The sequence below is a fragment of the Ricinus communis genome, chromosome 4, assembly GCF_019578655.1.
Source record: "Ricinus communis isolate WT05 ecotype wild-type chromosome 4, ASM1957865v1, whole genome shotgun sequence".
In the NCBI taxonomy this organism is placed as follows: domain Eukaryota; kingdom Viridiplantae; phylum Streptophyta; class Magnoliopsida; order Malpighiales; family Euphorbiaceae; genus Ricinus; species Ricinus communis.
In genome coordinates this window covers 29513746-29638026 of record NC_063259.1, presented here as the reverse complement: position 1 = coordinate 29638026, position 124281 = coordinate 29513746, and the positions used below count along the sequence as shown (strand labels likewise).

General features: G+C 34.4%; 16 protein-coding genes, 1 long non-coding RNA gene and 1 pseudogene across 19 annotated transcripts; 1 reads left to right on the top strand and 17 right to left on the bottom strand.

Annotated features, from left to right (window-relative positions):
- Window positions 1-5104: 5104 nt before the first annotated feature.
- Window positions 5105-9425, bottom strand: LOC8258332. Its single transcript, XM_025159000.2, has 4 exons — window positions 7912-9425; window positions 7403-7822; window positions 7277-7324; window positions 5105-7130 (listed from the first exon to the last, which is right to left on the bottom strand). The coding sequence occupies exons 1-4, from the start codon at window positions 9035-9037 to the stop codon at window positions 5689-5691; spliced, it is 3036 nt and encodes a 1011-aa protein (XP_025014768.1). The 5' UTR covers window positions 9038-9425; the 3' UTR covers window positions 5105-5688.
- Window positions 9426-16805: 7380 nt separating this feature from the next.
- LOC8258333 (PTI1-like tyrosine-protein kinase At3g15890) lies at window positions 16806-18588 on the bottom strand. Its single transcript, XM_015722502.3, has 4 exons — window positions 18343-18588; window positions 18110-18254; window positions 17723-17985; window positions 16806-17588 (listed from the first exon to the last, which is right to left on the bottom strand). Exons 1-4 carry the CDS (start codon window positions 18393-18395, stop codon window positions 16967-16969), a joined length of 1083 nt encoding a protein of 360 aa, XP_015577988.1. The 5' UTR covers window positions 18396-18588; the 3' UTR covers window positions 16806-16966.
- Window positions 18589-22568: 3980 nt separating this feature from the next.
- Window positions 22569-23767, bottom strand: LOC125369727. Its single transcript, XR_007215419.1, has 2 exons — window positions 23591-23767; window positions 22569-23029 (listed from the first exon to the last, which is right to left on the bottom strand). It is a non-coding gene; the product is annotated as an uncharacterized LOC125369727 (long non-coding RNA).
- Window positions 23768-23803: 36 nt separating this feature from the next.
- LOC8258334 (transcription factor bHLH36) lies at window positions 23804-25051 on the bottom strand. The gene is made up of 3 exons (XM_048372596.1): window positions 24698-25051; window positions 24169-24519; window positions 23804-24055 (listed from the first exon to the last, which is right to left on the bottom strand). The coding sequence occupies exons 1-3, from the start codon at window positions 24989-24991 to the stop codon at window positions 23969-23971; spliced, it is 732 nt and encodes a 243-aa protein (XP_048228553.1). The 5' UTR covers window positions 24992-25051; the 3' UTR covers window positions 23804-23968.
- Window positions 25052-34284: 9233 nt separating this feature from the next.
- LOC8258335 (transcription factor bHLH118) lies at window positions 34285-35535 on the bottom strand. The gene is made up of 3 exons (XM_002510833.4): window positions 35124-35535; window positions 34677-35021; window positions 34285-34551 (listed from the first exon to the last, which is right to left on the bottom strand). Exons 1-3 carry the CDS (start codon window positions 35418-35420, stop codon window positions 34465-34467), a joined length of 729 nt encoding a protein of 242 aa, XP_002510879.3. The 5' UTR covers window positions 35421-35535; the 3' UTR covers window positions 34285-34464.
- A 3873-nt stretch (window positions 35536-39408) lies between these two features.
- LOC8258336 (transcription factor bHLH36) lies at window positions 39409-42832 on the bottom strand. Of its 2 annotated transcripts, none has more exons than XM_048372578.1 (3): window positions 42240-42832; window positions 41667-42023; window positions 39409-40212 (listed from the first exon to the last, which is right to left on the bottom strand). In XM_048372578.1, the coding sequence occupies exons 1-3, from the start codon at window positions 42573-42575 to the stop codon at window positions 40180-40182; spliced, it is 726 nt and encodes a 241-aa protein (XP_048228535.1). In that variant the 5' UTR covers window positions 42576-42832; the 3' UTR covers window positions 39409-40179. The 2 variants fall into 2 exon arrangements, with proteins under 2 accessions (XP_048228535.1, XP_025014506.1); XM_025158738.2 differs by lacking the exon at window positions 39409-40212 and adding an exon at window positions 41109-41543.
- Window positions 42833-49823: 6991 nt separating this feature from the next.
- LOC8266002 (receptor-like serine/threonine-protein kinase At4g25390) lies at window positions 49824-52521 on the bottom strand. Its single transcript, XM_015726297.3, has one exon. The coding sequence runs from the start codon at window positions 52110-52112 to the stop codon at window positions 50052-50054; it is 2061 nt and encodes a 686-aa protein (XP_015581783.3). The 5' UTR covers window positions 52113-52521; the 3' UTR covers window positions 49824-50051.
- A 2014-nt stretch (window positions 52522-54535) lies between these two features.
- Window positions 54536-57928, bottom strand: LOC8266003 (annotated as a pseudogene).
- A 138-nt stretch (window positions 57929-58066) lies between these two features.
- On the bottom strand, window positions 58067-64900 carry LOC8266004 (probable protein phosphatase 2C 75). Its single transcript, XM_002510837.4, has 4 exons — window positions 64339-64900; window positions 63809-64204; window positions 62924-63029; window positions 58067-58577 (listed from the first exon to the last, which is right to left on the bottom strand). The coding sequence occupies exons 1-4, from the start codon at window positions 64696-64698 to the stop codon at window positions 58243-58245; spliced, it is 1197 nt and encodes a 398-aa protein (XP_002510883.1). The 5' UTR covers window positions 64699-64900; the 3' UTR covers window positions 58067-58242.
- A 2756-nt stretch (window positions 64901-67656) lies between these two features.
- LOC8266005 (subtilisin-like protease SBT1.3) lies at window positions 67657-70828 on the bottom strand. Its single transcript, XM_002510838.4, has one exon. It carries the CDS (start codon window positions 70123-70125, stop codon window positions 67798-67800), a length of 2328 nt encoding a protein of 775 aa, XP_002510884.1. The 5' UTR covers window positions 70126-70828; the 3' UTR covers window positions 67657-67797.
- A 3097-nt stretch (window positions 70829-73925) lies between these two features.
- Window positions 73926-75541, bottom strand: LOC8266006 (3-ketoacyl-CoA synthase 5). The gene has a single exon (XM_002510839.3). The coding sequence runs from the start codon at window positions 75507-75509 to the stop codon at window positions 74061-74063; it is 1449 nt and encodes a 482-aa protein (XP_002510885.3). The 5' UTR covers window positions 75510-75541; the 3' UTR covers window positions 73926-74060.
- Window positions 75542-78459: 2918 nt separating this feature from the next.
- LOC8266007 (3-ketoacyl-CoA synthase 6) lies at window positions 78460-80379 on the bottom strand. Its single transcript, XM_002510840.4, has one exon. The coding sequence runs from the start codon at window positions 80054-80056 to the stop codon at window positions 78611-78613; it is 1446 nt and encodes a 481-aa protein (XP_002510886.3). The 5' UTR covers window positions 80057-80379; the 3' UTR covers window positions 78460-78610.
- Window positions 80380-82322: 1943 nt separating this feature from the next.
- Window positions 82323-84928, top strand: LOC8266008 (alpha-L-fucosidase 1). The gene is made up of 3 exons (XM_002510841.4): window positions 82323-83115; window positions 83273-83512; window positions 84218-84928. Exons 1-3 carry the CDS (start codon window positions 82568-82570, stop codon window positions 84882-84884), a joined length of 1455 nt encoding a protein of 484 aa, XP_002510887.1. The 5' UTR covers window positions 82323-82567; the 3' UTR covers window positions 84885-84928.
- Window positions 84929-85455: 527 nt separating this feature from the next.
- Window positions 85456-89494, bottom strand: LOC8266009 (pentatricopeptide repeat-containing protein At5g66520). 2 transcript variants are annotated; one of them, XM_015725442.3, is made up of 3 exons: window positions 86876-89494; window positions 86509-86661; window positions 85456-85964 (listed from the first exon to the last, which is right to left on the bottom strand). In XM_015725442.3, exon 1 carries the CDS (start codon window positions 89084-89086, stop codon window positions 87464-87466), a length of 1623 nt encoding a protein of 540 aa, XP_015580928.1. In that variant the 5' UTR covers window positions 89087-89494; the 3' UTR covers window positions 85456-85964; window positions 86509-86661; window positions 86876-87463. The 2 variants fall into 2 exon arrangements, with proteins under 2 accessions (XP_015580928.1, XP_015580927.1); XM_015725441.3 differs by having other exon boundaries at window positions 86509-89494.
- A 151-nt stretch (window positions 89495-89645) lies between these two features.
- Window positions 89646-94000, bottom strand: LOC8266010. The gene is made up of 3 exons (XM_015725452.3): window positions 92697-94000; window positions 92436-92584; window positions 89646-90169 (listed from the first exon to the last, which is right to left on the bottom strand). Exons 1-3 carry the CDS (start codon window positions 93648-93650, stop codon window positions 89917-89919), a joined length of 1356 nt encoding a protein of 451 aa, XP_015580938.1. The 5' UTR covers window positions 93651-94000; the 3' UTR covers window positions 89646-89916.
- Window positions 94001-94193: 193 nt separating this feature from the next.
- On the bottom strand, window positions 94194-99253 carry LOC8266011 (DEAD-box ATP-dependent RNA helicase 7). Its single transcript, XM_002510844.4, has 14 exons — window positions 98654-99253; window positions 98406-98540; window positions 98173-98313; window positions 97935-98046; window positions 97052-97122; window positions 96753-96907; window positions 96533-96644; window positions 96089-96190; window positions 95929-95989; window positions 95680-95848; window positions 95488-95584; window positions 95320-95414; window positions 94937-95070; window positions 94194-94763 (listed from the first exon to the last, which is right to left on the bottom strand). The coding sequence occupies exons 1-14, from the start codon at window positions 99110-99112 to the stop codon at window positions 94534-94536; spliced, it is 2073 nt and encodes a 690-aa protein (XP_002510890.1). The 5' UTR covers window positions 99113-99253; the 3' UTR covers window positions 94194-94533.
- A 1727-nt stretch (window positions 99254-100980) lies between these two features.
- Window positions 100981-102441, bottom strand: LOC8266012 (embryo-specific protein ATS3B). The gene is made up of 3 exons (XM_002510845.4): window positions 102198-102441; window positions 101974-102081; window positions 100981-101584 (listed from the first exon to the last, which is right to left on the bottom strand). Exons 1-3 carry the CDS (start codon window positions 102315-102317, stop codon window positions 101261-101263), a joined length of 552 nt encoding a protein of 183 aa, XP_002510891.1. The 5' UTR covers window positions 102318-102441; the 3' UTR covers window positions 100981-101260.
- A 16492-nt stretch (window positions 102442-118933) lies between these two features.
- LOC8266014 (xyloglucan galactosyltransferase XLT2) lies at window positions 118934-121090 on the bottom strand. The gene is made up of 2 exons (XM_048372956.1): window positions 119343-121090; window positions 118934-119251 (listed from the first exon to the last, which is right to left on the bottom strand). The coding sequence occupies exon 1, from the start codon at window positions 120898-120900 to the stop codon at window positions 119407-119409; it is 1494 nt and encodes a 497-aa protein (XP_048228913.1). The 5' UTR covers window positions 120901-121090; the 3' UTR covers window positions 118934-119251; window positions 119343-119406.
- Window positions 121091-124281: the final 3191 nt, after the last annotated feature.

Below are 124281 nucleotides of genomic sequence, written 5' to 3'. Positions count from 1 at the left end.
AATGTGAAATCAGTACTATGCATGGCGGCTTATCACAATCTCTGTTCCAATATACTGAAAGAAAAAGTAATCTAATTTCTCATTATTTTTTTTTAAAGAAAATCAGGTGTCAATCAAACATGAAATGAAATAGGCTAAATTTAATTTTGTATTTTGAATTTGTATACACAAGAATTTTTCAAATTAAAATTAATATCAATATACATTACTAAATTTGAAAGAGAAAATAAAAAATTACGAGCTGAATCTGAGAATAAATTCAAGATATATGATTTATATTTAGCAATTAAAATTATTAAAATTAAAATATTAAGATTTTAATGGAGAACTATAGGTCTACGTCAGGCGGCTTGTACCGTGATATTAAATTTTATATTTTTCTGAACAATCATTTAAATTTGCACAGAACGAGCAACAAATTGGTTGACGGTAAAAATGGTTTATTTTATCCAGAAAACAAGTAGGCGGTAAACAGGAATATAATAAGCCTCGCACTTTTTCTTGCGATGCGTTTGGTATTCGTCGGCATATATCTTAGCAGTCGCCTTGAGTTGCATCAGCTTGATTTGATTACCTGTGCTATCAAAGTATTTACTATCGTCGCAGGATTTTTTAGCGACAAAGATTTTTTTCGGCACCTGAGTTTCAGAGATGAATATTCTCTTCTTGTCTCGTGTTTTTTGCAACGAAATCACTCTTGTTAATAGCTTTCCATGCACATTCTAATTATATGTATAATCTGATAGAGGAAATATGCATATTTATCCATCCAATGACTAAGTGACACCTATTACTATTAACCTGAAATGCTCTGACTATTTATATAAAGCCAACCTTGAAAAGGTTTGAGATCTGCTGTCATACCTGTTTTCTAAGGTCGTGTCATCTCCTTAGCGTGACTCGTATGGTCCTATTTCGTCCAAATGCACTTCAGCTGGCAGCCTCTTCAACAATGAGCTAACTACATGCATTTTTTATGCAAGGGGAAGAGAACTAATGTTTGCTGCCTTTCTTTTCCACTAAGAACAATCCAGGACTGACTAATATGCTATCTTTTGCAACTAAGAACTACTCTCTCTATCTCCTAACCTCAAGCAAAGCTTTACTCAAATCACTTTACAGTCTCTCCAAGTTAGACATTGGAGGGTCCTTGTCTTTATTTGTTTTGCGGGAATCACTCTATGACTTTTGAAGATCACACTAGTTATTGACACATTGGGGGGCAAAAAACTCTTTCTCAAAATAGGATTCTAAACTTTTTGTTTGATCGACAAAGAATTCAAATTTTCTTTGAATTTTTTCTTTTAATGTTTGAATACTTCATGTTTTAATTAGTAGTGAGAACATTAATTTATACATATAACTTTTACTATTACTGTTAAATTTTATTAAACTATATTAAATTATTTATGTTTATATATAAATATATTTCTATTTTCGTAGTACACGAACTAAAAATATGAACAAGACCGTCCTTTGGAAGAAAAAGCCCAAACCCCCATGATCCCAAGCCATAGGGTGGATAAGGAGATAAAAAGAAAAGAAAAATGAACTAGAAAAGCATATGATATCACTGCATCATGCTCATTAAGGCAGCATTTTCATCCAACTGAGTAAACTAAAGATTTAATTTGGAAATGGCCTCATTCTCCATTCATATATGTAAGAAAGCAACTTAATGTGTTTATGAAAAAGAGTGTACACACACCATTAAATATAAAAATGAGAGAGGTTGGTAGCTGGATGATGACTATTTCTATTATAAGTGGTTGCTTTAGGAGGGGGCGTCCTCTGAAGTATAGGGTAAGGCCTTAAAAGAATGCAACCCAAAAGAGGAATGTACAAAGTTTGTGTTCCCCATCTCATAATATAAATGTACGCTGGATCTTTGCCCTGCCTTGCCGAGGCACGGCATATCTTGGCAGGCAAACCTTGACAGCAATATAATATCTTGAAGGTTCGTGTGTGGATTATAGGGCTCAATATTGGTGGGTGACACACGAGTTGCAAGGAAATTGCAGAACCTCATTTACATATGCGATCTAGAATATAAATCATATGTATACGTTAAAAGGGTTGACAATCGGAAGGGCTTATTTTAGGTAGTGATTCCACGTCGGAAACACATTGGCCCCACTTGCAGTGGAAGTAAGTAGAAGCTGAATCTCATCTCCTTTGTAATATTTGATATTTTAGTACTGCAAAATATAGGAAACAAGCATCCACTTCTGAAACATTCTTTTAAATATTTGTACTGCCTTTAGATCGTAAATCTTAATTCCTGCAATTGGACTATTGATCCTCTCATCGATTTTTTCCAAATCAAAGTGTTAGGATTTCAAATTTTAACCATCATTTTCCCCTTCAAAAAGTGTTTTCCTACTCAGCAAGGAAAATCCTTATATTCAAAAGGAGTTGTGCACTGCCATTAAAATTCCCGTTTAATACATTAATGTGAAATCTTTCTGACTTCAAAATAAGTGTTCAATTCATAACATAAGTATGCTAGTTTAATAGCATCATAATGATAGTTCATTTCATAATGTACTTAAATTTAACTGATGGTCCCCTAAAAAAAGAAAGAAGATTGAAGTCAATAATAAAGTTCACAAGTACCAAGCCACTCAACTGGTGCATATCCTCCATCTTACAATGGCTTTTGTGACCAATAACTTTTGCATATGTTGCTAGTCAACTATTAGCCACTGCATTGGCTAGCTCCTCTTATCATTCACCACACTATTGACTTATAGGCTACTCCCACTACAATTTATACAGCTTTCTAACATCTTCGACACAAAACTGAAATTTTGGACCACTTACTTCTTCTTCTTCTATTTAAAAAAAAAAAAAAAAAAAACTAAGTTGAGCTGGTTATGCAAATACTTTTTTCTTTTTTAGCTTTTCAGTAAATATACAGACAACGTATATAATGTGAATGTGAAGGCTATACGGATAAATGGTCAATAGAAGTCGTATTTAATTTTATTTTAATTATAAACATATTAATCATTTAGTTTTAATTGTGTTTTAATCTAGTTATTTTACGAATTAAAAATTAACACGTGACAAAACTACCAAGTATAATATAGTAATAAAAAGAAGAAAATATTACATGTTAATTTTTTATTAACGAGATAATTAAATTATAACTAAAATTATAGTTGAATAATTAAAACAAAATAAATTAAAATTTTATAATTTTATGACCAAAATGAAATGAAATTTAAAATTTAATCATTAGTTTCATATTTAATGCCTAAATAAAAAATCTTATGGTTCTTGTCTAAGGTTTCGAGAACTCTGTCATTTCATTATGTCGACATCTTCCTTAAATCTATTTTGTGAGTAATGGAGCATGTGCGGGTAGGACATGGATAAAACAAAATTATATTATCAAGCATTGGTTTCATCTCATATGCTGAAACTAATATTATCATAAAAGGTTTCATGTGATTTTACAATTGTATTTTATAAGTTAAATAATAATACTAGTTTCTTCTAAGATCAAAAAAATAAAAGTCTTAAGTTTTAAAATATATTTCTTTCAATTTTATAACTTCTTATGTGCAACTTCTCAGTAAATAACATAGACTGAAAATTGTAAGAATATACATGTATCAGCAAAAGAGATTGATAAGTTAAGATGCAACAACAATAAATGAAGCTCGACATGAATTATCATCTTTGGCTATTAAATCAACCAGAAGAAATTTTTTCAGATTTCTAAAAGTGAAAACAATTAATTACAAGCAAAGAGACATCCTATTTTGCAGCTCGAGATGCTCAGATAGAGTGTGCTTGTTCACAAATAATTTTGCATGCTGTCAAAGTTTTGGCATACAAGAAAATCTAATTGTGCAGGTGATTGTTCGGGGCATGTGGAGGAAAGTAAGAACATGCCTCTATTGAAAAAAGGACGATAAAAAGGAAAGGATAATTCTTGGCTTCTCTAGCCTTACTGCACCTAAATTATTAGATTAGGAATATAGATTTAGAGTACTTAGCATTTGAATAATAAGAAAATAAAATTTATTTATAATTTCATAACTATTTCATATGCATTTAATTATGAAGTATAATACATCAAAAGTATAGAAAAAATTAAAAGAAAAAAAAAGAAAATGAAATTGTAATCCATTAAATTTTGTGGAAAATTCTTATCTAAATATTATATAATATTGCAATAAATAGAAAATTGACACGTTTGATATTGGATAATTGATTTATATTTATTTATTTAAAACTAATATATATATATATATATATATATATATATATATATATATATATGTATCAATCATTACTTGGTTTAATATACGGAATACACAAGGGATTAAGACAAAAAAATTTCAGATTTTGTAATTAGTATTAATACCCACCAAGAATTATTAGCGCACAGCGGCAACATTATACTAATTACACCAGGATCTACAAATATTATTGAGAAATATGACGTATATTTACGAGATAAAAAGCCATGAAAAACATTTTTTGTATGTTTCTAAAGTTCTTACTTCTTAGACCAATAGGTTTCGTAATTATCTGAATAATTATAAAATTTAAGTTTATCTTATTAAATTTAAAAAAGAATACATAAAAATAACTAATAATTTTTTTGGAAAATAAATGCACCAAGATATAACTGTTTGAAGAACTTTTAATTTTAATCCGATGTGAACTTAATTAAAAAAAGAAAACAATGAACACAACCAAATAATTGAGATGATAAATCAGATTTTTTTATTTTTTTTAAAGAAAAACCTAAAAAATTGCATCCTTTTCATTGGACAACTAAGAGAATAAGATATATTTCCTTCATGTATATATATATATATATATATATATATATATATATATATATATATATATATATATATATATATATATATATATATTTCTCTTAATTCTGGTCATACGATGATGATAAATGCATCCTTCATATCTCATTACAAAAGGCAACAAGGAAAAGGGTCCAGGGGAAGGATTTGACCAGGAAAAAACAATTAAATCATATAGCTTTAAGCAGATTTAGCACTGAGCCACCAAATTATGTCATGCATGGTCCAAAGTGTATAAGAAAAAACACGCAAAAGACAGAAGATTCCAGGAAGCAATAACAATAGTACTTGGCAACTTCAAATGCAGAAAAGAAAAATATAAGACAATGGTCCTACGACTAACAATCCTATATTAACTAACCAATTTAATGTAAAGCAATCCACCATTAGAAAGACTACTGCCACATTACACATATAAATTACCATATCTCGAGCGAAATTACTTTTAGAACCGGGAAATAAAGTAATTAAATTCTCTACCCACAAAAGCTAAAAAGAAAAATTCTTGCCCATTTAAAATATTTAGAGTGACTGGCTAGACAAAGGAGTAACTGTGGAGCCGCCCTTTCAGCGGCAGCAGCCTTTTTTTTTTTCCCCTTTTACTGAAGGAACTTTAATCTTCTCGCCGTATTCAATTTTTAAGGTATCAATCAATACACTGCCCTAGTACAATCTCCTCCACCGTGTAAACGTAAAATTCTTGGCACCTACAACATTGATCAGACCACTACACAATACCCAAAAGCCCCCACAAGAATATTAAATCAAGATGCCCAAAGCTACGATAGCATATTAATTTATTGTGGTGGCATGCGCATGTACATTTTAAACATATCCATCAATCAATTCAATAGGGTCCTCCAGAGGAAGATGACTGTAGAGATGACTGCACCTGCAACAGGTGGTGATAACAATCGGCGGCGGTGGGTCTCTGCTCTGGGTTCTGGTCTAAGCACCTATTCTGCAACTCTCTAAGCATCTTTGGTACAACATTTGAACCCAACCCACAACTTTTAACCAAGTGACCGACGCCCCACACGTCTACTTTAACCCCATGCAACCCCCTTCCCATCTCCGGAGCGTGTCTCCCACGCGCCTCTACGACTCCGTGTGGGTATATCTGTGGTGCACCCACTGCCTCCTCAAATCCAGATACAAACCACTCGTTTTCCCTGTCACTTCTTCTCATCACCTTGTCCCAACTCAAGTCTCTGTGCATGAAAGATAAGTCATGCAGTGCCACTAATGCTTTTGTGACGTATTTTAGAGCTTCTACAAGTTGATCACAATTTGTTGGCTTAAATTTGACCCCTCTTGGCTTAAAAACCAATGACAAATCTTTCTCCAGTGATCTGAATATGGATTCTGCGTGTGGGATTCTCTGATCAAGAAAATCGTATATTTCTTTCACTGCTGCCCATTTTCTTTTATTCGGAAAGAATCTTGTCACTGTATTTGGTGTCATTTCAATGATGTTTCCATTACCCATATCGATTCTTTCAAAATCACTGAATGTTAACTGCTTAAAAGTACCTCCATTGTTGATGTTGTTGAAGCAACGTTCGGCTAGCAACGGCAATAACCCGGCTATTCTGTAACATGGGACTAGGGCTTTTAATCTCTCAGACGGTGAAGATAGGTCTAAAGTATAGAGATCTGTACGGATTATGCGATCCTGAGATCGACATAATGCACAAAAAGTCACCAAGTAGCCAACTGCATAGTAGCCAAGAATATAAGGAATGTCCATGTAAGTCCATAAAAGCTTCTCTACTATAGAAGAAGAAGGATCAACTTGACCTTCTTTTAATCGGTCAGTTTCCTCTCCTCTCCACAAACAAAAGTTTCTAACAAATCCTGTTACGTTTGGCCACTGATACTGCAACGTATTATCATCTAATGACGAAGAGGGTTTTCTAACAATAACCACTTCAACAGAACAGAATTTGGACACAACCCTATTGATGCAATCATCCCAAAGGCCAATGAAAGACTCTCTACTTGAGGCATTAGCAGCACTGATACTAGGGTTAGTTCTGATGATTGAGCTCAAGATATCAAAAGCTATACCTCTACAATCCAACAGCTCACTAGAAGTAGTGAAGAAATACTCTTTGCCTTGAGGTAAGTCTCTGTAAACATCTTTTCTAAGTGGGAAGCGTAGTTCTTCAGGTGGTGGCTCTTGTAAATACCATGAAAGCTCAAACAAGCTTGGAAGTGCAGTTGGTGGCACTCGCAGGCAACCCACGTAATACTCAGTTGGGTCTTGAAATTCCCACGGAGGAATTGCTGTTCAAAAATAGCAACACATCTCGTAAGTGGAAAAACATCATAAGACGAAAAATAAATTAATAAATACCATTCATACATAAAATAATCAGACAAGTGAAACTAGGAAATGGTATACGGATTCATAAACATAAAAGCATACTCACATCTTATTGAAGGTTCTATTGAAGGAAGTTGAACTCTTTCGACGAAACCTGGTATAAATAGAAATAACTGTGAGATGTGAATTCCAAGATTGCTGCTTTGAAAAATGCATATAATGTTATTCGTACCAGAAGGAGCAGCAACTGATGCAGAAGCCTTTCTTCTGCCAAAGACTTTGACTTGTTGTCCAGAAACGAATCTATCAACTGAGAAACCTTTTAGGGGTCCATCTTCAAAGGCTTCTATAGTGCAAGCTACCATTGAATCATCAAAGAAAGCAAGTTCATCTGCATTTAAAAAGCATGACCCTTGAAGCCGTACTCGCCCTCTATGATGTTCTCCTTCTTCAGCCCATAAACTCACCGATTCTTCCCATGTCATTCGTACTTTGCCAATTCTACGAATCTCTTTTGAAGATGATGAAGCAGCAGCAGCACCGCCGCCACCACCAGCAACATCAATTGAAGCTTCAAACCCTAACAAACTCCCTCTATTGCTGTGAAAATAAGGTTCACCTCCACTTGTCATCACCAGTGGCTTTGACCTTGCTGCAACAGAAAATCATAAAGTTGCATTCTTAAAGAGAAAAACAGGCAGACTAAGTGAGAAAGAAATAAGTGTTATTATTGGTCAGTACCTGCTGGGAGAGAAAAGTCGTCTTCTTTGAAAGGAGGAGGTGGAGGGAGAGCTCTTGCAACAGCAAGAGCTGTAATTCTACTATTATCATCACCAGAACCAACTCCAGGTGGTCCTCTGATTTGAGAAGCTCTCATGCGGGAACCCATAAACTGAGACAACTCTTCAAACACTTCCTCATCAAAAGATGCAGGCAACCTATGCAACTTCCTTTCATAAGGAGAAAGTCTAAAATAACTCTTCCCTACTTGATCTCTTTCACCTCCCCTTTCCCATTCATATACTTTCCTAAATTCACCTAACATGTTATCCCATTTAGTCCCTGCAGTTTTTGCATCTCTATTTACTCCATGTCTTTGCAAGAACTCTGCTACTTCCCTATCTTTATCAGCTCTTGTTTTCCCTCTTGTTAACTGAAATGTAGAGTCACCGCCTGTAATTTGACCAGTTTGATCTTGATGTTCGGGTCTTGTAGATGAGCCAGACCCATCAAACCCGCCTTGATATTGAACCCTCCAAGCCCTGGCTAGCCATAACATCTCATTTGGTTTCCAGACTGGGCTCACATATTTTCCTTTTCTAAACTGGTGAAGTTGTTGAGCTTCTGGTTTACTTGTTTCTTGACCAGAAGCAGCAGAGAGAGAAGGGATAGGCGAGTGTGGGGGAGAAGAGGCTGTGTCTGAGGAAGAAGCTGGTGCATGATGTAATAGCTGGGTCTGTGGGTTTGTGGTCGATGTGGGAATCGTAGTAGGCGATGGACCTGATGGGCTTGATTCGCTTGTGACAATAGTAGTTTGTGCGGTTTGTTGTTGAGACGAAGAAGGCAATATTTTCCACTGGGCGGTAGCATATCTAGGTCTTTTGGGGGTTACAGCCTCGAATTGTTGGTCAAAAGGAGAGGAAGTTGCACCAATCGGGACATACAAAGGTGTAGAGATGAAAGGAGGTCCTGTAACAACAGCAGATTGTGGCTGTTGGTGATGGTGTTGTGATCTTGTTGTTTCTGGTGAATCTTCAAGTGGGTCTTTTGGGGAAGGAGAAGAAGAAAGTTGCTGTTGCTGTTGCTGTTGTGATTGCTGTGATTGTTGAGTTTGCTTCTTGGATGTATCTCCTTTGTTGTCACCCATCTGTAAATGGGCCCTGAGAAATTAAAAGAAAAAGGAGTTGAATTTCACTAGAGAGAAATAAAAGGGATTAAACCAAAACCAGAACAAGAAGAACCGAGCAGCATTCTTATAGAACTAACTTAGTTGAAAATTTGTATCGCCTGTTGTTTGTTTTTATTGCTAAAACTCTTTAGAAAGGCAAAAAAGAAACTTTGGGGGTGTTTTGGGATGGGAATTGATAGTCTCTATCTTTAAAAGGAAAAAGTTAGAAAGATAGGAGTGGAAAATCATAGCAAAGGTAAAAAAAAGCAAACATCAACAACAAAACAGAAAAAGACGAGATTGTGGAACTGCCATGAATAAGACCTTTCAGTTGATTATTAATCAGTTTAATGCAAAACAGAGATTGGTAATTTGATGTGTGATTTTGACTAGTAATATAGATAGAGAGAGAGAGAGAAAGAAAGAAAAAAGGCATGCTATTTGTATACACATATTATTAGAGAAGGGTGATGATTGTATTTATTTATTTATTTATTTAACTGATGATTGTACTTTGTCTGAGAAGCGCGGCTCTGAGGAAATTTTACATTAATGGGGTGTTGCTGTTTTTTCATTGTTTGGGGGGTGAGAAAAAAACAGAAAAAGGAAAAAAAGAAAACGAAAATTAAAATTAAAAGAAAGAAAAGAGTGCCCGCGACGAGTGAGGGAGTGAGTGGAGACTCTGAGTGTGCGTGTGAAAGAGAGCAGCAGCGTATTTTGGTCGCAGAGTGTTAGTCTGTTGGATGTGGACACATCGAATCGATGGCTCTCTCTGTCTTTGCCTTATTTTGTTTCTCCTCTCTCTCTCTCCCTCCATTATCTTTTTCTCTTGCATGAATTTTGCGAGTTTATATAAGTATAATATATGCCTTATGCAATTGTTTGAAAATGAAATAATTTTATTTTGGTTCTATTTATATTTTCCTCAATCTGACATTTTAATGGTTGAGCACACATGTAATATCTTTTTGAAAAGGAGTCGATGATCCTTAATTTTGTTAAGTTGTCTTGAATATCTTCTAAAGAAGGAGTAAGGTTCAATTCACTCTCTAAACTTATCCACAAAGATCAAATTCACCTTTTTTACTCTTTTATATCATTTTGACTCAAATAACCCCTATTTTAGACAATTAAAAGAGTGTTTTACAATCTCAACAGAAAATATAAAATTATTATTTTATTATTATTATTAAATCTCATTTTTTTCATCTTCTTTTTCTTTCTCTAATTCACAATTATCACAATCCAACAATCTTCATATAAAAAAAATTTAATAAACCAACAATCTTCTTTTTCTTTTTCTTACTTCTACAAATCTAAAAGAAAAATAATTGAATTCAAACTCATCTTTATTTCTAAAAATCTAAACAAAATTTTAAATCAACTTAATTTTATTAAATTATTTTAATCCCAAATCAAACTAAAATATGAAATTTTAAATTAGTTTAGTAAAGAACGAGGAGAAGAAGGAAGAATGAAAAGAGAAAGCATTGTGTGAACCGATAGCAAATTGCCATCTCCACCTATATTTCAAGAAAGCATAAATATGGTGTAGCTTTTACTTCTGTCATTGATGTCGCGATGGAGATGGAGGTTGAAGGTGGTGAAGATGTGTTTGTGACGTTTTAGGGGAATATGGTTTATGAAAAATATGAAAATAAAAAGATAATTATTATTTTCTGGTTTAATGTTTGATTTTGTTGTTGGGTCTTGTTCCGATTGTTATTTTTGTCGTTGATGTTACTTCTGATGTTAAGAAAGGTATTAGGTGTTGATGATGAGCGAGATGCAGCCGGTGGTGGTGGTGTTTTGTTTATTATTTTTTTATTAACTAAATTAGAAAAATAATATTTTATTATTATTTAAATTATTTAAATGAGTGTGATTTACATATATATATATATATATATATAAAGGATTAAGTGATCTGATTTGGTAAAATTTTAGGATACTTTAATTTTTTTTTAAAGAATTTAAAGAGTAAATTGAACTTTATTTCTTTAAGCAATTAAATTTCTTTTACTATTCTGAAGTATTTTTCATCCTTCATTTTAATAATTTTTCATACATTTCAATATAATAGCATGTAATAAAATAAAAAAATATTATTATTATTTTTTTAATTCACATTTGAGGTCTTACACTTTTTAAAAGAGAATTAAGAAAAAAAATCCCTTTTTTTACTTTAAAATAGAACTATTAGAGACTTATCTTTGCTGAAATCCTAAACTTTATACATTAAGGGCTATTTTTCATTAATCTTAGAATAAAAGTAATTTGGCAATGGGCTAACAGTCATCTCGCTATATTAGAAACAAATAAGAGTCGAGAGGAAAGAAAAACTTCAGTGATACTCTCGTAGATGCATTAACCTCGCCTATTCTCTTTTTCTCCCTTTACATGGGATACAATAACATAAAATTTATAAATTTTACAAACTTTTTAATCACTTAAAAATTTTAAAATTAATAATTATTATATGTCTATTGTAAAAAATTAATTATATTTTAGTCTAGTGAAGAAAAATTATTTTAAATTCAAACGGAATAAAAGGCCGATTTAAAAAAATTATTAAATATATTTTTAAAGAAATAATAAATATAATATTATTTTAATTATGATTTCTTAAAAAAAAAAGAATCATAAAAATCTCATATTTAAATGTATAGAAAATAAATAAATAAATCATTCTGTTTAAATATTTAATTAAATGAAGCTCAAGCGTGAGGTTTTAGAACTCAATATTTTGAATAAAGTTGAAAGTTTTGTATGGAATTGACTTTTAATTACATCCGGTGCGGGACTAGAGAACATTGAACAGATGAAAAAGATATGAGGATATTCATTCAAGTGTAAAAGGAAGGAAAGCGAGGGAGCAAGCAAGAACATATGCATATGCAGGCCACTAAAACTCAATATTAATCCATCCTTTTGCCAAAGAGACAATTTCCTGCTTCCCTAAATGAAACCTGTATTCCTCCTCCTCCTCCTCTCCTTGTCAAATAAAGAATTCCATGAACTCTGCTGTGCAGTACTCTTCCTTGGTTTCTTCTTTATTATACTCACGGATTGCCCTGTTCTGCCAATTTTGGTAATGGTTACTTTTATTTGAAAATTTCTTATTTAATTTAAATATTTTTCTTAATTTTATATATAATCGATAAATAATTAATATATATTTATTAATTTTAAATAATTAAATATGTGTTTGAGACGCGTTAAAACTCGACTTCGATAGTTTTATCCTCTCTTTTTTTATTTTCGCAAAGTGTGCCTGCATGTAAGTTTCAAGTTTTGTTATTTTATTTGAATTGGAAGAACATTACTGCAGCAGCAGCGAGCATAAATAAAATAATATTGTAAATATTAGAATAATGATTATAAGCCTTAGTTTGAGTAATAAGTGAGTGTATTTAAAATATGAGAGATTTTTAAATAAGTTTAATCTATTATATGCTATGAAAAGATAAAATTAGTTATATAATAATATGTGATGTTATTTATTAATTATTATATATATATATATTAATTTTTGAATTATATATGGTTAATTATAATAACTACAATTAATATAAATATAAAATATTTAATAAATAATATTATATATTAATATTTAATTTAATCTAGTTTAAAATCTGTGATAAATTTATTTTTGATGAAAAGCTCCAATTTATCAAAATAAACAAACCGATAAACAAAACATGTCTCTAACGCTTGTGAAGCGGATGTCTTTCAAGATTAAAAAATGAGGTTATCAAGTTGTATGAAAAATGAAAATCTTATGTATTCTACATATGAGATCCTATATGTATTCTACAGTTTATTCTGGGCCAATGCTTAAGAAATTAATCGACTGTGAGAATTAATTTTGCAACTGTAATTCCACATGGAGTGAGAGACATCAACAGTAACACATATAAAGGCAAAAGTCAATTCCACAACTAATCTAAAACAGCACCTTCGAGCTATGTAAATATGCTGTGTTGGGTTAAACCTGACATGCTGGGCTTTATGGTGGCAGAAAGAGAGAATGCATTATAGTCAAAGTGAGGAGTGCTTTGGGTGGCTTCTCCTTATTAAAACCTTTAGAAACTAATTAATAAAGTAAATCAATTGTGATGTTTAGTATTGTTCTGGCTTCTGCTTATTACCACTGCTTTCACCCGAAATTCTCAATGTTTAGGAAAATAAATGTGGTTCAGAAATTTTACTTTTATACAACCAAAAAGCGAAGGATAAGCATTTTTCCCATGGGCAGACAAATAAACCGGGGAATCAGTAACTGGACATCAAATTCCCATCTTTGCTTAGCTTATTAAAATGTTAATACGAGGGGCAAGTATAAATATAAAACAATTAATGACAAGTAAAGTAATATCATTTTCAGTAGCAGAAAGTGGAGAGAGTTTAAGGGGGAGTGAATGGGATATCAACATGAATTTCGGGTTTGGATCCCATATTGCTTCTCGTGATTGCTATGCATATATAGCTCTCTCATTTTCCTTGTGCTACCTGCTGTAAGGCTGCAACTATGGAGCTGGACCATCATGCATGCCTATATTGTATAAAATTATAATTAATTAATCTTAACCCTTCTTTCTTTAATCATACTAGTAAACAAACAAAATTAAACCCGATGCCTTTAATTCCAGGAACCGTTAGCCATTGAACACATGCAGAATGACAAGTAAATGGCATTTGAAAACCCTACTCAATATAGGCCGGCTGATTTCTTTTTCATCATTTCTAACTAGCTTTTGTCCAGCTAATTAAGTTTCTCTCTTCTCACTTTTTTGTTATTATTATTATTATTATTTTGTATTTTAAATATCTGCTGCAAATGCTTTTAAACAAATGTTGCATACCATCAAAATGCTGCAGCAGGTACACATGCAAATTGGCTCCCACTATCATTGTCATATAATATTACCTTATAATAGATAATTGAACTGCTTTTTTAGGCTGTATGAACGATCAAGGGATCAGACACAGCGATTGTGGACTCTTTTATCTATCTCCTGTCTTTAAACTTACACCTACAAACCAAAAGAAGGCTCCCCAATTCGTAGGGGGTCCTAATAACTAAACCTAATTAAAGAGATAGGATAACTAGGTTTGCTCTTTTTTTATTACTTAAAGAAAGAAAAAAGAAATACTACATAAACATGCACTTTGGGATTTGGGAACATAAAGAAGAAAGGCTGTCCATGCTCTCTACAACTATATCGGTACTTCAATAAATAACCTCTCTCTCCAATATAATTGCTACTATTTTATTACCACTAACAATTAATATAGGATTGGCTTTTGATTTTGTTCCATTTTGCTGCTGTTGAGTCGATAAAGAACAAAATAATCGTTGCAGAAACTTTAAATGCATTTGAAGGGTAGGCCTTATATGTAGGCTGGCTCCTTTGGTTAAAGGCTATGATCATGAGCATGCATGAAGTAAATTTGGACTTCATCCTTGTTTTCTGCATCAATAGCTAGCTTCTTCTTACACAACTGGCCTGCAATATATTTCATTTAATCTCATTTTTATTACATAATTAATTGTGTTTCATAAACTCCATCCTCATAAAATTATAATTACCGTTTTAAATTTACGGTCGTAATTACACATCAAGACAAGAACATTCATAAAATAATAATCATAAGCATTTCTGACAATCAAACCATGCATAAAATGGATTATGTTCAATAAAAAAAGGATGGCAGCAATCCAATTACTACTTGGAGCTAGTCTTTGGAGTTCCTCAAAATGAGCTATAGCATAGACATCGTTGACAGAAACAGTTTCAATTAGCATATCTTTCAGTGTATATATATTTAAAAAATCTGCAAAAATAAATGCTGTTAACACTTGTAGATGAATAGTATTAAGAAATTGTATAAAGGAACATTAATAGGCCATCCTCATACACTTGCTATTGCTATATAAACCTGGAGGAGTCTTAAAAACCAAAAGCATCGATCAGGGACCATTTCTACTGAACATCAATGGCTTCAGATTCGAAAATAAAAAATTGATGGAAATGGTCGCAAATGGCAGCAATTGATCGCAAATGGATATGGTGGGGTTTGCTTTATGTGGAACAAGTGGAGGGCGGTGGGGTGCTACAATTTAAATGATGCTAAATATAACTAGCAATCTCAGACCAATACATTGTCAAAATCATGGACCCTTTCCTCCTTTTTCTTTTTTCCTCTTCTTCCTTTTTTCTTCCATAGACGCCCTACTCTTTCGTCTACAGCGGACTGGAATATATGACGTGTCATTTCCATTTTTTCATCTAATTTAATGATTCATCATATTAACATTAGATAATTGACGTTTGAAGATTATACCATAGTATGGCTAGGTCCCCAGTTCATAGGACGGCCACTGGGTACTCAATTGAATAATACAACAGCCTTTCAATACCTTGTTCAACAGTATAATTCAAAGAGAAAACCAGAAAATTTATTTCTTGCCAAGTAATATCGTCAAATAGTCAGTCCCTTTGCTGTTCAAATAAATTCTCTGTTTTCATTCTGATAAAATTCTTATCAAGAGAATTAAAAAGCCATTAAACAACCCTCTCTATCTGTACACATGAGATGCGTAACAGGGAAGCCCATTTCTTTCTATACGGGCCTTCCTTTTAACATAAAGAAGGGCGTAGCATAACTATACAAAACAACCTGATAGACTAGAAGGCCCAGAATCTCAATTAATAGTTTGTGTTAATAAATTAAACTAATAAATAAAGTTTTATTAACCTTTATTCATTTTTAAAGATACTTTATTTTATAATACCATTTTTAATGATATAATTTAATAAAAATAGTTTATAATAATTAGAATATAATAATGAATTCCATTTAACTTAGTATTTTATTATAAAGAAGGTGTAATTTTAAAAATAGGGATTGAAATTTGAATTTTATCAATAAAAAATATGAAGTGTAACATCGATGCTGCTATATTCGGATAGTAGGAAAGTATCAAAATTGGCTGCGTTCCTTGTAATTCAAATGGTAGTATGATTGCTGCAAGGTCCAAGCATTGGAATGTCGGGTCCTGCCTTAGCGGAAGAACCTCTCATGGAAGTTGGATTAAAGAGCATAATCTCAGCAATGTCATTGTCAAGACAAATTCACAACTTTCTGGTTAATGCTTTTGAGTGAGTCTATGGTGATCTGTCTAGTTTTGGTCTCGTTATAGATGATTTCTAATTGCAAAATCGTACGATTGTATTTGTTCGCAGATCAACGAATTAAATGGCTCATAAGCTTGCGAGGAGTCTATTTCAGGGTCTGGTCATAGGTTTGAAGTCATTTTCCACGTCCTTTTCTTTATAACATACTCAATTTGGAATTAATTCAATAATATCCTCTTTTGTTTTTCTAAAAAAGTGCTTTTATTTTTTAATTGCTTTCTTTTGGCCGTGACGATGTCTTCTTTATGTTTGCTTGAAGAGGAATAGTTGCATCAACAGTTATTTAATTCTACACTTGGTTTCTATTTAATTACTAAATTTTAATTTATTTTATTCTACTCATATAGTTTTAATTGTGCTATAATCCTTATCAATAAAAAAATTGACACATTATAAAAATAATAAATAAATAAAAGAGATTAATAGCCAAGATAATTAATGACAATTGAAGTTAAATAACTAAGAAATAAACTAAAATTTAATAACTAAATTTAAATTAAAGTGTAAAGTTTCGTATTCATTGATATAATTATACAGTTTAAAAATATAAAATTTTATTTTTTTCATTTCATTTGTAATATACTGTGTATAAATCCAAATGAATATATAATAAAATAAAAATGGACATATTTCTTTGTTTACATCACTTTGAAAAAAATAACCCACAACAATATAATAAGATCAATTGAATAAATAAAGAGGCTGTCTATTTCATTCTCAGATGAAATTTTTCCATTCCAAACCCTTCTTCATAATCAGTACCGTTATCGTTGTTCTCTTCGTCCTCGTCTTCCCCTACTTTGTTTTGTACATAAGACACCTCCTTTGACCTTTTCCTTAGATCACCCTTAAGCCAATCTACCACTTCCGTCATGCTAGGCCTGTTCTCAGGATTGCTGTCAGTGCATCTCATCGCAATCATGATCGCTGATTTAAGCTGTGTTCGATCATATCTACCTTTCAACCTAGAGTCAGCGATTTGATCATATGCACCCTTTTGAATATATGGAGTGACCCATTGAACAATATCGCGTTTAACACCTCCTGGTAATTTCTCTAATGGTTTTTTCGCACTAATTATCTCCAAAAGTAAAATCCCAAAGCTATAAACATCACAATTCTCAGAAACCTTTCCCCACATAGCGTATTCTGGAGCCAAATATCCTAGAGTTCCTTTAACCCTGGTGGTCAAATGAGTAACACCATCTGGTATCAGCTTTGCAAATCCAAAATCAGCAACCTTCGCTTGGAATTCTGTGTCTAAAAGAACATTGCTCGCCTTTATGTCTCTGTGTATTATATGGGGACTGGCTTTATGATGCAAGTACCTAATTTTGAAAGAAATAAAAGAAAACAGTTTCAGAAACTAAGTATGACATAGTTAAATTAAGCTGTTCAAAAATTTGAAGGCTAATATCATTGTTTTTCGGCCTTCTACAATTGTATGAATCAGTTTTCTTACGCTAGTCCTTCAGCTGATCCAATAGCTATTTTCATTCTCCGGGTCCAGTCAAGCAAACAATCAGAAGCGAGTTGGCCATGGAGATGAGTGATTAAGCTATGATTAGGCATGTAATCATAGACTATAAGCCTTTCATCTCCGCCTGCATAAAATCCTCTTAAACCTAACAAGTTCTTATGTCTCACCCTCCCAAGTATTTCTACTTCCACTGCAAATTCCATCTCTGCCTTTGCACTCATCGCCTTCAGTCTTTTCACTGCTACCTGCAAGAACGTACAAATATATATACGTGGGTCATTTACAGTTTTTTTAATTTTCTTGCTTCAGGAGTCAAGAAACTACGGAAAATCAAAGAGAGAAACGGAAGAAAAGATGGACAAAGATTGCCTCAACGCCTTTACTTGTTCGACCCCAATACACACTTCCAAATCCGCCTTCTCCAATCTTGTTATCATTATGAAAATTATTTGTTGCATGAAGAAGCTCCTTAAGAGTGTATATTTCCCAAGGATAATCCCTATCATTACTTGAACTGAAAATGAATTTTTTTTAAAAAAAAAAGTGTTAGAACAAGATGAACATGTACATATGCTAAAAAAAATTATGACATATGAAAGTACCGGATCGGTTTTGTTTCTTCAGGGAAGCCACAGCATAGACATTTCCAGGTCATACTTTATTGAACAAAAATTTGCAAGATCAATAAAGAAACCTAATTAATATCAAGGGATGAGAATTGGAAAGGAAAGAAGAGGTGGAGGAAGCAAGAAAGAAGGCAAAAAATGAGGAGAATTCTAAGAAAAATGGAATAATAAGGCCTTGTGGAGTTATAGTGAAAGACAAAATGCAGCCTAGCTAGTTAGTTTTTGTAATAATATGCTTTCGCCATTGGAAACATAACACTATATAATTATTTGCTTTACTTTTAGATCTACAGCTAATGATTAATTATAGTCTTTTAATAACTGAAAGTGACTCGAATGTATTTCATAATTCTTGCTGACCTAATCGTTGTTTTGGGCCATTCGATTAATTGACCATCATCAAATTTTGACCAGGTTCATTGCAAATCATAGAGGATGTTAGCTTTGTGGATTTTAAAATTTAGGTTTGAATTGGCTTAATAAAGGTCGTGTACCAAAGACAATTAAGTAGATGTTCTGAAGACAATTCAATCAGATATTAGGTAAAACGAAATTTTTAAGGTTCTAAACTTTTTAATTTCAGCTTTTAATTTTTTATTTATTTCATTGAATTTTTATATTTTTACTTTTATTTTTATTAAAGATTAATAGGTCATTAATAAAAATAAAAATAAAAATCTAAGAATCTAAAAAAATAAATAAAATTTTCATAAAATATATGTAAAATTCTTTTAATACCACAAAGATAAAAGTGCAAATATTTAATATAATAAAATTTAAAAACTTAGTAATGATTTTGTCTAGATATATTATGATCTCTTTGCCTCTCTTTCGTATACTCACGTGGGAGAAATTCCCGAGACCTTATATCTTGCATTTTGGGCCACAGTATAATGTGGTCCGATCAAAGATAATATATGCCTTAGAATGTTGATACGTTTTTTTTTTTTTTAATTTATATTAATTAAATTAAAATTAAATATTCATTAAATATGTATTAAATGTTTATTGTTTAAATATAATAAATATTAATATTATTTTATTAAAAAATATTTATAATATAAATATTTATAGTATAATTTTAGCTAATGTCTTTTTTTTTTTTGTTTACTAACAATAAAGATGGTATAAATTATATTTATGTTATATATATCTGTTTGAATAAACTAATGAATACAACATTCATTCATAATGAATATCTATTAACAAACTAATGAATATTATGCTTACGAAATGATAAATGTTTATATTAGTTATAAAATATTTTAATATATATCACAAAAATAATAAATCTGACTTTTATAAAAAAATAATATTATTTTTATTTTAAAATAAATATTTTATAGTAATTTGAAGAAAATATATAAAATTATAATTACTGAATCAACAATAATAAACTAATGAACATTAAGATCTTAAATGATGAACAACCTTCACTAAAAACAATAAATATTTAAAAGTTGATATAATAAAAATTAAATATTTTTATAATAAATAATAAATATTGTACTTATAAATGATGAATATTTGCGTCTATCATAAAAATGTAACACTTTTAGTTATAAAATTATCAATTACATATTAATAAAGTTCTTAAATAATCAAATATGAAAATAATTAGTTTCATTCATTAATAGATTTTTAATTGTACGACAACTTTCTAAAAATTACATTATATTAATTTGACAATAATTTATATAATCATTTATTGAAAATGTTTCTTTTAAATTTAACTAATTGAAAAAAATAAAAGATATGTTAATAATTATATTAAATCTTAAATTTTATTTACTTATAATATATGTATTTATAGAAATATACATATGCCGTTCTTTCTAATGAAAAATTATATATAGAGAGTTTATTAAATAATTGTGCTTGCATTTTATTATTAAATTTTTATCTTTTGTTTTATTATGAATGTTTTCTAATATGAGAAATAATTTCTAAATAATTATTCTGCAAAAATAATTACAAAAATTTAGTATTTAACAATATTAATGTAGAAAATTTCAAGTAAAGAATCGAAAAGAGAGAAAAAAAAAAAAAAAAGGAGAGAGGCGGACATGTAAAGTGCAAACTATTTAGCTGAGAGATGTAAAATAATTATTTTTAATAAAAGCTTACACGTGCAAAGTCGTTATAGGGCTAGAATGCACGATGTGGCGGGTGCAGCACATAAATTGTCGAAATTCATATGGTGATACATGAAGGAATCATAGAGGAAGAGCCAAAGGGTTTTCAAGTTTCAATCAAAATATAAGAACTTATCAGCATTTTATCTCTGGCCCATTAAGCGTCTTGTGGGCTTGGAGATCTATTCTCTAAACTTCATGCTCAAGCCCATGGAAATTTCGTTTTGCAGGTGGATTATGGAAAAGCAGGGTTTTTAAGGTTCTTTTCCTTTCCTTTTAAAGATGTTCATTTTAAAAAGTCTTAATAACCAAACACAATCTTCTTAAGAATTTTGAGATTAGAAGTGTCTCATTCATGTATTTATTATTTGTTGCTTTATTTACGAGAAAATATATAAAAAAAGTTAGGAAAGGGAATAAAAGAAGAAATTCAAACGCATATTGAAAGGCTTAAAAAAACTAAAATTTATATGATTATTGTGCTTTAAAAAACAAGTGAATTATATAGTGCCATAGTTAATAATGACATAAGTTTTTTAAAATTTTATATATTTATTAATAAAAATTTATAAAATTTGAGTCAAATTTACATAAATGATTATGTAAAATTTATATTTTTTATGTAAATTGCTCAAAGATACTTTTAAATAAATTTGGTCTAAATTTTATAATTTTTATTAAATACATTTATAAATATATTAAAAAAGTGATTAAGTTATTATAATTATGACACGCTAAACATTCAAGAAGAATACCTTAGGTATGCTTTCCCTGCCGACTTCATTATATATGCTCATTAATATTTCTTTTTCTGATCATTTTGGTTAAATTGATAATCCATTTACTAGCAAGCTGAAGCCCATTTTGGACTATTTTCTTTTCATCATTGATTAGTAAATTGATCAAAAGGAAATTTCTTATTCTAATAAGTGTAGCTTTGTATGTGGAACTCATAGATGACTATCTCGTATTTATTAGTACTGAATAATTATATATATATATATATATATATATATATATATATATATATATATATATATATATATATATATATATATATATATATATATATATATAAAAGACTAATTCAGTTAGAGCAGTTTTAATTGGATTAATTGGATCGACATCATTGAAAGCAATTCCAATTATATGATTGACAATTCTCAAAAGAACATGATGTGCTCAGTTTCTTATTGCAACTTCCACTTCTTCTCAATACCCATCAAATGTAGAAGCACTCGACTTGACTTAATAAGAAAGGAAAGAGCTGGAGATAAACTCTTAATAGCTTAAGCAAACTCACTTTCCTAAATAAAGACATCTACTTAGCTTGGACCTCGGCACGAAAGGATAGTTATTCCAGAGTTATGGCTTATTTCTAGGCTTTCAGTGAAGGAAATATCATTCTTCTGTATTCTATATAAATATAAGAATAGATCCTCGGTTAGAAGAAGAGAGAAGAACACTTATTCCATCAACGTGCCAAGCTAAAGGGTGGAATTTATCAACTACCTTTTTCTTTTATATGCAATTCCCAGAGAAATGGTTGAATGGATCAAGAGCAAAATTTTTTTCAATATAATACAAGGAAATGAAAAGTGAAAAAAAGAAAAAGAAAAAGAGAAGCACTTAGAGGATATATATATATATATATATATATTTATTTATTTATAATTTAGTTTAGAGTTTGCTGTTTAAAAAAATAATTCTAATTGTCCACCATAAATAAAATGTCTACAACCACGTTTTATTATATATCACGATTCATAATAAAAAATCTCATACACACTCAATCGATGAGGGAGTACAAAAGAGTTTCTAGAATTATTAAGGAGCTGGTTATTTTCTCACCATTTACATCCCTAAAAAGTTTATTACCAAACCCTAAAATCTGAATAGTTGTGGAATTTAAAATCATCTGGACTGTGTAATTGACTGTATAAACCTACTGAAACTGACAAGTTTATCATATTAATCTGTAACCTGAAGTGCATTTTCAAGGAACTTCAATGCATGAAGATCATTATACAAATGTAATTTCATTTGCTTATTAGAAAAAAGAAAAAAGAGAAAACAAAATTCTTCATTACTGTATAGCATTCCCCTTGATGAGAAATGAACACAAGAAAAGCAAAGAGACATAATCAAGAAAATGACATAATCAACACAAACATTGACTTGCATGCCTTCTTATTAAAGGTATACCCGTGTAAAAACAAGCGCACATAATCCTGCACCACTTGTGCTAGACAATGCCATCATATATGAACACTCTACTTCCAGACCCAGTGCCCATAAAAAAGAAAACATGTTAAAGTGGAAAAAATATATATATTGACCCAAATTTATCACATAATTATCAGACTACTACTAGCTCCAACACTCGCTTGCTTGTTGCAGCCAGTCATGAGCAATGCTACACAAAGAATCCTTGTCACAATGAGAAAACTGAACGCATTTGATATCCACAGCGATCTTCATTAGCAGAACTGTTATTGCACGTTATCACCACCACAACTGCCATTGTACTGTATGTTATCATCATTAGCCACTATCTATCTACTAAGCTATTATTCACGATCAGTATTTATGTAGATGCCCTGAAGTTTTAGAAATTAAACATTTTAAATTATTATAAGAGATAGGAAAACAAGCTGCAATGATAACAAACAGGACCCAAAAATAATTCTATAATGTATAATTATCAGGGCATATATGTATGGAGCTAGGAACTGCCAAACTAAAACAACAAGTTCAGACCACGGACATAGGTACATGAACAGTTATATATATGTAAACTCTTAATGCAACTTAAATAAATAGATCCATTTACCGTGATTAAATCCAATTTCCAGATAGTTCAACAAACCCAAATAAAAAAGAAAAAGAGATATAATACGCCAAGGACATGACTTCAAACTACAAATCATACATATATAGATGTATATTCGATATTTTGTATTAGTATTTTTCAAGCAATATAAATTTAAATTCATGTTGCTTAACATGCAAAAATTCAGATGTAGAACGTATTGATTGTCAAGGAAATTTGAAAAATTGAATGAACTATAGTGTAATTAACAACTTACCAGACTGGTCTTCTTCCTTTTTTGGCATCTTGTTTATCATCTTTTCCATGGTGTATCTTGTCCAATAGCATAATTGAAGTTCATATACTGATATAGAAACGCATGTGCTGAGAAATGAGGAAGGATACTGCAAATAGTTTGTGGCCAACATTCTTACATGCATAAGATTATATATATATATATATATATATATATATATTCGAAGGGCTCTAATGGAAATTAAAACCAGATTTCTATTTCTTTTTTTTTTCTTGCATTACCAAAAGAAACTTACACAAGGACATCATGAGATAGTTGCAACAGGATAAGTACATATAAAGAACACCAAGTTCTCGATTAATTTAAGGCATGAAAATCAAACATATAGATTTTAGAAAGTCATTTAGAAATAAATTGGGTTGATAAGATCACATCATTCAGTTTCTGTTGCAGCGCAGCTAGATCAACGTAAGTGTTATGGTTAGCCTGCAAGAAAAATGCGATAAGGTTGAAGGCTATAAAATAATAGTGCATATATCCATCAAATCTCGCACAACCCAAAAAATTAATTACATAAATACGGCTATATATTAATATACCTGGCATTGAATGGTATTGTAAATTCTTTGATCACTTTTAGTGGAAATGCAGCTAACCACATCAAATCCCTCTTCAATTACCGCTTCTAGCACTCTTGATAGAAGAAAATTTTCGTCACCAGAGTCACAACTTATAACAATCTCTACTCCACCCAAATAAGAGCGGACAGAAACGATACTGTTCATAAAAGTATCATGTGCACTTTCATAATTAATCCCATGTTCATAAGAAGAAGAATTTGACAAATTCTTGAGCTTATCTCTCTTGGCACTCAATTCCTGGACGTTACTTCGAAGGTGTTTTATATATTTTGCAGCCTCATTTATGTGATCAGACATTGAGCGCTTTCCCTGCAACCCCCACAATCAACGAAACCCTAAAGCCATAATTATGTAAATCAAGAAGATCAACAAACAAAGGACAATTTTAATACTGAAAGGAGTTTTTTTTTTTTTCCTTCTTTGGCCGGATGACCTAGTGCATAATAAAAAAGGTAAAGAAAATTAAGAGCTAGGTTTTATTTTTGACCTTGAGAGATTCGAGAGGAAGGAGGGATCGAAGTGATGCATGAAGAGTAGACATTTGTTGCCTTCTTTGCCGTTCGATCTCTTTGCGAATGATCTTCTTTTCAACACAAGCTAAATTAACATCATTATTAGTGTTTGAATTGGATAATATGATAGGGATTTGGCCTTCCTGATCAAGGTTACTTGAATCAACTGATTTTTCACCCAATATCTGATTGTCTTGAATAATATCCTGGTGGGGATAAAAAAAGATAGCTTGTGGAGAAAATCTATTATTTTGATCGTATGGAAACATTGAATAGAGGCAAAGATCGAGCAATAATGGAGTTATAGAAAATTGGATACGGTTGTTGTAGTCTTTCTAATTAGTACTTAACTATAAACACCAAGATTCTGCACAAATATAGTCAAGGCGGAAACAGAAGTGGACCAAAGCCCTACCTTGTGGGGGTACTGACTTTTCACTTCTTTACTGAAGAAATTTCAGCCAATTTCATTTTCACATTTAGTGGACCACCCGTTGTCGTTCGCAGTGTTTCGTCCCATTGTTAAAAGTTTTTTTTTTTAAATATTTTTAATGTTTGTTTTATAGGTCATGCCAGCCGCAGAACTCTGATCCTTTTCTATTACCTTTTTCTGATTACTTAACGGATTAACAAGAAATTAAGAGGGAACGGGTCGTTTTCTTTGAAGTCCAGGTCACCGGTGTAAATTCCTTTTTCTAACAACATTCTGTAAAATGTGGACATTTTAGATAAGTAGACGGTAAATTCAAGTTCTATATTGATGGAAACATCAATTAATAAATTCCGATACAATGTGAACATTCTGATGCTGTGAATTCTAATAAAAACATTTTATCACACTTCTGTGCTACCTACGACCAATTAAGATCGTACTAAAACTCTATTAAACTAAAATATTTAGGTCTTGCTTTTTTCAGCTAGTATGTATGTGTGTGTCAAGCACAAGAGTTTAACTTGAGATTTTTCCCGTTTTTTCTAACTAACAATCCAGTCTAATATCATTTAACTGAAATCTCGTTGATACACAAGAGGGTCAACCTTGGTGTGCTTGAATGGTCCTGCAAAATAATAAATAAAGCTAGAGCGCCTCAGATTTGATTATCCAAGGCCACTCCGATGAATAATTTAGGGACTTGAGGTTTAAGAGGAGAAAAGGCAGAAGGAGAAGAAGAACAGTGATTTAGAGTTTAAAATGAGTTACTCCTTAATGAAAAATATCCCCTTCTTATGTAGGGATAATGAGAGATAAAATAGTTGATTTTTTTCTTTTTTTTTTTTTTAAATAGAGAGAATATTGATATGAAATGTCAATTTTATAATTTTAAAAGTGAGACGTATTTTTAGAATAGATTTTTCCGATCTCGAAATAAGTTGTATGCTCTGAACAGTTCGAACCATATCATATACAAAATTTGTTGATGTGTTGAACTTTTAAATCCATCATTTATGATTAGAGAGTTATATTTAATTATTGTTCAATTATCTATCAAGTATGTTAAGTTAGATTTTACCTTAAAGTTCTATTCAAGGAGCAAAATTAAATTAAACAAAAAAGAAACTGTTGTACTTTTTGAAGTTCTAGTAGCTATTCCTTAAGTTGTTATGAACTGAGTTTGCTTCTAGAGGTTTAAAGTTTGTATCTACTCTAAGAGTTCGTTTCCATCTATATATCCAATAAACAGCAGATAATTAATTATGCATCAAAATCATTAAAGTTATGTATGAATGATATCCCAAAAATCTATTAATAAATCATAGAACTTACTTTTTAATATTATCTCATGTGTTTTTGGTCATATGATTTAATTTACTTTAACATGCGAGAATTACATTACCTGCAGTTAAACAAAGAAACAAGAAATATTAAGGTTATAAATTATGTTTTCGGCTCAGTTAAACAAATACACGTACTCTGCGGGTTTTGTTTTTGACATACATGCATTACATTATTGTCGTATACATTTCTAGGAAAGAAGGGGTCCAAGGAAAGTCCTAAAGAAACAGGACTATATGCCACTAACTGATATATTCTCATGGCCCTTTGATGTCGTGTGAGATCCAAATATAGTATCAGCAGTATCAAAAAGGAGATCTCGGGAATGGTATGTATATATATATTTATACGCCTTCTTATTCTTATATTAAATAGGCAGTTCAAGCATGTGGACAATATGTTGTGAGTTAACGTAGTAGAAATATAAAGAAGAGGATTAGCTTAGCTGTTTCGTATCTTTGCTTTATGAAATGCACTATCCTATTATCTGTAGTGGTTTAGGAAATCATTGCAGATATAATGTCACACCCACCTTTTGGTCCTTTTGTGAGAAGCCAATTACTTGAAGATGCTTCGCCTAACCTCACACAAGGCTCAGGAATCAGTTCCCCTTTCTTTTTCTTTTCTTTCCTTTTCTTTCTTTCTATATCTTAATTATTTAGCCAACTATTAATACAGTACTTCGAGACCTTAAAAAAAAAGGATTCTAGAGTATTTGAGTTTTAATAGTCCCTGAAACGTTTTTATCTAATTCTTGTTTTGGTGGAATTTTATTACATGCAATTGAACATGCTGCGCTGCTCCCTTTTATGGGTTGTGTTTTGCTTTTCTTCTTTGTTTCATATGTCAGTTAGGGTTTTCAAAAACCATCAACTGTGTTCCTATCAATTTTTTCTGTTAAACTAACTTAATGTAGCTTGATAGGCGTTTTCAATTAATGTAATCCTCATCTTTCCTATCAAGAAAAGGCTCACTTCAATAACATCTTAACCATTCATTTTAAATTTAATATATGAGATCGTCCAAATATTGGTCATTCTTCTTCTATAGGCAATTATTATAGGCCGTGTTGACCTACATACGAGGAGAAAACCAATTCAGTAAATAGCAATCATTATAATGGCTTCTCTTTGATTAAAGGATCTCTGCCAGACACACCCAAAGAGGCTGATAGCCCCATTTTCTCCATCTTTAAAGTATTACAACATAAACCCCAAACCATAGATTTGCCCCCTCAAAGAGCTTTACATAGCATCTAACTACTAATACAAACACAAAATTCAAAATTACAGCAAAACAGAGAGCATAGAAACAAGATATGGTCTGAACCTCTTGTCAAGTAGGTAGGAAGCGAAAATTCTCTCAAACGGAAGTATATTATAAAAAATAAAATAAAAAATAAATAAAGAAACTGTGTAATGATTCACAATGTATATACCTGCAGGTAACATTATTTACTTTTTAGAATGATTCACAATGTACATTAAACACTTTATGCTTTATATTGTGTTATTGGTTTCTCTTCACTATACATGCAGGTAACCATTACAAAATAATACACAAATAATATATACCTGCTAGAACCTCTTGTTCATCATATGGACCAGTTTTCTTTTGAACTCTTCACCTAACCTATTTGTCTATGAACATGAATGCAACTCATGGACAAGTTTCCAAAATGAGTTTATATGTAAAATCTCCATCCACAAAGTGAATACCATGCCGTCAATTTAGAGTAATGCTAAATGGTCCATTTGATGGACAAGAGTTTGATGGTAAAAGAATGGCGAGCAGTGGTTGGAAAAGAAGACAGAGAGTTTGACATGGTTTTTCGGTTGATAGCTATGATTCTCTAATACTATATAAGATCTAGGATTGAGAATGAAAAGATTAAATGTATTACTATGAGAACATCACAAAATATATTATCTAACTGCCGACATTTACATCCCGTGACACTTGGAACACTGTATTCATAAACCATTTTACTACCAGCTAGTAACCCATCAAATTAACCTGAAATCACCATCAAAGATTCATTGGTTCTTCAGAAATGAAGTTATGTAGCTGGTATACGCAAGTGCTTATTCTGGTACACATTTAATCTTGCTGCAGTGATCGTTAATTTCTGATATTAGACCTAAAGTGAATGGGGATTAAAACTAAGAATATTTATTCAAGATACAAATACGAGAAAGAAACCTGTAATAGAGAATGATAAAATTTTGAAATTAGTTAGTTTTACTCTTTTCTTATTTCTAAAATTTTGATTACTCTTAATCTTTCAAAATATTTTTTCTTTTAAAGAAGAAAAGCTTTAACACTTTAACAGTTTCTAGTTTTACCAAATCCACAATGTAATATCGAACTGAAATCTCCATATACTTGTCTATATAAAAATATATATTTTCAGTTTAACCAAGTGATTCAACCACACGAGTATTGATAGGAAATACGAATTGGCATTCACTAATTCGATTAGGGTAGAATGGATATATTATAACTTGCACTAGTGTTTCTAACTATTTACCTAGAAATAATATTGGATGAACATGTTAAAAAAATTCAATAACATCCAAAAGATTTGAGGTAACATTTCTTTTATAAAAAAACTTTTGCAAAATGTCACTGCTAGACCCTTGTTGGGTCCGCCGGGGGATCCACCTAATTAGAAAATAGCTAATGCAATGTTTTAATACTTGAATGTGCATATAAGAGAATGATGGGGGAAACTGTTGAGGAATAAGACCAAAGCAAAATCAGCAAATACCAACAGTCCAGGACCTCCAGGAAGAACCAACAGACAAAGACTGTTGGTCATAGCCTCAAACTGGATCATCACAGGCATCAAAACAGGGAAAAGGAGCAACCTTTCTTTCCTAAGGAAGAAATGTCACTTCCACCCTTCCCAAGCTAGAAAAGAACGTTAGAATAGGATCATAGACAGCAAAGAACCGTTGCAAGTATACTTGTATATAACAGATCACACATGCTTAATAATCTTAGAATTCTGTATTAACAATTCATCACAAAAATAATATCCTTTCAATATTTCAATATGGTATCAGAGCAGGAGTGATCCTGTCATCATTTACCCAGAAAATAATCAAATATCCAACTAAACAAATTTCTCATCATGTCTCAAAACGATCTTACCAAGCTCACCAACATAACCTTAACAGGCAGTCAAAATTATTTCCAATGGTCGAGGGTAGTATACATCGGCCTCAGTGGAAGGAAAAAAATTGATTTTATCACCGGGACTCGAAAGAGACCACAACCAATCAACCCAGATCAACCAACAAAGGAAGGAAATGAGGGCATCGAAGATTGGCAGACGACTGACCACATGGTCATGTCACTTCTAACCAACACAATCGAGCCTCAGATTGCCAGGCTATGTCTGCTACTGGCATCATCACAGGCTATATGGGAGCGACTCAAACAGTTATACGGGCAAGAACAGAACTTTGCGCACATATTCCAGTTGAAACAGGAATTGGCACAAATAAAACAAGGAACTCGGTCCAATGCGAGTTACGCAACCGAGATATTAACTCGGTGGGAGGAGCTACAAAGCTACCTCCCACTCACTATTGATCCAGAGGAAATAAGGCAGAGAGCGGAGCAAGACCTTGTGTTCACTTACCTGGGCGGGCTCGAGTCAAGCTACGAGGCGGTTCGATCACAGATCCTGTTATCCAGCAAACTCCCCAGACTCGACTCGGTTATCGCCCTTGTGCAACAAGAGGAAACCAGGCGAGCCACTATGGGAGTCATGACAAACCAGAATGACACAGAAAATAGGGCCTTCGTCTCTCACCCGCGAGAGTCGGCTCGGGTGCGAGGGATGCCCAACAACGTCACGAGATGTGACCACTGCAAGAAGCAGGGTCACTCTCGCGAGCGGTGTTGGCATCTACACCCGCACCTTCGCTCGACGCTCAATCGAGGAGAGCGCGGAAGGACTGGAGACAGAAAGGACAGAGACGAGCGAAGAAAAGAAGAAAGGTTTGGCGGCGTAAGTATGCTGAATACATCTAACCCTAAGGGTTATGATGCGTTCAGCGAGTCGGACGTGGAAAGCGGGTCCAGACGCCTTAACCCGCTCGCCGATCCGACCTCGCGAGCTTATGTCACGACCCATTATTTGTACATGGGCCACTCCGGCCCAAGGCTCAACCCATCAGCCACAGCCCAGTCAACCGGCAATTCATGGGCCAGCGCTTCCTGGGCCAGCCCAGCCTCCGAGCCCGGCCCATCAAACCGACCTGAGTCCGGCCCATCCGAAAATTCTCAAATTTCTCAAATTCTCTCCCAACTTCAGTCTATTCTCCAACAGTCCCGAGGGGCAGGTTTAGTATCTCAAAACTATAAATCTACAAATTAGATTATTGACTCCGGTGCAACTAACCACATGACTTGGGACTCAACACAATTGCACAATTTTGTCCCTATAGATTCCCAACATGTGATAGTTGCAAACGGAAGTCGAGCAAAAATCTCTGGTTTTGGCTCATCAAATTTGTTCCCTAATACTAATTCTATTCAGAATATTCTTTTATTACCTAACTTTACATCAAATTTATTATCTGTTGGAAAAATAACTCGTACTTTAAATTGTAATGTTATTTTCTCACCATCTTCTGTAATCTTTCAGGATCGCACCACCGGGAAGACGATTGGTGAGGGATACCTTCACAATGGCTTATACTATCTCACCAATCCTACCAATCGGTGTCTTACCTCCACTAAACCTCTCAATCACAGCATTCTCCTACATAGGCGGTTTGGGCATCCGGCTGATACAGTCTTAAAACAGTTATTTTGTCTTAAAATAGATTCTGGTTGTTGTGACACTTGTCAATTTTCAAAACATACTAGATTACCATTTCCTGTGTCTTCTACCATTTCAACAAAACTGTTTGATCTAATTCATTCTGATGTTTGGGGACCTGTTCCTTGTACCTCTTATAATCATTTTCATTATTTCGTCACATTCATTGATGATTTCTCTCGCATCACTTGGGTCTACCTGTTAAAAGGCAAAAATGAAGTTTTTGAATGTTTTCAAAATTTTTTCAATTTTATTCAAACCCAGTATAATGCCAACATTAGAATCTTTAGATCTGATAATGGCACCGAATACATTAATAAAAAATTTTCCGACTTCTTTTCCACTAAAGGCATCTTGCATCAAACTACCTGCACGTACACTCCCGAACAAAATGGAGTTTGTGAAAGAAAAAACCGCCATCTTCTTAACGTCACCAGATCTCTACTTTTTCAAAATAATGTTCCTCACATCTTCTGGTCTGATGCCCTTCTAACTGCCGCCTATCTCATTAACCGCCTCCCTAGTCCAAAACTCAAAAATCTTAGCCATTTGGAAATTCTCAAGGGTAGGAAAATTGAACTAGGACACATTAGAGTTTTTGGGTGTACAGCCTTTGTTCATGTTAAACGCTCCCATAAGCTAGAACCCAGCTCTGTCAAAACAGTATTCTTAGGGTATTCTTCCATAAAGAAGGGCTATAAATGCTATGACCCGTGCACTCATAAAACTTACGTCTCTAGGGACGTGTTTTTTGATGAAGGCACACCTTATTTCACCAATCCTCATTCCCTCATGGGCCTTCCTTGTTTTTCCCAGATAATAACCCTTCATTTTTTGACAGTTCAGTTCTCCCATCTCCGTCCAGCAAGGACACAGCTTCCGTAGCAAATCCTGAGGCCAACTCTTCAGGGGGAGACAGTATCATTCTCCGGGGCACTTCTTCAGGGGGAGAAGGATCACCAGTCGAAGAAGATAGATCACCACTTGAAGAAGTCGCCCCACGCAGATCATCTAGACCCACCAGACCCCCAGTCAGACTAAGGGACTATGTGTCCCACAAGGTGATGTATCCTATTCAAAACTTCATTAGCTACCATAGCATATCCAGTTCATACAAGACCTACCTAAATAAAATCACCTCCTATACTGAGCCATCCTCCTTCTATGAGGCTAACACCGATCCTAAATGGTGTCAGGCCATGAAGGAGGAGCTTCAGACCCTTAAAAAAAATGACACTTGGAAATTAGTCCCTCTACCACAAGGTAAAAAATCTGTTGGGTGCAAATGGGTATATAAAATTAAGTATAAACATGATGGAACAGTTGAGCGATACAAGACTAGATTAGTAGCAAAGAGGTTCACCCAAACATATGGGGTAGATTATTAGGAAACCTTTGCGCCTATAGCAAAAATGAGCACGGTTCGCATTTTATTGTCTGTTGCTACCAACTCAGGATGGAGCTTATATCAAATGGATGTAAAAAATGCGTTCCTCTAAGGGACCCTTGAAGAAGAGGTTTACATGACTCTGCCTCCAGGGTATGAGACTACCAACAACCAATCCATGATATGTAAACTAGAAAAGGCCATCTACAGTTTGAAACAATCTCCAAGAGCATGGTATGCCAAACTAAGCTTTTTTCTCTTAAAACTTAATTTCATTAAATGTGCATCTGATTCTTCTATGTTTGTCAGACACACTCATTCTTGCACTATCATTATTCTCATTTATGTTGATGACATTATCATAACAAGCAACAATAATGAAGAAATTGAGGAAGTAAAACAAAAATTAAAAGAGGAATTTGACATCAAAGATCTCGGACAACTGTCCTACTTTCTTGGAATAGAAATAGCCAAATCCCATAAGGGTCTATTTCTATCCCAAAGAAAGTACGTTCTGGATCTATTAAAAGAAACAGGAAAACTAGGAGTAAAACCAGTAGATTCACTAATGGAGACTAAAACTAAACTTAATCTTGAAGATGGCAACCCTTTAGACAATATAGGGCACTATCAACGACTAGTGGGGAAACTAATCTACCTCACCGTAACCAGACCTGACATTACCTATGCTGTAAGTATGGTAAGTCAATTCATGCATGCACCTCGTACTAGCCATTTAGATGCCGTCAATAGGATCCTTAGGTATCTTAAGGGACCTCCTGGTCAAGGGATTTGGATGAAAAATAATAATTCATATGACACTATTGATTTTTCTGATGTAGATTGGGCCGGAAGCTGTGACAGGAAATCAACCTCTGGCTTCTATACATTTGTGGGTGGCAATCTAGTAACTTGGAAAAGCAAGAAACAAACTGTAACTGCCAGATCCAGTGCAGAGGCAGAATACAGAGCAATGGCATCAACAGCCAGCGAATTAATATGGATCAAGCAAGTTCTTACAGATATGGGGATTAAGATCAAAGAACCAATAAAGATGTACTGTGATAATCAAGCAACAGGACATATTGCCTCAAACCCCGTTTTTCACGAGCGCACTAAACACATCGAGGTAGATTGTCACTTTATAAGGGAAAATGTTCAATCTGGAGAAATTGAAACTCCATTTATCAGGAGCAATGAACAATTGGCAGACATCTTTACTAAGGCTCTAGACAAATCTCATCATCATAGGCTTCTCACCAAGATGGGTTCCATTAATTTATTTGAACCCACCTTGAGGGGGAGTGTTGAGGAACAAGACCAAAGCACAATCAGCAAGGACCAACAGTCCAGGATCATAGAACGTTAGAATAGGATCATAGACAGCAAAGAACCGTTGCAAGTATACTTGTATATAACAAATCACACATGCTTAATAATATTAGAATTCTGTATTAACAATTCATCACAGAAATAATATCCTTTCAATATTTCAATAGAAACATCTAGATCATGCATAGTGAAATGATATCCAACAGTACGTCCATCATTAATACTTCCCGAAGATGCTTAAAGAAATCTACTATATATTGTCAGATATTTCCATTTAATTAATTAACATCTCAAGGACAAATTAAAGAACGGCGTCAATAAGTGAAGAAAACTTACCCCATGTTTTCAACTAAAACTTTTATAGATTATATTACAATTATACCTTTATGCTGTAGGATTGAACGTCACTATACTAGGAATTTGCAGGAGCCGAGAAAGGAATTGCTGCAATTAATGAACGTTGCAGCTCGGATATATCAATGTATGTCATGTATCTGACCTGTGAAACCAAAGAAATGTTGCACTTGGAAAACAGCTAGCTATAGTAATATTAATAATAATAACAATAACAATAGCAAAAGAACCTAAGCCAACCAATAGATGTCCTGGAAAAGGATGATATACCTTCGATTGAATTGTATTTATGACTCTTTCATTTACTTTGGCAGATGTGTAACTGACAACATTCAGCCCTTCTTCGATTAGCAACTGAAGTACTCTTGATAGATGAAAAACTTGATCGCCAAAGGCACAATTAATCACAACCTCAACTCCAATAAAGCATGAGCGGACCATTACATAATTAGTTGGTGTACTGCTACTATTCAACTTCTCACTCGAGGTCCCATGCCTCAAATTGGACAATTCTTTTGACTCATCCCTCTGTACACTAAGTTGTTTAATCTTCTTCTGCAGCTCTCTTATATATTTCACTGTTTCGTGAATGTGATCTGATATTGCACGCTTTCCCTGCAAACCCAAAAAAAAAAAAAAAAAAAAAAATCGAAACCCTAATCAAACCACGAAATGTTTACTCCAGTAAAACACAGAAAAAGAAAACAACGCAATTACCTTGATGTAGTCAAGAGGGAGTAGATTTCTTAGCGAAGTATAAAGAGTGGCCATTTCTCTCCTTCTTCGTCTTTCAATATCTTTATGCATAGTTCTTTTGTTATGATTTTCAGTAGTATAATCATGATCTTGGTCTCTCAAAAGTGGATTTCTCTGTCGACATTTTGATTTGCTATTTTTGTGACTTGGGCTAGTGCCCTCAACTGCAACATGATCCAGGATCATATCTTCTACAATTACGTTTTCTTGGTTTGAACTAAAGGAAATCTGTATTTTTTTTGGGATTGGAGGAAACATGTAGAATTATAGTATAGGAGTACAAGGATTTGGTGTATCTTGTTTCTCTGTATATGCCTGAGACAAAGGACTAGATTCGTTTGTTAGGGTTTGAGATCTGCAAATGGCTACAAGAACAAAGATGATAAGAAAATAAGAATTGGTGCCATCAATTATCAATTAATTAATTATTTATTTATTTTTTAAAAGATCATATTCGTATCATCTATGACATCAAATATGAGCTTATGCGAAAACATTAATTAGTACTTCATCCACCAAATGCAATATTTTTTAGTACTTCATATTTATAGGAATAACCTTAATAAGCAAGTTATGCAAAATCTGAAAACTCAGTTTTGAGGAATATTTAAAAGAATAAACAAATCATAATTGGCTAACCTATCCACGAATATTTTTTGGCTGCCTCTTTAAGATATAACTCATTGAGATTTCTATATGTTATAATTTTAATTTCACGTCCAATTGTAAGGACCTGTATTAACCCCCATAACCAAACTGCCTCACTGCTAAATAAGTCTGTTCAAATCTCATCAGGGTGTTGCCGGTCATTTTTCTGCATTTTTATCACTTCTTTTTTACTTGTATTTTTAGTTTGATAATTCTTTTGGTCTTTAAATCTGCAGATTGTAAGATTGTAGCCTTATATGTAAACGGGGCTTATGGTTTATATTTCACTCTTTGGGTTGTGATTTCTGTCCCTTGAAGAAGCGATGGTTGTTGGGAAGTTTTAAGATAAATAAATAGAAAATTGCGATGGTTATAAACTTTTTGACTTTTAGTATATACATGGATGGACTAATTCAAATGGAAGGAAAGGAAATAGATAGAAGATGAGTTATTATTATATTTAGCTATTTAACCTTTTTAAAATGGGAGGGGAATAGAAGGGGAATAATTCACCTTCATTTCCCTTAGAGAAGATAAAACTGATTATACTCTAATTTAGAATGTAAAGAATAATTTTGAAAAAAATAATATATTTTTTTATAATAGACATGACTTATAGAAATTACATGAATTGATGGTGTACTTTCTCCATCATAATAAAAGTTAATCCACTTTCAATTTACCTATAAAATAAGAAACGTAGTTTTTTTTCTCTAAAATATCTTTATTAAATTTTTTATAAAAGCTACAATTTTAAAATATAGAGTATAAAAAATAATATCTACATTAACCAATAAAGAATATATTTGACAATTATTTACTATCCTTTTAGAACAGAAAAGAAAATTCATTAACAAGTTACAATGAATTATTATTAATCTAGAAAGCGAGTACCTTTCTCTTATAACCATTACATAGGATACATCCTTTCAATTATACCTATTCAACTATTATAAATTGGAAGTCCATTTCATTTATAAACTTAAAAAATACTAAAAATTTCTCTATTCATTTTCCTCGTTACTTTTATAAATAATATTTACCCAAATAATTCTAATAGTTTTGTATAATCTATTAAGCATTGAAGGGGGTCTTACTTTGTTTGTGCTACACGATAGACAGATGCCTTATTTATTTGAGTGGCAATTCGTTGTACTCTATGCACACCCAAATTCAGTTTATAATGAATGTAAATACAGCCTTAATTATTTTTTTTTTAAATATCACATTCATCAATTCATAATAAAAACCATTTCTCAAATTCTTGTTTCTAACAATTGGTTCAGTTGCTTTCTTTGAGGCCATTGTTATGAAGCCTTGGGTGGGTTTGACCATACACATTGGAAGAGATTAGTAATGGTTGAAGACAACATTTGCTATTGCCTCATGAAGAGGGGTAAGAAGGTATCAGAATCAGACCATGGAAAAAAACATTTTTCTCCTCATTGCATCTGTTAGGGTTATTGGAGCAACCTATGCGCAAAGAGTAGAGTTGTTTTGAAGAACATAGTTTAATTAGATCACCTAATAATTTAAGTTGGCATTTTGGAAAAAAGAAAACCGTGAACCAGCTGTCAAGTTGCAGACACAATATGGGTAAACCAATGCAATTGTCAAAAGAAATATGAATCTCAATTATACTAATCTATTCCCTCATGGTATTTAAAAGGCTTTAAGAAAACAAAAGAAATTCTTTTCCCCGTTACAAAAAGACAAATGAGAAGTGGGACCTTCCAGAAATATGAATGCGCAATTAATTAGGCAACAAAACTCAATTCAGTAGTAAGTACCAAATAGTATCATGAGAAGATCTGCGACAGATAATATATAGATATATATTATACGGGTCTAAGATGTTGGACCAGAAATATGAATGCCCAGTTTTGGAATTAAATAATACTTGACGAAAATTAGGTTGTGTTGTCTCGGTGTATAGCCTAATTATCTTGAATTTTGGGAATCATGGGAGGGGTTAGCCGTTGTGTGTTTTAGTTCACTGCTTTATATACATTGATTGTTCACAGCAAATCGCTCGGATCATGGAACCAAGATGCCCCACTATGCATCTTTCTGACATTCTCATCTACACTGTCTTGTAATTATAATGAGATTCTGCTTACCTTTTTTCCCTTTTTCAAGCCAAAATATAATACTGATAGAATTTCATATTTTCACATATTTTTCAATTAAGTTGTCTGATTAAATTTTTTATGTTTAAAAGAAATAAAAATTTATCACAACTTATTTGTAATTCTTAATTTAAATTTAATAAAATTATTTAAAAAATAAAATTTAGAATTTAATTAGTAATTATACTTAAATTTGAGGGTTAAATTTCAATAATTATTATAATAATTCATTACATGAATATATGTATTTTTTGACATTAAACAATTACTAATCCTATAGACCATGTCATCATTTTAATAACTTTTTTATTTTATAAATTTCTAATTAATTATTACATCATTATTTATATTATAACTCATTACACCAATTATTTTTCTTCTCGAAATAGTCCATGAATTTATTTGTATATTTCACCTTATATTGGCCTACACTTGGGCTGCCTTTTTTTTTTTTTTTTAATCTTCTTTACCTTTTTTTTTTTCTTTACTGCAGATGTAGATGCATGACTTGACTAATTAGAAAGCAATCATGGCCGATGATCATAGTTTTCAAGCAAATGTTTGAGTAATAAATAAACCAGTAAAATATTATTTTCGTTTATTTATTATACTCAATATATTAATTTAGGTAAAAAAAAAATTAAATTCCGTTGATATTTTATATATGTATGTATAAAAAGATATGAATGAAATTATTTATAAGTAAATCAAGAATTTGAATTTATAATTATTTCTCGAATCTGAGTATACTTAATTTAGAATCTGAGTAAACAAGCTTTATTCCAGATTCTTGGCTGGATTACTCGGTGACGGAGCATATTTCCGGCCATCTTCCTCCATCAAGAAGTATATGTGATTTTCAATGAATTCATTCATCCCATTAACTGACACAAGTTTGAGCTTTGGCCTAATCTACTTAGCACATCAGCAGTTCCGATTCCCAGAATATGCCTGGTGGTGGCTTCTGCGGACCCGTCATTTGCCAGTCTTATCTTGTTGTTTGTATTATCTCTATAATTTCATCCTCACCTCTAATTTTTCTCTTTTATTCATAATTATTTCAGGGGAGTGACTTTGGGTGGTGAATCTTGACGGAAAAAACTCATACAGATTGTTATTGCTTTTACAATCTGTGATTTGGCTGAAATACTATGATCTTGTTGACAGCCGATCAATCAAATTAGTGTGACATTGTTAATGTTATGGACATATGAAATTTTCTATCTAAAAGAAATTGATCATGCTTCATTAATTACGCCAACTAAGAATCCAACAAGGTATATGGTGTCATTTTTCTTCACTAATAATATAAAAAAGGAAATTCTTAAATGTGCAGAGTCTATTTGTCCCATTATTAATTTACGTGGCTAATTTTTATAAAATATATCTATAATTTTTATAAAATGTGTCTACAAATAACGCAGTAAGTAGATTTATTTTTAAAATATTAGAATTTATTAACATGGCAATATCTATTAAAAGAGACTCATAAGATAAACTAGCAAAAAACATTATATTTATTTCGTCAGTACAACAAAATAAATATTCAAGCATGTTCCTACCAATCTAAATCTTCTTAATTATAAGCAAAAATTTGGAATACGCAGCTTCTATCTACATATGCTCAAAATTGCAAATAGCTTTATGGACCTTTGCATCAACGACAAACCTGCACATGTTTACACTTCCAGACGCACAATGAGGGGATAAAATAACAGATGCAACCAAATAAGGAACTAATCTTTCTGATTATGGGTGACCAAGACATTCATGGACACCAATACTAATTATTAAAATAAATAAATAAATAAATTATCAGCTTTTCACCTGCAAAATATGTTTGAAAAATATTTTAAAACATGAAAACCAAAAGCCAATCATCTGTACATATAACACGATCAACACCAGCATATATGCAAGTATCGATAATGCACAAAATAGGCCTGGGGCTTGCATGCAGCTAGCACGAGGACCCCATCACCTTATCAGTGTTATTAGCCATAAGCAAAGGAATATTGAATAGCATATAAGATAGAGATTTGCGAAGCTGGCATCAAATCCTAAAGGATTTTCTGCCTTTCTAAAGGATATTTCAGAGCTAACAAACTCAATGATACACAAACAGACACACCCCATAGCTGAAAGGTCTTAAATACAGCGCATAAACCTTGGAAAATACCTCTTTCTGGCGGTTGGTGGCACGCTTCTTTACAAACTAACCCATCCATTCAAGAGATAGTTTACTTGGGATGCCAAACTGCGGCATTGACAGTCTAGAAGGACAGAAAAACAGAAGTTGCCAGCAAAAGATCATTTAGCTAATAGTAAATGGCAATTTTTACAAGGAACCAAAGTTTGTTAGTTTTGACTATAACTAAGGAAGTTAGCGAACCTTTCTTTGGCATCATGCAAAATGAAGTTAATAAGAACACAACTATAATATACTGAGCCAAACGAAGAGACACATGCACTATAACCATGAAAAGAGTAAGACATAAAACGAAGGTTTGAAATATTTCTTTTTCCTTTTGATAAGCCAAAATCAGTATAATATTTGAGAATAAAGGGTACAAATTAACGAAAATTGAAAGATATGACACAAAACTAACAGACCCTAAAAGACCGGGATAGAAAAATACTACTGAGAAAAAGAAAAATAAGGAAAGGCCATAAACAAAAAGCAGCACTTCTTCATGGTAGGCTAGAATTTTGGTGAATTTTTTCAACATATACATGTACAAGACCCTTAAATATGTAAACGATATTCTAAATAACTTAGACTGTATAAAATAGTTATTTTAGCTAAAGTATAATGTAAATTGTATCATCTTATAGTAAACGATGAATAGAAAAAGTAAATATTAAATGTGATCAATCTGCAGTATGGATAAAGGTAATGCAGTGTATGTATTTCTTTTCTCAAAACAAGCACATGCATAGAACAGGAAGAAATACTTATACTATATATTACTAGGAATGCTCTCATAATTTTAAATTTGATGATTTGAAAGCAAATGAATATTAATATTTTATGCCTATTTCTTTGTACCCTTAACTCCATACATCCCATAAATTTTTGAATTTGACGTTGTTTTTCTTTTCTCCAAAAAAGTTCTTTCGAGCTGAAAAATATCTTTGAAGCAAATTCAGCAATCAGTGCTCAACAGTATAATAAGGGGTTCTGTGCATTAAAATTAATAGCTAAACCTTCTAAGTTAGTTACAAATACAAACTAACTCTCTTGACTTCAATAAACATCCAGATGGCACTATGCCAAATAACAGGTTTTGAACTACATCTACAATTTCTCAAAAGTGCTTAGAAGGTAGTAGTAGTACCAAAGAAGATAAGATTGCGATTTTACCTAATGATAGGTGGAATATCTTAAGTCATGTAATTGATAAAAATTAAGTCAATTCTAATCAAGGGAAACCCAATTAAGTGTTCAGATCAAAAGTTAGAATTCTACACTGAGCAGGAAAATGGAGTTCTCAACAATATCATGAGCATTATTATTGTTTCAATAAACATTAATAGATCAAGGGACTAGTGAAGTTAATTTCTGCTGCAGCTCGGATAGATTTAAGCAAGCTGGATCTTTCACCTGTGAAGTAAAAAGATCATAAATGAAGCTAAGTTGCTCGGATAGTAACATTAATTTTATCATACATCTATATATGCGCAAAACCTTAAATCTAGCATTAGTTAACATAGATAGATATCGTACCTCAGTCTGGATGGTATGCAAGACCCTTTTGTTTACATTGGTGGAAACACAGTTAACTACTGATATTTCTGCTTCAAGCAGTACTTGTAGTACTCGTGATAGGGTGAAACCTTGGCCTTTCTCCCTTAAATTACTACTGAAACTAATCTCAATGCCACCCAAACAAGGCCGGATCAAAACTCCACTACTTGGGGAACAATCACCTGAACTTCCACCACTACTTCCCGAGGGAATATCTCTTATATTCATCTGCTGCTTTAACTCATCCCTTTTAGTATCCAGTTCTTCAATCCTCTTCCTTAAATGCTTTATATAATTCACAGCCTCGTTCATGTGATCAGATATAGAACGCTTTCCCTGAAACCCAGCAATAAAAACCCATGTCACATAGTAACATACATGCATAGGATCTCCATAAAGCTGTTATCTTTGAGAAATTAACATAGCCTATATAAAGAGTGGATAAGATAAACCCATTTATGTACAGAATTATAAGAAATTAAATCACAACCAAGAAAATAATTTTCAGCTAAAAATAGAAAGAAATTAATGAAAGAGTAGGAAAGTTCTGACCTTAATATATTCAAGAGGCAGTAAAGATCGAAGAGAAGCATGAAGGGTAGCCATTTCTTGCCTTCTTTGTCTTTCAATATCTCTATGCATCATTTTCTTCTTATCATTAGTAATAAGACTAGGAGTGTTAATCCCATGATCATTTTTATTGTTGTTGTCCGCAGACATCAATTTTTGCCGCCGACTTTTTCCCACGTTATGTGTTACATCAGTGCAGGCATGAAGTAGTTCAGGATGATCCAGAATCAGATCTTGTGGGATTAATGTGTGTTGTTGTTGATGAGGATTCGAGGAAATCTTGAAGCACAACTCATTGCCTTGTTGTAAAGGAAACATAGTTTCCAAACAATAATTTCAGAGAATTATTAGGTTAGGAAGTACTTTTTAATTTTCTTTCGGGTGCTGTATTGTAAGGTGGCAAAGGGTAATGAAGGTTAAAGAAGCAGATGCATTTGTTAGGGTATGTGATCTTCAATGGGCCTCCGATCAGATGCCAAGATTCCCTTTTAATTTTTAATTTTCTTAAAGATTATGATAAAACAATTGGTTTTGAGCTAAAACTAAGAAAAACATTTGGCAATATTTGGTGACCCAACAATATAATAAAAGATTGATTGCTTGCTTGTTGGCTCAAAAAATTAAATAAAATGATTGCGTGGAGGTACTGTAGCTTTGTACAAAAGTGAATCCCCCAGTTGCGTTCACATTAGGTGGACTATCATATCCCACATAGCACATATCCACACATGTCTACGAATCAAAAGCTTACTTGGAAGTGGGAAGGGACGCCATTATTGGCTTTGACCTTCTGTAGGAGCAAACACTTTTCTTTCTTTAACTCTCTTGTTTTTTCCCCTCGTTCCATTTGTTCGTTATAATATTATGATTACATATGTATATAGCAACACTCTGTTTCTCTGGAGGTCTCATGTTCTATTTCTACCCACTATGGCGGAGCCAGAATTATTAAGAGGGCCACAGCCAGCATCAAATTTGAAAGATTTATATGTAGAATAGAAACAATAAATTTTAATAAAAAAAAAACAGACAATAAAGAAACTTTAAAGAAACAATTATATGTGGATATTAGGTTCCCAAAAAGAACTTTAAGAAATTATCAAAAATAGCACGTCTATTTGATTTAATCATTTTGGGCAATAGTTTTGGATTTGGAAGTTAATTGAAACCATATTTTGTTAGAAGAAATACACATATTCTATTAATGAGCATCTTGATATAAAAAATATATATATAAAAATCTATTTTTAATAATTATCAATCGTGTTGATGGAGCAATAGATTGCAATTCTATGGAAAGAATACTCTACTCGGTGACACTAAGGTACATATCGACTTTATATATGTAGTTTAACGAGTTTGATCACTTGAATGTCAGATTTGATCTTTTTTTTGTCTTTACTAATTCTATAGAGGGAGAACTCAACACCTCCATAACAGAGGACCATAAAACTCTTATAAAAAGAGAACTCGAAATCTCTATAACGAAGGATCATAAAACTCTTCAAGAAAAATACTAATATTTATTTATAAAACTAATTAATAATTAAAAAAATCACTTTCTATCAAGTGGTCAGTGGTGGACTAAGAAATGAAATCTTAATAAAGTACAAAAAAATAAAAGAGAAAAAGAGAATAGCTAGCTAAATTTTTTGATTATATGGCTGATAGGGATTTCTGTTTGTTTTGACTTTACCCTAGTATTATTATGGTTATTTATGGAAAATATGAGATCTTCGAGTTTGTTTTGAGGACAATATTATCATATTTTATTTTTAGGGAAAACACTTCTTGAAATTTGAGATGTGCGTGTGTCACAACTTTTTAAATGAAATGAGTTGATTATATTAGTTTAGTGCAATAAGCTGATCATAAGTATAAAAATGTACAAAGTTTAAGTTTATATAGAAATGGTTACTTCTCTTTTTGAATCAAATTCACCCATTGTCTATCTGGATATCACTTAGCCTAGTTTGCCACCGAAGATACAACAAGCCCTACTTGATCCACAACGCTGCTGTATGCCAAAAGCAAACTTACCACAATATTATATGAATATGATTTTTCTGTAAATTCGTTCACGTCATAGTTAAGGTAATTCTTTATCCTATCTTGAAACCCTTCTCGCATCCAATAGTTGATTACAAATGAAATCCATTTGACATTTAATTAATTATAAACAATTAAGTATACTGTTAACAGAGAGCGGTCCGACCTTGTATTGAAAGAACCTTAATATAAAGAAGCTTGTGCTTCCAACCATTGGTTTAATTAGCTATTAGTTCAGCTTGAAAAGGTTTGGGCACCTATGCAAAAGGAAACATTGTTTATCTAACTGTAACTTCTGAGACGGTGCTGCCTTCTGAAGTGCATGCACCATTCCAGTATATAGTCAGGAAAAGGGACAGACACATATCAAACAAGATTCAATGAAAAGATATCCAGAAGATAATGGAATTGATGCCACTTTCTTTTTGGGTTTTATTAGCAGGTGTGAGTTGTTACATGTGCGTTTTGTGGCAAATATACAAGAATTAAATTGAACTAATTAAATTTAAAGTGTAGGCATTACTATATACTATTGTATGGGGGTAATGGATGTCTGAAATGCTAATTATGGGCATTTTGTGCATCAAGCACTCATGTCGTCAGGTCTTGGGACCACTAATTCTGGGATCCTCCTTTCCTGATGAGATACTCTGCTAGAAATTAATCTCAGTATCCCTATGAATTGTCGGCTTCCACTAGATCAAATTCTTGCTCGAAAACTAATAACGGGAAGCATACTATGGGGTATTACAGTTGCCTTCTAGCTCGGCGGCTGCAGATCTTCGTCTTCAATTGTTGCGAAATCTTGCGACTCAAATTGGTTTTATACATTTTCAACAAAAATCAAGCATTTCATAATTTTCTTGTTCATATATTCTATCAAAAAGAGGGATTACTGCTTCGGTGAATTGCAGCAGATGCAGTGCTTACAGAACGTAGTTGTATAATTTTATTTTTTCAAAAGATATAAAACTATTAATCGAATCCCATTAAAGATATTAAATATACGATTGCACTTTTCGGTTGATTCAGTATTTTTCCCTGACCAATGCTGCATTTCCAGGACAGAATATTTATTTTAAACAGCAAGTCATTTTAAAACCAAGAGTAGTTTTATACCTGTAATAAACTAAAGGAGCAGAACTGATGGGTATTATCTGTGGCATTTCACCAGCATGCTACTCTGGGTTTTCAAACTATTCAAGCAATTAAGAGCAATGTGCGGAATCGTGGACCTAATGCTTTGATTGTTGCAAATATCCTTCAAAGCTTAAAAGTTCTCAAGCTCTTTCTTTGTCCTGTAATCCTGGATTGTCCGATAAAGTAGCCCATTGTCTACCTCAGAACTCACCCTTATAGTTAAGATCAGGAACAAATCTCATAGTGCTTTTTTCCTTTGGATGACTTGCCGTATGGGGCCTTCTTATTTTGAAGTTCCCATTATAAAAATATGTATATAAAAATTGACTCATGCGTGCCTATTAGACCTCATGACAGACATATGGTTTATATTCATCAGTTATAAATGTTTTGAGTGTCTGCCTCTGAACAGTTACCTTTTTTCCTTTATTTCTTATGTGTAGTTTCTTATAATGAAATATATGTATATATATTTTGTTCTGCGCAGACAAAACCTCATGAGTTTATCCTTCAGTAAGTTTTCTTTTCTCACCCAGGGAATCCAATTATGTGGCAGATGCACTAGCCAAACAAGGAGTGTCACGGCAGGAGGAATTTATTGATACCTTTGTATTCAGATTTAACTGATATACCACAAAAGATTAAGTAGGATCCTTTTATATGTATCTGTTCAGATTTTATGTATCCGCAACTTGAAGTTATATATCTCTTAACCTAACTTCTGAATGTAAAAATTTTAGGGAGGGGATTTTAATCACTTTGTGGTTGGTTTTCCCCTTATGTTTTACAGTATCAATTAAAGTTCTTGCTTATCCGAAAGAAGAAGAAAAGTAACTGATAAACAGACAGAAAAGAAAAATGAAAGAGAATGACCCGTTCGCAGCACAAATCAGATCATCTTTGACTAAAGTAGCATGGGTTAGGTCACTGTGCCTGAGATTAACGACCATAGAAGAGGCAGGTGGGTCTAAATGTTGTAACATTGTGGATAAAGCTAATGGGTTTGATAAGAGTCCAAGCATGACCCCATAAATATAACAGGTTTTATTTATTTATATGCCTTTTATTTTGGTAGAAGAGGAGAGGGATGGATCACTTGTCAGTGTCACTGACTAGGCATAATATATATATATTTGTAATTGTGTTTATTAAAAAAGAAAGAAGAAAAAAGAAAAACAAAGAGTTTGAACTGGTGGGTGTACAAAAGAAAGAAATGTTCAACATACGTGTCCCAGATGATTGATACCAAAGACAAACATATTGACAACAACGAAAAAAAGATCACGAGAGAGAAAATGAAACTTAAAAAAGAAAGATAATATTGTGTAGCTGTTAATAATTAAAACACAAACAGAAAACAAATAAATAAATAAAGAGACACTGTATGGCCCTGCACAGTTGGTAGACCTTATCGGATTATATAAGAGATGATTCGATCACAGAAGCATTCATTCCCATCACGTGGCCTAAGATATGCTGATTACATTTAAGCATTTAAAAAATGCACTAATTTAATTTTAATAGCTAAACTTTTTCCATTTTTCTCAGTTTAATCAATAAATTTGAAGATAGATAATCATGCATCAATACATTACTGACTTCATCTTTTATAAATATATTTTTCTTTTTCTTTCTAATTGGCTACTATTTATAAGTCATAATTAGAAGAATTTATAACAACTAAAGATAGAAGTTAATTACCATACAACAAAAACCATATACATTGAACCGTTATTAGCAAATTGTCCTCCAATTATAACCATGCATATAAATGTCATCCCTGCTTTCTTCTACATTTTGGGATGACACAATAATTATGAGATTTTTCAGAAATATTTTAAAATTAATAAAAAATATTATTTTTACATTAAATTTTAAATTTATATATTAATCTTTGATTTTTTTTAAATTTATAATGTGATTATCTTTTAATTGTTTTTCAGTTTTTTTACTCAAAAATAATAAAAAAAAATCAAAAAAACTAATAAAACCATAATTTTAAAAGAAATTAAAAAAATCATATTTTTAATATTTTAAGGCAGTAACAATATAAATTTTTTTTATAAATCTCATAAAAATTAAAGAAATATAAAAGATACTTTTGTTATTTTTCTATTAAATATAGACTAGGCTTCATTATCTCTACGCTAAATCTAATGCATTCCTTAGCCCTTTAAGCCTGGCCAAGCCCAATATATATTGCATTGGATCCTTAATATCAGCCCATTTTCAGATCCTCACTCAGGCCATCCATATAAGAATTAAATTATAATTTCGAAAGATTAAAAATTATTTTTTTATAATAATAAATTTAAGTTTATTACACTCTTCAATTCATATTTATATAATATTTATTGTTTGCTACAATAGCTAAAATCTATATATCAAAATACTAAAATATATATAATTTTTAATTAAAGAATATATAATAAATATATATAAGAATTTTTTTAAGAATTGAACTGACTCTCATCTTTTAAGTATAAATTAAAATTATTAATTGAAGCTGATTTTAAAGACTCTTTTATTATTTATCTTTTTACCAAGTAACTCAACACTTGTGTTTATTTTGATCATAAGGGTACAAAATGAAATTTATTTAAATTAATTATTCAAACATATACTCCTTTAATTTGTACTATCAAAATAATAGTAACTCTCAATTGAACCATATTGTCGGCTAAATTGACGGATTAGATTGGAAATTGAAAATAAGGAAATGGGTAGAAAAGTATTAGCACCATGGGAATGCTTTCTAACAATCCAAAATTCTTATTGCTGATTAAGTCTACAATCCGAACCCGTGTGCTGTTTATTTTTCCACAGAATTGTAGTCAAATGCCTTCGTTGTCCTTTTGCTGGACAGTAACTGCAGATGGCTATCAGCACTCAATTGAGCATTAGTCAACTTCACAACTAGGCAGCTTAGCGAGTGATTTTGTATTGTTGGAACTAGTTTATACCGTACAAGGTCATATTATCTCTCCTATGTGCAAGTGATTTCAAGACAACTGTTGGGAAAACATAAACTGCAGAACAGCATAAACTGCACATGATTTCTGTCATATATATATATATGGAGTTGGTGAAAGCATAGATAATATTATAGCAGGTAACTCTGCCCATCACATCACTAGCAATTATTGACTTGGAGTTGCCACTTCTTACCGAAGAAAGTAGAAGTAGAAGCATAATCATACTCCTACAAAACAGGAATAACATGTTTGAGCGTGTATCTACAAAGCAAAAAGAATATATATTAGAATTGTAATGGAAGTTCGTATAAGCACTTTAATTTGAAGATTAGCAGAAATAAGTTGATGGTGGGGAATTTTCTCCTTCTTTCTTTTTCCTTTTTTTCCCATTCTCTGCATTGTTCTTCAAAGGTTATCAAGAGGCAGGCAGTGCTAGACAATTTGTCAAAACTAAACACATCAAAGGGTTAGTGGCCCGTGACTTGGGCAACAGGGAAACTCGATATGTTCTTCTAACGAATGTTTTCATTTTGAAAATATCGTTTTACATTAGTATATTAAAAGCAATTCAGATAGCGCATTAAATAAACTTTTCTTCTGTTCCATTTTCAAAGTTTAGGTTTAGGTTTAGGGTGTGTGCTAAGTGCACAGGGGCTGGGGAAGGAAGTAGGTTTGCTTCCTGGTTAAAAAAAGTCCACAACTGTTTGGGCAAGCCGTAGTAAATTACAATTCATTACCAAATATACAACAAATTAATATGCCAACTTCTTGGACTAAAAATTTAAGCCTGTCTTAATAATAGTACAGGGTCTATGCGTCCCAACAGCGCCAACGGATTTCTCAGCACTAGTTATCGAAAGGTCCCCTACTCAGCAAGTAGACATCCTAATTCAAAAGGAGACCAAGTCTGTATTTTCTAACATCTGAAAGGTTTGGCAGACATGATAATCTTTTTCCATTCTCTCTCTTTCTCTTTCTCTTTTTCTTTTCTCTTTCCCAGAACAGTTAAGGAGGTTCGAGTTTTTGGAAGAAGGAACACATTGGCAAAGTTTCTCTGATGGTAGATTGGCATTGCTATTAAATAAACAGTGTATACTGGTACCGCTAGTACTTGAAAAGGTACCAACACCAACACAAATAGTGAAAGTCCTTAATAAAAGATGCCTTGGAATATAATTGCTAGGCCAACTGCCAACCCATAAAAGATTTTCGGACAGGAGGGACAATTGATTTACCAGTGCTAAATTTCCCAGAAAAGCAGGTTAATGGTTCAAAATTCGAAGATTCTGATGAAAGTTACTAAGATGGCTTCATCACGGGCCATGTTTAGAAAAGCATACTCAAGTGCCAATGACATTCCTGAAGCTAATTGTTAGAGCAAAGATGGGGTGGGGTCACCATATAGCGTGTGCAAATCTGTAATAACTTTATTAAGATGTTAGTAATGGATTGGTAGGCCACACGTAGCAGTATCAACATTAGAGCAAGTGAAAGCTATTTCAGTCTATTTCATGGTGAAGTAAGATTTTTTTTTTCTTTCTTTACATGTATCATCCACAAAGATGACCAAACAATGATGTATAGCAACATACTTCATTTAACTGAGATTGGCATCAAAGGATGACCAAACTCAGCGGACCTTCTTATGTGACCTGGACTTAAAGGGGAAGCGGGAGGGCGTTGAAGGAGAAAATTCAATTGGCAATTGAGGTGGCTCTAACTCGCCAGTTAGCATTCCAACGACCTCCTTCATACAAGGCCGGCGAGTAGGGGACTTCTGCAAACAGAGAAGAGCAACGGTAATGCATAACAGAGCTTGATCTCGATCCAAACACTGTACAGACTGATCAACCAAATCAAGAAGCTTTCCTGCACGGGCAAGATGACGAGCCCAGTGTATAAGATTGGCACGCTGAAACTCGGACATTGGAGAACTAGTAACCTGAAGTGGACGCCTACCAGCAATAAGAACTAATAAAAGAACTCCAAAACTATAAACATCAGACTTATCTGATAAGAGACCACCGCCTCCATACTCAGGAGCAACATAACAAACGGTTCCTCTCATACTCGGAGTACTACTAATTCCACCACTCTTTGGTATCTCTCCACTTAAAGAATCATGGCTAATATGATTACCTCTGAAGAGTTCACCACTAAACCAGTCAATACTGCCAATACTACTTCTACTTCTACTCCTTTTCTTCTTCTTCTTCTTCTCCTCAACATACAAATCATCATCCCTGGGCCACCAATCTTCTCCTCCATTTCCATCACTACTCGTTCCTATTTCTCGTTTCTTCTTCTTCTTCTTCTTTTTCTTCTTCTCCAACTCTTCACAATATTCCTCCTTCCACCATTCCCTTGGCTGTCTCCTCTTCTCCTTCTTCAAAATCTTCTGCTCTTTCTCCTCCTCCAGAGATACCCACCAATCTAATCGCTTTCGATTCTTCTTTTTATCTATTTTGGCAATTGATTGATTATTACTTGATGATGATGAAGCAGCTCCAATCCAATCACTCTTTGGTCTCTCTTTCTTTATCTCAGTTCCAATCCATTCCATCACATAATCTTTAACAGCACCATTTTCTACCATATCTATTTTGTTATCTTGTTTCCACCACCAGTATCTTCCAGAAGCACTTGTTTCTTTCACTTTTACACTCTCAACACTAGCTCCATCAAAATTCCCCTCCGGTGAAGTAACAGCTACAGAAACAGGAGATTGATCCACTCCCAATAAATTAAACTCCTCAAACCCAGTAGTCACACTTGCAGTCTCGACCATAGATCCACAATCCTCACCATTATTACTCTCTAATTCAGCTTTCTTTACCTCCAATCCACCATTATTACTCTCTAATTCAGCTTTCTTTACCTCCAATCCACCATTATTACTCTCCAATTCAGCTTTGCTTTTTAACTCTAATCCGCCATCATTACTCTCCTCAATCTTAATCTCACACTGATTCTGATTCTGATTCTGATTCTCAGAATTCAACCAAGCCAATCCAAAATCTGCAATCTTGGCATTAAAAAACTGATCCAACAAAATATTACTGGGCTTAATATCACCATGAATAACAGGAGGATCCAATCCATGAAGATATGCAATACCTTTAGCAATATCAACAGCAATCCCAAACCTTTTTTTCCACGTCATCAATTCAGGACACTTTCTGTGTAGAAGTGCATCCTGCAAGTTACCATTAGGCATGAGCTGATAAATCAATAACATGGTACGGTGTTTCCTATCAGAAGAAAAACCCAGGGGTGTGATGATGTAATCAGACTCCAGCTTCGATGCGAAAAGTAGCTCGTTTTGGAACTCACGCTCTCCTTGAAGAGACCCTGAGTCCATCATTTTGACTGCTACGAGCTCACCATTTGGGAGAGTTCCGCGATATACGGACCCGAACCCGCCTTGTCCTAGACGAAGGGATGACGAGAAAGAGTTGGTGGCGCGGCGGAGTGCGGAGTAGGAGAACCGATGAGGCGGCTTAGAGTCTGAAGGGACTGTGCGTTTGCGGGTGATTTTACGGAAACAGACGGCGAATATCAGGAGAAAGGAGAAAGCGGCGGTGGCGGCGGTTAGTGGGGGGAGGAGACGGGAGGAGAGAGGGTGGTGGTGGTGGTGGAACTGGGCGAAAGATGGCTGCGGAGATTCAGGTGGTAGAGAGCGAGATGGCATGGTTAGCAATGTTTTCAGAAAGAAAGCGTCATGCTGGATTTGTAATTCTTGTAAGAAATGGAGTTTTATTGGAATTGTGGTGGTGATGGGTTTATTTTGTGAGTATGACCTGTTAAGTGTGTATTGTCAGCTGTGATTTTTTGGCTTTTTTTAAATAAATAAAAAAAATCCGGTGTCGGCTCATGGCTAAAGACTAAAGCATGTATGTGGTCTGTCTCTTTGTTATTATTTTTTGGTTAGCCAGTTCAGTTGGAAATTGGAGGTGCTGCCATTGGCGTAATTGGGTGAGGTGAGAGTGGATTGAAGAGAATCAAGGCATACTGGGGGGGTGGCTGGCTATGATTGTAAAACGGGGGAAGAGGCCAATTAAAAGTAAGTATAGTGCGAGAAAGCCTGGTGTGTATTAGGCCATCTAGAAATTAGTTACTATTTATAATTAAAGAGAAGAGAAAGTGGAGTAGGTATTCTCTTTTTCTTTTATTTGTTTGTTTGTTAAATCTTCAAACTCCCGTCACCCTTTCCCTCTTTTTCTTTTTTTTTTTTTTTTTTTTTTTTGTTTGGCCTTGGGCTTATTTCACAAGTCCTTTAAGGAGAATATCAGAATCAATACGTTTTATTTTATGGGGTATTTTGTTTCTCTTTTATTAGGTCTGACCTTTTTCTTTTCTTTTTTCTTTTTCAATTTTGTCATGGTAGGGACCTTTTTTCTCTGAAAAATTATGTTACTTGGAATGATTAAATTCTGGATTATTAAAAAAAGATATGAAAGAATCTATATATATATATATATATACATTATTTTTAGTTTTTTATATATATATTTAATTTTTGATATATAAAATTTTATTTTGATAAACGTACTAAATTCTAAATTTTAATACTATATTAAATAATAAATAATTTTCTAATTAAATAATAGTATTAAACCTATTCTAAAAATAGCATATTAATTATATTTAATATTATATTAACTAATAAATTAATTTTATAATTAGCTAATAATTTTAAAATAGAAAAGAATATTTTAAATCATATTTTTGATATTATATTTTAATAATAAATAATATAATAAATTTTTAAATTTAAATATAATAATATTAGTTATATATATTAATTTATAATATTAAAATTAAATAATAAAGAATATTTATTCTAAAACTAATAAAATTGACACATACATTTACAAAAAAAATTATGACGGTGTGCGGATTCTAATGGTAAGCATGAATGTTTTACCAAGAGAATATATTTATAAATGGGATAAATGGGCATCACTTCTTTTTTGTTCTTTTCTCTTGTTCTGCAGCTGCAGCAGTTGGTTTGACTAATTTGTTATGGTTTTTAATATTTCCAAGTTGCTCTTGCTTTTCTGGTCAAAAATCTAAACCTTAAAGAAAAGCAATGATACCCCATGAAAGAGGAGGCCAGAGCAAAAGCCAAGGGTTCTCTTCTTATCATCTATATTAAGAGAATAAATACAATTTAATTAAGAAAAGCAGCTATTTCGTATAAATTAAACATCCAATTAAGAAAAGCAAGTGTTTGAAGTTCAACATGTGAATTATATTCTTCAAACTTTAAAAAAGACAATTACTAATGCATCCTTTTACTTTCTACTTGAAAATAAATTATTAAGATATTTCTCGAAATTCAACGAGAAAGGACTATTTTATGATACAATTAATAAATAAATTTACTGCAGTTAACACTTTTGTATTTTAATTGGATACAAGCTAACATAATTTTATAGTACGAAATTTAGTAATAACAATATGTAATAAAGATTAGCTTGTGTTCTTATATTTTGAAGTTGACAAAGTAAACGGAATCCAACCAAAACTAATCAAGAGTAACGCATTCACATAGGTAATAATATTTTCAACACCACATGTGCCTGCTTCGGACCATTTCACTACAAGTTTAAATTGTCCAATACAGATTATTTTATATATTGGATGAATTTGAAAACTTTCAATTATTTCAACACAAAAGAAAAAGGGGAAAAAACAACAAGAGTAACGCATTCATTCGTCAATTAATTTTTTGATAATCTGAATTTGTTGTTTCTTTTTTTTTTTTTTCCTTCATTTCCCGCACGTATAAAATTCCTTTCCTTTGTTATTTTTTTTCTTTCCTTGCACAACTTCTATCCATTTGCAGTCATCCAAACGCTACCCTGAAGCAGTAGAAATAATACCCATCCATCGCGTGCTCCACATGTGGACATCCACTGCATCTACACTCTCCCCCGGATCGGATGGCAATGGGGTCATTCATTGTGATTCACGAGACAGAAACTAATTATTATGACATCTTTGATAAATCATTATTCTACTGATGAAATTAGACTTTTTCTTTCAAACGTGTGAATCATATAAAAAATGTTTTTAATGTACAGAGTTCAGTTTGTTCGCATGAAAATCTTATCCAGAAAAACACACCGTCACATTCAGAATGGATTCATTTTAACATCTTGCTAGTCCGAGGTCTCCTTCTTAAAACCTACTTACAATATAAGTATGATGCAGAACCTGACCGCATCTGGAACAGAGGACAGCCTGCTCCAAGTGAATCCAGGAACACTTGGCTCCAAAGAAATCCCACCTCACAGCTACCAGAACCATACTTGTTTTGCATCTAAAGCTTTTGTACTGGTCGAAACAAGATGTACAGTCCATACAGCGATATGAAGTCATTTAGGCATTTGTTTCTCCTCTCACTATGGCCTTTGACACTACTTATACCTGATGATCCAATCTCATGCATCTTCCCTGAAATTTCACAACTGAAGCCTGTAAAACGTTGTTCCGTTTTAAATATCGTGTAGCCTGCTCTTCAATCACCAGTAGCTTCCTTTTTGTTGACAATGTCATTGTCAGGATTGAAACATGAGACGCGCATTTCTGAAGCAGGAATCACACTTGAATGTGTGCCAATAAAACAGAAAATTGCAGGGGAGCTATCCAGATAGAATTTCCATCAGCGATGATGTAGCTATGTTAAAAAGTTATTCAAGTCATTAAGAACATCTATGTGCTTGTCTTGTTAAGAATAACTGCAAACGTTCTACGTTGAGTCACGTTTACAAGGGAGACCTTAGCTGGGAATCGGGTGCTCCCCCAAATCAGCTTTAAGCAATAGCAAGCCCAGAATACTAAGAAGTTATTAATTAGGACAACAATTATCTAAAGGCTTATCCAGCATATGCAACTATAATTTTGGAAATAAATGCTCAGATGAAAAAAGGATTGAGAAGCCATTACCTTTGACCCAAATTGGCGGAGCACCTGTGGAATTGGCAACAAGAAAAGACATTGCAATATCTTCACAGTTCCTGAGGCGAACAGGAAGAAAAGACAATCTTCCTTTGACGAACAAAATTATGGAGCAAAACTGAAAAAATAGAAGTCATGTGCATGCCTTTCTCGTGCTACATAATCTTGTATTGGTTTAGGCATCGTGTGGGCATACAAGTCCAAATACTTCTTATGAAAGAATGCAGCTATTGAGAGAACCATACTGTAGGCACCCGTCCACCAAACGGACCACCACCCTCCATACTTATAATATGGGACACCATTCTTCTGCGTTAGATAGGGATGGAGAGTGAAATCTGAAGGTTTAAACATGCATAAATGTCCATAAATGAAGCTACTCCATTGTCAAAGAGAAGCAGAGAATAGCCAAGTATTAGCTCTAAGAATATTATATCCACCACATGGAGACTATTACACCCTGCTCAATGAATCTGCCTTGAAGAGAAGATGGTATTTTCTGAAACTTTAAAAGCAGTTTCAAAAATTTTCCTGATAAGCTGTTTTGCTAATCACGCCTAATCAGCCTAAATAGCAAGTTATCACATTCCAAGGATGCAAGAGTACATATTTAGTATCATTCCAAGATCAATCAGAAGTCAGGAATTATTTAGCCGTTCAATCCTTCATTATTCCAATGTAATTTATGAAATACTGCTCCTCTGTTCATAACCACACCTTGCATCAGCACTGTAGACCAAAGAGTACTGAATACTTTTTGAACAAATTGTCACAAATAGCATGGATTTGAAGTTCAGTTTCCAGAAGCATAATCAATACCTCCAAAAACTGCTAATAAAGAATTGACAATCTCTGCTTATATCTGTATGATATGGAATGCACACAGTAAGAAAAACAACAAAAAGGGATATAGATTGCAGCGTCTTTTTTTTTTTCTAAATCTTGTTAACTAAATATGTTAAAATGCGCCAATCTCACTCCTGCCAGTAACTGGAAAGGCAATCGCAAACTTGAATTGCATTAGACAGTAGACACAAAAATTTGTAACAAGATTTTCCTTAGAAAATGAATAACCTTGAAGATAAATTAATGAGAAAAACAACAAACCTGGCTATCCAGCAAATGCATGCGAGGTATAAATCCAACCATAGCAGAAGGGGCAGTCTGCCGCACAGAGAGAGCAAAATCCAGAGCAGAACATGGAACGATGACATCATCATCAACCGAGAAGGCATCGGTTTTAACATTTGCAATAGGTTTGAACCTATTGTTTAAGTTATCTTCCTTTGTTAATATCGAATTTTAAGTTGGGCCTTCCCGACTTGGAAAACACGATTCTTTTAAAATAAGCTTTCAAGCTCAACAATGGCGGATCAGTCTCGCCCCACACCGCATGTATGGCAACGGTATCACCGCAGGAAGCATAGAGAGCAACCGAATGTTTTAAAAGCGAATTTCTCTTCCACGTGTTAATAAGCACTGTGTAGCCTCCCCTGCGTGTTCGACATAATAAAAATATGGGAAATTAAGTGCATCATCAAATATTGCTAGCAAAGCAATCTAATATGGTAATTGTTTCAGAAAACGGGGAAATCATTGGTATAGTTGAAGTGGGTGGTGATTATTAAGCATTTTCGAAACTAAGAATTACAGGTTCCAATAAACAGAAATAAAAGTTTAGAAGAAGAAGGTACTTAGAAGGAGAAGAAAAGGAAGAAGATTCTTCAGGAATCCAGTCCATTAAAAAGCTAATCTTGGAAGTCATAAAAACGGCGACGCATAGCACACAAAGGCCCAGCAGAAGCTTAAATTTAGCTGCGGCGAGCAGATGACGAATGCGTCGCTGTAGAGGCGTCCAACGGTTATTATAGGAACTTTTGTCGGCAGCCTTTTCCTTTGCTGGAGAATATAAGTCGTCGACGACAAGGTCACGAAGTGTGGACATTGATCAGCGATCATCAAATCGACACTACTGATGGGTTGATGAAGTCGATGTATATCCGCATCAAACAACCACCTGAAAACCATAATAGATAAAAAAAACAAACTGTTTGAATTTTTGTTTTTGTTTTTGTTTTTGTTTTCTAAACATACAAAAAAGTAGACTCTTGCCTGCTGTGGGCATGGCCCCACTCAAGAACCAATCACCAACAAATGCGGCACAAGTCTAGTCTTTACACTCTGGAGATTTATCATCAGACAGTCAAAAGCACAACTATGGATGTTGTTCGAGTCTGGTTGATGTCGTTGAGTCTGTTTCTTAAGCAGATGGTACAGTTCAACTTGCTGTGCCCATTTCAATGGGAACTAGAACCTCAGATTCTTTATGTTCACTATAGGGTCAGCCCCCGCGCTTAAATGGTTGCCCATCTACAGAGGAAAGAACACTTTGCACAAACATCCTCACGTGTGTTATAGTTTCCAGTGATCAGGATAGTTCGTGACAATGACAGTGACAGTGACGCTACCAAAATCTTACCACAGGACTTGGGACACCCAACAATCCTACAGCACCAGATTGAGAATGATTTGTGCATTCCCGCAAACCGCATTATCACTCTGCGAATGAAGCAACAAAATTTTGACACCATCTTTTGACAAATTGGTATATCTAATGCTTGCAAAACAATTGTTCGATGCTTGAAACATAGTAAAGCAGAACTAAAGCATTCGTAAAACTGATTGAAAACTGATTCCGCCTTCGCATAGTCAAAAGAGAATAGAGTTAAATTAACACATTCAATGTATGAAAAGATTTTTATCCCCCCAATTGAACCTATCTTATGCATGGTGTTTCCTCGAGACAACTATACAAAGTTGATATTGACATCAAGTCACACTCCATTTCATCCTCTTTAAGGCATCAGCTCCCTCTTAAGATCAACGACGATCACACTGATGTTATCAGCACTTCTCCGTCCCAAAGCAAGGCGAGTGAGAATCGCAGCTGCCAATATGCTCCGAGATGGATATAACGCCCCACCTTCCTCATCTTCCATATTAGGCCTTGCATTTGCTACAGTAGGACTTCCCTCTCGCAGGCACTCAGAAGCTACCTCACAAGCCAAGTCGCTTGACAATACATCCCACAAACCATCACTAGCAAGTATTAAGCACTCGTCATCTGGTTCTCGTCTTGTGAAGGTTATCTCCGGCTCTGATGTCACAACTGGCTTTAAATATTTGTCCCCTGATCAAGACAAAAGAAAAAGTGAGCAGGCATGCAAACATTATTATACCAATTGGGATTTCCTATAACCATATAAATCGTGTGCTGCTGCTACCAAAAGAATGAATGAATACATACCAATCAAAAGGGTCAACAAACATAGAAGCAAATAATACGTATGTCACCATCAAATTGTCACCTGATGGTACAGTAAAAATGCTATAACATTTATCCCTGCTTGTGAGGAATGCTCACAGTTAACAGTAAAACAAGATTCCCTTCTTCTGCCAGAAAGTCCAAAGAGGATTCATTTCAGCAGCTATAATAACCAAATTATTTGCATTATCAAAAGTAAATAATAAAAAATTAAACAAGTACTCATTTAACTTTTGCTAAACAAATTACCAAAAAGATGAGACACTTCTATTTAAATCCTTACATGCTAATGCACCACCATTAGTAACCATGCAAGATTTTTTACAGTAACTATGTTGAAAATGTTGCAGGACAAACAAACCCAAACTACCAACATTCGTCATGTGGGTGGTTCTTGTCCGATTTCAGCTCTCAACTTGGGCGCTCTGTGGTTGGACCAGATTGATACAGAAACAGCCAAAATTCCTAACTACAACCAGCACAACTCATTCTTGCGCAGAGTATCTTGTGGTTAGGGAGTTTTATGCCCCCAAGATGTACAGTAACTTTAATGGAACAATCACATGAGCATCTGATTCTCATCAATGAAGATAACATGAAAGTTAAAAGGCACGCTCATAATCATCAAGTGCATTATCAATTGCAATTAAACTAGAAAAGTAAGAGAGTATTAAAGCATGCAGCTAAAACTAATATTATAACAATAACTATCCTAGGCCAAATAAAAGAACCTGGAAAAGCGTAAGAGACTTTAATCAAGGTAATAGATAAATAACTAAAACAGATAGGATGGTTCCATGTATAATCATTTCGACAAGAAGTAAACTGAATAAATTCTTCTCCAGTCCCTCTTTCTCCAAGAATTCATGCGCTTCCTTCTTGCAATACTTACAACGTGTGCCACGTTGGAAATTTTCTCGAGTAAAAGCAGGTAAAACAGCAAGTTGATACAGTTAGTGTGTTACCCATCTTGAGATAATTCTAACAAAACACACTTGTATAGAAATTCAAATTTCGCATTATATATGACTAGGAGATGGAGCTATAAAGTGCAAAAAATGGCTAATTTATTGTAATACAACTGTATTACATTAAAAAGAATTCCAATTAAAAAAATTGCCGACAGAGAAAAGAGATGGAGAAAAGAGAAAAAAGGAAAGTGAATAAATGCAAAAAGAATCACAAGTTGCAAAAGAAAAAGAAATAAAAACAAGAAGCTAATTTGACACAATCTAGACCACATTAATTGTCCTTTTTCCCGATTTCTTTACCTGAGGTCAAATATTACGCATCCAAAACTCTGAATGCAGCACGTGCCTTCTTACGTTTACTGCCTGAATAAAGCATAAGCTTTTTCAGCCTAACCACTAAATGCGGCTCAACTAAACTCCTAAAAAGGCATCGCCTTACACGCCTATGTACTCCTAGGCAAAGGCATTTCCATCAAAGGTTTGGTTAAGTGCTTACCCTAACACTTGGCCCAGACTTTTCATTATCCCCAACGCACATTTTGTTACAACATTATTAGAAAGATGAGCACCAATTTAAATGTCACAAGACTCTCCATCTAGTTCTCACTTATGAATAGTTTTAATAGCTTGTAGCTTTCCCTCATATTTGCAATCTAGTTATCCAAGAAGTCCTTCACCTTAGTTCATGTCTACTTAAGTGTTCCCTCACCTTAATTCATGTCAATCGGAGAGTTCCTTAACATTAGTTCATGTCTAACATAGATTTCCATCAACTTAGTTCATGTCTGATGTAGATTTCGGTGACATTAATTCGTATCCAACGTAGATTTCGTTCACGTTAATTCTTGTCCGACATATATTTCCGTCACATTAATTCTGCCGAAAGTGTTAAGTCAATCATTTGATTAGAGATTATTCTCTCATGCTTACATTTATCATTCAACCTCAATGAAATTTCTAGCAATTAGTTTTATAGAGCACTATTTTATTGTCCAAATTGAAAGAATACAAAATCTAATGCTTTTAGCAATACCTCACACCATTACAGGATGCTTGCTAACGGTTTTGCATTTTTATGCTAAAACTGTTCATCTCTCTCAAAGCTTACTCTCGGACAATGCCCAAAACATCCATTAAGCCTAAAGCATCTGTTAGCATTGAATTTGACATCACGAGTAAAGTTTGTAGTATTAACACTATATCAGTAGCACTCCATGTGGACGCCACATATTAACCACATATCAAACTCTTAGTGTGACCAGAATTCAAAGCTTAACACTATATCTCTTATAAGCAAATTTAACCGTGCTTTTATTACAATGTATAGGGATTGGCTTCAACACTATGGTATATGCCATTAAAATTTAACCTCTAAACACTCGCAAGTTATTAAAGAATCACCTTCAATAAAATTCGGTATGTGACACCAAAATATAATGTCCCAAAAAAATCTTATATTTCTAAGGTGTTCATCTAGTACTTGATTCACTAGGTCGGCATCTTTCTACACGGTTAACCAATAGAAACAGAGTAAATAATTTAGATCATCCTTCAATAACACTATGCCTAGTGTAAGCTAAACTCTTAGTATTAGCGCCTCATCACTTCTCCTTTTGTCAAAAATTTTCTTTAAAGATATAAGGTAAATCAAAGAGAGTGATGACTAAGTGTTGACCTATTAGCATGTATAGCACATTTTCACCATTTGACACGGTAGCAACCCAAAAATATAATTTGAATATAATCTTTTATATGTTGTTAACCCAAGCAACCTTGGGTCTACCAAAATGCGTACACAAGATATCCTTTAAAATCCACTACAAGATAAGATGAACAATGATATCTTAATGGAAGAGGTTTAAGAACCTACTCTAAATCTATTAATGACACTGTACTTTGGTTGATTATCAAGAAGCAACCAGAAAATATTTGAAATGACATGTCGCTATGTCAAATAGAATAAACCATACACCATGTTTGCAAAGAAGATGCCCCAATAGTTTAAACTTAAGATTTCAACTTGTGAATCTCACAATTGAATCCTATTGAGCAGTGTTGAGAGGGTGATCATGTTATGGGCAAGAACAACCCCCACTTATGTAACCTATAGATTCAAATAAAAAAATTTAAAAAGAAAATCGAACAATCAACACTTTTGTAGCTAGCTTCATTTGTTTCAGTCTTCCAATGTCTTTGCGCCACCATACTCCAATAACTTTTTATGTCAAATGTCTGCTTTGCTACTTTTCAACCTGAGAAAAGAGACTGGTCGCAGAAGATTGAAAACTACAGAAACCATGGCATCCATCATGGATCTTCAATTGATTTCCAACAGCCATTATTATGAGAGCGACATCTAGGATAAGAATCATTCCTTTACTTGAGTTGAATTAGGTCCCATAACCATAATTCAGAGATTGAAATTCCCTTGCCTCATGCAAAAACTTTTTTGTCCTAGAACCCAATTAATAAATTCACAAAACAAAAATTGAAGAATAAACCATACTGATTAGTCAATGAATTAATGTTCTATTTTAGAAAATAAAGAACTAAGTCCATAGTTTCAGCCTTGAGCAATTTACAAACTCAAAATTAGAAAAATGCAGTGCCAACAAAGAGAGTTAGCAATCCCTGAATCAGATACAAATTGTCTGCCCACTCCGTGAAACTTAATAACAATTCAAGTGATTAATAATTAAAATAAAAGGTACGAACATATTATATACATAATGCACTGCTAGAAATTTACCCGGTTGAACAACATCGACTTTTGAAACAGCAATCAGATCTTCACTTAAAATAAAAGACTATTCAAAGGTTAAAGCAGAATAATGCGCAACCTGCACTCACCCTCAAACAAACCTTAGCCAGAAAAATGTTAAATGCACATCATCAAGATATTTATAGAATAAAATAGAATAAAATATTTCCAACATGAATAACCCTCTCATTAGAAAATCTATCCAACACAGGGAACAGATTATCAAGCACATGTGTGTAAGAACACAAGCAAGCCCATTACTATGAATTCTCAAAGCATGATTTTCTTGTGCGTCTCTAGTCAAATGATAATGACCAAAGTTTCTAACCCAACAAGGAATTCTTTGTTGGAGTACATACAATGATGTGATAAAAAAACATGGAATTCATCTAGCAAAATAACATAGGGTTTTCACATCACGTAAGAGTTATACTTCTAATTAAAACAGAATGATAGTTCATTGAACCTAGAACATTTACCTATTGCTCGGGACATAGCAAGAATTCCTTCAACTCGAGCCCCATTTACAAAGATGACACGACCCCCAGCAGCTTTAATCCTTGCAAATTCATCTGATCTATCTGGCTGCAAGCAAAATTAGGAAGAGCTTTCAATAAGTTTATTTAATTAAGCTTTTTCCAAAAAAAAAAAAAAGCAATGAAGTGCTAAATGTAAAGAAAGCTTCTAATTTAAATATGAAATAAGAGGTGCTATAAGATTAGCACCGTGGACAATCGATAAAATATGAACGCAACATGCAAACCTTTGGATTGGAAAGCGAACAACTAATGACATTTGCCTAGCAAACTAGCATGGACACAGATTGCCATAACTGTACAAAGGCACCATTACACAAGAATCTACTGAGCTTTTTGCATTTGGAAAAAAGGGGCACTAGCTAAAAAGTCATGCTTTTTAGTTACCAGAATGAACCCAAATTAAAAGAAATTAATAACCTTGGCAAGCAGGACCAAGAACCTATTACAAATGTATGAGCTGGACTCCATGCAATTGGTCTTTCATGAACTCTTAGAATGCGCCTTATCAATACATTCTCCGAAAAGGAAAATAATTAAATAAATCATCCTAATTAGGAGAGATTGTTTCCTATACAAATGCTCATTCTGAGCTAACCTCCTGTAAATGGCATCATCGAAAAGAAAAAGAAGAAGGAATGGTACATCAAACAATTCTAAACAATTTCAAGCTTTCCGCAAGACGACAGACAACACTACCCAAGAGAAACACAAGGCCACCTTGACCTGGTCTACACACGACAGGTGGCAAACGCATTTATTTTCACAATCATCAAGTATGTATAACCAGAGAGTAGCGTCGTAGTATGTTCGAATTACAAAACTAACCTTGTGATCAACACTCAGCGGAATCGCCCTACCACCTCGGCAGAGGACGGCGCGTGAATCACCACAATTCGCAACAATAATGTGCTCCGGGGTTAAGATTGCCACAACAGCAGTTGATCCGCCAAGCGCCACCTCCATAGGGTGGCACCCACAGTCGAACCCAATGCTGCCACACGCGCACGTGGATAATGCCGCCTCATCCATTTTCTTGAAGCTTCGGATCAACACACTCTTCCACTGCTCTTCCCATCCATACTTTCCTTCTCGGAATTCACGCTCCTTCGGGCTGCTGCTCTTACCCCTACCTTCCCCACTCTCGCCATTATCAGTGTGGTCCGTGCGCATCAATTCTCCCTCTAACACCACGTGCATCCTTTCCCTGCATAATGCTGCCACCTGCACGTTGGGGAAAATAATTTGAGCCCTATTTATCAAATAGATTCTCAAATGACAAAATTGTCCCTAACTTCGACACTATCAACGAGATAACATTTGACAAAAAAAATTGTTCAACTATGAATAAACTTTACATGAGAACCGCCATGACCATCATAGACAGCGAAGTAATGCACCGGCCTCCGATTATTAATGTCCGGCTTGCAAAGACTGATGCGTACAGCTACTGCATCCTCCATGTCAGATGATCTTCCTGCAACTGACATAGTTCCAAACGTCGGTTCGTTCTCTACGCCATCAACAATCTTAATCTGCTTCTCGTTAGCAACAGAATTCGAGCTCTCTACTTGGCTTTTACTCGCCGGAGATGGCGTACCAGAGACGGGTAAAGAAGAGAGCCTTCTCATCTCAATTCTCCTACGACGTCGCTCTCTGCATTTGGCAGGGGAATCATCATCATCATCGCTCAGCATTCTTCTACAAACGTCCGTCATTCGACGTCAAAACTCAACTAAAAATGATGAAATCTCAGGCGACGTCACGTCGCCATAAGCAATTCTTACGACCGAATAAAAACGCACACAGAACCATAGCGAAAACCAAGTAAAGACATATAGAAGAAAGATTGCTTTTTTCTTTTCTTTTTCTCTTTGTTTCCGTTTCTGAGAGAGGTAAGAAAGAAACAACAACGTGTTGTGTTTTCTCTATTTCTCGTGTAAGCATCATGGGCAAGCCAGCTTACAAGACCTTTCTGCCCTCGGTGCCCGTCACCGACCACCATTGCCTTACCTTCTGCCACGTGTCCTTTCAACCAGTCATTTTCTCACCTCCAAATGGTTACCGGGACATATCAAGGTTTCCGGGATATGGATAGGGGACACGTGTCATACAAGCCTGACTAGTGTAGGCCCGGATACTTTTTTTTCTAAAAAGTGAACGAATAGGAAGTCCCCACGTTTGTTCTAAAGGTCGCAGTGGCCCACAGATGGTGTGTTCTTTTCTTCAAAATTTTCCTCTCCCCTGAAATTGCGTTGCAGTACACACGTGGCGGCATTAGAGAGAACCAGAGCAGCGCCAGCGTCGTGTATGATCCAGCATTGACACGTCGGAGACTTTATGGAAAGAGAGGAAGGCTAGCGTCACTGGACTTTGAAGGGTGAAGCGGTCATCCCCAACTTTTGTTCATAACTAAAGCGCACATGTAATTAAGTCTATGATGACGTTTCGAAACCACCGGCTGTCACTTTACCTTTCTTGATATTAATGCTTCCTTCGAAGTTTATTTACTTTTTAAGTATGAAACTGGAAAAAATAATTCACTTTTTTTATGAGAAAACTATTTACTTTTCAGATTTGAAAAATAATAGGAAAAGTGGATGGAAAATGAATTGTGTACCATAGTCAGTAGCTGGACCTGCAACAATGGTTAAACGACCCAACACAGCTAGGTTAATACTCAATACTCACTGCCTGTTCATTTCTAAAAAATTATATCAGTTTTATATAAAAATATAAAATAAAATTTCATATTTACTTCTGATTTTTTTAAAATATAAATAAAAAACAGTTCTTTTTATTTTAAAATTATAGATAAATTTTAAAAAATTTCAAAAGTTAAATTTAATACATTTTCTTTTATAAAAGAAATTATTTCTTCTCAAATAATTTATTCTAAGACTATCTTTTATTTATTATATTTAAAATATTATTTGAATAAAAAATAAAAAAAATTATAAAATATAAATTGTATAAATTTTTTATGAAAATAAAAAAAAATAAAAATTTAAAGATTAAAAGAAAATTCTCTACAGGAAACAAACATATTATTTAGCTTATATGCAGGCTTTATCTTTGTAATCTTTTTTTCCTTCAAAACCATCCTAGCTTTTGTTAAAAACAAATTGTACGTGTTATTAAACGGCTTAAGAGTCATTTTGTTCCTTTAATTTTCTAGGAGTGTTCAATTTTTGTTTATATTATTTTGTAATTTCATAATTCTATTTCAAAAATAAATTTGATAATAATTTTGTTTTATATGAAAAAGTAGTATAGGTGATAAAATTATTTTTTAAAAAATTAATTTATTACAAAATTACTCTGAAAAATATATATATATATCTTTAAAGTAATTTTATTATTAATCAAAAATTGAGAAGACTTAGATTTTATAAGATTTAATATAAATTTTTTTAAAGCCCATTTCTTCATAAGGAATAAAACCATAAGGTCATAATTTAAAGAAGAAAGGATTATCTAAAAGTAGAACCAATTTTATTTAACTGAAATTATATATAATAATAATAATAATACCATATTCCATATTGATTAAAAGATTAATTTATACCAACTCTCTCCCTGAGAGTTAGGTTACGATCTAATTTATGGGTCAGTCCATGAGCAATAAAGTGTTAGTAAAAAACAGAGTGGAAATTTGGAGTTATCCTAAGGAAGAATGGTCCTTTTACTTTGAAGGCAGTAGAGCTTTCAAAATTATAGACATATAAAAGAAAAAAAGAAATACAGTAGTGAGATAAACAGATGGCAGTCAGCATATCTAACAAGTCAACACCTGGACTTGGAACCAAACGATGTGCCGTTCGGTGTTGTAGCCTGTTTGGGCATCTATTAACAAGTTTGATTGGAACATTTTCACTTTTCTTTTTCTTTTTCTTTTTCTTTTTGAGGCCCACATTATTTGTCTTTCTACTTTTTTACTTTTTTCTTTTAATGAAAATGAAATCATTTTACTTCAAAGTTTCAATCCCAAAAATGAAGACGAAATACAGGCAGTACCAATTGGGAGAAGAAGCCCCAAGGCCCAAGCCTATAAATCCAGGGTGGAGACAAATGTATGTCTTTCCTGACATGAAAACTAAACAATTTAAGTGCACAAAGTGCAGGCATGAAAACTAGTGTTTCTATATATGAAAGGTAAAAAGAATTTGAAGTTGGCAAATAAATTGAAAAGATAAGAGAAACATAAAATAAGAAATGAAGCCAAGTCAAGTTTGCTTGAAAGAACTAAAAAATTTTATTCTTTTCAGAAAAATTTGAGATTGAAATTTCAGGATACTTGCCCAATTGAGATAAGAGAATTCTTGCCAAATTTCACATATTCCTCTTTCAATTCATTTTCTTCCGGAGATTAGTCCATGATTGAATTTGAAAAGTTTTTGTCAATTATTAAATTTGAAATTATCTAAACTTGGTACATGTATCTAATTATATATCAAATTAAAATATATATATATCAATTATCCAATAAAATATTTATACATTTCATTTCACTCTTTTATTAGTTATAGTGTATACATAAAGCAATTATTCTCCTATTTCCTATTAGTTATAGAGTATACATAAAGCGTCAACTAATATCGATAGATTTTATGTAAAATTAAATCAGTGGGTGTATGCTTGCAAATTCTGTCAAGGTAATTTTTTTAGTTGTGTTCTTATCAGAAGAACTCAGGATATATTACTGCAAGAAAACAGAGAAAAGAAACTACATTGCATATAATGAAAATGATAGAGCCTCCTTGGCTCTTTAAAACAACTCGATTATTGTGGGACAATTTTGAATACTGCGGCACAATTTATATTGGTGTCAGCCATGTAAGAACAATTGGGCTTCTTACTTTGTGAACTCCATCTTTCCATACCAGTCCCCCAAACTCTGGCATTATTTGCCTAGATTTTGCGGTGAAGGTAATCCTGTAAGATAGTTTCTGGTTTTTGGCAGTGAACTTCAGGGTTTTTGGTTCAATTTTGACAGTTGCACCTTTGAATCTAGAGACTACTGCATGATATGTTGAAGTTGGAGGGCCAACATTGGTAACAGTTCTGTGAAGAGTCAAACTTGAAATGGTGTTACTGTCCGTGAACACAGCAGAGATAGCTGGATAATTCAGATCTCCTGGACTTAATAAGGATTTTTGGCAAGTTCTGTTTGCGTACTTGCCAAAAACTCTCAGCTGTGTTATTGATAGCCTTTGTGTGCATAGAAATTCAAAGTAGTCTTGGGCTTCAATATCATAAATTAAACCTGGGTCTAGAGCTTTCAGTGGATTTATGTGCCCTGCACCGTGATCATATGGGCTGGAAGGAGCATCTGTCGAGGCATCTTGCAGTGGCTTTTGGGTGTTATCATGAACATAAGCTGTTGTCATCAGAGCAGATTTTATTGCCGCTGGACTCCATTCTGGGTGCCTAGCCTTGAGCAATGCAGCAATTCCACTGACATGTGGGCATGACATGGAAGTTCCAGACAGTATGTTAAATCTCACCCTCCGATGATCTGTCGGCAAGCTTGAAGGACCTGTTTCACCAGTCCAAGCAGCAATAATGTTCACACCTGGTGCAACAACATCTGGCTTCAGAATCTCAAGACTCAAGAAGTTTGGTCCTCTAGATGAAAATGCTGCCACCACTGGAGATGGTCTGATTCCCACTTTCGTACCAAGAAAAGCTAGAGTTGCAGACGCATTCCGTCTAGTTAAAGCATAATGTTTTATCAATTTCCCTTCTCTCTCGCCCACGGAAACGGCTGGAAATAGGTGACAGTCTGCAACCAGCTCTTCTCCATTTGCTGCTGTATTTGTCAAAATCATGCCTACTGCTCCTGCGTCTTTTGCTACCTGGCCCTTTTGGACTCTTGGACTAATACCACGGTCACATATTACAATCTTTCCAGCAACAATATGTGGATTCAGGGTTCCTTCCAGACACAGAGAACTTGGATCAGGGCTGCTAGAGTTACTACCCATATAAACCAGAGGATATTGCTTGTTTGTCAAAAGAGTCCTCCGTCCTTTGTAGAGTGATACCCCAGTTAACGTTCTCCCAGTCCCCAGATGAACAGTTGCTGGAAAATCTCTGTCCATGGTGCTGGCACCAACTGTGGTGATCCATGGTGAAACATTTGTGAGGCTGGCAGGGTCAGGCCCTCCATTCCCGGCAGAGCATGAAACAAAAATGCCCATCTCCATCGCCCCAAAAGCTGCTATGGACAAACTATCACGATAATAAGATGAAACCCCACCACCCAAAGATATAGAGAGAACATTCACTCCATCAGACACTGCCCTATCAACTGCCGACAGAATATCTGAGCTGAAACACCCACCAGCCCAGCAAACCTTGTAAGCCGCAATTCTTGCGCCGGGGGCCATTCCTCTTGCTGTTCCATATGCATACCCCAATAGATTGGCATCATGCACCGGAGAACCAGCAACTGTGGCTGCCGTATGAGTCCCATGGCCATCTTGATCTCTTGGTGATTTGTATTCATTTTGCTCATTGATTTTCCCAGTAGCAACTTCATATCCTTTGTAAAATACTCTTGCACCGACAATTTTTTTATTACAGTGGTGTTTTCCAAATCCTCGGCCTGTCTCACAGGTTCCTTTCCAATGAGCAGGCACTGTAGTCATGCCTGTGTCATTGAAGCTTGCACTCTCTGGCCAAATACCCGTGTCTAGGACTCCCACTATAACATCATGATCAGCAATTGTTTGAGACCAGACACTTGTGCTGTCTTGTGGTTCTAGTCCAAGGAACATAGGGCTTCTTGTGGTGTGTATCTGATATTTAGTCTCTGGGAATATAGCCACGACACCATCTGCTTCCTCTAGCCTCTTAGCTTCTTCTTCACTCAACTTGGCAGCAACCCCGTGAAAAACAGTCTGATAACTATAAATTATCCTCTCATCGTTGTCTGTATCGGCTTCATGTTCAGATTTAGACAATACTGATTGTACTTTCGAGGAGTACCATTCAAGGTGATTGGAGAAAGATTCTGGTTTTGCATACTTATCCATCTGGATAATGTAGGTCTGTCTGTTCAGAGGGTAGGAGAGGACAACGATGAAGGCTAGATAGCTCGTTACAATGAAAAACAGCCATCTTAGTGGTCCTCCGGACATTCTAGGCTAAGAAAGGAGTTTTAGGAGATTGAAGAGAAGGAAAAGAAGAGGAAGAGCAGAACAGAAGGTTTTGTGGAGATCTTGCTGCTTGAAATATCAGAGAGGATGGAAGGGACAATTACAGTGTCCTGTTTCTCAGGTAATTATGGTGGTTGGTTGTTTCATGAATGCCATGGAGAGAGGAGAGCTGGCTGGTGAAAGAAGTTAGTAATTTGGTTAAGGTCATTTGCAGAACTCTGCTTCTTTTAATTCATTTCTATGTGCTTAATGTCCTCGGCACATTACTTTCAACTGGATCACAGCAAGCTTATGATGGTGTTATTAGTCAAATAAGATTCTGATGATGAAGAGAAAATTTAAGTTTTAGCTTGTAATTAGCAAGCAGAGATAATGAACTTTGTGGGCATCATTTTGGACAGAGTACATGCTTTTATGAAGAATCCTTAAATGCTGTTGGGGTCTTTGTCTTGCAGGATAAAATTGTATCATGTGGTCCCTGAATTCACAGGAAGCACAGCTATGGTATATATATATTTGTTCATAAAAGAGAAAACATATATTTTTTACTTTTTAAAAAATTTGATAGAAGTAAGTTTCTATGTTACTAGCAATGGAAAATTTATAGATTACCATGTCTCTGTAATATTGTCCCTTCGGCAGGTGAAAAGTAGGAGTATTAGAACGAAGCGGTGATTATTGGCAGTATTTGTATAATCTACCCTGTAAATGTACCATGGACAAGCTTGAGCACATGGTTCAGGACTGCCATGTGGGGAAAAAGTTGAAAGTAAACTCTTCGTACACAATAATGAAGTCACTTTCTTTCATATCATAAACTTTCTTTCATATTATCAGGAATTGCTTTCTATTTATATAGAGAAAAATCAAATATTGAAAAGAAAAATAATGATTTTGGCAAAGGTACTGAGTACTTACCAATCCGTGTATCTTTTTTGTTTTGTTTTTTTTTTTTTCCTTTAGCACTCTGATCGGTAAAATTAAATGGTTAAGGAAGTAAGTTTTATAAAATAAATAGAAGAAGAGTTTAGAGTTTGATTCTAATTTAGGAATGATGGATGATAAATGAAAGTTTTTCAACTTGTCTATTTGATATGTTGAGATCCAAAGGGTTATGCAGGTTCTTAAATATTTTGATAAACTCTACTATTAACTGCTACTTCTTTCTTGAACAAAGGTACGAAAATTTGGTTTTCTGAGTTTTTCCTTTAAGTAATTATCTGATGTTCAAAATTCATATAAATAAAAACTAGAATGCATTATAAACTTTGTTTTTCTCTTCTTGTCCTTGGTCTTATTGTTGGGAAATTGAACTTCCATCTCAAGGAGAAATGGTACAACAGTATATGTAATTCTGACAAATGTACAAGATTGACATTTCCGATCAAAAGGATCCTTAATTATATGGCACACTGTTGTGGGTAGTTTTAGGTGCCATAAACATAAACTAGTGGAGTGGTAGAGGACCATGCCAAGAGGTGGCTTTGAAGCAGAAGAAAAATATCAAATCTTGCTGAGAACGGTGGTATACACATGGATTCTTAATTCTTTACTTTTGTAAAGATATTTGTGAACCTTGTATCCCTCAGCTCCAGCTGTGAAGTGGTAGGTGAAAATAGTCATTGTAATTTGTACTGTAATTGGATTTGCGTTTGGGGGATTTCTCATTTTATCTTTGCGAGACTCTCATAAAAATTAGATTTAGCATTTGTTTTACAAAGGGACCAAGCCATGCATGTTTGATTCCGAGTTCAAGTCCCAACGAACTGACACCTACTTACTGAACACAGCAAAAGATGGTGCACCGCTGTCGCAGTTCACCACCACCGTCTCTGTCACCCACTTCTTTATTTTACATGCAGGAGGGTCCTACTCGATTTAGACGAAGTAAAGCCACAAGTTGTAGTATGGGTCAGGACCAGCCTCTCTCTATAATTACTGCTCCTGGCAGTTGGTTCAACACACATTTAATTTTTCCTGCATTGAAAGCTCTCATGACCTTTTCGTTTTGGGTATTCTTAAACGGCGCGAAGGCCTTTAAAGACTACCACCACCTGTCTAGTTGGGCACTCCAGTTGGGGAACTGTGCAGTATTGATCAATTGCTCATAAATCTGGTTTTGTATGGTCAATAAGTTGAGAAAATCCGTAATGTTTCTGAGCTGGTTCGAATAATATTGGAGGTAAATCATGAGAAAATGTTTATGAGATTGGAAGAGATATCATTTATCCCGTGGTTTAGTGCATTTGTTGTGCATTTTTATTTTTTTTTAATATCAAGAAAGGGAATATCTTAGGAAAAAAAGACTGATAGGCACTACAAATAAAAATTTATAAAAAATTTCAAAGTACTTTAAGTGTTTTTTTATTTTTTAATATAAAATAAACAGTTATGTTAAGTTTTTAAATTAAAAAAGATAATTTTTATATTATTTTAAATTTAATGAATGAATATATAAGTAATACTTTTAAAAAATTTAGAAGAAAAAAAAAGTACTGTTAATGTTGTTATATATTATTCGTAATGAAATGGCCACCGTATTGTTTGAGACACACATTCAAAATGAAAAGTGAAAACACGTATTTTATACTTGAAATGTAATGTGTTGCAAAAGTTTGTGAATCTTCCTGGTGTTCATATTCCCGATGACAGTCCAAAGAAAGATAAGGGTTTTTGGTTTGGTCCAAATGGGGAGCAAGACTGAAAGCAGCATGCAGAACGATGAGATATATCTTCATGAAAAGGAGGATGGGTATCATCATTCTGGAATTATTCTAGACAGAAAGGTTTTATAAAATAAAGGCTGAGGCGTGCAAGTATATCTCACCCCAGGAGAATCAGAAAATGTGAAATCTCTTAGAATTTAGCATGCTCTTCTGGATTTTTTAATTTATTTTTTTGGTAAACCCAGTAGTTTAAATTTAACAGAAGAGAATATTAGATGTTAAAAAGAGAAGGTGATCATTTCTGTGCATACGAGCTAACATCCTGTTTGCTATTTACAAGCCTAATAAATATCTAAAAACCACTTTTTTTAAAATACCATATACATACAACAGTTATTAATTAAACAACTTAATGGGGAAAATGGAGATAAGAAATACTTCATACGACATAATTGTAGCTACCGTAAGATTTGTGAAAAGAGAAAGAAAAGGAAAGAGTATGCATATGAGCTGTAATCAAAGGAAAGAGAAAGATAGTCAAACAAACTATAAATTTAAGCTCGAAAGTTTTTGGATCAAAATGGGTCTACAGAAGGAAGCCCTGCTACTTTTAAATCTCACTCATTGAAGACTGAACTGACATCAATGCATTACAAAAATTTTGAGTCGACGGGTAAGTTCTCATCAATGCAATACAAATAATAGCATCGACCTCACTATGTGTTGCTAATTCAGTTTTAAGTGCATACTTAAATTAACTCCGGCAGTTTTAAGCTTAAGTTCCAACTCGGGCGCTTATTTTAGACCGTTCGTTCTTCAGCTTATCATTGCACGTTGCCTCCATTTGCTATTAAAATGAAAGAATCATTCGAGATTATGTTTTTTACTAAGCTTAATAATTAGTTGCTTTAAATTATATCTTATATAATGTTGTTAAAATAATAAGTAAATCTGTAGTGTTGATTTTTAATATAGTTAGAAGTCGAATCTTGCCTCTTATATTACAAGACAAAGACCATTTATAGGCTTGACGCTAATTGAGTATAGGGTAATTTTTATCATGTGTATTATAATGATATTTATTTAATATTTCATACTTTAAAATTAAATAAAATGTAGATATATAATTATTTATTCTAATAAATATATCTCATACATCTGGAGTTCGATGCACAGATATAGATATCCTCCTGGAATAACAATATATTGGTTTCGGCCACATTTTAGTAAATATAACCAAGCATAGCCAGTTTAATCAATGGCCATAACTGGGAACTGATGTGCACAATCAGACCATGGGCCCGTATTAGACTCCCCAATTATAGGCCTTAAACACTCCCAAACAACACTACTGGCTTTAGGCCCACTTCCCATCCCGAGTTGCCAAACCTTGTCGCCTTTCTTCATTCTTTCTTTAGCTTCCAAATAGGCTAGTTCATACCAAAGCGAAGAAGAAGATTGATTACCAAACCTGTGTAGTGTCATAAAAGCAGCTTCCACGTTTCTCTCGCCAAGCTTTAATGCTTTTGCTATCTGTTTGATCACTGGCCTACCTGAAGTTGGCAGGCAAAAATGGTCTATCACAGTCTTGAAATTGGGCACGTATATCTCACCTGACTTGTCAATAAACCTCTTACGAATTATTGAAATGCCATGCCTTACTTTTTCTAAAGGTGGCAAGACTTTTGAACCAAGAATTGTTATGTTCGAACGGAGAGTTTCTCCAGCTACTTGGAGTAAATCCGTTTTGAGTGTAACCCCGAGTTTTCCTTCAGAATCCTCTTCTCGAAAAGCAGAAAGATAAGCCTTGTCTTCAAAAGCTCTTTGGGTTCTAACTGTGCATAAAAGTTTGTATTTTGATGATGTTTCGGCTTCTCTTTTGTTTGTAAGCAAGATTGCTGCACTGCCCATTCTGAAGAGGCAGTTAAGTAGCAACTTGGCTTTTTCATTACCAGAATACCAACCGGTTGATAGGATTTCAGTGCTAAGAACGAGTGCATAAGATTTCTTGTGAATTTTCAGCAGGGTATGAGCCAAGTCAATGCTGATAGCACTTGCACTGCATCCCATGCCAGAGAGATTATAACTCTTGATATCAGCTCTCATGGCGTATTTATTTATAATGATAGATGACAAGGAAGGTGAGGGGCAAAATCCACTACAATTTACTATAAGTATGTCGATGTTATCAGGAGGGACTCTAGTTTTAGAGAGAAGGTCTTCTACAACAGGGAAAAGAACCATTTCTACTTCTTTAATGGATTCTTGATAATCGGTTTTCGGAGGAATGTGATGCAAGGCTGGAGGAAGATAGGTCTCTTCACTTTGCCCTGAAGAAGTGAGGATTTTGGCCATGAAAGCTACACTTTCACAATCAAAGGATTCGATCATGGATGAATGTTCAAGAAACTTAGATGATGGTACTTTGCAGAAGTTGGGTGGCTTGAAACATGAGAAGTCTACAAGGCAAATTGGAGAGGGCTTTAAAATGTAGGTTTTAACAATGACAAAAACCAAAAAACAAGAAAAAGAAAGGAGTAGAAAAATGGGTGTCCACTTTTGCTGTATCATAGGCATAGGAGATTGAAGCCATTGGAGTTCAAAAAGAATCAAAAGATGGTGTTTGTGTAGCAGATTAGAAGGAAAAGAGCAGTTGGTGTGAAGACGAGGACCATGGTTGAGCTGAAGAACAGGTTCCATTGAATAAAGGTTGGAAGACTGTGGCAATAGTGATGTGGTTCTATCATTCTTTTATACTCCTCCCGTCGATTTTTCATGTTATCCCTATACTTTTTTTTTTAAATTAATATTTACAAGTCATTTATTATCATTTTTATTATAAAATTAAGTTGATAAATACAATTTAATAAATTTTTTATTATTTAATATTAATATATAATATTTTAAAAAAAATAACAAGCTAACTATCTAGATACATTTTAATAATTTTTTAATATTTAATATTAATTTAAAATATTTTAAAAAGTAATAACAAACTAATTATTTTTAAATATTTTTAATTTTTAAAATCTTAAAATTTTAGTAATGTAATAATATAAAAATATTTATTAATTAATTTTAGTATTATATACGTTCATATTATAATTGATATTACTATTTTTAGGATTAAAATTTTATTATATAATTAAAAAATTAATTTATTATTAAATGTAATACTAAAAATATAATTTAAGATGTTATTTTTTAAAATTAGTATTATTGTCTAATTAAAGAACTAAGTTATTAGTTAATATATTATCAAAATATAATTAATATACTATCTTTAAAAATAAAATCTGATTAGCAAACTATTTATTAATTAATATAATGTAAAAATATAATTAATAAAATATTTCTTAGGATAGAATTAGTATTATTATCTGATTAGAAAATTATTTATTTTTTTATAAGTTTAAAAAATTATTTATTAGTTAACACAATATTAAAATATAATAAATATACTATTTTTTAGAATTAGAGCTAGTATTTAATTAAGAGTGTAACTTATTAATCAAACAATTAATAGAAAAAACTATAAAATTACATATAAACTTGAATCCTACATGAAAAAAAAAATAGTACACATGTCAAAATAAAAATTTTATGTGTCAAAAATTAAGTATACGTGTCAAAAAAATTTTAAGTCTCAGAAATTAATATATATATAATTATGGAGGTTCAAATAAAAGAGACTTTTTGCATTATAACTCAAAACAATTATTCATAAAAGTGCACTTTCAAAATTAAGATGGTGGAAAGTTTAAATTATCAATTTTTTTGACAATTAGCTATAAAATTAATATTTAAAAAATAACAAATTAAATTTTAAAATGGACAGAAATATATATATATATATATATATATATATATAAACTTATTAGAGTGGGTTGGAAGTAATATATTTAAATCAGTAAGAAAATGAAGAAATTTTTTTTAAACTGATAGATGACTCACACATATTTGTTAATTTTAAATAATTATTTATATGTAATTATTTAATTTTAAAATATAAAATACTTATATATTATTATGGCGCATTGGCAAGAATTGCCTCCAAATGGAATACAAGGAAACTTGTCTGTATTAGCGATGAGCACGGATTTGGCAAGTGAGCCTCAAGTCAAGCATGTACTTGTTGTAGCTAGCAGCAAAACAGGGAAAAACTATTCTTGGTATTGTCAGTCAATTAAATAACTTGCAAAGTAAGAGTCAGGAATTGAAGAAGAAAATGTGAAATTCTGGGATAAAGAGAAAAGGGGGGATGGTCAGATTAGAGATCATAAATTTTGTTAGTTGGGACTTGATGATGGAGGTCGGAGCAGATATTGCAAGTGGGAGTAGAGTCACATCCCTGATTATGAGGCGGTGGTGGGACTGATGCTTTCTGATAGGGAGAGATCATAGAATTCACGATGGACGTCTTGAATACATCTTGAAAAATGGATAACTTACTTAAAGAGTGAGCTTTAGAACTTGGGGACATAACCTGTTTCTTTTACAGAATGTCTGCTTGATAAATAGGAAGTTGCTTTCGAACTTGTTGGCCTTAAATCTTAAAATTCAACCATCCACTGGAACCACACGTTTTTGTGGTTATAGAATGGCAATATGGCTCATGATTCATGAACTACCCACCAATTATAAAAGTCTCGAGTTTTCGATTGCCATATAGAAAGATAAATACTGCTAAAATGCAGTTTGAAGCTAGATTTAGCAATTTTTATGTTCATAAATCAGTATATTACCCAGTTCAAAGCCAAAATAGAAAAAAATCAGTATACTACAGCTTAAGTGCATCGATGACCTAAATATATGTCACTAACTCAGTTTTAAGTAAATATACTTCAGAGCACGAAAATATATGAATCTGAGCTTTAACCTTATATTCCAACCTCTATATGCTTATTCAGATACCTCATTCTTCAGTTTAATACTCCTTGCTTTCTTCAGCTGCTAATTGGAATTTTTTAAATAATCACTGGATATTGTATATATGTCACTAAGGTTAAAGAAGTTCTTTTAAAATAATGTTATAAATAATAATTATCTCTATTATGTGATCATTTTAGAGATTATACATCTAAGAGTTGGAATCCTTCATCTCTTAGGCTCTTCAAATTGTACGAGGCAACGACTCCATCACTAGGTCTAATAAATAATCTCTAATTTTTAACTATACTGAATATTTATATTCTAAAAAATAAAAAAATAAAAAAATATTTTATATTTTAATATTGAATGATGAAATATACAATATTATTTAAAATTAATAAATATAAATGAATCATTTCTTGGTTTAGTTTATAGATAATAATGTACACCTGAACTAATTAAAAAATTTCCAATACAATAATAATAAAACATGTATTTCATGAATAACAATGTTTGTATTAAAAATTAAACTTATATTAAAACTTTCATTATTAACTTACTTAGCATGAATGATATATTTAAGTGTGTATTTAAAAAATTCTATAAATAATTTACTTAAATATGTATGTTGCATGTGAAATAACTTATTACTATATGTATAAATAAAAGTACAAAGCAACACACTAAAATCAAAGTTTAGGGATTTATAAATAAAATTAAAATATGAAATTTAAGAGCCTAGAAATGGATTTTAGCGATATTCTTTTGACAACTTTAATTAGACGAGTTAAGTAAGTGTTTATTGACTTATAGAAATAGAAATACAATGACTTGATGCAACACAAATAAAAATACAAGGGCTTGGGCCGTACAACCATAGCTTATTTAACAAACTTTAAGAGTTCAAGGGGTTGAAATTAGTTTTGCCTTTAAGCAATGGCAACTGGATACTGATTCACACAATCAGCCCATGGGCCCTTCTTGGACTCCCCCACTATGGGCCTTAAACACTCCCAAACAACACTATTGCCTTTAGGCCCACTTCCCAATCCAATCTGCCAAACCTTGTCGCCTTTTTTCACTCTGTCCTTAGCTTCTACGTAGGCCAATTCATACCAAAGCGAAGAAGAAGATTGATTACCAAACCTGTGTAGTGTCATGAAAGCAGCTTCCACTTCTCTCTCGCCAAGCTTTAACCCTTTTGCTATCTCTTTGACCACTGGCCTGCCAGTAGTTGGCAGGCAAAAATGATCTATCACAGTTTTGAAATCGGGCACGTATATCTCCCCTGACTTGTCAATAAACCTCTTACGAATTATTGAAATGCCATACCTTAGTTTTTCTGAGGGTGGCAAAATTTTTGAACCAAGAATTTTTATGTTTGAACGGAGAGTTTCTCCAGCTACTTGGAGTAAATCCCCTTTGAGTGTAACCCCAAGTTTTCCATCAGAATCCTCTTCGCGAAAGGCAGAAATATAAACCTTGTCTTCGAAAGCTCTTTGGGTTCTTACTCTGCAAAATAACTTATATTTTGATGATTCCTTGGCCTCCTTTTTGTTTGTAAGCAAGATTGCTGCACTGCCCATTCTAAAGAAGCAGTTAAGTAGCAACTTGGATTTTTCATTGCCAGAATACCAACCAGTAGATAGGATTTCAGTGCTAAGAACAAGTGCATAAGAGTTCTTGTGAATTTTCAGGAGGTTATGAGCCAAGTCAATGCTGATAGCACCTGCACTGCACCCCATACCAGAGAGGCTGTAACTCTTGATATCAGCTCTCATAGAGTATTTGTTTATAATGATAGATGACAAGGAGGGTGAAGGGCAAAAACCACTACAATTTACTATAAGTATGTCGATGTTATGAGGAGAGACTCTAGTTTTAGAGAGAAGGTCTTCTACAACAGGGAAAAGAACCATTTCTACTTCTTTAATGGATTCTTGATAATCGGTTCTCGGAGGAATGTGATGCAAGGCTGGAGGAAGATAGGTCTGTTCACTTTGCCCTGAAGAAGTGAGGATTTTGGCCATGAAAGCTACAGTGTCATCATTAAAGGACTTGATCATGGACGCATGTCCAAGAAACTTAGAGAAAGGCACTTTGCAGAAGTCGGGTGGTTTGAAGCATGAGAAGTCTACAAGGTAAACCGGAGGGTGCTTTAAAAGGTAGGTCTTTACAAAGAAAAAGAACAGAGAACATGATAAGGAAAGGAGTAGAAGAATGGGTGTCCATTTTTGCAGTATCATAAGTGAAGGAGATTGATGCCATTGAAGTTCAAAAAGAGTTAAAAGATGGTGCGTAGGCAGTAGATTCAAAGGAAAAGAGCAGTTGGTCTGAAAGCGAGGACCATGGTTGAGCTCAAGACGAGGTTCCATTATCGAAATGTGGAAAAATTGTGGCTATTGATGGTCCTACAGTAGTGTTTTATACATGTTAAAATGACACCAAATTAAATACGAGCAGAGTTGTCCGCATCGTAACAGGTAGCTATTATAGAAACTCCAAAATGGGTACGGATACGGTTTCGTGGACTAAAATTTTCCGGAAATCTTCTAACACTTATAGAAACTTTAGCAAATATTTTCTATTATTTTTATATATTTTTTATTTATATTTGAAAATTTTAAGAATTTTTTTATTTAATTTAATTTAATTTTTTATTTTAATATCTTTTAAATTCTTTTCGTATTTATTGAAATAATTTTTATTTTTTTATTATATACCAATTTAGCTAATTATATTAATTGAATTTTCGATAGTGTAATGGAAAATTTAAAGTAATAATTTATTATTTTGATTATTCATAAATAATTATTACTTATTTAAATTTTATTTTAAAATATTAATATGAGTTATAAGCATTTAATTTAAAAGTAATATTATATATGACAATCTAAAACCTGCATTTTAGTGATTTCCAGGTCATCTTCAAGACAACCATGTCCCAGCTACTTGTTGTTGCTAGCAGCAAACACTGAAAAACTATGCTCGGTAGGTCAATCAATTAAATGACAGAAATTGAGAAAGAGCACAGTGAAATCTTTGGATGAAGAGAGATAGATTATTAGATAGAGATCATAAATTTTTCTAGTTGGGAGTTGATGGAGAGCAGATATTGCAAGCTAGATAAGAGTCAGACATCTGGTTATGAGGTGTTGGGATTAATCAAGGGCTTGCGATGCCGTTAGATCATAGAATTTGGGATGGACCAAAACACTCGGAAGCCAATGGCAACATGGATTTATGAAACAATTGGTGGTCATGTTATGTTTTATGTTCTCAAGTTTTAATTTCTCCGTGGATATCCCATCAGTTATAAAACTTCAAAATTCCCATAGACTGCGAGAGAAAAAGAGAAAGCAAGATTACTACTGTTGCATACTCCATTAAATTTAAATATTAGGGTATATAAAGAAAAGCAAGATTGATGAAAGCAATAGCTCCTGAATGAAACTGCACGCAAATCTACTACTCCTTTTGCGAAAGACAGAAACTTCAAGAATGTTTGAAGGAGTGTTTTTTTGGTCGGGAAAATTTTGTTTTCTTGCCACATGTTAGAAACTTCAATTATTTCTAAATGTCCTTATAAAGGAAATCAAGTGCTCTATTGAATGGTATTATCAGCTTGAAGATGTAAAGAAGGGAAGAAAAAGAAAAGAGAGCTAGTTCATGTATTAATTAAAGTAACATGAAAATCATCACCTTACCTAATAGTCTGCCTAGACAGCTGATGTAAAAGAGTATGGCAAATATATATCAGTAAATAACTAGGTACAAGTTATTAAATACATGTAACTAAACATCTCGTACTGCATTTATTTCACTTTGATATCTAATCAATATCTTTAATTTCATGCAACAATTATCTACGATATTAAGGAGATCTCTGACATGCTTTTCAGACTTTGTTTTTTTGTAATATTAGAGAGAACCGCTAACAAGGGAGCAGATTGGTTAGCTAGGAGTGGTTTTAAGGCTAGCTGCCATGGATGCTGGTGTATTCTCCCCCTCCTGAAGTGGATGAAAGTGTTCCGCTCAAACAGAGAAAAAGAAAAAATAATCTAGCAGCTTTGAAAATGTAAAGACAAATAACCTCAGAATTTGTCGCTATCAGTGTATGATCCTGACAGCCAATGAAAGATCAACCCTCTGCATAATTTTATCACCTTATGAGCTCCGCTGTCTCTAATCCATAACCATTGATCAGTTTAATTAATAAAAAACAAAATCCATAACCATTTGCCAATTAGCAACTGCAAGAGGATTTCTGAGATTCTTCGAATTACAAAATGTCCAACTCCGCCAAGCCCAATACCCCAATTCAAACTCATACACCACTTTAACAACTGGCCTAACCCCAGACCTAAAATGGGCTTTCAACAGATTAAAAAAGAAAACGAAAACCTTGCCATGAAGCGAAAGACGTAGGCCAGCCCCACTAGCTTATGTTAATGAGTCCATCCCATGTTACTTGATTCACACATGGACCGGATGCAGAAAAATCCGCCAGAATTGGTTTTCTAATGACTTGGATGACAAAGTGAAGCCACATTTTCATACAATTATTTTGTTTGTTTTCTATTACTTATTCGCGATGAACAAGTACCTACCTGCATAACCCGTGAAACGATGAAAGGAGAAGCAAACAAACAATAAAAGAAGCATAACAAAAAGAGAGAAAAGAGAAGCAAACAAAATTCCAATCAAAACCGTACTCAACTTTCAACCTTTCTACCCATTTGGCCTGGCTTCATCCAAAGAATCTTCACGCCCACTTTTGTCTGGTCCCATATCTCATCTTCACTCTCGCCTCTTTACTTTCATCATTAATACAAGTTCATTACTAATCTCTCTTTACACACACATAACAAAGTTACAATAGCACTATGCCCAAGTTGTGGCATTTTATCTTCATAGTTACGTTATTTCTTCAACGTTCTAAATTTGGCATTTCAAGAAGGGAGCAAGTCCCAACACCACCACTACCAGTCTTACCACTTCCATCATTTTCTCAGTTGAAATGGCAACAAAGGGAGCTTATCATGTTCCTTCACTTTGGAGTCAACACATTCACGGACTCTGAATGGGGTACCGGACATGAGAACCCGGCCATATTCAACCCGGTTGGTCTCAACGCTAACCAATGGGTCAGTGCAGCAGCAGAGGCAGGAATCTCTCTGATGATACTCACTGCAAAACACCATGATGGGTTCTGTTTATGGCCTAGTAAATACACTGACCATTCTGTTGAAAGAAGTCCATGGAAGAATGGCCGTGGAGATGTTGTCCAAGAACTCGTCAGTGCAGCCAAGAATTATGATGGGATTGATGTCGGACTTTATCTATCGCCATGGGATCGACACGACAGAAGATATGGTCATAATTTGCAGTACAATGAGTATTACTTGGCTCAATTGCAAGAACTGCTAACAAAGTAAGTAAACCTCTTTCTTTCTTTGCAAACATTCTTTTTATAATTATTTTCAGACTGGATTTTGAATTTGCAAACTCACACTAGTGAAGATGACTCCAACACGGCTGAGTTGAAGGAACCTTTATTGAATAACGTATAACATTAATGTTGTTGGTAGGTATGGAAGTGTTAGAGAAATATGGTTTGACGGAGCAAAGGGTTCAAATGCACCAAACATGTCATACTATTTCTGGGATTGGTTTGCAATGGTGAAAGAATTGCAGAGTTCAATCAATATATTCTCGGATGCTGGTCCAGATGTCAGATGGGTTGGCAATGAAAATGGATTTGCAGGAAATACTTGTTGGTCCACCATTAATCTGACTTCTCTTTCAATCGGAAATGGAAGTACTGTTGAGTATGTATCTTACACCTACCAATCAAATTTCCTTTTTATCCTTCTTTAATTCTTATAAAAAGGAAGTGCCAGTGCCAGTGCCAGTGCTCTTCCTCTAATCTTTTACCACTCTCTCAAAGCTAAGTGTGAAACAAAAGGAATCAAACTCTACCTTAATATTTTGGTAGAAAGTGAAATGGATTCGTATCGCAGCAGATCAGACGCAGACACTATTAGTGAATTATTGATTTGCTAGCTATTAGTAATCATTGATGATACGACTATTTTCAGTCTATTAGGCTATTTTTCCATTTAGTGTTTGCTTTTAGTAACTAAAAACAATATATTCCCTTAAAGGTCCCCATTCGATTTACCTAAAATTGAACCATTCAAAAGGATATTCTTGCCTTCATTTTTGCAATTTTCAGTTACAGCAATTACTATAAGCCAGCCAAAAGAACATCATCTTCTAAAGAAAAGAGTGCTGTCCACCTCATCTTTCTTTAGTTTTTTTTACTATAAACTCTAAAATGTATATTATTCTCTACACTGTTTGTCTAGAATTAAAGCCCATGCTCTCTTTTTTCAGATGTATGATTAATTTTAGTTCTTGAAAACAAGAAAAGAAGACAGAATATTAGCTGTTTATAAAATTAATGGCGTGGCATGTGACGCTTGAACCCCTCGGCTAACTATATGTTTTCTTTTTTTCTTTCAATAATGCAGTTATCTAAACACAGGTGATCCAAAAGGGACAGATTGGCTACCAGCAGAATGTGATGTTTCAATTAGAAAGGGATGGTTTTGGCATAAATCTCAAACCCCTAAAAAGCTAAGTAAATTACTTGAGATTTACTACAACTCCGTGGGACGGAATTGTGTTCTTTTGCTCAATGTGCCTCCCAATACAACTGGCCTCATATCTTACTCTGACGTCCAAAGATTAAAAGAATTTAGAACCGCAATTGACACTATTTTTGCTACTAATTTGGCAGAGAAATGTTTTCTGAAAGTCAGTAGTCAAAGAGGAGGTAAAGACGGTGGTTTTGGACCAGAAAATTTGTTAGATAGTGATCATTTGTGGACTTATTGGGTTCCACGAAATGAAGAGAAAGAGGGTGGTTGGATTGAGATTAGATGCAGTGGAGGGTTGAGATTTAACGTGATTAGGATTCAAGAAGCTATTGGTCTTGGTCAGAGGATCAAACGGCATGAAATTTATGTTGATGGAAAGAAAGTTGCTAAAGGGACTACTATTGGATACAAGAGGCTACATAGACTTGAAGAAGTTGTTGATGGCCAAAATGTAAATATTAAGTTTTTGGAGTCAAGAGATGTGCCATTGATTTCTTCTATTGGTCTGCATTATGATCCTTATTGGAACCCAGTATAAGCGCTTGATTTTAATAAGAGTGTCCTCTAAATAGCTTCTGATGATTTGAGATCTTATATTCCAACATGTTCTTATGTCCAAAAGGGCAATTGATGTTGATGGGCAAAAAAATGCACAAACAAATGCAATTCGAAGCAAATTTTCTTAGTTGAAACCATCTAAAATTCCTGTCTGAATTCCAAAACAAAAAATTGAGGCGTTATTGGGATTTCATAAAGAATGTTTTTAAGATTGAGATATACCCTTTAAAGACAAAACTGCTTGCTTCCATGGATATAACCCGAAAAATATTCTTTGGTTTGGAAAATATTATTCTCTTTCTCTAAAAATGGAGGAATCCACGCGTTCCATTAAATACAAAGAGAAAATGAACATGGGCATCTAGCTAATCATTCCCTTGTGGACAATACATATGCATCTGAGATCTTTATTCCATAAGGATCAATAACTCACTTATAAAGTTGAAAATATCTCATAGCTTAATCATCTCATAATTTATTGAGTTTTTAACAAACAAATAGAAGGTACATTAATGAATGAAATACTAATAGAACCATCGCCCGGAATCTGGTTTTGATTCCCAATTAATCATTTTGATCTTTGGTATTAAATATTTACTAAATGATGTCTGGCATCAGCCCACACACTAAGACCAGACTGTTTACAGCCTCGGAATCGCATATAAATGTAGTCCTCGATCCATGTGAAGAGCAGACATGGTTCTATATGTAAATTTTGAATCTGAAGAAATAGAGGAGAGTCGCAGCCAAGAATTTTCATTTGCCTTTCTTAGACAAATCCGGGGACCAGACTAATGATTGATAAAAAAAACGCCAAGCGTATCATTAAGATGAATCAAGGAACTCTATTGAATGAATCGAACAAATATATGCCGCTGACTTGAATTGCAGTGAATTTGGAAGACTTCGTGGCTGAAAGACACCATTCTCAAACCACTTTCTGGATATAAATCCTCAACATCATCTCCCCAAATGTGTGCCATTCTTCCAATGGCACCATCTCCTTTTTTCACTCCGAAACCATCAGAGCGAATGTCATCTCTACTGCATTCTTGCCATCCTGCACTAGTGAAAAAACGCAGCTGAGTTGCAAACTAACTGACAGAATCATCACTACAGCTTCAACAAATCCGAAATGAGTTGCAATATAAGCATCATACAAGGCACAGAAAGCCTGTTTAGTGAAATTTGACTGGCTAGCGCTTCTAAACAAAGTATGTGAAATATTTAAAATCATGAAAAGCAGGTATCCACCAGCCTCCCAAAGCCATCAGAAACCAAGTTATATTTGTTGTGCACATGTAGAAGCTTCTGATTGATAAACTGAAGTTATTTCATGGAGTAAACACAAATGTGAAATGCCCAATGGAGTCGAGACCATTTAGCTTTTAAACTTTCCTTTTCTGTTTTTATACATAGTTAAATAGATTTCAAGGATCCATAACATTAATCCTATGAAGAATACTCATCTAATTACATGCTAAGAAACTACCAATATTTAGATACGAAAACATGCAGTTAATTGGATGGCAATGCCAACATATATTAAATTCTTGCATTCCCCAGTATATTATATAATCTGAGGAATTAGTGTTGCACGTTACCGTTGGAACTGCTGGATACAGTCTCAGAGTTTCAGCAAGTGCAGCATGAAGGTACTGCATCTTGTCCAGGGTTCTTCAGTAATTAATTCTGTAAAGTCATGAGCAGAAATTCTAACCCACTTCCAACACTGCTTCTCTTGAAGCAGAGGATGTCTACATAGCAAGTAAAAGAACCGAGTGAGCGTATATGCAGATGTGTTACTGCCAGGTATGATGAAATTTAGAGTTATATTCTCTCAATATTGATCAGTCATCTTATCTGGATCCTTCTCACTCTCCAACAAAAACCTCGACTGCATATCTCCATTCATTCCCTGCTCTATTGCAAATAAAAAGAGCACACCACAAAACCAGTAAATTTACTTACATCGAGTACTTCATTTTTCATCTGATCCCCTCTTGCACTTGATCAATTCATAAATGAAATCATGATTGATTCTGATTTTTTCCTTTAGGGAGGCTTCCAAGCTAACATCAAGTAACATTATAATACTCCACAATAAAACAACACACGCCAGTACACTGTAGCACTTGAATAATCAAAGGTTTTGGTAAATCCGGTTCCAAAGCCATCTAACAGCCTGATAGAGCATTCAGTTCAACCCCAAATCCCACCTTAAATTTCGAGTCTAAGCTTGACTTCATCAGCATATCCTGCAAAATGTCATTTCTAAAAATGGTATATTGTAATTCCAATACCGAATCCCTACTGCATATCTGGAATCAACTTAAAGGACTTCCAATTCCTGACACCCTTTCACACGCTATCTTTTTCTCTCTTATTTCATGGAGAAGAAAAAAGAAAAAATCTTAGACATGCTTCAATTACTATCTCTATGTCAATCTTCAAGATGATACTTTCTGCTTCTCCCAGTTGCATTTGGACCATGCCAATACTTTAGTTGGACCTTCCAGATCACAGACTGTGATCCAATTAGGACTGCCCCAGTCAGCATCAATGTAGATTATTATTGATCTTCATCTCATTACTTAATGCATTCAAGACAGAAATTAATTCCTCCATCACAATATTAGGTGAACCTATTACTGAGAACTCATGAACAATTCCCTTGACTTCAATCATGCTACAGCCAGGGACTTCCTTCTTAATCCCCTGTTCATTCATTGCGGCTCTAATTCTCTTGACATCAGTATATCTACCAGTTTTTGCATATATATCACACAAGTTCACATAGAAAGCATGGTTCAGTGGGTCCAAATCAATTAAATGCTGTGCTACTCTTTCCCCTAGTTGTACATTACCGTGCATTTGGCATCCTCCTAACAAGGCACCCCAAACAAATACATCAGGCTCCATTGGCATATTCCTAATAAGTTGCTCAGCCTCTTCAAACAGTCCAGCCCTACCAAGTATATCAACCATGCATGCATAGTGATGGACTTGTGGGTCAATTGAATAAACGCTTTTCATAGCATTAAAACACCAACGACCTGTCTCTACTAATCCAGAATGAGCACAAGCTGACAATAATCCCACAAAAGTGACAAGGTTAGGCTTCACCCCTCCTGCTTCCATCTCATTGAACATATCAAAAGCCTCCTTACCAAACCCATTAAGCGCAAATACAGAAATCATAGCCGTCCATGCCAAGGTGTCCTTTTCAGACATTTCTCTAAAGACCTCATAAGCTCTTTGAAGACAACCGCATTTACCATACATGTCCACTAATGCAGTCCCAATTACCATATCACACTCTAAGCCACTTCTCCGTAAGTAACTATGCACCCACTTCCCGTGATCAATAGCACCAAGATGCGCACAAGCTGAAAGTACACTAGCAATGGTAATCTTATCCGGTCTGACCTTATTATTGATACCGTCATCGTCTCTTAAACACTGCATTTCATGAAAAAACTCCAACGCCTCCTTTGGCCGGCCACCTTGGACAAACCCTGTAATAATTGAATTCCAAGTAATAACATTCCTATTGATCTTCATTTTACGAAACAAATTCAATGATTGGTCAAGATCTCCACTTCTCAAATACCCAATAATCATTGAATTCCAAGAAACAACATCCCTATTCGACATTTCATCAAACAACTTCCTTGAATTACTCACAAATTCACAAGCCGAATAAAAACTTATCAATGAATTTTGAACAAAGAGGTCACTGTAAAGCCCAAGCTTTATAGCATGTCCATGAATACCTCTGCCCCCGTATATAGCTACATTCCTCGTGCATTCTTTTAATAGAAATGGAAAAGTGAGGCAATCAGGTGAGATGTCATTGCAAAGCATTTGCTTGTATAGTATTAGAGCCTGACACAAACGAGCATCATCATAATCTACGTTGCTTTTAGATGCATAGGCCCTGATCATGATGTTATAGAATGGGAGATTTGGCTTCTTTATGTAATGAAAAATATCTGCGGCGTAGGCAAGAGAGCCAGAATCTGAAAGAGCGGCAAAGAACAGAAGACGGGAAATTAAAAAATAGTGGTCTTTTTGGTCCAAATTCGGAGATGTTAAGATTAGGGCATGGATTTGTTTGAGTTGGTTAATGTTCTTACAATGTTGTATCATGCGCCACATTATGTTCCTCAGTTCAATCATGTGCTTCTTGCAAGGAAAGAGCCGCCGATAATCACTTTCTTTTATCGTTAAAAACCTCTATGTTAACGTGCCATGTCCTACGCAAGACTATTAGATGACCTGGCAATCGGCCCGCGTACAATCTACAAATCCGTGGTTTCTCTTGTCATCAACAACATATAATGGTGTTACTTTGACTGCTGGGATAAATAAAACAGTACATGGAAATAAACCGTCTCTGCTGGAGGAAAAGAAATGCAAAGAGAAAGAAGCAATTGGCACAGAAGAAATATGGGAGTTAGAAAATGAAAAGCTGCAGATATGTAGGTTATAGAAGCCAATGGTGTTGGTTATAATAGAGATCAGAGCACCCTTTTTTTAATCAGTTTGATGTTGTCAAAAACACCTTTAAAGCTGTGTATGTTGTTTCCCAAGGAAAATATCACCACGGCTGCCAAGGCAATTAATTTCTCAGCAATAAGGGGAAAATGCCTGCTATAAATCATCAACAATACACAGCAGCGGCAACAAAATGAGAATGCAGCACCATAGAAACCAAGATCCAGCAGGGAAAGCATAATACTGTAAGGGCGAACGACATTTTATTTACATATCTCTTCTCTAGAAAAAGGAAAAAGATATCTGACCTCACATGAAATGAAACTGCAGGTACAAGGATATATAAGACTCAAATGAAAAGATTATCCAGCCCGGAACCAGTATTACAATGTCTGATGGTGCCAACTAAAAGTGTAAGGTAGAGGAAAATCTAGACAGATAAGGACTTTTCCAACTTTCACACACAGCTCCTGCTTTTAAATGTAATGAGTTGTGATTGGAAACTTGGTGTCCTAAAGAAAAAAGCCTTCTGTCCCTCGTCCAGATATTGTATCCCTGTAAATAGTAAGTGCTTCCTCCATGACTTGAGCTTGAGCCAGCAGTTGAGCTCTCTTCGTTCCAGATGGATGAGTAGAAAGATAATCTTTCAGTGCTGAATCACCAGTAACCTGCCCCAGTTTCTCAAACACTCTAGGTGCAATTCGAGGATCATAACCAGCAGAAGCCATCAACAATAGCCCTATGTAATCTGCCTCAATCTCCATCCTAAGTGAAAATTCATTGAAACATAATAAGCTCTTGTTCGATTGAATTTGAATCCACTATTCTGCATTCAGCTGAATTACTTAAATGCAACTACTCATCAAATGAGGTATTATCAGGGTAGAAAACAGTAAAAACTAAAATATAGTTTTGATAAACATAAACGATTAACAAGCATATAGGGAATTAATAAATAACAGGAAAGTCTCAAATCCAAATGCAAGTATTTCATCTGCATTCCAAAGAGCAAATATTAGGACTTCTCCTTTCAGACTAGGTCTATATGACATTGGAGGAACATCTAGTAAAAGGATCTCTGATCTTATCTTCTATTGGATATGCTACTAAGGTTTCAGGACAATTAAAAATTTGAGCATTGTAATTGACCTATCTTTTAATTTAGCATATTATACAGAAAGTTTAAAGACAATATATGATATAACGTCAGTTCCCAGACCAAGCTGAATAAGCTTAAAGCCTCAAGAAAATAAGATTTGTTGGTTACTCCACCTTGGCATCTTGAGCATTACTATGATACAGACTTAAAAATAGGGTTATGCTGGAAGGAGAAGTTTCATATACCAGAAAAATCTAGTAGATCTAAGAAAATAGATGAACCTCCAAATCAAAGATATCTAGCAAAATGTGAGGATCCTTCCAGCAGCTGATCAAGTATTGGATTGATGTGTTGGCTCTAATTCTGTCAATAGGATTAGTTGTTGTAGATTAATGATTTGTCACTTTTAATGGTGGAGATGTTGCTATGTGTGTTACGTTAGTTGACTGTAACAAACTAATGAGTTGTCAAATTGTGATTGGCCATTGCTATTGTTGGTTATAACAGAAAAAGAAGAGAATATAAATGTAACTGTAACTTGGTTACCAGCATTATGAATAAGAACCTCAAGTCTCTTCTTCTTCCTCGATTCACCCTCCTTCCTCTCTATCTTTCTCTCTTCTTCTTCCTCTCTATCTTATAATTCTTCTGTAATTCTTCCTTAATCAACGGTCACTACCTTAGGTTCTGACACAAAACTGATGTGCAAACCATTAATTGGATCCTTAAAATTTGGCTACATAGATACAGGTACGAGATTCATTGTACAAGATCTGCTAAAGTCAAAGCAATCAGGGTCCTCAGTAGATCCTATGTTTGCAATGTACCCAGTTTTTTGTCATTCTGTCAATTGATTGAAGACTGTTAAATGTACTCTACCAGGATCAACTCTGTTTTAAAGCCTCTACTAATCCTCCTAGGTTTTGATTTTCTGGTACATGACCAAATGTAGAAATCTTTTGATATCCCTCACTAGCCAAGGACAACTAGGTAAGATGTAACAGTCAAAATAAGCATGACGAATTATGATCCATAAATCTCAAAAACTCTAAAAGACAACATAATAAGCACTTATGACCCAAAATAAAACCCTTATATTGGCTATATACAATTCAAACAACAAATACCAGAACAATATGGACAATCGAGCTAATTATGACGCTAGCAGATCAAGTTGGCAACATCTCATTAAAATCACAAAAGGAACAACGCAGTGAAATACTTGGATTTAATGGGACAATTCTGGCTGCCACAAGAGCAGTTACATACAGAGTAACCCCCACAAATTTGTAGCTTACTGTATGCACCATGAAACTAACTATGTAGATGCTGAGTTCATATACCAAAGGAGAATTGAAAAACATAAATTGTAGTGGAAATCATGTTTGTGCTACAAGGTTGAATCCCGGGGATGCTAATATACACCCTATGGAGCACCACAGCATCAAATATTCATATACCTAATCAGAATAGGCGGCTTCTTTGTTCGCATAGGAAGAGCATTTAAGTTTGATCTAATACCAACTTGTGGTAATTGGTTAATAGTTTTAAGCTCATATTACTGCATATGAAACATTACTAGTACCTTAAATACAACACAGAACTCTGCATTTTTTCAGGAATTTCACAGAAGTATGTAATAAAAGGACTCAAGTGTCAGAATCAGTGAGAACAATAAAAATAAAACAGAACTTGCAAATAACCAAACGCAAATTGGCAGAAGTGTCAAGCTGCCGCAATGATGCCACGGGAGAAGACTAGCTTAATAAACAAAAATGCGAAAAATAGAAGAGGTCAATGGAGGTTTTCCTAGGTGGTATGCATTCAATCACAAATATCCCTAGTAGTAATACAGAACAACACCAGAAATTACATTAAAAATGTTAACACAAAAACCAAGAGTTATTTAAGAGAACAAGGCGAAGAACTTACCTCCGGGAGAAAGGAAGTCTCAAGAATAAAGTTGACATTGTGTTGACAACATCAGGCATAACAAACTGATAAAGAATTAGTTGCAAGATGGCAAACCACAAATTCTTGGTGATCCCTTCTGCTACATGTCGAGCCACAGCATGCCCAACCTAGTAATTTTAAAAGGCATGCACCAAAAACTCTTCATCAACCCACATTTTGATTAGCAGTATATAATTATCATGAAGGATTCAGAAACAGGTGTCTACAATGCAAACTTACCTCATGTCCTATAATGGTTGCAATCTCTGCATCAGTTTTAAAGTGATCAAGCAACCCTGTAAACACAATAATTTTCCCACCAGGAAGACATAAGGCATTAACAACAGGATCATTGACAACTAAAACCTCCCAATTCAATCCCTCTAAATGCGAAGTTTCTGCTCTTGATCCTCTCTCTTGACCCTTCTTTCTACTATGTTGAATCCAATTATCATCAAGAACCTCATCTTCTTTATACCACTTTGTCTCAACCTTCTCTTCGTTCTCAGTCAAAGCTCTCAATGTCTCACGTCCAGTTGCCTCATGTTTCATATCATTCTCGGACGAAGCATAACCCATATCACTCCACACCGTCTCTTGCCTTAATCCTCTTTGCAAAGCCTCAATTATGTCTTTTGCAATTAAACGGACTCTTACACTTTCTGGGTGTATAGCAGGCAACATTTTTCCTTTAAATGCCGCCTTCATTTGCTCGAATTGATTCTCTCCAATCTTTTTCTCCATGGATTTAGCCAAAAGTACAAAATGTTTTCTTTTTGTATAAGGTACAGTCTCTAAGTTACCAAAATAGACAGTGATAAAAACACCAGAACCCACCAAAAAAACGATTAATACACTTCTTGGGTTCTGAAACCATCTTCTGGGGCCTCTCGGCTTAAAATGATGAACTTGATATCGATCAACATAGTAAAATCTCTTACCAGAACTGCCAAGAAATGGATTAGAATGTATTTTCTTTGTACCCATTTGGAAACCCAGTCCCAATCTTTGAGAAACGGAAGAATATGGATAAAACCCAGAAAACTTAGATTGATTAGAAGATGAGACTGAAGAAGATCCATTTTGGTAGATTCTTGAAATTGATTCTTGATGAAGTGGAGCTCTATGATTAATCTTTGAAGCGTAGTTTCGAAACGTATCGATCGCGAGCTTAGCTTTCTTGAATCTTTCCATGGCCGGTAATGGGTCTCCTGAGAAACGGTGGGGTATGGTAGAAATCTAATACCAGATAAACATGTAAGAACTTCTAACTAAACTTTTAACAGCTACAAGTTATTAGCTATTTACAGAATCTTGACGGTAGGCTAAACTATGATAGTTCTGTGGTTTTGTCATTAATTTCAGCCATCTATCGATCGAACGTGAATGTGAATGTGAATACTAATGAATGTGAAGCACAAAATGGAAAGGTGATTGATTAACTGAAGGAGAAGAAGCTTCTCCACGCACCTCTGGCGGTGACCGTATAAACGGTGGTTCTTCGATTCCAATAGTTTACCGAGGGCTTCTCTGTGAAAGTAAAAAATTTCATTGTTGTTCGCAAAGATGATTTTGTTTGTTACAATAATTTTTTTTGGCATGCTTACAAATTGCAGCAATTATTGTCGCACTTGCACGATTAATCTACTAATCCTTTACAATTTATCTTGGAATCTTTTAAACATATCAAACCAAAAATGGTGTAAATGAATAATAAAAAAATAACACAATCATGAATTTAGCACCTGATAATACATTCTTTCGGATAATGAAATAATTAAGTATTTTTTTCTCTTACATATCCAATCAAGCAGAATTCAACAAAAAGGGGTGCCTTTAAAATTCCCCAAAAAATTAAATAAGCAATAGATTTAAAGAGAGAGAAAGAAAAACACGGCCTACAAAACACCAAAAAAAAAAAAGAAAGGGGACTTCCAAAACAAATATTACTATATCAGCCAATCCAGGCAGTAAAATCTCCAGACTCTACAATTGCATGTTTTCTTCACTACCATATGATGGATGCTTCATTCTCTCTACCAAAGCACCATCGACCAAAGAATACAATTCAGGCCTTTCACCATCTGCTCCCATTGTTGCGACCTCTCCCACCGCCAAACCTATCATTTCTTCTATCCCCGCCTCTGCCACCTCTACCCCCTGAAAACCTACCACCACCATTTCTATCACTGAAGCCACCCCGTCCACGACCACCACCACCAAATCTTCCCCTTGATTGGTCTTTTTCTTGCAGGGGAGGTAATGCTTTCAATATTTCTAAGCTGACATTAGCTGCATTGTCCTGACCTGCAAAAAGTGCGTGAAACATAATGATATCACAAACTTGAAAGAGGCAATGGTAACCAAAAAGGAGAAAACTGATACATTCGGGAGCACCAGTTCTATTTAAATAGAGAGAGGGAAAAGGATGTGGTATTTGAGTTAGGAAACTCCTGTTAATTAGCCAATGGATAATTTACCAGCAAGAAAAGTGTCAATATCTGCTGCGGCCACATCAAACACTGCACCCTTCCCATCAGCTGTGAGGGTCATACCCTTCACTGACTCAACCTTGTCCTCAGGCAAGAATCTCCTCAAGACACCAAAAGCAAACCTGACAAATTTCATGACATGAAAAAGACACAAGTCAAGTACTGAGATAATCATCATTAAAATCAACAGAGTTATTTAGAATAATCTGGGAAGCCCTATTTTGAACCTCATAAATTGAAATTTTAGTACTCCACCAAGAATAGTGTCTTGTGCATTATTGCTTATACATGCATTCTAAGTTTTCTAATCTACTATTCCACAGTACAGGAATACTAAGATACAAATCTGAAGTGAAGTTTCAGGCACTCACGACGGTGTGTAGATGGGTCTTCCAGCTTCAAGGAGTAATGTAACATGGTTCTCCATGGATGATAGAAGTGATCTACTCTTTATCTCGGTGTAACCCTGCATATGTACCAAAATATGAGCAAAATGCTTTAACTTGGGGCTAAATAGAATTGGGAGGGAAGGGACTCACAGCAGCGTTGGCAAGTGCTTTTGCAAGTAATTCTACTGCAGACAAACCCGAAGAATTCAGCAAATCCTCTGCTGCAGACTTGAATGCAGGAACAATACTACAATATTCGCCACATTTACACATTTTCAATAAAGACATAAATAAAAGAACCTCAATCATCCATCAGTTAGTTGAGTTCTATAGCAAATATACCTGTCAGAAACCTGAGTTATTTTTTCTGCAGCCACTGCACCAACAGCTTGGGCAATATCAGCAGGCTGAGGGGCAGTAATATGCTCAAATTTCACACCAGATTCTCTTTCAATCTTAGATATATTGGACCTTCTTGGATCATAAAGCATCACAGCGACCCCAGTATTTCCTAGTAGAAAGAATAACTCAACATATCAATAAATCCAATATATTACAGACACTATTCATTTCATATAAACCCATATTTACCTGCTCTTCCAGTTCTTCCAGATCTATGAATATAAGCTTCTACATCACGTGGAGGCTCACACTAAAACACAAATTTAGATATAAGCATGTTTGATATGAAAAGTTAAAAAGGTTTGCTACTCAGTGCACACATAAGAAGTGAATTGAACCAGGCATGCACCTGGATGATTAGTTGCACATCATTTATATCCAGTCCCCTAGCAGCCACATTTGTCGCTACCAACGTCAAGAACTTGCCTGACCTGAAGCCAGAAAGGGTGACCTGCAGATATTAGATCTATAATTAGCGAAGAAATACACATATTAACAGATTAACTAAGCTCCATATGCCCCAGGCCAAATAAAATCTCCAGGAGGTGGCTCATTGCTCTATGCTGCTACCACAGTGCTACAGCACAGCAAATTCCTGAGCTACTGATGGCAATAGTAAGAGGATAAAATACTGACAACCAGAATTATAGTTAAGCCCATTCCTAAACAAGCACATAAATTTTAAAAATATATATATTAAAAAACATCAACATACATAAGTCACAAGAAGTCACAATCTGCTTATTAACACACATCAAGAAAAAGTCAGGATAACATCAAATATAAACAATACCTCACGTTGAGACTGCTGTATCTCCCCATGTAGAGCCCTTGCTCCATGCAACAAACCAGCAAGTTCATTTGCAGATTCCCTTTTCTCGGTGAAAATAATTGTACGGCCTCCACTGAATCAAAAACCATCATGAAGACGAATGACTAACCAATTTTTTCATCAAGATTAATATATCATTAGAATGTCACAAATATATGAGAAGCCATGGAAAATAACTAACCTGCTGTAACAACGAATGATATCAGGAATGACCTGAGGTATTGCTGATGCAGAACAAGGAAGAATGATGTGCCTGACATTGGTACTAGCCTTCATTTTCTCATTACCAACAAGATCTATGGTTTTTTTAGATGCTTTAAGAAATCTAGAAGATATCTGGAAATGCAGAAAAAACAATTACAGTCAAATAGGACATAAAAATAAAGCCACCATATACTTCTCAGCACAGCATATCATATAGAAAAAGGGTAGCATTATTAGAAAAGAAGTATGAGCCAATATCATGGCTGGAAAACTAACTTGTTTCACCCATTCTGGCAAGGTGGCACTGAAGAGAAGCGTCTGAACTTTGCTTACATCCTCAACTTTTCCTGAAAAGTAGAAATAAGCACAAGTCACAAAGTAAATCATTCCATATTTAAATTGTAACAAAGGGAAGAAAAAAAAAAAATGAGACTATGCTACTAAGTTCAACAATAGCCTTTTAGGACCTTGTCAGTTCCCAGGCTATCAAGAATGCTCTATCCGGAGCACCTATAACAAGCTTATGACCAATTAAGCTTTAGAATGAGACAATGCCGTATTTATGACCAATTAAGCTTTAAAAAATGAGACAATGCCGTATTTATGACCAATTAACATTTCTGTGAAAGCAGGACTGGGGCTTGGATTATGTGGACCACAGTGCCACATCAGTTATTCAGTTGCATGAGAATCAAGTAAGGAATGGACAAGTACAGTCAAGTGATAAAGGAACAAGGGAAAAAAAGTGACATCTGAAAACCATGCAGCATAGGCTTCCTTGCATATCCATAGAGGATACGCACCATATTGCAGGTAACTAAATTCAATCAGAAAACTAAAAACTTCAATTGATATACGACCATATTTGCATGACATCCTGTAACACAGGGACAAAATCTATTTTTATCATTCATTGCAATACCTCATACTTGACAGTAATAGTATTTCCAAAAATACTGAATTTTGTTAACAACAAGTGTATAAGACTTGCCTTTCAGTAGTCTAGTACCATCAATATGCAGATCCACATTGTACTCCAGGATATTACAACATTATCAAAATAGCATTGAACAATTCCCTACTGCAATCTAGAACATGATTCCAAGTATTGAACAACAATCAACTACATGTGCTCATGACATTTTACACAGATACATACCAAGTATAAGTTCAACATCTTCAACAAAGCCCATTCTCAGCATTTCATCAGCCTCGTCAAGGACCCGAAACTTTAGATAACTCAAGTTAATGTTGCCCCTCTCTATATGATCCTATACAATTTCAAGAAAACTGAATTATTAGAAGAATTACATATATCAAGGAATCAAATTAAAAATAAAACTACGGCTATCTGCAGAACCATTCATGGAACTAAAATAATAGGAACAAAAGGACACCTTGACGCGGCCTGGGGTTCCAACAACAATATCCACCCCTCTCTTTAAGCTCATTTCTTGTGGGTGATATGAAGCTCCTCCATATAAACAGCAAGATGTCAATCCCAATGACTCGCCATAAACTTTGAAGTCATCAAAAACCTGTTAAACATTTACAAAAACTAATTATTATACTATAACTAAATAGGAGGCAGATAAAAGTGAGGAGGCTAGAAGTAGACACCAGTAGGTACCTGACTGGCCAATTCCCTTGTTGGTAGAAGAACAAGAACACTTGGAGGCCTGCCATACCCTGTCTTTCTTGATTCTTTTGCATGTCCATTTGTTATGGACTCCAAAATAGGCAACACGAAAGCCAGTGTTTTACCCTGCAAAAAATAAATATAAAGATCAAAATAACACTTCGCAAAAGTCCCGAAAGTTCACAATACAACATGAATAAATATTAGATATAAGCAATCAAATAATGAATCAGTGATACCTGACCAGTACGTGCACGACCAACCAAATCAGAACCATCAAGAATATCATCGAATGTCATAGCCTGAATTGGAAACAGCGACTGAATTCCCTTAGACTTAAGCTTCTCTCTCAAAGACTCCGATATTCTATACTTGGAGATCGCATTAGGATGATCCTCCTCAGCTGTCTCCACCTCTCCATCCTCGTTCTCATCGGCAATCTTTGCTTTCTTATTTTTCTTCTTTGTCTTCAAATTCACCGGCTCGACAAGCTCAGAGCTTGTCTCGCTCTTGTCTTCTTCATCAAGCTCGCTATCTACAGCTTTTCGCTTCTTTTTGTCTTTCTTCATCTTCTTCTCCTTCTTGTCGGAAAGTATTATTTCCTCTTCAGGTTGTTCAGAGGTTTCTAGAGATATTCTCTTCTTCATCTTCTTCTCTTTTAAATCTGCGGCGTTATTAGCTATAGCTATTGATGGCATGGTAGGTATTAATAAGAGTGCTTCGTGTATACAAAAAGAGATGGAGAGAGTTACGTACTTTCTCCTGCTATGGAAGGTTGTATCACTGAATCGCACAAGCAGGAGAGAGCAAAAGAGGAGGAGAATGTGTTAGGGTTTGCGAATTTATGGTTTAGCGGTGAGCCCGATTTCGGCCGTTGGATTATGAAACCCTATTTAGTTTTAATCTTTGCCGTGCAATAAGAATTTTATAAATAAAAGATGGCTAGCCTCTTGTAACACCACGGTCCATTCACTCTTATAAATAAAAAAAAATATTATATTTATAAAATAAGTTTATAATATAAAAATATAAAACAAAATATAAAATATCTTCAACTTAAATATAACCAGTGGTTTACTCATCCATTGCTCGACCATTATAATTATTTTAATTATAAAATTAAATTAATAGAAACACTTTAATAAAAAATTTAAATTTTAATATTAATTTATAATATTTTAAATAAATAATAGCAAATTGACTATTTTAAAATATTTTTAATTTTTTAAAAATTAATCAATTAAATAATATAAAAATTATTTTAAAAATATTTATTAATTAATTTTAATATTATATAACTTAATAATATAATTTATATTACTAAAATTTGAATTAAAATAATATAAAAAATAATTTATTATTAAATATAATTTTTAAGATGTTATGTTTTAAAATTAATATTATTAATCTAATTAAATATTAATTTATTAGTTAATATAATATTAAAATATAATTAATATGTTATTTTTATGATAGAATTAGTATAATTATTTGATTAGGAAACTATTTATTAGTTACTATAATATTAAAATATAATTAATATGATATTTTTTAGGATAGAATTAGTATCACTATCTTATTTGAAAACTATTTATTTATTAATATAATATTATAATATAATAAATATGTTATTTTTATAATTAAAATGAGTATTTAATTAGGAATGTAACTTATTAATCAATAAATTTTAATAAAAAAATTACAAAATTACATATAAGCTTAAATCCTATGTATCAAAAATTAGACACATATCAAAATAAAAATACTATTTGTCAAATTAAGCACCTGTGTTAAAGAAAATTTAAGTCTCAAAAATTTATATATATATATACATATATATATATATATAGATAGATAGATATTTTACTCTTTTCTGTGAATTAAAAATTATTAATGCTTATAGAAATAAAAGTAAAATATAAAGAGTTTATTGAATTTAAATATAATATTTTTCTCTTTATATAAATTTTTTTCTTAAAATACTCTTTATTATACAAATTATGCTTTTAAAATAAAAAACACCATTGGAAATATTTTTATAATTATCGAGGATGCAATAATTAGATTTTTTAACTCAATAATACTTATTCTTAGATAAAAAAAAAAAAGAATTCATTACAAAAGTGTTCTTAAGATTATCTATTAAAAATATAATATAGAATTAAATTGCACTAACGATAAATTTTTAATCTTAAAATTTATATAAATATTGAATATATTTAATTATTAAATATAATTTTAAAACAAATTATGAATTATAAATAAAGTTATTTATTTAAGATCACTTTAAGTTATTGTTAAATAACTTGTAAGAAAAATTATATGTTGAAATAAATAAAAGATATGAGCTCATAACTTTTAAATCTTATTAAATAAGTATAATCTAACTATTAAGTGAGATAGTGCACAAAACTATTTACACCAAACATCCACTCGAGACTATTTTGACTTAATAATGGATTTTCGATGAGAATTATTTTATTTAATTTTATATTTCTTCGTCATTTTTATATCACGTTAGTGCATGTACAAATTTATTATATAAATGACAAGAATTCTCCATAAATTCCGATAAATAACAAACTCTATTCTTTTAAGAAATATATACACACACACTATAAAGCAATATTGTGCCTATGTTCATTTCAGGACATTTTTGCGATCAAGGCATTGTTAGCTACTTATCTCTCTGCTGTAATTACGAATAGTAATAATTTAGAAAGACATAATACAAAGCAAGCTGACTATAGTTTGAAACCAGAAGCCAAAAAGCAGACTGTCCACTCCAATTACTAACACAATAGTCCCAGTTTAGCATTTGCATAACCATATCACCTGGGCAAGAATTACAGCATGAGGCTAGCAACAACTGCCAGAATCGGATACAAGAACCATCTTCGAATTCTCCGTACATGTGCAGAAGAGGCACTACCACATCGATTAAATCCATACCAAATATCATTCGGAATAGGAGTGTAGAAGTTAAATGTAGAAGGAAATGACTTGTAACCATAAATATCCACTCTTCCAGGAATCCAGCCATCAGGTCCACTTCTGTACAGATATATATAACATATTTGAGATGTACAGGGTCCAGTTACATGAAATGTATCAGAAGAGCAGCTCTCGAATGCTCTAATTGATGGATCATCCAGCCTTGGTACATAGATCTGATATGACGAATAATGTTTACAATTTATTGCCGTAAGGGAATTTTATTCATAAAAAATCTACTGATGGAGACTTTACAAATAATGCCCAATAAGGTGGATAGGACACCAGAAAGAAAAATCAGCCATTACCATTTAGCGACGGGAAACATCAATGTCTCAGACGTGAATACATTTATACATATTTTTCCTTAAATTAAAGCTGATTTTATTAACACGGCTGGTGAATGGAGACTAAACAAAATAAAATCAAATTGATGATAGCTAAAACATGTTTTTGCTTGGTTTGTCCATAAATTATTAAAGAAAAATGAGAAAGAAATTGCTTGATTTTGAAAATTTTAAAGAAAAAACCATTCAATTAAAAATCAGCGAAGCTAAATGCGAACCTGATTGCCATAAGCGTCGCCAAAAGCAAGACTGATCTGATCGCGAGTGTATTTTGGTGAGGTACAGCTGGTTGATATGATCACCGTATACTTACAGCTCCCCACGGTCTTTTTTTATTTTCAATTTTTCAAAAGGAAAGAATCCAACCATAAATAACAGGGAAAACAATTACGATCACAAACAGAGAAAAACGAGTAAAAGAAAAGAAGAGGAAAATCAATACCTGGATTAAACTAAGATTGAAAGCATCGAGAGCTTGAGGCTGGAGACTGATAGATTCAGCTTTTGAAATGATTAACAGCAACGCAAACTGAAGCACGACAACATAAGCGGTCTTGGCCATTTTGCCAATAGAGTTCAGAGTTCAGAGCGAGAAGAAGAGCAGCGTTGTGGGAAAGTCCCAGAAAATGATAATAAATAGGTTATTTAATTATGTAAAAGCAAACGGTTTGTGTTCCTTTTTCTTTTTTTTCCTTATTCTTTGAGCGTGCCTATAACAAAGATTACTCCCAACATATTTTTAGAATCCGAACAAAACAGCATGGAGTTAGTTGAAATTGTAAGCCCAGAATAATAAAGCTTGGCCCGATTTAACTGACATAGCCCAGCTCAGAATTATGGGGTCACTTCTTTTTCATGATGGTATGGGCTTTCTTTTTCTGAACTAGTACATATGGGCTTGGAATGATCATGAAAAGCAGATTTTACTTGGAAAAACATCATCGCCAACTAAAAAGCTAAAATGAACTGTTTGCCAACAAAGACTGCTCTACAGAGCCGTCGGGTGGAGGTTTCTTGTACCTGTCCAGTTTGTATTAGCGATTCAGAACATGTTTTCCATGCGTTAGTTTGCTGCCAGTGTGTGGAGGATTTCTCTGTTGGGTGTTTCAAATTTGCAGGGACAGGATTTTGTGTCATGGTGGACAGAAGTGACGAAGAAGTGTAGCTTGGAAGGTATTCAACTTGCTTTTATGTTGCTTTGGGAAATTTGGTGCAACAGGAATGACATTCTTTGGAATGGTAGACGTCAACCAGAGTTACACCTTTTCTCATCTCATCAACTGTGGCTTTCTTTCTCAATGGCAGAGTGCTCAATTGTGTGTTGGTGCAGGTCTTCATCCCACTTGGGCCATGTAAAATGCGATGCGACGCTGCTGTATTTGTGGAGTCCAATAAGCTTGGACTTGGATGTATTATTCGAGATGATTCAGGCAGGTTTATTGCTGGTAACTGGGTTGTGCGTAAACTCCATTTGAATGGAGTTACTTTTTCGTGTCGGACACAAACACCGTAACTCTTCGGACAGATTTTATAAATTAGAAAAACGTTTACAATTATTTTTTATATTTTTATTTATTTTTAAAAAATTTAATTTTTTAAAAATATTTTCATTTAATTGGATTCCTATTGAAGAAATATTTTAACTTTTTTTTTATTTATAAATAATTTTTAACTCTTTATTATTATATAATTTTCTTATTATATAAATAATTTAAATTTTTAGTTGTTTTATATTTAAAAAGCTCTATATAGATATATATATTTTTTTATTTATAGTAATTATATAATTGCCAACATGATTAATTATATTTATTGTGTTTAATTTATATCTTTTATAATGATAAAAGACAACAATATCGTATAAAATCTAGAATATATATATAACGTTTTTCCAACATCTTGTTTTTTAATTTTTTTTTAAAAATTATATTTTCGTATCGTATCATGTTACATTTCATTTTCGTGTAATTTAAGCTGCTAAGCATAACAGTATGAGAGTGCGGTTAATCCCTTCTATTGCAGAAGCTCTTAGCTGTAGAGAGGGATTAAGTTGGTTGAAATCATTATTAGGCCAGCATAATGTTATTGTGGATTCCGACTCTCAGGTGCTCATTCATGCTATCAACAATTCTCGCAGTGATCTTTCTGAATTTGGTTTAGTTGTTGACGATTGCATTTCTATTGCTAAAGATATAGTCAGTTGTAAATTTGTTTTTGTTGTTAGGTCAGCGAACCAAGTAGCTCATTCCCTTGCAAGAGTTGTTGGTTCGTCATCTGGTCTTGTCTGTCGGAGCAGTGCTCCTCTTTTCTTCTTGATGTTCTTGCTTTTGATTCTAATCAATAAATAAGAGCATATATTGTTAGATATTTTTCAGTAGTTAAGTCCTAGTATACTTTTCAGTTGTTGAGTCCTAGTCTACATCAGTCTTTTTTGCAGTAGTAGTGACAGCTTGTAGCTGTTATGCTTTCCAGCATTTTAGGAATCAGTTTCGTATTTTCAGCTTTCTTTGTTATTTGCTTGTTAGTCTACTGCCTATTTAAAACAGGCTTTCTTTATTAAATAAAACAAGTTGAATTCCTTCCAACTTCCATATCTTTTACTTTATCTGCTGTTCATAACAGTGGTATCAGAGCCAGGGCTGAAGAAGAAGATGGCCTCTGATAATTTTTTACAACCAGCGATTCCTCGCTTCGATGGTCATTGTGATCATTGGAGCATGTTGATGGAAAATTTTCTTAGATCCAAGGAGTACTCGCAGGTGGTTTCTACGGGAATACCAGAGTTGGCTAAGGGCACAGCAGCAACGGATGCACAAAAGACAGAGTTTGAAGCTTTAAAATTGAAGGACCTCAAGGCAAAGAACTATCTTTTTCAAGCGATCGATCGCTCTATCTTGGAGACTATCCTTTGCAAAGACACAGCAAAGGAAATTTGGGACTCAATGAAGAAGAAATTCCAAGGATCAACCAGAGCAAAGAGGCAGCAACTTCAAGCACTTCGTACGGAGTTCAAAACTTATCGGATGAAATCTGGAGAGTCTATTTCTGATTTCTTCTCGAGAATGATGGCCATTGTTGGAAAGATGAGAGCTTTTGGGGAGAAAATGGAGGATGTGGTTGTAGTGGAAAAAATTCTTCGATCACTAACACCTCGATTTAATTATGTGGTTTATGCAATCGAAGAATCAAAAAATGTTGATCTTTTATCAATTGATGAATTGCAGGGCTCATTACTGGTTCAGGAAAGAAAATTGCAGCAGTAAGACAATGCAGAGTTAGCACTGCAAGTCTCATCAGATCATTCGAATAAAGAAGATAGAGGACGTGGATCAAACAATAACAACAGAGGTCGAGGCAGAGGCAATTACAGCTATCAACAGAACCAATCTCATGAAAGAAGAAGAGGACGAGGTGGTTATCATTCAAAGTCAGTGGACAAAATGAATGTGGAACGCTATCAGTGTCACAATTATGGTCATTATCAATCAGAATGTCGATCGAATCTATCAAATGTCCATGGTGAAGCGTCCAATTTTGCAAAAAATGAGGGAGAGCAGGATGGAGAAATCTCATTGCTGATGGTTTGTCATAAAAGTAAGTCGAGCAACAAGAACTTGTGGTATTTAGACACCGGGTGCAGCAATCACATGAATGGAGACAAGTCAGTGTTTTCCACTCTTAATGAATCTTTTAGAGATAATGTGAAGTTTGGAAACAATTCTACAGTTTCTGTAATGGGAAAGGGACATGTAACTTTACTAACAAAAAGGAATGTTACTCAAACAATATCTAATGTTCTCTTTGTTCCAGATTTAAAGACCAATTTGTTAAGTATCGATCAGCTGTAAGAGAAAGGCTATGAGATCATAATTAAAGGTGGTGTATGCAGATTTCTCGATGACAGATTGGGATTGATCGCCCAAGTTGCAATGACAGCAAATCGAATGTTTCTCCTCTACCTCAATCATTCTTCTCAATCATGTTATGCAGCTAGTCTGGTTGATCAAGTGCAATTGTGGCATTTTTGTTATGGCCATCTCAGCCTTGAAGGTTTATAGACACTTCAACAGAAAAATATGGTGGTTAGTCTTCCTCATCTCTCTAGTCCTAAATATGTTTGTGAGGAGTGTGTTCTCAGTAAGCAACATCGAGAACCATTTCCAAAAGGAAAATCCGAGAGAGCAAGAAAACCGTTGGAGATTGTACACTCTGATATTTGCGGGCCAATTAATCTCACTTCTAATGAAGGTAAACGGTATCTAATCACCTTCATTGATAACTTGAGCAGGAAAACGTGGGTTTACTTCTTGCAGGAAAAATCTGAAGCTTTGACAGCTTTTAAAAGCTATAAAGTAATGGTTGAGAAAGAAACAGGATGGTCAATTCAAGTCTTTGCAAGCCGTCGTGGAGGGAATATAACTCGCATGAATTCAAAAATTTCACATGAGGAGCAAGGCATTCAAGGCAATGACCTATACTGCATGAGAATGGTGTATCCGAAAGAAAGAATCGGACCATCTTTAACATGGTGAGAAGTCTATTGCAAGGCGTGAAATTTCGAAGGCGTTACATCGAGCGATCAAGCTGGAGCATTCATATTCTAAATAGGAGTCCAGCTTTTGCCGTTCAAAATATGACTCCTGAAGAGGCATGGAGCGGAAGGAAACCTGATGTCAGCCATTTCAAAATTTTTGGGTGTATTGCTTACTCCCATGTTCCGGATCAGAAGCGAAAGAAGTTGGATGATAAAGGAGAGAGATGCATCTTTCTTGGAGTTAGTGATTGTACCAAAGCTTTCAAATTATATAATCCTGACACTAAGAACATTATCGTCAGCCGCGATGTAGTTTTTTATGAGGAAAATTTTCGGCAATGGGATAAAGTTGAAGCTCAACGGAGTATTGATGCAGACTTTGATGAAGAAAATTCAGAGATGCTAGCTGAGGATAATTCACAGTCACTTGATGAAGAAGCAGTAGTTTAAAATGTGCGGAAGTAGCGGGAGATTCGTGAGTCAACATCCTCACGAATAAGAAGAAGACTTGCATGGATGAAGGATTATGAAGTACCTGGGATCAATCAATCTGAAAACCCATTTACATATTTTGCTCTTTTTGCAGATTGTGATCCTGTAGCTTTTGAAGAGGCAGCTAAACAATCAAAGTGGAGGAAAGCAATGGATGAAGAAATTGCTGCCATTGAAAGAAACAACACTTGGGAGTTGATTGATCTTCCAAATGGTCAAAAGACAATCGATGTGAAGTGGGTGTATAAGACAAAATTCAAAGAAAATGGCGAAGTTGACAAATGCAAAGCACGCTTGGTGGTGAAAGGATACAACTAGGAGTTCAGCATTATAAGGAGGTTTTCACTCCAGTTGCTAGGCATGATACAATCAGAATGGTGATAGCACTGGCTGCACAAAATTCTTGGCCGATTTTTCAATTAGATGTCAAGTCAGCCTTCTTGCATGGAGATTTGAATGAGAAGGTATTTGTTAAACAACCTCCTGGTTATATTAAATTTGGACAAGAGCATAAAGTTTACAAGTTAAAAAAGGCTTTATACGGACTTAAGCAAGCCCCACGAGCTTGGTATAGTCGTATAGAAGCTTACTTTCTTAAAGAAGGTTTTCAGAAATGTCCTTATGAATATACCTTGTTTGTGAAAGTTAAAAATAATGGAAAATTGTTGTTGGTCTATCTGTATGTCGATGATTTGCTATTCACAGGAAATGATCAGACTATGTTTGATGAATTTAAAAAATCAATGATGGCTGAGTTTGATATGACTGATCTTGGAAGAATGTATTATTTTCTGGGTATAGAGGTTATTCAATCAGATGCAGGTATTTTTATCTCTCAAAAGAAGTATGTGCGAGAGATTCTTAGAAGGTTTCAGATGGAGAATTGCAATCCGGTTTGCACACCAGCAGAGACAAGTTTGAAGTTAGTAAGAGATGAGAATGGAAGAAAGGTTGACAACACTTTGTACAAGCAAATTGTAGGAAGCTTGATGTATCTCACTATAACCAGGCCAGACATAATGTATGTTGTAAGTCTCATTTGTAGATATATGGAGAATCCAAAGGAAATGCATCTTCAAGCAGCAAAAAGAATTTTTAGGTACTTGCAAGGCACAGGTGACTATGTAATTCTGTACAAGAATGGAGAAAAGTCGGATTTGATTAGCTTTACCGATAGCGACTATGCTGGTGACCAGGATGATAGAAAGAGCACATCTGGTTATGTTTTTAAGCTAGGGTCAGGAGTTATTTCATGGTCATCTCGAAAGCAACCAATTGTCACTTTGTCAACAACAGAAGCAGAACTCGTTGCTGCATCAGCTTGTGTCTGTCAAGCCATATGGCTAAGAAAGCTTCTTGAGGCAGTTCATTTCAAGCAAACAAGATCAACTCTCATCTAGTGTGACAATAGTTCGACCATTAAGCTGTCAAAAAATCCTGTTTTACATGGGAGAAGCAAACATATTGATGTTCGTTATCACTTCTTGAGAGATCGCGCAAGTAATGAAGAAATTGATCTAGTCTATTGCAAGAGTGAGGATCAAATTGCAGAGATATTCACAAAGGGTCTCAAAGTTGCAGCATTCCAGAAGTTTAAGCAGATGCTTGGAGTTGGAAACGCATGAAGTTTTTATGTTTAAACTAATATTAGACACTAATATCAGTTTAAGGGAGGGTTTGTTAGATATTTTTCAGTAGTTAAGTCCTAGTCTACTTTTCAGTTGTTGAGTGCTAGTGTACAACAGTCTTTTTTGCAGCAGTAGTGACAGCTTGTAGTTGCTGTGCTTTCCAGCATTTTAGGAATCAGTTTCATATTTTTAGCTTTCTTTGTTATTTGCTTGTAGTTGCTGTGCTTTCCAGCATTTTAGGAATCAGTTTCATATTTTTAGCTTTCTTTGTTATTTGCTTGTTAGTCTACTGCCTATTTAAAACAGGCTTTCTTTATTAAATAAAACAAATTGAATTCCTTCCAACTTCTATCTCTTTTATTTTATCCGCTGTCATTTATCTGCTGTTCATAACATTCATTCAAAAAAGGGAAAAAGGTAAAATGAACTACTTCATTGCCAACTAAATAATTATTCAGGGAAAAAAGAACAGCACGCAAGATATGAAATAAATAAAGAATTGCTTGTTTTCAGTTTTCCTATTCAATCGATTCTATGAAAACGTCAGCATCAAAATCTATCTGTACAAAAATCTTGGGAATGCTTCTGTATTCTACAAAGACAAATTGATCACTTCAACTAAAACTTCACGGCGTGAGTTGCAATCGTAAGGCCAGCATACATAAAGTTTGGCCCACTTCGACTATTATAGCCCACTTTAGATTTTGGGCTACCCTTTGGATAACAAAGTGATTATGCTTTTTTAAAAATATTTTAGAATTTTTTTTAAAAAAAGAATTAATAAAAAGATATCGTTTTTATTATATAAATTCTTTTAAAAGAAATATTATTTTTAAATATTTCTCAAATTTAAGATACAATTATTTATTTATTATTTTTCAGTTATTTTTTTATTTTTTTTATATAAAAACAGTTAAAAAATAAAAAAAATAAAAAATTATATTTTTGATATTTAACACAGTAAAAATTAAAAAATTAGAAAGATACTGTAAATTTAATAAAATATTTTAAAAAATAGGCCTTTTTGATTTTTTTCAAATACTTTCATCCTTACTTTTTTTAAAAAATGTTATTCACAATTTCTAATATATATCCATTATCAGACAATCTAGTTGTTTCATTAACTTGTATATTTCAGTCTCTACAAAAAAAGTAGACAGTAATAAAAACAGACTAAAAAAAAAAAACCGTTGCAATTTTTAATGTAAAGTCTAAATCAAAAGTAGAGAGATTAAAGTGTTTCTTTTATAAATATAGGGATTATTAAATATATTATACATACGGATTAAGATTTGTGTAGTTTTAAAGTATTAACAGACACAAATGAAATGACTAACTGTGCGACAGTAATTAAATTCTAAGGACTGTGCATAATGTTTTGTGAAAAGTAGGGATGAAAGTGTTTTTTAAGACAAATCTAGGAACTTTAATGTAATTTCCCTTTACCATGTGGGATATGAAATATGTAATTTTGTTGTTCTTCTTTTATTTAAAAGTAGGTATATTGCACATATTATTGCTTATTTTTTCTGTTTGCCTAATTCGAGCGATTCAATAACAAGGTCACTCCTGCCAGTTTTAAAATTTATATGAACAAATTAAATATGCTTCCCATAAAAAGACAATTTGATTCCATCGACTGTGCATGAATACTTATATTTTTCATGTGAAAAGCATAGAAACGTATATTCTGATTAAATATTATGGATTTTTTTTTTTAATAAACGATTACTGTTTGTTTTATTTTTCTTACAATTTAATGCCATACCAAACTTAAATTTATTATGTTATAACAGAATATCAATAAAATTTTAACTTTCAGTATCTTGGATGTGATTTACTATTAGCTAATAATCAATGTTATTCTAAAAGAATCTCTCTCAAAAACGAATATTTTTTTGAAAGATATTATATATATATTTTTTAAATTATTCTCTTTTAAGATTTTTAGTATATATTATGCGATAAATACAAAATATTATTATACAATCATTGTATTATGTACCATAATTACTAACACATACTGGAATTGCTATATATCTGTATTTTCCGTTCCGTGAAAATAGTCATGAGTTATATATCTATTCGAAGAAACAATTCAAAGGGATTGGATTAAGATTACTGTGAATGCTAGTGTTAACAAACCTCTTAACCGGGGAGGCTATGCTCTGGTTGCCAGAAGTTCTTATGGTCTGTGTCATTACTGAATACATTCTGCAGCTTAGCAAATCCATCAACCAATGCTCCTTCAGTTTTATCCGTCGATCTGCCAATCGTGCGGCTCATATTTTAGCTAGATTGATTTTGACAGATGTTCACTTAGCTGATAATCATCTCCTTCTGGCCACTAGGCTAAAGAATCAACCTCGTGTTAACTTAATCTTTGATTAATCAACTCATTATCTGTGTTAAAGAAAAAAATAAAATTCAAAGGATGCAACTTAGCTAGTGTCTCACTGTCTTTCAACAACGTTCCACATTTCCAAGTCTCCCCACCACTCATGGTTTAAGATATTTTCTGTTTTTTTTTTCTCTGTTAATACCAACTAGTTAATTATATTAAAGGACTTTGAGAACATAATATATTTTAATCATTAGTGAACAGCAATCACATGAGCATGAAATAGTGTACCAAAAGAATTTAAAAGAAATTAGATGAAATCTAAGCCAGTATTTGCCTTGATTGTCGCCGACACTATGTCAACTATATATTATACTCAATTCAGCATCTATAGGGAAAATAATATGTTAAGCCAGAATTAGGTTTGAGTATAGTTGCTACGATCTGTTTATGGTGTAATCCAAAAGAGCTAACTCAGCTAATTTAAAGATTCAAAAGAGTAGAAAGACCCCCATGGCAAGAGGCCGCTTGTGTCTTAACTTGAGGATCTGTCCATGCTTTGAGTTCTGACATGAGGATTATGCCATGAGCGACTCTCGGCTCCCCTTTGGTATCAGAGCCTAAGGTGATAGCAGAAGAGAAAACCTAAACACCATGTCAACCGAGATTACCTCTCATACTTCTACCCTTCAATTATCTCCCTCTTGTAAGAAAACCATATCTAACAAGATAGATCATCTTGTTGAGATCTCCCATATTCCTGATAACGTACAGATAGAAGATACTCTAGTACCTATCATCAACCCTTACAACATATTCAAGAAACAAAACTTTGTTAGAAAAACCTTTAACCAAATCATCCACAAAAAACCCCTCACCATAAAAGAATATGTTCAATCCTCCTCACTTTCTCAGTGTTCACTTACTGCTACTTCTCAAGAGCAGTATGTTACTTTAGAAATCCCCACCTCTTTCATAGAACAATGGCGGAAGCAAGGCTATTCTCATCTCCATCTCGGAGCTGTGAGACTTGTCCTTTCCTATCATGGAAGGATGGGATTGCCTGTTACAGCACGGATGTCGCTTTTGGACACTCGTTACCTCAAGTACGAGCATGCAGTGATTGGGACAATAGTCACAACACTCAACACTCGTAGTGTTGCTTTGACTTTCTTTCCAAACTTTAACCTCTCTTTAAGTGATCCTTATCTATCCACTGCCTTAAAAGTACAAGTCCAAATCACGGGAGCTAGTCAAGTTGAAAATGCTCTCTCAGCGACTCTTCACCATCAGATCGTTTATCGATTGCAGGATCATGCACTTAACTGCGGATCCCGGGCTTCCAAGCCTCATCGGATGCTTTGTACATCATGGCCGATTCGGTCAAACCCTACAATAGTTCAAGCTCCTCGGCGACGAAAGGAAGATCTACGAAACTAATTCCTATTGAGTGGGTAACAAATTATGAGAAGCTCCAAGCATCTCAATCAAAACCGATTCAAGCCACAGATCCCCTCTTTATACAATGAAAGGATGGGACTGTTAAGGCGATCTTTACAAGGCGAGGAATCTTCCTCATGACCGTCAATTTTCCAAGCATCAATGATACTGACCCGATTATCACGGCTAGGGAGAAGGTCCTATTCACTCCTTTCAAGCATCGGCAGCCAGATTTATCTTTGCCTGAAGTCGAGAGGACACTTTATGTCCGGGATGTAGCCCGAAATGTGCAAGCCAGTGCCTATGTCATGATGACATGGATTATCTTTGAACCTGTTTCAGCATCAGCGGAAGAATCCGAAAGGATGTCTGGATACTTCTTGTTCGGAGATTCATCCTAAGCCGGATGATCGAGATCCGGATGGTTCCCGGAAAGAGAATAAAAAGCCAACGCCAATGTTCGACGAGGCAATTGAGTTTCTTGCGGAGAAGGAAAAGCGGTCGTGGCGTTTCTTATGATGAGTTCAAAGAAATTATGGCACAACTCAACATTGAATATGGCAAACCCCCTTCTGCGAACTTGCGAATGGAGATCGAGTCGGATCGAAGGTTTATAAGTGGAAACCGGTGCAATCCGGTTTTATGCGGGAGGTACAAAACGTTGGGCCAGTATAACAACGCCACGAACTTTTGGACCTACTTCATCTCTGTCAGTATCATTGGTACAACCCTTGGTTCAAGAATGTTTCATGTTACAACCGGAGGATTTCCCTCCCTTGGGAAAAGCAGAGAACAAAAGATCGAAATCCTTCTACACGGATTTCACCTTCGAAACTTAGAGGCCGTGACACCCACGAAGAAGTTCTCAATCTGGCGGACATCTAATTCTATTGTCCAAAACACTTACTTGAAGAAGATAGATGGCAAATTGGATCAAGCCACACTTGGTTCAAAACATGGATCCTGTTGGATACTTTTCACAAGAAGTCTTGCAACTGTACTCATCCTTGTGAAAGTATCAAGCTCACGGACAAAGAACTCCGGATACCTCGGTACCGATTACCCCCTCTTTCATGCAAAAGCAAAAGGAGATTTCCCGGCTGAAGAAGCAAATAGATCAAATTGAAAATGATCTCCGGAAAGACCAGTCTGCTGCAATTCCAACATTCATATCGGCAGCTTCAACCTCATCGGCTATTACTCCTTCATACTTTTCTTCTTTCCCTTTTCTTTCACAACCAGAACAACCACAAGAAACCCTTTATCAGCCCTTTGGCACATTTTCTCACCTTTACCCAAAAAACACAGAAACCCAGCAAAAGAAATCCTCTCCTCCTCTAGCCCCTAAAGACAAATTTCCAGAGCAATCTCTCATCAGTCCGTATGATTCAGAATCTTCTTCGGATTCAGAGATGGCAGACATCACTGAAATTCTCATGAACACTTCTGATACTGATTCCAGTCCAGGAGTAGTAGAACCTGAAGATGAAGATGCTCAGTCATTCTTTGCTCCCACTGGAGCTCCGAACCCAAGGCCAAAGCCAGCTAGCACAGGACCTTGGTTCACTTTTGATGACTTGCCACCATCAAAATGGAAGGATAAGCTTTCTGAATTCTTGGCATGGATTGATCTTCAGATGACCCTTGAAGGGGCCACACTCAAAAAAGTCCTTGCCGAATTTGTCACAAGGTTTACCGGAAGCTTAAGAGATTGGTTTCAGTCTCAGCCTGAATACACTAGGCTTCAATTTGTCACTCTGCCGACTCCATCAGCAGCAGTAACGATCCTCCATAACCAGTTCCTTGGAAGTTATGACCTTGTCATAAGACAGCAGAAACAAGAGTTCTTTGATCGAAAATGTTGTTCATTCAAGATGAAGGATCTGGAAAAGCATTATTCGGCTATGTCCAAGCTCTACTATGTCATTGGAGGACATGATGGTGATGATACACTAAAGTATACCTTCATCACCTCTCTACCAGATGAGATACAACCTGAGGTTAACAATATGATTGCGGCTACAAAAAGACCAGTCACCTCTATTACACTTGGAGAAATCTGGCAATTCACACTCTCTTCCATTAAGAGCATGTGATCAGGAATTATTCAAAAGGTTGTCTCAAAGGGACTTGATTGTCCAAAAGGCTTGCAACAAAAACCACCTAAAGATCAAGTGCAAAGCCACCAACTGCGTCTGTACAAATCCAAGAAGAAATCGGACATCATTTCCGGAAATACACGCTGTGGCAACAAGAAGTTCAGGAAAAGAACCCAAAGAGATTTAAATACTTCCGTAAAAAAGCGGAACCCGAGGGGTACAAGTCCGATAGATGTTTCATCTGCGAAAGGAAGGGACATTATGCGAAAAATTGTCGAGGAATCGAGAAAAGTCGGCAAGGATGATCTGACAAGTTAGCATGTCCTTATCTCTTGCAGACTCTTTCAAGAAGAAATAGAATCCCTACTTTCGGAGCGAAGATCTTACCCCGGAAAGCTTATTTGGGTTAGAATGGAGTTCTCGGACTCCACAGAGTCTTCACAAGAATCTTCTTGATTCGGATGATAGTGAAATACCAATCCCGATGATTGGTACGCATGAAGAAAGTCGGAAGGATATTCGGAAGATGCAATACAATATCCTCTTTCTCCAACCCTATTATCTTCTTTCTTTGTTTCTCCTCCACCTCCTGAAACTTTTCAATTTACTATAAAACCTCCTCCAGTCCCATATATTCCCATACAGATACTGTCCTCAAAATACTCCAAGCCTGTTCCAGTAATAGCTTTCTTTGACACTGGAGCTCAAAGAAGCATGATGAACCCAATGGTTCTCCCATCAGAGTATTGGAAGCCCCATGATCGATTCTTCAGGCGTGAATGGTCAAACCTTCAAAACTACTCGATCACAAGGCGGTAAGATCGAATTCAGTTCTTTCCCGATTGCGTTGTGTGGACACACATCATTGGTTCAGATCTTCCAAGCAAGGATATTCTGATAGGATTTGATGTTTATCACCAAGCTCAAAAGCTCCAAATCCTTCCAACTGGTATAAAGTTCAAAAGACAGTTTAGGTCATACACTGAAACTTCAAATCATTTTCCGTGGCGAATACTATTCCTCCATTCCTTTCATACACGGGAAAAATTCCTTGATTACATCCGAATCCCATTCACATTTCCAACATCGTCTTCCTCTGTGGAAAAATCCACAATTCTATATCAGCCTCCCCTTCAAACTTAATGAAGACATTAACCCTACTAAAGCCACACACATGGGAATGTCTCCCACAGACCTAGCCCTTGCCCGATCAGAATGCGACCTTTATTACAGTGAGGGTTTAATTGAGCCCACTACTTCACAAATGGGCTTGCCAAGCCTTTTATGTGGAGAAAAGGTCCGAAAGAATCCGAGGAAAAAGAGGCTTGTCATAGACTACAAACCTTTAAACCATTTCCTTCAAGACAACAAATTCCCTCTCCCTCGAATCTCAAATCTCAAGGTCCACATCCAAAAGGCCCAGTACTATTCCAAATTTGACCTAAAGGCAGGCTTTTGGCAACTCGGTATCCAGCCCACAGAGAGATACAAAACTGCGTTTTGTATCCCTAATGCCCAATACCGGTGGGTATTATGCCTTTTGGGCTCGAGCGGCCCCATCTCAATTCCGGGAAGACAATGATTGAGATTTTTGGGCCTATCCTTTACTCTTCTTTGATCTATATCGACGACATCCTTCTATTTTCGGAAGCAGTAGAGGACCATCACCAACTGTTGGCAGTTTCCTTGCCATCATCCAAAAATATGGCATTATGCTATCCGAAAGAAGAGCTTTATTAATGCCAACGAAATTGAATTTCTTGGAATGCATTTCAAGAATGGCCGATACACATATGGTCCCCACTGACAAAGGAACTTGATAATTTTCCGGGAAGAAAATTTATCGAAGCAAAACAAATTCAACAGTTCCTTGGAATCCTGAATTATGTTCGAGAGGCCATTCCACACTGTCTAGTTACACGTGCCACCTCTCAAAGATGCTCGAAAAGAACCCCCCTCCATGGGGAGGCGGAACAAACAACATTTGTCAAAAAATTAAAGAGCTGGCCCACAATCCGCCACCTCTTACAATCCCGTCGGCCAGGGAGAACTTATTCTCCAAACAGGATGCATCCTGACTATGCATGGGGGGCCATCCTCCTAGAAAAGCTCCACGACAAAGAACAACTGTGTGGATATGCATCGGTCGGTTTTCCTCTTGGGAAAAACATTATCACACAACCTATAAGGAAATTCGGCGGTCAATGCGGGATAAAAAGTTTGAATTCTTCCCGATTGGATGACACTTCCTGGTTCGGATGGACAACTCTTCCTTCCCAAGATTCTTGAATCCAACCGGAAGACCTTGCACGAGCCCCAACTATTGCGATTAAAATCATGGTTCGGCAGGGTATGACTTTAAGGTTAAGCATATAAAAGGGATAAGAAACCTAATCCCGGATTTCTTATCCGGACTTTCTAAGCCTCGGAATCGGCCCTATAGTTCTTCTCACCTCTACAATAAATCTTCCCATAATCTTTATGGCCTCCTCATCCTTCAGATCCAACCTGCAACCTCCTTCACCACCAGACCTTCCCAACAACCTTACAACCAAACAAGTCACAGACTTTGCCAGAAACATGATGTTCCATTATTTGGCAACTTTTCAACAAATCTTCTCACTCCCAATCCAACCCAACTTCTTCTTTCCAGACTACCCTTGGTGTTTGATTTACCACTTATCTCCGAACATCCAAAGCATGAAAGTGAGTTATGGTTTCTATGGTGCCTATCTACAGTCTGTCATCATGCTATAGAGGTGCCTATTATGAATCTCTTACACTTCTTTAATAATGAAGCTAACTCGGGGTCTTATCCATGGAGATTCCTTACCTGGTTCAAGACTCCATACCAATGGACAGGAGATCTCCTTAAACTTATTCATGGGCACCAGTTATTCTCAGACAATAATTCCAGAGCTTCGGAATACCATGCTATTTTCATATTACACAGGCCCTATCTCCGACTATCAGAAGACACCTATGCAACTCAAAATATCTGTCACTATTGGAGAACGCTTGATAGTCCTTTACATCTTGCTCCTCCACCAATCACAGAAGAACTAAAGCGAGCCTGCGATGCAGGGAATGAATTAAGGGCCGAGCTAATGTACGCACCATTAGTCTGCACCTTCAATGGACATCAATCAACTGAACAATCCATAGAACATTTCTGTTTCTCTGATCTTCCAACTCCTCTGGATGACCCTACCTTAACCAGGGCGCAGCAAGAAGCCCTCATGCAAGACTCCCAGCCAATGGATGATGACTCATATGATGACGTCTTCTGACCACATACGACTGTCGGCCACTCTTTTATATTATTGTTTGTCCTTATTATGTAAGTGAAGTGTATTATTAGTCTCAGTGGGATGTCCACTAACCTTTGTTTGATAGTGCTGTATTATTAGTCTTAGTGGGATATCCACTAACTTTTGTTTGATAGTGCTGTATTATTAATCTTAGTGGGATACCCACTAACCTTTGTACATTTTCTACCGACTCTCCACTCTATATAAGGAGAAGTCTTTGATAATAAGAGGCAAGCAAGTTTTCCTCTAAACAAGTCTCTTTAAAACTCTCTCTACACTCTCTTATGGCTTTCTAACTTTCTCATTTCTCTTCTCTTGATCCAATGGCAATGTTCTAATAGTTGCTACGATCTGTTTATGGTGTAATCCAAAAGAGCTAACTCAGCTAATTTAAAGATCCAAAAGAGTAGAAAGACCCCATGGCAAGAGGCCGCTTGTGTCTTAACTTGAGGATCTGTCCATGCTTTGAGTTTACAGCATGAGGATTATGCCATGAACAGAAGCAGTCATACATATAGGAATGGAGTTGATAATTAATAGTGATATTCATAAAAATTATTCAACAATATTTGTTGCGACATTGGGCAGGTGGAGAACGGAAACATAATCAAAATGATTATGCATGTGTTAAAATAAAAGAAATAGTAAAAAAAACTCTATTAATAAAAACAAGGAATATAATATTGCTGTGTCCGCTTGCTTTGGATTTATTATCTTTGGGCTCATTAGTATAACATATATTTTTGCCTATACAGAGGTCTGTTTCTCGGCTAAGTATAAAAATACGTTGTCCCTTCTAGTGTTGATTCTCCCATCTCCAATCTATGTTTAACATTATATGAGACTTCCATCAATTTTTATAATGGCTGCTACCAGAAATGGCTTCTCTATAACGAATAGTGGAAGAAAATGCATATATATCCACTGTTCTTCTAACCATCACGTGTGTCCCCAAGTGTTATTAAAGGCTTACTTTTTTTTTTATTTGGGAAACAAACACAGAATAGAGACAATTTCACCCACTGCCGTTTGTACGCTTGTACAGACAATATACAAAAAAAAAGATAAAAGTGGCTCCTTTAACGTTGATGCTTTTCAGGTTCCTCTCTCAACTGAGAAAAGCATCACCCACCAAACTTTACAAATACGTTATAAACACTGCACAATATTATATATATAACCCAATCACAGAAAATAACATTGGAAAATTTAATGCATGATTTGGAGGCTTGGCATGCCATTTACCCTACTTCTGTACATACTATCAACTACCACATTAATGTACTAAAAGAATCCAATGAAGAGATTAACTTGATGATATTTGTCTCACAAATTTATCAACAAATATAAATTGAGATCTGATTGGCAAATATATATTATTTAATTACACTATATCATTAACTCATTTCTGTATGGTATTGAGGGCATTTATCATGGCATGGTCCAAACAAATCCATGTTGCCCCATTTACCCAAGCAAAGAAAGATACCCAACCAGCCAGAGCAAACAAACCCCCAACTGAAGTTGCAGCCATCTAACCAAAAAGCAAGGACCATTAATTGGTGCTTCGGTGGTCCTGCTTCATCCATTAACTGAATGTGTATGGCAGCTCACTGAATAAATCACCCTCCAATCCCACAACCTGCAAATCCTTTTCAACCCCCCACCCCCACAATAAAAAAGAAATACAAGTGTATATATAATATACATACAACATTGTTGAGGAAAAGAATTAAACATACCTTTTCTCACCATAACAACTGCCTCTCAATTTTCTTTTTAAGAATTTCAAAAATCTACTCTAATTTACCACTTGTAATCCCACTCTTCTTGCTCCTTGAATCTCCTTAATACTCCATCAATGGCAACATCAAATGCATCTTTTATACTCCCTAATCCCTCATTTGGTCTTGCATATACAAACTTTGGTATATATTCAATAACTTTTTCTCTCATTTTCCTCACTTCTTCTTTACTATAACTCTCGAGCACTTTCCTTACTGAAGTTCCATTTTTTACCTCGTCCCTGTGAATAAAAACAGAATAACTATCCGGTTCACCCGGTAAGAACCACTCATACTGATAATACGCGGTCCTTTTCCAAAACAAAACCGGAATTGAGCCCGCTAACATGCAATCAAAAATAGACCTGCGAGTAAAACTATCACCTCTCGGCTGTAAACAAAAATCCGAATCCAAAAACGTTTTGAGAATCGCCGAGGTGCCGTTGGAGCAACGACTCCCGGAACAGTCCACGACTCGGCACGAGTCTGACTCGTTGTAACAATGACGAAGCAACAATCCTCTAAAGTCGTTTTTAATAGCACCGCGTTTGGCTCCCGCGAAACAAAAGAGGCTATTACGGTTACGCGTACGGACAAAATCCTGCCACTGGAGTATATCATTGTCGGATCTAGGGTGGAATCCAGTGGGGTAAGGTACACCGACGTCGAAATAGTCCCATGGATTTCGCTCAATTAAGAGACGAGTAATGTTTCTCATACCTGGCATGTAAATGCAACTTGAACCCCAGTCTTCCTCTTTTGACCGACGAAAATCCCATGAGATACGCCCCATCGTAAGGAAATGATTCCAACCGTTTGATCTTTTGTAGTACGGTTGATCTCGGACCCAATCTAACATTATCTCGCAGTGACGATCGCGGTCTTTAGCAGTGTAATTGAACCATAAAAACTTACCAACAGCAAGTCCTGCATAAAACGGAATATAAAACGCTGTCGCATTGCTTGGCTCCGTAGTTCTACACTTGTGGTTTAAAATCCGATTATGGAATATAATCTCGGAAACGAATTGGTCCGTCCAGTACCAAGCGGGTACCAGATTCTCCGGCACAATTCCGGAAAGTCCGGTGGCTTTTTGACCAAAACCGTCATTTGTTAACGCATCACATCTAGAACTCCAAGGGTTTAACTCATCACAATTTTGAACCAATTCAGCGTTGAACTTACTTGGTAGATCGTAGACAAAGACTCTTCCTAATCTACATTCATCATCAGCCGTTGGATTGGTGATGAAATGATGAGCGGTGTATGGAGAAGGGAAGTGGTGGCGGTGGTGAGTGAAAGATAGAGGAAGAGAGCGGAAAGCAAGGAGGATGATAAGTTGAAAAGAGAGGACTGAGAGAAGGAGCCATGTGCGCGATTGATTTAAGTAAGAATGGGAAAGGAGAGAGCTAAGAGAGGTGAATGAGTTTTTGCGAGGCAGAACGGCGTCGTCCGGTGGGCTTTTGGGTTTTCGGATGTATGGTTCAGGGGAAGACGGTCTTGAAAGGGAAAGCATCAGAATTAGGAAGATTGATACTTTCTGGTGATGGCTTTTGCGGACTAACTGACGTCTAAGTCTACTTCTTCTCTGTTTTAAAGCGGTGGCGGTGAGAGATAAAGCCGTATAAAGTGGGGCGTCTATTGTTTTGAGTTTCTTTTCGAGGTTGCTTTAACCAGGAGAATAAGCAGTGAGGTTTGGGTTGATAAAGCTTCGAGGAGAGGCGGAAATGATAGGGTTTGGCACGTGTACGGTTTGATTACCGGCTGCTTAGGCAACCGACAGGGGTTTCGGCTATTACTAACTGGCACGTGGCTGGCGACGCAACTGTGAAAAACCTGTGCTTCTATTTTGTTCCCCTTTTCGGTTTTTCTTTTTCTTTTATCTTTTCAATGGGAAGTTTTGAACGGGACTAAAACGTCTATTTGCTGTAATTCGATGACTCTTACCCTTTAATTGGAAAGATTTTACGAGAAAGGAAAACAAATAAAGAGAAAAAAATGTGTATATATAATTCATTTTTTATATTTAAATAGAAGAATTTAAAAGTAAAAATCAATATAATAAAAAAATTGTAATCTTATATAATATATTTTTATTCTATTTTTTTGGTAGAAATGCACATAATTCTAACATAAATAGTAACAGTTTTTTAATTTATTACATTTTCTCCCTATTTTAGAAAGAAAAAAGTTAGAATTTGTTTTATGGTGTATTTGTATTTATATTTTTTGTCATTTCCAAACATGAAATTATTCTTTTTTCCTTCTCAATCCCAAACGTATATGGTAAAATAAAGAAAAAATAGAAGTACAAAAGAAAACAAAGGAGGGACTTTCCCATATTTAAGGATAGAAAACACTAATTTGTTAACCAAATGATGGTGGCTTTTCCTTTGTGCAAGATTTCAAGGTATAATAAAAAAACACTAATTTTACAATGTCTGTTGCCAACATAAGAACATTCTTTTATTTTTCTTTCTAACTAATTTATTTTTCTTTAATTTTCTCATATTTATTTTCTTCCCATCATTATCTTATCCAAATATAACATTATTAACTAATTTCCGACTGCATTATTTTAAAAGTTAACGTAAACAAAAACAGAAAAATAGTCATATGATTAGATTATAAAGTATAAACCTCATTGGTACTTTATATGGACTTTGAGAAAAACATTCAGAGCATCCGAAAGGCAGTCCTATGAAAATATGAAGACCCTTATGGGATCGGTGCTCTAGTTCAAAAGGTTTACCCATAACGTAATTTCGCCACGTGTTTTCGAAAGTATACCCAAAGGAGGATATATGAGACACCTGTTAGATTTTGTCGTTATTAACCGAACGATATCGTTTTTTGTTTAATGGAAGACTCTATTTCAGAAAAATAATTGAGTGGCAATAAGGTGGCATCCGGTGGAGGAATAATTAGCTGCAGCCTGTATTGAAAGAGAATGGCCAACTAGTACGGACGTCATAGGCCCCATTTGGGCCGAAAAACGACATGTAGCATCCAGTTATTGCCGACAAAGTTGTTTTCGCATCTTGTGACTCGGACGCAGTCTAAACCATAGAAGTTTTAGTGTGTCCGCCTATTTTAAAAAAAGAAAAGAAAAATGTTTCCAAAAAACAAAAAAAACTCATTTTGCCCACTTAATTTTGCGTCTCGACCAAATTGGCACAATTCAACATCTTAAACAAATTGATACAGTATGTAACAATTTTAGATCAATTAAACCCAGCATTTAGTGCGCAATTCAATGGGCAAAGGTAGAAAGGTAAGTGGAGTAACAAATAATTTTATTTCATAAATAAATAATAAATACCAATAACTAATATCATTAGCTTGAATGAAATTTTATTTTTTATTTTTATTTTAAACAGTAGCAATAGATAGAAATAAGAGATTAAATCATAATTGACAAAATAATATATGAATCTCGTTATACGAAGATCTAATAGTATAGTTGATTGTTAAATTTTTCATATTTTTTTATTTTAATTATATATTTTAAGAAAAATTAATATCAATTTAGTAAAATTATTAATATTTCACTTGTTATGCACAAATAAAAATAATATTTAATTGATCTAAAATTGTTAAAATTTGTATCAATTTGTCTACGAAGTTGACAGCGTGCCAATTTGACCTGGCTACAAAGTTCAACGGGCAAAATGAGCTTTTGTGCATACTCTTGCAACTTTGGTCCATAAATCGAAACGTGGCACATTCAAAATAGTCAATGAATTAAAAGTTGGGACCCTTATTAGTAACTGTTGAAAATATTTTGGTACATATTTAGCCATTTTTTAGCATTGATAGAAACAAATCTTGTTTTGGGCTATCATGCATGTTACATGTATATTCCATGTTTCCTCCCCTAGAAAAAGAAAAAAAAGCTCCTAATTTGCTGTATCTTGATTAGCATTTTTGGTGTATGTCTTACGGTATAATTTTAATGAAAGGCAGAGAGGCACCTTCGATATATGTTTATTGCCGCCTTTGGTCCAGAGCCCTTCCTTTAGTGTTGAATATTTTGGTCAGCAAAAGCTTTATCGTCCATAATAAATGTGATTTTACTAATACAAAAGGAAAGGGCCAACTATGACTCCAGCTACATGTGAGAAGAAATACTCCATTAATTTAATGCACAAAATACAAGAATTGAGGAAACTTCATGATTCAGACACCTTATAACCCTTTTTCTTTAGCTATAATAGCAATTACCGACAAAAGGAACTCAGATGGCGTATGATTTGGATCCTCTTCCAAGCTAATGAAGAAATTTTTAAAGTTTGGTTAGATTTTGCATTTTCTTACTAAAGAAAACTAAACATTTTCATCACACAATTGCAAACATTTGGGATATCAATTGTGTTTTGCCATAATAGCGAATTCTCTCAAAATTATATACAAATAAACATTAGAAATTAGTGAAGGCTGTGTTGATGATTCACGATTGAAATTTAGAATATATTAATAAAATTAAACTCGAATTCAATCAGTGGTAAAATAATTAGAACTAGTCACGATGTGTATTGAACTTAATTACCTTGCTTTGCAGCCTTAATCTAGATCCTGTTGACCTTCATAATCCATAAGCATCCCCTTTAGATAGAATGCTTTGGTGAGATTCAGTCTGTATCAACTCTAAACTATAACATCAATTATTAAAAGACTGATTAACCATTTGGCACAACAGCAGCCTACCACGCAAGTACTGAACAACATGCATTGTCAGCTGTCCGGGTAACATCTGAAGCAACATAAGTGCCTACAAGAATTGATCTTCACATGTCATCTTATTTTTAACAAGGAATTAATGCCGAATTTAACAAGTCTAACTGGTTCGCTGAAAATATAATATTAAAGAAATTGCTGCAGAAGGAGTTGACAGTAT

Excerpts from the sequence above, each read along its gene's own strand:
- LOC8258336 (XM_025158738.2), bottom strand. The coding sequence starts at position 42,575 with ATGTTTCCTTTACAACAAGGCAATGAGTTGTGCTTCAAGATTTCCTCG. Across the intron at positions 42,024-42,239 it reads TGCCTCTTGAATATATTAAG|GGAAAGCGTTCTATATCTGA; the intron begins GTCAGAACTTTC and ends GCTGGGTTTCAG. Across the intron at positions 41,544-41,666 it reads TGCATACCATCCAGACTGAG|GTGAAAGATCCAGCTTGCTT; the intron begins GTACGATATCTA and ends TTTACTTCACAG.
- LOC8266008 (XM_002510841.4), top strand. The coding sequence starts at position 82,568 with ATGCCCAAGTTGTGGCATTTTATCTTCATAGTTACGTTATTTCTTCAA. Across the intron at positions 83,116-83,272 it reads TTGCAAGAACTGCTAACAAA|GTATGGAAGTGTTAGAGAAA; the intron begins GTAAGTAAACCT and ends TGTTGTTGGTAG. Across the intron at positions 83,513-84,217 it reads GGAAATGGAAGTACTGTTGA|TTATCTAAACACAGGTGATC; the intron begins GTATGTATCTTA and ends TCAATAATGCAG.
- LOC8258332 (XM_025159000.2), bottom strand. The coding sequence starts at position 9,037 with ATGGGTGACAACAAAGGAGATACATCCAAGAAGCAAACTCAACAATCA. Across the intron at positions 7,325-7,402 it reads ATCAGTTGCTGCTCCTTCTG|GTTTCGTCGAAAGAGTTCAA; the intron begins GTACGAATAACA and ends TATTTATACCAG. Across the intron at positions 7,131-7,276 it reads AATAGAACCTTCAATAAGAT|CAATTCCTCCGTGGGAATTT; the intron begins GTGAGTATGCTT and ends ATTTTTGAACAG.
- LOC8266012 (XM_002510845.4), bottom strand. The coding sequence starts at position 102,317 with ATGGCCAAGACCGCTTATGTTGTCGTGCTTCAGTTTGCGTTGCTGTTA. Across the intron at positions 102,082-102,197 it reads TCAATCTTAGTTTAATCCAG|ACCGTGGGGAGCTGTAAGTA; the intron begins GTATTGATTTTC and ends AAATAAAAAAAG. Across the intron at positions 101,585-101,973 it reads GCGACGCTTATGGCAATCAG|ATCTATGTACCAAGGCTGGA; the intron begins GTTCGCATTTAG and ends TCGTCATATCAG.
- LOC8266002 (XM_015726297.3), bottom strand. The coding sequence starts at position 52,112 with ATGCCATCTCGCTCTCTACCACCTGAATCTCCGCAGCCATCTTTCGCC.
- LOC8258333 (XM_015722502.3), bottom strand. The coding sequence starts at position 18,395 with ATGACCTGGAAATGTCTATGCTGTGGCTTCCCTGAAGAAACAAAACCG. Across the intron at positions 18,255-18,342 it reads GAAGAAACAAAACCGATCCG|TTCAAGTAATGATAGGGATT; the intron begins GTACTTTCATAT and ends ATTCATTTTCAG. Across the intron at positions 17,589-17,722 it reads GGATCAGCTGAAGGACTAGC|GTACTTGCATCATAAAGCCA; the intron begins GTAAGAAAACTG and ends TTTCAAAATTAG.
- LOC8258335 (XM_002510833.4), bottom strand. The coding sequence starts at position 35,420 with ATGTTTCCTCCAATCCCAAAAAAAATACAGATTTCCTTTAGTTCAAAC. Across the intron at positions 35,022-35,123 it reads TCCCTCTTGACTACATCAAG|GGAAAGCGTGCAATATCAGA; the intron begins GTAATTGCGTTG and ends TTGGGTTTGCAG. Across the intron at positions 34,552-34,676 it reads TAAATACAATTCAATCGAAG|GTCAGATACATGACATACAT; the intron begins GTATATCATCCT and ends TTGGTTTCACAG.
- LOC8266009 (XM_015725441.3), bottom strand. The coding sequence starts at position 89,086 with ATGATTGAACTGAGGAACATAATGTGGCGCATGATACAACATTGTAAG.
- LOC8266005 (XM_002510838.4), bottom strand. The coding sequence starts at position 70,125 with ATGTCCGGAGGACCACTAAGATGGCTGTTTTTCATTGTAACGAGCTAT.
- LOC8266011 (XM_002510844.4), bottom strand. The coding sequence starts at position 99,112 with ATGCCATCAATAGCTATAGCTAATAACGCCGCAGATTTAAAAGAGAAG. Across the intron at positions 98,047-98,172 it reads GAACCCCAGGCCGCGTCAAG|GATCATATAGAGAGGGGCAA; the intron begins GTGTCCTTTTGT and ends GAAATTGTATAG. Across the intron at positions 96,645-96,752 it reads ATCATTCGTTGTTACAGCAG|TGGAGGCCGTACAATTATTT; the intron begins GTTAGTTATTTT and ends TTTTTGATTCAG.
- LOC8258334 (XM_048372596.1), bottom strand. The coding sequence starts at position 24,991 with ATGTTTCCATACGATCAAAATAATAGATTTTCTCCACAAGCTATCTTT. Across the intron at positions 24,520-24,697 it reads TTCCTCTCGAATCTCTCAAG|GGAAAGCGCTCAATGTCTGA; the intron begins GTCAAAAATAAA and ends TGGGGGTTGCAG. Across the intron at positions 24,056-24,168 it reads ACAATACCATTCAATGCCAG|GCTAACCATAACACTTACGT; the intron begins GTATATTAATAT and ends TTTTTCTTGCAG.
- LOC8266004 (XM_002510837.4), bottom strand. The coding sequence starts at position 64,698 with ATGACGGACGTTTGTAGAAGAATGCTGAGCGATGATGATGATGATTCC. Across the intron at positions 63,030-63,808 it reads CGCTGAGTGTTGATCACAAG|CCAGATAGATCAGATGAATT; the intron begins GTTAGTTTTGTA and ends TTTTGCTTGCAG. Across the intron at positions 58,578-62,923 it reads TGCTATGTCCCGAGCAATAG|GGGACAAATATTTAAAGCCA; the intron begins GTAAATGTTCTA and ends TGTCTTGATCAG.
- LOC8266006 (XM_002510839.3), bottom strand. The coding sequence starts at position 75,509 with ATGGAACCTGTTCTTCAGCTCAACCATGGTCCTCGTCTTCACACCAAC.
- LOC8266007 (XM_002510840.4), bottom strand. The coding sequence starts at position 80,056 with ATGGAACCTCGTCTTGAGCTCAACCATGGTCCTCGCTTTCAGACCAAC.
- LOC8266014 (XM_048372956.1), bottom strand. The coding sequence starts at position 120,900 with ATGCTTTCCCTTTCAAGACCGTCTTCCCCTGAACCATACATCCGAAAA.
- LOC8266010 (XM_015725452.3), bottom strand. The coding sequence starts at position 93,650 with ATGGAAAGATTCAAGAAAGCTAAGCTCGCGATCGATACGTTTCGAAAC. Across the intron at positions 92,585-92,696 it reads CAACCATTATAGGACATGAG|GTTGGGCATGCTGTGGCTCG; the intron begins GTAAGTTTGCAT and ends TAAAATTACTAG. Across the intron at positions 90,170-92,435 it reads AGACTTCCTTTCTCCCGGAG|GATGGAGATTGAGGCAGATT; the intron begins GTAAGTTCTTCG and ends ATTTTCACTTAG.